The sequence below is a fragment of the Lampetra fluviatilis genome, chromosome 1 (assembly GCF_964198595.1).
Source record: "Lampetra fluviatilis chromosome 1, kcLamFluv1.1, whole genome shotgun sequence".
NCBI lineage: Eukaryota > Metazoa > Chordata > Hyperoartia > Petromyzontiformes > Petromyzontidae > Lampetra > Lampetra fluviatilis.
In genome coordinates this window covers 2978367-3122545 of record NC_136275.1, presented here as the reverse complement: position 1 = coordinate 3122545, position 144179 = coordinate 2978367, and the positions used below count along the sequence as shown (strand labels likewise).

Genomic DNA, 144179 nt, shown 5'->3' with positions numbered 1-144179 from the left:
CGGGTCCTAGATCGACGCAGAACCACGTGTTGAATTAGAGATGTGGTGCGCCACTATTCCCGGGAGAATGCGAATCGCTAAAAAAAAGCCACATTAATAGCGATTGCACAAAGCAATGAAATGTTTATGAAATAAATATTAGGCTACAGCGTTCGAATTGTCAGTCAACAACTTTTCCTAGTGTAGAACCGTATATAAAAAAAATCAACTTTATATATACATATAATTTATTGCAATGTTATATTCATTATATTGCTATATCGTATGCTCTATGTATGCACATACATACTTTATGTGGAACTTCTTTCGCACCGTACGTAGCCAACCGTGCTAATCGGAGGTGCGGGGAAAGAACAACAAACTAAACCACAGAACGCAAGAAGTAACTTCTTTAAAATGAGTTTTCGATCTAGTTTTAAAGTGCACAGCGCCAGCGTCTTGCTAGTATCTGAAGGAAGAGCGTTCCCGACGGCCGCAGGAGCGCACCTGAAAACGCCTGACCCTTTTTGTTTGACGGCAAGCTTTGAATCGAAATTTAAGCTAAAAGCCGTTGCTGCGAGGATGACCGGAGTTCACGTGATGGTTTACGGTCCTTGACGAGACTAGATAAAGTGCATCCGCAGCGTGTTTGAACGAGGAGACAAAGTGCGCGTCGGAATGTTTCTCGTGGGTCTGTAGCCATCTAGGTGATGGCGAGATGTTAATTACCTCGCCTGGTATGCAGGAGGTCGTGGGTTCAATTCTGACCCTGACGCCTGCTGCTGTATATTTGGAGAGTAGGCATGCTCTCCCCGTGATCGCGTGGATTTTTTTTTTCTTTTCCGGCTCCTCCCGGTTTTTACCTCCACATTTAAAATCAACATCATGCGTTTAGAGTATTTGGCTGCTATAAATTGCCCCGCGATGATGAGTCACTTCGTTGAGCTGTCATTTGTGATGTCCAGCCCGCTTATGAAAAAGAGCTCTCTATAGCTCAGTGGGGCTTTACCTGCTAATTAAAAAAAAAAATTGTCGCAATAAAAAATAGTTTTTTTTTTAAAACGACGCCCGGCGAAAGCTGTCCCGGGTACCAGAGCCCTCGAATCGTGTCGCGTGGACACCCTCGGCTCTCTGTGGCCGGCTGCCAAGGTGACGCAGCGTGTTTGGCTCCGTAAACAATTGACCGAGAGCCTCGAGGAAAAAGGTGTACCGCCCAGGTGACGTCCGCGCGCGATATTAAAACACGGGCTCGTGGGGCAACCGACGCAAAAAAAACTTTGAAAAAATAACATTTGCCGCGCTCGAAGCTATTTTATTCTCGCGAACAATTTACAAATAGAGAGATCGGCCTGTTGGACCGTTGGTGACGGGGCCTGCGCGCTCTCCGAACCCGTCGCCGTTTCGTAGATAATGGTTTAAACGATCGGCAGTAAAGGTGCGTGCTTGCCTGTGCGTGCATGTTGTGGGGGGGGGGGGGGGGTTGGGGGGGGGATAAGCACAGCCCATCAAGCAAACCACGCATCGTCGTCTCTTTCAGTTGGCGCTCATGCACCTACGGGGGCCGTTATGTAATCGTGATAAAGATTTTAGATCGGATATAAATCTAGAGATGGGATGTAACAACAGCAACCCTTGTCATATAAAGACCGCGATTGCCACCCTCCCCCCCCCCCCCCAATGCATAGGAATGTGGAATTTCAATCACTGGCTCAGCACCACCAAAGTGCAAATTTACAAGCGAGCCATTCTCTGCCCAACGCTTGCTTGAGCGTCAGATTGAAAAGAATTTCTTCAGAACTATTTTTTTTTTGCGTTTAGTTTGGTGTCCTTCCATCCGCACCTCCGATTAGCGCGGTTGGCTACGTACGGTTCGAAAAAAAAGTTCAGCGCACCCACGCGCGTGCGTGCGCGCGCGCGCAGGCGGGCACGCACGCGCTTCTCACGCTCCCGGTGCGCCGTTCTCTCGCCCCTTGCGCAGACCCCCGAAGCACCGACCGACAAATGAGCGCAGCGGCGGCGGACGTGCTCAGATCGCCGAGCGGACGAGAGCCGAGCGCCGGACCGCTTCGCGACCCCCGGCCGCTGGACCTGAGTCCCCGACTCATGGACACTCCCGAGTTTGTGAGGCTCAACATGGAGCTGACGAACGCCGACGCGCCCGCGGGGGTCGTCCACTACGACGGCAAGGCGGGCGACTTTGCGTACCACCCCTACCACGGCGTGAAGGAGGAGCGGCCGATGGTGCACGGCTTCCTCGCCCGCGACCTGAGCCCCATCGACTTCTACAAGCAGTCCCCTCCCTCCACGCCCGAGTCCATTGACTCGCTGCAGCCGTCGCTGTGGGACGAGCAGGGCGGCTCGCACGTCCAGTACAGCCTCACCAACCTCGCCAGCGTGGAGAGGAAGCCGGCGCCGCACACGATGGGCTTCAAGCAGCTGCCCATGCCGTGCACCATCCCCTCCCCGCCGGGCATGAAGATCTACCTGCCGCCCCATCCCGGCGACTCGGAATCGTTTTACAGGCAAGGGATGCCGGGCTACGGCTTCGCGAGGCCCATCGCGGCCGAGAGGCGCCCCCACTTCTTGACGAAATTCCCCATGCCGCCGGACTCTGACCACGGCCCGCCCCAGGCCGCCGGTCCGCTGCAAGACCCGGAGGCATCGCCCCCGGTCAAGAGGCGACTTCACCCCGGCATGGACGCCCTGCCGGTGGGACGGGCCATGCCGGGGTACCCGATGGCCCTGTCGCACTTGGAGCACACCCTCGGCAGGATGCGGCCACTCGCCGAATGCCCCTCCGCCGTGAAAATGGCAGGCTTCCACCCGAGCCCGGCTTCGCAGCGCCACTACGAGCCGGCCCACTACGCCGGGCCGTTCCACGACGGCGGAGACTTTGGTATCGAGCGGCAGCACCTGCTGCAGCAGCAGCATCAGCAGCATCAGCAGCATCAGCATTTGCCAGATTCCTGCACCCCAGACTTTGGCAGAGGAGTCCCCCGGCTCGGCTCCTCTCGGTCGGCCATGGCGACGATGATGCCTCCGGTGGGCGAATCTCCGCCGGCGGCCGAGGGCATGTGCGCCGTGTGCGGAGACAACGCGGCGTGCCAGCACTACGGCGTGCGCACCTGCGAAGGCTGCAAGGGCTTCTTCAAGGTGAGCAGGCAACCTCCTCCTCCTACCACCCCGAGTTGGCGCGACGAGGGCTGCAACAGCCGCTGCGGTTGAGCCGCTCATCCTACGCGTCGGCAGCCGGTTGTGGAAATTTCGCATTCCGGGGGGAAGGGGGCGGTCTCTCTGCAGGACAGCCGTTGTTGATTTCCCATAAAGTGGCACGTATTTGTATCATTCCCCCAAGGGGTGAATGGCTGAGCTGACTCTGACCCGGCCGTCATGGTTGTAACAATTAACACAACCCCCCCCACCTCTCCACCGCCCGTGAATTGATCAATTGTCACAATTCATGGTTCGTGATTGACTTCAAGAATCTATTCTCTTTTTGCCATCCTGGTGAATGTAACGGCCTCCAGTGGCTGCCTGGGTCACGTGAACACATTACATACATCATATATTCCAATCAAGATATATAATAAATAAAAACACACACAATTGCAAAACGTGTAATTCGATTTATGTTATCGTAACCTGAAGCATGTAATGCGCCATTACACCCCTGATGGGATATGAACCCATATTCTTGTGATCGTTCGGCGAATTCTGTGACCACGCTGGCGTCCAACGTGATGGCTAGAGCGGGATTGTCACGAGATACAAATGCACCATCACTCTTTATAAATACAAACTGCAACCGCGATGCAGTCCTGCAATTGCCATCGGAAGAATGTGGTGGTGGCTGTGGCGATGCGGCAGGCCGTTGGAACGTGTATCATTCAGTGCGTTCATTCTTTATTTCGAGTAGCATTTGAAGTGTAATCACTCGTTAGTGGAATTTGTCCAACATCCCCAATGCAGCACCACTGAGGAGTATGGGCAGTTGTTGGTAGAGCCGGTTCTGGCTGTCTCCCCGCTCGTCTGTGATTTACCGTGCCTCTGAAACGTGCGGCGCATTACAGATTTGTAACTTTAACGTTGACGGCGGGATAAGGGTAAGCAACTTGAAATTTGGGAGAGAGAAAAAAATCCGCGGCATTAAATAATTGGAGGCATTAGGAACAGGAGCTTTGCGATGAGTGGTGTGTATTTGCAGCGTGACAGGTAATCCACAACGTATTGGAGTGGCAAACATAGCTTACCGTTTTCTTGGTTCTTTCGGTAAAGTCACGTAGAAGGGAAATAATAAAATAATAAAAATAAAACATAATAAAATAATTCTCACTGCCCAACACTAAGAATTATTTTATTATGTTTTATTTTTATTATTTTATTATTTCCCTTCTATGTGACTTTACCGCAAGAACCAAGAAGATGAATCCCTGCAGTCACGAAAGCTTTAAATCGAAATATAGCTTATCATCTTCAGGCCGCGATGGCGAGATGTTAACTACCTCGCTTGGTATCTATCTATATATTTGGAGTTTGCGTGATTCTCTCCCCATGGTCGCGTGGATTTTTCGCCGGGTCCTGCGGTTGTTCCCTCTGCATTTAGAAACCTGCTGATTATTCGGCTGCTAATGACTCCTTGTATAAAGGTGTCAGTTTTGTTGCCAGATAAAAGGCTAAAAACCAATTATCATATTTTGCTACTGGCAAATGAGGTTCCAATGGTGTATTTGGCTGCTGCTATACATTTCCACGTGATAATCCACTTCATTGGGCCATCATTTGCGATCACCAGGTCACTTCTTGAAAACGAGCCAGAGAGCTCAATGGGCCTTACCTGGTGGTGGACAGTAAAAAAAATCAGCGGAAGGTTGGAACTCGGGCCAGAAGAGTGGGACTCTATTGTCACAGACGGTGGTGGTCGGCTGTCCGTGCGTCTTGCGGTGGCGTCGGTCCGCAGTGGGCCACGGTGACCTCTCGACCCTTCCCCTCTGCGTGCGCGATGTTGTTACTGCTCACAGAGGACGGTGCAAAAGGACGCCAAGTACGTGTGCCTGGCCAACAGGAACTGCCCCGTGGACAAGCGTCGGCGCAACCGCTGCCAGTACTGCCGCTACCAGAAGTGCCTCACCGTGGGCATGATCAAAGAAGGTGAGGGGGCGGGGGATGACCTTCGACCCAGGGACACGGGCGGGGCGTCTGTTGCACTCCTGCGGCCGTCTGGAACGCTCTTCTTTACCATACTAGGAAGCCACCGGAGCTATGCACTTTTAAATGAAGATAGAAAACGGATTTCTTTAGAACTGCTCTGTGTTGCGTTTAGTTTGTTGTCATTATCGCCCACCGCCGATTGGCAGAGTTGGCTACGTACGGTGCGAAAGAAGTTCAACATACGTACACAACTACTATGCACTACTCTATACACTAAACTATACATTATGAAACACTACACTACCATACACTACTCTATACACTAAACTATACATTATGAAACACTACACTACTATACACTACTCTATACACTAAACTATACATTACTATACACTACTCTATACACTACACTATACATTACTATTAACTAAACTACTATACACTACTCTATACACTACACCATACATTACTATACACTACTATACACTACACTATACACTACATTACTAAACACTATACACTACACTACTATACACTACACTGCGTTACACTACACTATACACTACACTATACATTACTAAACACTACACTACTATACACTACACTACTATACACTACTCTATACACTCCACTATACATTACTATTCACTACACTACTATACACTACACTATACACTACACTGTACACTACACCACTACAACATTGAAAATGAAGTTCTTTAGAACTGCTTTCTGCGTTGAGTTTGTTGTCCTTCCCCCGCACAACCAATTTGCACGGTTGGCTACGTACGGTACGAAAGAAGTTCCACATCATACGTACGTACATACGTACAACATACATACACACACGATGGACCAGAATGCTCCACGCGCCTGTTTGAAATGTTCACGTCACCTCGTCCTCGGGTGCTGCGCTAGGCAGGTTGATGTGCGCGCTACGTTCGGCGCTGTTATTCGTGCGGCGATTTGGTGCGGAGCTTGATGAGGTTTGGACAACTCGCGTCGGCGGTGCTGCTGCTGCTGCTGCTGCTGCGGCGGCGTTTCCAGTGGTGCCCAACAACAATTAACAACAATAAACAACAACAACAACAACAAAGTGCTCAGTGAGACTGCTCTTAAAAAATTAAAAATAAACATGTAATAGGCGACGTGACGGGTAATTGCCCGTCTTTACAGCACGTACAGTGTCGAGTTTTTTTACTATTTATAAATAACACTGCGTTAAACATGTTTATAAAGTCCCTAAAAGTGTTAACGTTTGTTTTCACAATACCAATGAAAGTGCCGAAACACTTCTCGGTGGCCATCCGAAGGTAAATATCGATAGGGATCGGGCCGATGCCCAGGCGTTGGCCATTCTGCGGGGCCCATCGTCAGAGTCGCGAATCTATTTGATATATTTATGAAAAATCAGTGTCGATGACAACGACAGGGAGGGAGTTATGCTCCTCCGCTGCACGTACACCGCTGCCAATGCAGCCCCGCAGGTTTTTTTTTTCTTTCAGTTTAAATTGAAAAATATTATTGATGCGCGTTGAGCAGAGGTTGCCTCTCTCCGCGGATATTTAGATGTGACGTGAACTTTCTGCGCTGTTATTGTCGCTGTCGCTGTTGTCGTCGTTGTTGTTGTGCGAATAACAATCGGGAGGCCCACCTGTGTGGGGATGCAGTGGTGCGCACGGACAACCTGAAGGGCAGGAGGGGCCGGCTGCCCTCCAAGCCGAAGGGCCCGGCCCCGACGGCAGAGACGGGCGCGCCACGGCAGCCCCCCTACGACAGCTACCTGCAGGAGCTCGTGCAAGCGCACGTCGAGGTCTGGCCGGCCACTTCTCAGCTCGACTTCTCACAGGTGTGTGACTCGCCTTGCTGCTTTCGTTTGTTTGTTTTCTCTCTTTCTCTTGTCCCCCTCCTGTCCGCTTGCCTCCGCCCTCCCCCCGCCCATTGCTGCCCGCTCTCCTGCGAAGGCGTCTTGACGCTCAGAATAGAAGTTCAACAAATGCCGGCCAGTGAGTAGGGTTGTCTCGTGAACAAGCCTGCCGATTTATTCCTGCCTCGGAAACATCGCCGTGTTGGAGAGCGGTCTAGAACATTTTAATCGTTTGGTGAGACGACTATCCGTTGTTATATATTCGTTCTCATTGTATAAAAAATAGTTTTTTTAATGTTCATAAGTAGTAATGTCATGGTCACTGCTCAGTGGAATATTTGTGACAGAGAAGCGCCACGTGTTGAAGCAAAAATTAAATTGACTTGGATTCAGATGTACGTATTATACAGGATGTTAAACCTCTTTCGCACCGTACGCAGCCGGCCGTGCAAATCGGAGGTGCGGGGGAATGGCCAACAAACAAAAAGCACTAAAATCAGTTCGAGATGAATTGGTTTTCAAACTAGATGTAAATGTGCACAGCTCCAGTAGCTTCCTTATATCGAAAGTAAAATTGTGCGTGTGGATATCTCTCCAACACCACACGCGCCGGTGCTGCCAAAGCAGTCGTAAAAATTGGCCACGTTTGTTCGTCACGTGACAGCTTTGTTCATTGACCGTGTTGGGTGGAGGAGGGTGGAAGACGACACACATTTCACTCTACACGATCTGACCCAGAAGTTAATCATGGATTGTAATAGTGGTCGTGAAATGCTGTGTGTTTACAATACCTTCCCCTGTTTTTTTTTTATATGTCTATGTTGGAACACTCTCTTGAGATATGATGTGTTTGTGGATGGCTTTTACTCAGTGTAAGGTCACCATGTGGCTTGATTAAACAAGGTTCACCCAGCTATTGATATTCTGTGAAGTTGAAGTCGGTACCCGTGTTTGCATCCCTTGAACAAATGCTAACATAAATGTATTTATCCATAAGGACCATTGTTTACCGCATTACATACTATCGCAGTTCAACGATTTCATCAATCCCGTTACCCACTTAATTGTGTTTCTTGCACTGGGATACCACTGCTTTATATAAATACAAAAATAGCTGTCTTGTACAATCCCTTCGCTGTCAGTTGTGCTCGTGCAGAGGCTGCCCACGTTGCTCAACTTTGTGTTCTTCGCAAAGCTTTGGGGGCAGGCACATCGTGATCGGGCATCCGAGACGCAGACTACACGGCACGTGCCGTGTCCTGCCCTTACGTCAACGTTTGCGTAGAATGGTGGGAAGTGCCCTGGCGGTTTAGAAGCGCGCGCACGTCTAAGGTTTCTGAGCCATTGTCTCCGCGATGTGTTTTTTTTTTGTTCCAGCCCCGGGGTCAATCTTACTAAATTAAAATGTTCACGTGCGTGGGCGGATCTCAATTGTCTCGGCTCGGTGATTGTTGTTTTTTTTTAAGAGAAACATTCTGGGAATCGGTCCCCGTGCTCGGTTCAGATGTACCTGGCCCCGAAGAGTACCGGCAAGAGAGCCGGGCTCTCTCGCAGTCGCTGACTTACGCAGACTGGACCGGCACTTGCAGAACCACCTTGAGAGGCTTCTCACTTCCCTGCCAAGGCTGTCGATGCTCGTGGCAGAACATTGGCATAAATAAAAGATAAATTGTTAAAAGGAAGCACGGATACATTTAGTCCAATTGAACCTTGAGAACCTCGATTTTCTATCTGCATGAAACATTTGAGTAAATATTAAATCAAAAGAGCCGTGTACTTTTTCTTTTGCACAGCACATGTGTTTTCCATTGAGGCTGCGAGAGTAAACAGGCTTGGTTCATGCGCTGGTGAAGCATGGCAGTTCACAAGAATATTTGCTCAGTAACAACCACAATTTAGCGATATTAGAAGCGCATTTCGCAATTTTTATGAAGCTGGCTGCGTGCTGCACCTTTTACGTATTGAAGAAGAGTCCAAGTGGATGCCGCATGAATGCACCCGTTGTGCGGCGTTCAATTCTCGTGAGAGCGAATATGAGCGAAATGGTGAAGACCTGGTCTCGCAGTACGACCAGTTTTGACTTGCTATCAACGGCCAACAGAATGATGAGCCAAGATTTAAACGCATGCCTTCCACCAACATAACTCCAAACGACTGCATTGGAAAGCCATGTAACAGTTTCAACATGGCCCGGTGCTCAATTCAACTTATGCCTCACAGGGACAGCTGCGACCGGGGGGGGAGGGGGTCCCTGGGCGGGGGGGGTCTCTCGGGGGGGGGGGGGGTCCCTTGCTGCAGTGCACGTTGGGATGTGCTGCGTGGGAGGTGCGGTATGAATATTGAGTGGTGGTGGTGGTGGTGATGATGATGGCGAGGAGAGCACGCCACTTCAGCTTGTTGTCCTTTCCCCCGCACCGCCAATGAGCACGGTTGGCTACGTACGGTGCGAAAGAAGTTCAACCGTACACACACATACGTCGGAACTGGGGCACAGATACATGTCAGGCAGCATCCACGGGCGACTCAACTTTTAGATAAAAGAGTGGGGGGGGGGGGGGCGGAGGGGTGGGGTTACTAAATGAGTTTTCGTAGCGGCAACAGGATTTTTACACTATCCACAACCACTTAGTAAACCTGCTGCGTGGGAGACACGGTATGAATATTAAGCGGTGATGGCGAAGAGAGCACACAATATTAATCGGTGATGGTGATGATGGCGAGGAGAGCACACAATATTAATCGGTGATGGTGGCGAGGGGAGCACACAATTTCAGCTTGCCGATCAGCACGGTTGACCACGTGCTGTGCGAAAGGAGTTCGGCATCCAGCGTACAAACATCCAGGGGACTGCCTCTGCACCAACACAGGCCACGTTGGACGATGCCCTCCGCACGCCGCACAAGCACGGCAGTCGCGGGGGGTGGTGCTGATTTAACATCGCACGCCCGCGTTGGCGCGCCTCGGCTTGACGTGACCCCCCCCCCTCGCCCCGCAGATGAACCCGATGAGCGAACGCTCCAAGGTGCCCCTGGACTCGGAGCACGTCCACCACTTCTACGAGCTGCTCTCGGGCTCCGTGCAGATTTCGCGGGACTGGGCCGCCCGCCTGCCCAGCTTCCAGGAGCTGCCCGGCTGCGACCGCGAGCTGCTGCTCAGCTCCTCCTACCTGGAGCTCTTCCTGCTCAGGCTCGCCTACAGGTAGGTCATCGCTGGCCTGCACACCTGATGGCTCACTCACAGGCGAGACGACATCGCATTTCATCCATCTATTTAAGGCCGAAACGGGAGGAGGATTTCGCCACGACTCTGGCTGTCGCCTGATGATGCTGGTTGCAATTGCTGGCGATACTTCGTACTCGAATTGTAAATGTTGTCGTGGGTTTACTCTCCTACACACCGGTGTGCTGTACTAGTAACGAATTGGCATGTTTTGTTTACGTGACAAACCTTACTAATTGGCTATATTGGGTGGTGGCGGGTTTAATGACACATTTATATTCATGCAATCTAACCAAAATACCTCGATTAAGGTAGGTTATCGCCACGTGAAGGGAGGTCATCGCCACGTGCCGCACCTTACAGTTTATTTGTGCGTGTGTTGATCTTCTCCCACCGTACGTAGCCAACAGTGCTAATCTCAAGTGCGGTGCTCTGTTTTCCCCCATTTTTTCCAAACTATCATCGCTAGATGTGGCCAAACATTCCAATGTATGACCCCTTCTAAGAAATAGTCTCAAGACTCAGCGAGGCCTTCCTGGATAAATAAATGCCACTACTATTATTATTAATATTACGTCGCCTCAGTGGATTTCCAGATGGCATTTGAACTCACTGTCTTCCGACTGTGAGTTTAGTGCACAACATATATCTACGTAATCAATATCCCGTACATGTTGACTCGTGGTACAAGTACTTCAGTGGCATCTATTACACGCAGCGCCAGGTCAGAGCAGCACTGATGGGGATTGCTCACCCAAGTTAGTCCGTGAGCCCAGGCCAGACTTTTCACTTGGCGGTACCACCTGCGGTGATGTCATTCAAGCGCGTTCCAATTTCTCTATTGTCGGCACCTCCGATTAGCGCGGTTGGCAACGTGCGGTGTGAAAGAAGTTCAACGTGCGCACGTACAACAAGCGCGAATTACGCGATAACCATTTGAAATGAGTTGGCCATCAATGAATTGACTTGTATTGCCCGTGTAAATACATCAGTGCCGTTACAGTTTCGCTACCTTTTACTGCCACCATTCCTGCTCTGGCACCGCGGACTAATTAATGGTGGCTTCCCTTGGGGGTGGTTCGCGCAGGTCCAACCCGAAGGAGGAGCGCCTGGTGTTCTGCACGGGGTTGGCGCTGCACCTCAGCCAGTGCGTGCGCGTGTTTGGCGAGTGGCTCTACAGCATCCTGAGCTTCTCCGACACGCTGCAGGCGCTCGAGCCGGACATCGCCACCGTGGCCTGCCTGTCCGCGGCCGTCCTCTTCGGCGGTACGTGTCTCTGCGCTTCGCGCGGACGCCTCTGAAAAGGCGCGAACGGCACCGGCGGTGCGCTGGGCGTAATTCGGCCTAGTGTGTTGTTTTGCTTTTTGTGTTACCACCTCCACCGTACGCCTGTTTGCACGATACAGTGCTCCCGCCCTGGTGTTTGTTGTCTAAACCGGCACGCTTTGAATGCCGCCGCCGCCACCCGTGTCACAACAATTCGCTGCGCGCGCGCGCGTGTGTAAAAATAATAATGCAAAATAATAATTTTAAAAACACAAACTCTAAATCCATTATTTGGATTTGTAAAGTTTAAAACGTCGCTCGTGTTTAATAGTAGCAATAGGACTCGAAATGCAATTGGGATTTACGACGTTTAAAACATCGCTCATGTGTAGCAAGAATAATATTAATAATAGGACTTTTAACCACAATATAAATGTGCATAGGGTCTGAATGTGACCATAGTGGGCTGTGGGTGGATGTATTTTGTAGGGAGAGAGGCAGCAATGCCACACCCTCGTGTGTGTACTACAGCTTGTCGCTGTGTGTAACACTTATACAATGCAGCCTGGTGATTGACAGGCGCATTGAACGCTCATGAGTGAAGGTTGGCCAAACGTTCCAACATAGGATTACAGAGCTTGGGCAATTGCTGCTGCTGCTGCTGCTGGTTGCTGGCCGCCTTCCCGCATCGCCGCGGTCTCGCTCGGGATTTGTTTGTTGCAGGTGGTAGCGCGATGCTCGTCGAAAAGTCCACGGCGATGCAGCTGCACGCAAATCAAACAATTCTTCTTCTTGATAATTGTTTTTTTTTCTTGATAATTGTTTTTTTACATTATCAGACGTAACTCTGATAATGTATGCACTGTCCTTGAAGTTGATTGGTCCACACCCAATACAGCTTTTCTTAAAGCCTAGTCTCACATGGGTTGGACCAGATGACGCCAAAAGGCGTACAACTCAAAGACAATGCACCATCAAGGACAGTGCACATTATCAGAGTTATGTTTTTTGTTTGCATTATGACTGCAGGTATTGTGGTCTATGCAAACATGACTCCTTGTAAAAAAAGGTGTCAGTTGTGTTGCCAGATAGAAGGGTAAAAAACCAATTATCATATTTTTACTGGCAAATGAGGTTCCCATAGTGTAAATTCTTCTTCTTGTTGTAATTAATTGGCGAGGATGAAAGCACTCGAGACGTGAGCGGGTACCGCCCTTGCAAAAATAATGAACACGCGACGAATTTGACGGCGTGTCTTTCCGGGACGAGGTTTAACAAGTTGCGGTGATGCTCGTGCGTGCAGAGCGACGTGGCCTGCGGCATCCCAAGCGGGTGGAGGAGCTGAGAAACAAGGTGCAGCGCATCTTGCGCGAGCACCTGGACTCGCTGGGAGCGAGGCCGGCCAAGGTGAGGCAGCTCCTGAGTCAGCCCGGCCTCCTGCACTCGCTCAGCATGATGGGCCTGCAACGCATCTTCTACCTCAAGATGGAAGACCTCGTGCAGACGCCCGACTTTGTGGATAACTTATTCAAGGATTCGCTACCTTTTTGAGTGTGCGTGCGTGCGTGCGTGCCTTAGCGCACGAATGTTTGTATTTTGTGTGTAGTGTGCCGGGTGTTTGTGCTTGGTGTGGAGTATGTGTGTGTGTGTGTGTGTTTGTTTGTTGAACTTCTTTTGCACCGTACGTGCTCATCGGAGGTGCGGGGGAAGGACAACAAACCAAACACAAAATTCAGTTCTAAGGAAATGAGTTTCCAGTCTAGATTCAAAAGTTGCTTAACTCCAGTGGCTTCGTAATATTGGAAGAGCGTTCCAGACGGCCGTAGAAGCGCATCTGAAAGTGCGCGATGCAGCCCGTAGAACAGTAAGCAATTGCTGATTCAGCAGGTACACGTTAGGATGAATGAACCTGTAGAGACAACTAACTAACAAGTAGTACAATGTAAAAATGCCCCCTTTGCTCGTTTTTGTTGTGTTAAATTTTGACTTCGGCTCCGCGATGGAGGACTTTGGAACCACAATGAAGCGTGCGCAGCATGTGTTTGTTTGGCTGTAAAAAAAAAATACATATATAAAATAAAATCCTGACACTGTGCTTGTGCCAGGGTCACAACCGTATTGGAAGAAAATCTCCCCGTTGCTGAATTACCAGATGGCTCCTTTGTGAAATCTTACGAGGATTAGGATCTTCCTGTTGCCGAGATGATGATGATGATGATCCTCATGGTGGGAAACTGCCGTGAGGCAATGCATGGCGTAAGAATGAATATGTCTGTAAATTATGAGTAGGTTATTATTATTGTTGTTGTTGTTATTTTAAAAATACATTTTTACGGAGCAGCACTTATAAGTGCACTGGCGTCATCGCTGCAGCGGTGGGAAAATAGCCTCGGCATCAAAGCGCCCTCTTCCCAAAGGGATCGCCCGGCCAACCTACAGTCCGCACGTGCTGCCAATGGCTCAGCGGACGTCGAGTTGCACTGCAGGTTCGGGCCTCTGCTCGCTCGCCTCATCCAAGCGCAGCGTGCACAATACACAGCACTGCAATACCACCGCGACTGCGGGTCGAACGACGCTTTTCAATACCATTTGCGCCGTGTATTGAAAAGGCGTTTGCTGAGGACAGACACGGCTCCGCTGTGCTCCTGTTCAAACGAGGATTCAATAAAGCGAGAGGAACGTATTTTGGTATCTTTCGCCCGAACGAACCTTGGCTCGATTCAGAATCGGAAATCTGTATTTAGCCCGGAGGAATCCGATGAGCTATGAAGCTCTTTTTCACACAGATGTCCAGTACCGGGGCGGCTCAGTAAGTTACAACCGCAAACAATTTAAAAAAAAACACGATAGGAGTGCTAAAATAGAGAAAAATTCCCACACCCGTTCACCACGCTCGGTGTAGCGTATCACTTTACGATGCCTTTCGTTACGCCTCAACAAGTTTGTTTTGGTGAATTCGGTTTTTTTTGTTGCGCCAGTAAAGAGCGTGTCTTATTTACTCGTTAATTTATGAATGTGATACTTATTTTTAAGAAGCAATTGTGTGCCGTTTTTTTTTATTGAATATGGCAGTTATGGGGAAAGGTTGTGTGTAAATCTTCACGCGATGCAAACAAAATCTGGGCAGTCGACACAGAAGAAAGCCAGTCGTGTTGGAGTCATGTTGGGGGTAAATATTCACAAACAGCTGATCCCCCCCCCTCACCCCCCCGTTCAGAAAATTATCTTCACGGACATTCGCAATGCGCAGTGTTCGTTCCTGTGTGGCAGCGCGTGTGCCGACATTGTGTACGAGTCGAGACGACCGGTGTTAATGGATATATATATGAGCCACCTTTGTTTTCGAGAGACCTATCAGGAGAGGCAGGGATGTACGTACGTGCATTGAACTAATTTCGCCCCGTCCGTGCGTTGAACTTTTTTCGGACCCTGCGTAGCCAACCGTGTGTAGAGTCCACACGAAAAATCCCCGACTACTCGTTTTCATTTTGTTTTTGTTTTGTCGAGTGGAGTAAAACATCGTAAGCTGCCCGTTACCCTCTGTACATTTGAGTGTGGACCGTGGATTTGAACGTGCGTTTGCTTTAAAGGTTATGGCCCCTCGCGGTTCGGCGTCTCTTGGTGTATCGTGTAACGTAGGGAGCTCGTGCATGCAAGGGACTTATTTTCGTAGTGCCTTATTGTAAAGAAAATAATTACAATATATCGTAAAACGTTTCTGGTGTTGAGGGTTTGTTGTGCGTTCACGTGACTGTACATAAATATGTAAATTAATGTCGTAAGAAAAATGTGGAATAAAAGTCAAGGATTTTAATAAAGATGTATTGGTGTACAGCGAATGAAACTAAAGAGTTCCTTCCAGGGGATGAATTGACTTAAGATGAATTTACCTAAAATGAATGCCATGTGAAAACATTCGGGTTAAATCACCTTGGCTCGGTTTCTCGTAGAACACAACACTATTTAGTTCCATGTCTGTAATGTATATGCATAAACGTTATTAATATTAAAATATACCGAATACGGAGAATGCCCATTACAGCCTCTATTTCTTATGCTGGAGTCTGTACGATTGAGTTATCGGGACATAAAGCAGACGCAAGACGAAGGAAATCACTTAAATGTGACCACCTACAGTACAGCGTTACGAATGCAATGTGACGCGTCCAACTTACTGGTGATCCAAACACAAAAATATTCCACTGTTTGTGAACTGAATCCAGAAGTTTCAGAACACGAACGTATTTATTTGGTTGTTGTTTTTTAAGTGAACCCCGATTAATTAATGGATTGTGTTTGATAATTTTCAGCCCGTTTATTAATGCATAAGCGCAGGCTAATGGATTACATTCCGGTTTTATCTGCGATCGTCTAAGTCTGCCAAGATGCATTGGTTATCCTCTGGTGCTGTGTTGAGAAGGGGCCTGGTTAACAAGTCAAGTCTAGCAGCAGCACAAACGCAGGAAATATAAAGTCACAAGTTGCGTGCTTTTTCAAGGGGAGAGACTTGCAGGTACCATATTGCCAAAGCGCACTGACAATTTTCGCTTTGAGTGTAATCATTACATTATTATTGTTATTTCGAATTAAAGCTTTCGTGACTGCAGGGATTCATCTTCTTGGTTCTTTCGGTAAAGTCACGTAGAAGGGAAATAATAAGATAAGAAAAATAAAAGTAAAAATAAAACATAATAAAATAATATTTTAATTATTTTTATTATTTCCCTTCTACCTGACTTTACCGACAGAACCAAGAAGATTATTATTATTATTATTGTTACTCTTCAAACGGTTTTAGAGTTTAACAAGCCTCGTGACGAACAGGACATAAGGAGGCCCTTCATCCAGCATCGGATTTGTGTACATCAAGGGTCGACCACTGTGAGTGTTCCTTTCTACGTTTCAAAACCGCCACATTATCTTGCACCTCTTCCCGTTGCGTTCTCTCTGCCGATAATTTGGAGCTACCAACATCACATTTGAACGTCCCGTTAATTTGTTTCAACGTTTTCAAGCGGGGGGCCTCTGTTTTTTTTCACTCCAGCTTGAGAAGCTATTTTCGAGACCAAATTTTGGAATGGACATTTTACAAAACTGAACATTTCTCGTAAATGAGAATTCAAACATTTGCACGCATTTTTTTGTCGTCGGCAAAACGTTTTTTTTATTGCCTTTCTAATACCATATTCCATATCTGTTTACCCAACGGCCACGCAACAATGGGAGACATCGGTGGCTGCACTAAAAACCATTCTGGTAAAACGTGCATGCGACCAGGGCGTCAATGCCGGCTGGCATGTAAACAGGAGGCGAACACAAAGGGGAGGCTCGCTCTGCTCGGGCGGGATCCCCGTGATGGAAGAAGCTCCCACCCCACCCCTCCCCCGTTGTCGACACGGGGGAGCAGCTTACGGAGTCAAGAGCCCTGGTGGCAGAGCGAAGGGGGAGCGATCAACAAAGACGCACGCAAGCAAAGCGGGCTGCGTTGTCGGCGAGAGATGAAACGTCCGCACCTGGGCGCAGGTCGCGTGTGCTCCTGGCAGCCCGGGGCCGCCTCCTACTCCTTCCTACTCCTTCCTCCTCCCATTCCTGTTGCTTGCCGCGTGCCATGCGAGCTTCGTGCATCGCGGTTATAAGAAAATTAATCTGGCACGCCATAGCGCGCGTCACATCTGTTCTTCATGAAACTACACACGCTGCCACCGACAATACTTTAGAAAATGAGCCTTGCTTTTATTTTCTTCCATTTTAATAAACCTTTGAGGTTTGCAATCGTTATGGTATTATTTGGACCACACTCATGCGAAGTTTGGGAAACTTTGGTTCCTAAAACTTGAGCGGTGGGCTCATGGTTAGTTACTCAGCCTTTGGACCAGGTTCAGGAATCGTTTTCTCAAATGGTTTCACATAAATGCATATTAAAGTTTTCCCTTCCGCCATATTGCGTGCACAAGCGCATGCATTTGCAGCACTATGATTTTCTGGCGTCTCTTTTTTTAATTTTCTCTTCCAGGAAATGTGGAATTTGTGTGTCAAATAAAGTAACCTTACGGCGTGCTTGAATGGGGTAATACTTAAGTGAAAATAATAATTAGTGCAGCCTTGCGTGACTAATTTCGTGAATAACTCTGGAAAGCTTCTTAGATATATTATACGAAAACTGTATCCTAAAACGAGTTCGATGGTGCGATTGAATTATTGTCAACATTTCACGACAACATAATTAAACGACTGTAGATCACTTTAGGCCTGAACATATAAATACTGTTTGCATAATGCTTGCAAGATACTTTGTAAGAAAGAGCACATTTTACGGGATAATTTCCAGTTGGATAAATATATGGATTACACTATGCAACACAATGTTTGTTCTTGGGTAGTAAGTGTTATTTCGTAATTGCTTGTGCCGAACATTTTTTGATAATTGCCATTATTCCCCACAAACTTTACTTTTGTGACCAGGACAGTGATATTTTGAAATTTACCTATTTTCAATGAGAAAACTGGCGAATTTGTGTCTTTTCGTTCACATAAAGTCAGAAAAAACAACATATGAATCAAAATTCACATGTATTTATGCTAAAGTAATAAAAAAATTACTACAAAAGATTTAGAAGTGAGTAGTTGTTCGAGATTTAAGATTATACCGTAAATCACTTTCACGAATCAGCCCCCAAATGTAGTCTCCCATCATGTTCTCGTTATACTGTCCTTGGTAGCGGCGTTCAAAGTCCAGTATATCCTGGTGGAAGCGCTTTCCTTGCTCCTCCGAGTACGCTCCCATGTTCTCCTTGAATTTATCAAGATGAGCATCAAAGATATGGACTTTGAGGGACATCCTACAGCCCATTGTGCCGTAGTTCTTCACCAGAGTCTCAACCAGCTCCACGTAGTTTTCGACCTTGTGATTGCCCAGGAAGCCACGAACCACTGCGACAAAGCTGTTTCAAGCCGCTTTCTCCTCTCTAGTGAGCTTCTTGGGGAATTCATTGCACTCCAGGATCTTCTTTATCTGTGGTCTGACGAAGACACCGGCTTTGACCCTTTGCCTCAGACAGCTTAGGGAAGAAGTCTTCAAGGTACTTGAAGGCTTCCAACTCCTTATCTACAGCTCTGACAAATAGTTTATTAAGGCCCAATTTGATGTGCAGTGGTGGGATCAGCACCTTCCGGGGGTCCACTAGTGGCTCCTACTTGAAGTTGTTCCTCCCCACAGACAACTCGGTTTGCTGTGGCCAGTCACGCCTGTGGTAGTGCGCCTTGGTGTCTCTGCTGTCTCAAAGGCAAAGATAGCAGGGAAACTTGGTAAAACCGCCTTGGAGACCCATCAGGAATGCCACCATTTTGAAGTCTCCGATGACCTCCCAGCCGTACTCATCATACTTCAAGGCGTCCAGCAAAGTCTTGATGCTGTTGTAATCCTCTTTGAGGTGCACCGAGTGAGCCAGGGGAAGAGACTGGTACTTGTTACCATGATGGAACAACACGGCTTTGAGGCTCCTGGATGAGCTGTCAATGAAGAGGCACCACTCATTCTGGTTACAGGCGATTCCGATTGCCTCGAACAGACTGGTCACGTTGTGGCAGAAGCAGAGTTCACCTTGATGGGTGAAGAAGCTGCAAAAAGGTTGGTGACGCTTCCTCTGATCTGTGACTTGCACACTTTTATCCAACAAGTTCCACTGCTTGAGCCTAGACGTCAAAAGCTCGGCATTGGACTTGGTGAGACCAAGATCTCTGATCAAGTCGTTGAGGTCTTTTTGGTTGGGGTAGTATGGGTGTCTCTCCTCAGCTCCTCCTCTGAAATTGTCATCTGGATCTACAACGTCTTCCTCGCTCTCTGACTTGCTGCTCTCTTCTAAAGACGGCTGCTCTCTCTCCGGAGGAGTGGGTACGGGGAGCTCATGGCAGTGTGGCACCGGGGCGATGAGTGAAGGAAGGTCTGGATACGTGATAGCAGGTGCATTCTTGCCAATCTCACGTTTGGAAGGGTCCACCATGCAGAAGTAGCAGTTGCTTGAGTGGTCAGTGGGTTCCCACCAAATTCTTGGGATAGCGAACTTCATGGCTCTCTTTTCCCCTCTGTGCCATCCTACAAAAATAAATGACTAATGTGTAAGAGATTCTCGCAACATTTTTCATATATGATACATATTTTTCCAATAACATTGAAAATTGTAACACATTTTTTCATGAAAAACTTAACAATTTTTTTTTAATTTTTACAAATTTTATAACATAAAATACCGAGCAACAATTATCAATCGTACCTTTCAGAGTTATTTTGCATTGCTCGCAGGTAAAATGAGGTGCCCAGGGTTTGTCTTGATCCCCGACAGGAATGCCGAAATATGCCGTGTAGGCCTCACACATCTTAGCAGATGCTTCGACAGAGTACTTCTTCGCTCTTGTCTTGATTAATTGGCCGCAGACATCGCAAAATGCGTCTGCCGGATGCTTGCAGCCTCTTGATGCCCTCTCAGGAAAATGCAGATACGTATCCACTTAGGCAGCTGGAACTAAACTGAACTGGTGGGCTTAAGGCCCCTGTTTTTATGCTACTATTTATATTACTGGAAAGTTCTAGAATGTTCTATAAGCTACTCCAAGTTTACTCAGCACTGAATCTATCTGGAATGTTCTGGAAAATAGGTACATTTCTAAATATCACTGTCCTGGTCACAAAAGCAAAGTTTTTGGGGAATAATAGCCATTTTCTGTACTTTTGAGGCATACGCAATTAGGAAATAACACTACCCAGGAACAAAAAAAATAAAATAAAAACGTGTTAAACAGTGTTATGACACACTAGCTGGAGTTTACATAGGCTATAATCTATTTGCCTCTCCTCGAAATTCACGACCCAAAGTTGCCATTCGACTATAGCAGTGGTTCTGAACCTGGGATACGCGAAATGCCCTGTCTGGGGGTGCGAGAAATGGCCAGATTTTTTTTTAGAAGGTAATCCATCGAAACACAAATTAAGCACGGGCACGCAAGTACCACTCTTTTGTTTCACCAAACCCCTATGTATTTATTAGCATTGTGAAGAAAAAAATACTATTAAGAAGACAAGGGGTGCAAGGCTGCAGTAAAGATTAAGAACAACTGAAATCCAGGATTTCAATTTAGTTTAACATTACATTTTGGTCAGTGGTAGCGGCCTCTAGTGGCTAAAGGGACCAGGTACAACGCATGAGTGCACCTACACGGCGCAGTGGGTGACGCACATGCATGCACTGCTGCATGTTGAACTTCTTTCGCACCATACGTAGCCAACCGTGCTCATCGCAGGTGAGGGAATCACACCCAGTAGTCAATCCCGCGCTGTGGATTAGGCGAGCGTTGGTCGATCACAGATATGTTGTGAAACGCCCTATCCCGTTGGTGTCCAGGAGGTGCCATACCCTGACTTGCAAGGAGAAAGCAACACAGCAAGCGGACTAACTTACTTAGTCTTAAGCCTCACCTTACTATATTAATAAAAGTGTGCCGTTCCTGGCCCTGCCCCCCTCAACCATTATATATACGGAGTGGTATCTCCTGTAATCCCTCATTTACTTGATACAGCCGTCGGGCTGTGACGGTTCCACCTGAAGACGGAAGCTCGTGTTGCCTCCGAAACGTCGTGAATTTTATTTTTATTTTACTTTTATTAATTGTAATTTTTTACCTACGTGACTTTACCAATAAAACCTAAGAATATGAATAACTTACATCTGTTGCCATCTGTACAGGGATAGAGTGTTTCCCCCTTGCACGGCGCGAGTTTTTTTTCGGGTGCTCTGCTTTCCTCCCGCTTGTGAAATCAACACTCATCTTCAATTTGATGAAAACATCTTAAAATTACAACCCCAATGCAGTAAAACCCTCGTAAAAATGAAGTCCTCCAACTTAGCGTGCCTTTCCTGGATAAATGAGCAATTAGTATGACGATAGTTGTATGAGTAAAACATGATTTGTTCGTACACACGTGACGCCTCTGACGCGAGCTTAATAATTCAATTTTAATTGATGAATCCACGTATCATTAGACTGTCGAGTGTTTAATTATGAATACTGAGGTCTGTCGCATGAAACGCAGGTTACAACACTTGCTCTTTATACGCAACATTGCACCTCAAATCGTTGGTCAATGGGTACGATTTCAATTTAAAATCATTATTTTTTGCGTCAAGATAATTGTCTTTCCAACATAGTCTTTTACTCTCCTTTGTTGAGATTGTTCATGTATTATTTTCTTCTTTAGGCTACTGTAGATTATATCCCTGTAAATCACACACACACACGCGCGCGCACGCCCTTGGCAAATGTTATCGGTTGCCATGTATCGTATGTTTAAATGTTTGTGGTTATCAGCACGTGAATGTGCTGTTTAAATCGTTCGATGTACTTGTACGACATTAGGTGTGGCTTGGCAGGCGCGCACGTGTTTCGTCTCCGCGATGCTGTGAGTCAACACAAAATTGTGCTCTTACGTTTGAGTCACTTAATGTTGGCAGTTGCACAATAAAAAAAAATAAGACACCACACCTGCTAAGGAGTATCACCAACCACCGTGGATTTTTATTTTATTTCATGTCCTCCCGAGTGCATTTCTCAGTGACCTTAAACCACGTGGCACTCTGTGACCTCCGCGATGTATTTATGTTCATGAATCAACACGCATCGCTGGATGAGGCTTAGCAGTGCCCTCGCGGTTAGTAATGGCCTCCACAGACATCGGGCACCACAGAGTCTTGAAGCCGAACCATCTGATTATGTAAATATTTATTTTGTGATGTTTTTTTTTATAACCCCCGGCTGAAGACACGACAATGCATCTCTCTCTGCTCATTTGAGTGTCCAGTGGTGCTGATTTGTATTGCCGAAAACAAATAAATTAAATCACGACGTTTCGGAGGCAACACAAGCTTCCGTCTTCAGGTGATACAGTACTGTAATTTTGCTGTATCAAGTGATACAGTACTGTATCACTTGATACAGTAATTTTGCTGTGACGGTTCCACCTGAAGACGGAAGCTTGTGTTGCCTCCGAAACGTTGTGATTTAATTTATTTTCTTGTTTAACCTACGTGACTTTACCCCAAACAACCAAAGAGCATGGATCCTTGCAGTCACGAAAACTTCAAATCTAGAATCACTGTTGATTTCCCGAAAAGTGGTCCCTATTTTATTGACCTCACATGGACGATGGGCTCTGAGTTGACCCACAACCAGGATTTGATGAGTTGAGCTCTCTAACCACATCCATCATACAGCCAGATATATATATTTCTACCAGCAGGTTTGTAAATAGATCATTCTCATTAAATATATATCACTATTGTTTGAAATACCAAATGTCAACTGATAGTATCGGGGGAAAATGTTTTTCGAATATTGTGCTCTATAAACGTATTAGTGTGTTACATCATACCCTGATAAGAAAGCAATAGTATCACATGTTATAAGGGTCACCATCTGCCACCTGTAATTTGCTGTCTTTTCCCCGCACCTCCTATTAGAACGGTTGGCTACATACGGTGCGAAAGAAGTTCAACATGCATACACACGTACGACCAGCATGGTGACGATTGGTCGAACACAACCATCGTGAGCAATGAGGTCGCTTTTAATTTTAAGCATAGTTTTGCACGCACGACAGTTTTGAGCTCAAAAACTGCCCCGAGCACTGAAGCCAAAGAAGTTGAGCGGCAGTTCTCCTATAAATACATTCTGGTACGTGCGAAATGTCACGGGCCCAAGGTATTTAGAACTAAAGCAGAGTTGAAATTAAGTGTACGGCAGAAGCATTATCCATGTATGATAATGACGATTGTGATATTGTTAATATGTCTGTATGTTCAACTTATTTTGCACCGAAGGGGAATATGGGTATATCACGGGCCTCCGTTTTCAGAAATCCTTCTGATACCGTCGCAAGTGTTTCACACTGGGTTAATCTCGCGCTGGACATCGAAGTTCTACGCAGTATTTATCATAATCCAGGAGAATACAGCGGCACTCCACAGTACGTAGCGCTGTTGGCTACGTACGGCACAAAAGAAGTTCAACATACAGCTGGATTACAGCTCAGCAGCAAGAGCTGAACTGCAGAGCAACCATGAGACCCGAGCAGAAAGGTGAGGTGAGCAATGAGTCAGTTTAGATCTTAAGTTTCCGTGACTGCAATGTTCCATTCTCTTTGGTTCTTTCGGTAAAGTCACGTAGGTATCAAATAAAGTAAAAATTATCAAAAGTAAATTAAATCGCGACGTTTCGGAAGCAACACAAGCTCCCGTGGTTGTCCCACCTGATGACGGAAGCTTGTGTTGCTTCCAAAACGTCGTAATTTAATTTACTTTTTTTTATTTAAAGCTTTCATGACTGCAGGGATTCATATTTCTGGTTCTTTCGGTAAAGTCACGTAGAAGGGAAATAATACAAATTTCTTGCTGTGTATTTCACACCTGATGATGATTTATTTGTTTGTGTTGCAGTCGAAACGTCGTGAGAATTTTATTGTTTTATATTTTTGTTATTTTATTATTTCCCTTCTACGTGACTTTACCGAAATAACTAAGAATATTTTTATTTTTATTTTATACCTACGTGACTTTACCGAAAGAACTAAAGAGTATGATTAACGGAGTCCTTGCTCTGGAGACCCGCAGATCGCTGATCGCTGTTCGATCGCACGGGTTCTGATGGCGTCCGTTGTGATTTCTCACTGAAAAGATTGGGCCAGGTGAAGGCTGCCACCTTCCACTCGAGGTGAGCGGTGCTGTGTCTCCATATTGCGTGGTCTAAACAAAACCCCCCGTGAGCTGCACAAAGTGCTGTAAATAATACAAAGGACAAATATTTGTGTGATGCCCTGTTACTTTAAAGGCCCATTGTTACTGCCACTATCACACACCATCTACACCACAGCCGCAGCAAACAACTGCTGTACAAACAAATATAATAGTGTCTATGTGAACATATTTAGTGTTTAATAATATTAAAAAGGGGCCGTCCATAAATGACGTCACGCGATTTTGGACGATTTTGACCCCCCCCCCCTCGTCACACGGCGTCAAAAAAAGTCAGGCTCCCCCTCAAATATGACGTCACAAAGCTCTGCCCCCCCCCCCAAAACCATACTTCCATTTTGAAAATAATACATGCTTCAAATCGCTTTAAACTATTGTCATTGTAGTGCGTGTTTAATGTGGCGCTGCACTCTGATGTTGTAGGAGTGTTGTTATAACAATTCTATATTTATTTAAAGTTGCGCATTTTGATGTGACGTCACATTTCTCAACCCCCCCCCCCCCCTCGTCACACATCGTCACAAATGTCTGACCCCCCCCCCCTAGGTGCGTGACGTCATTTATGGACGGCCCCTTAGTGTTTCTGCAGGTGTAAAATATTATCTTTTTGACTATAATCACGCGTTAAATAGTACTGTATGTTGCTGACCGCTTGGCTTTAGCCACATGCTCAGCTACCGTGATAACAATTTTATTTTAAATCACTTTGTGGCAACTTTCTGACTTAGCTCTGCCATCCATGGCGCCGTTACATCAAACACACACAAAATAACACGGCAAAAAATAATATAAAAAAGTACAATGTTTTTTTTATCCAATTAAAAAGCACGAACACGATTCTTTAAACATAAATAATAAGTAGTAGATGTGATCGTGAGTTCATTGTTATAAGTGAGTGCACAGAGATGTGGTTGTATGTTTTTTTTGTATTTGCCAGGAGTCATTTTGAAGCCAGTTCAGTGCTAATCGTCACTGCAGAGTTCTGGACTCACCATCGGAATCAAGTCGATTGGGACAACTCAAGACATCAACCCTCGCGGTAATGACGATATAAATACCACTTTTGGTGGGAAGTCAACACTCATTGTCCGATGACTGACGCGTTGCCACTATAGGAATCTGCAATATCCACTGCTGAATCGGTGCCACCGATGTGAGTGATGACTGCCCCAACGTTTGTATGAGTCGGGGAACGCGCCTCGAGTGTTGAAACGCATACGTTTCAGCCGCTGTACATTGCTCAACTCACGAAGGGATTTTATACAACCCCAGTGCCCTCGTTCCGCCGCAAATTGTCGATACGACTGAATATGAAGCAGATTGACGACGCTCCCGATTTCTCTACCGCACGACGACACGGCTCGGCTTCGCGTGACCTCGACGTCTCTTGTGAGATCCTTTTCCAGGGGAGATTCTTCCGAAAATGAAGCCCCGAGATCCATTTTTAAATGCCACCCACCGCCTCCCCTGCTCCGACTGCCCGGGACGAGTAGATGAGTGCGAGCCCTGCATTGTGGGGCTTTTCCAACGCTTAATTGGCCATCTGGGAGGCACCTGATAAGGGATTTGTTTGTCTCTGTTGACGCTGTCTTTGCGTCCCCCTGCCTTGGCCTTGCATTGTGCTGCTGCTTGCTGCATGTGTGACGCTGCCTCTAGGTAATTATCGAGTGGCGCTGTAATGAGGGTGATTTGATTGCTGCACGCTTGAGGTCAATAAATCATTGTGACATTTCGTGAAGGGGCGGCATCTTCTAAAATAAAACCACTCGGATTGTCTATGTATTGCATATTGTCGAAGGTGGATGCAATTATAATTCACGGCCACATTTGTCAATCCACTGCTGGATGAAGGCGTCACAGTGCTGGCTGGTGAACGGGCAGGGTACAGGACCGGTTCAGATATCGCACTTACACCGTGGCCGGGAATCGAACTCAGCTCGCCGGCTTCACGAACCACGTTCCCACGGCTACACCGCAAACCAAGTTCTAGATTTGAAGCTTTCGTGACTGCAAGGATTCATATTCTTAGGTTTTTTTCGGTAAAGTCACGTAGGTAAAAAAATAAAATTAAAATCAATAAAAGTAAAATTAAAATAAAATAAAAATAGCGACGTTTCGGAGGCAACACAAGCTTCCGTCTTCAGGTGATACAGCTGTCGTGCTGTGACGGTTCCACCTGAAGACGGAAGCTTGTGTTGCCTCCGAAACGTTGTGATTTTGATTTTATTTTTATTTTTTATTTTACTTTAATAAATTTTAATTTTAATTTTTTACCTACGTGACTTTACCGAAAAAACCTAAGAATACGCAAACCAAGTGTGCTTCGTTGCAAGGCCCGTGAGCCACTGGCTGGCTGGCTGCCCCTAGTCGCCTTTAGCGCGGCCCTCTGACGTGCGGCTCCCCCGACAATACACAGACACGTGACAACAACCCCATCGTGCTGCTGTCAAACCCCCAATGGTTTCAAACAGTGTGGCGGCCCTCACACTGATGATGTCTTATCGGCGACAGTGACCCGCCCTCCCCTCCCCTCTCAAATTTCGGGAAGAACACTGCAGTAAACGGTGGTAAATATAGTAATAGGTTTTTACCCTTTCAACTGGTACAAAACTGACACCTTTATACAAGGGATCATGTTTGCAATAACCACAACACAAGCAGTCAAAATGCAAACAAAAAAGAAACAACTCTGATAATGATATGCACTGTCCTTGAAGTTGATTGGTCCACACCCGAGACAGCTTTTCTTAGAGCCTAATTTCCATTGGTGTTGGACCAGATGACGCCAAAAGGCGTACAACTCAAAAACAGCGCACTATTAGAGTATTGAGAGCTCGGGGTAAGCTGTTCTCTGCCGATGGAAATGAAAGTGGTGTTTTGTTGCACTCACCCCGTGTTGAGAAACGCGTTTTTTGATGCCGCAGAGTTCGCTTGCGTTGAAGTCTTTAGACCAATTCCGTTTTGGACATCGTGTTGTTGTTGGTGATGAACGCAGCTATTGAAAGCAACGTGGCTTGGTGATTATTCCATGAACACCGCCAGGAAAGCTGACATCACAATTTCCCTCTTGTAATAACGCTTCAAGGGAACAACTCTGGGTGGATCTGGGAGGCAAGAGTGCCGTCACATACCCCACACTCAGGATTCGAAGGTAAATGTAGTGTCACAGCAGAATTACTGAGATCCTTATCTGTCCTTGCAGCGATACGTTGATCGTCATTGCGATTTCAATGCCTCTGTTACCCATGTCGGTGTGGTGTTTAAATGTCTAAATACTTTAGGTGTTTCTAGATTTACCGCACAGGATGTGATGCACTAACAAAACAGATAATGATGGTGATGATGATGATATATTTCTACAGCACGAATCAGTGTCTACTGTGGATATTTTGTTTCGATATTAGAATGTTTCAAATGCGGGTAAATATGAAGGAAATACTATGAAGGCTGTGGGACCCGACTCGCATGTTTCAGAGTGTTCCATTGGTGGAAAATTTTGCCAACGTCCTCTTTATGAACAATGCGTAAACTCGCGAGTAGGTGTCAGCCAACACGTGGCAAGGTGTGTATGCCGGTGTGTATTTTACCGCACATCTGTGGAAAAGAAAGCTTTATAGCTCATCTGATTCCTCTAGTATGAATGAAATCAATATTCTGATTATGTATGTATGTTGAACTTCTTTCGCACCGTACGTAGAGCCAACCTTCTCTAATCGGAGGTGCGGAGAAAGGACAACAAACTGAACACCAAAAGCAGTTCTAAAGAAATTAGTTTTCAACATGAATGTGAGTATACGCTCACATACATTTTGAAATGAATTTGAGCGTATACTTTCTCATAATTGCAACTTTCATTTCATATGCACCATGAGAATATTTCGATTGAAAGCTTTTGTGACTGCAGGGATTCATCTTCTTGGTTCTTTCGGTAAAGTCACGTAGAAGGGAAGTAATAAAATAATAAAAATAAAACATAATAAAACAATTCTCACGACGTTTCGGCCACAACGCAAGCAGCCGTCCTCAGGCGAAGAGGACGGCTGCTTGCGTTGTGGCCGAAACGTCGTGAGAATTGTATTATTATGTTTTATTTTTATTATTTTATTACTTCCCTTCTACGTGACTTTACCGAAAGAACCAAGAACATGAGAATATTGATCAGTATACGGCGAGGTAACTGGATGGTACTATTCACGCAGAATGTGTGCGTTTGTATATATGCCACTTTATTAATTGCCCCTGTGTTTTCGTACCACTTTACTTCATATCATCCGTTCGAGAGATTGACTTTAAGATGTGGAAACTAACCTCGTTTGTCATCAAGAAAGGGAATCGAAATGAAGTTGGGTAGAATATTTTTTTCAGCAACTGGAGAGAAAACACTCAACGAGCCAATTGCACAGTTTTTTATATCTATATATTATTTTCTTCACGTAACATACTCTCACCCATCCCCACCCTTACTCTCGCCTCTCCGGATCCAGGCAAGAGCAAGCAGATCACGTGATCCGCGTGAACAACCGTGACTCCCCGTGACTCGTGCCTCTGCCCCCTCATCCTATTTCAATTATTTGTAAAGCTCTCAATACCGCGGTTATCCCACCCACGTTCCCGCTCCTGTAGGGAACACACACGCCAAACACTGCTTTTATGACCTTTTCTGGATTTAACAAAAAAATTCAATCACAAAGTAGTGATCTTTTTTTTTTAATGCACAGCGTAACTTCTGCCAGGGCCCCTTAGGTTTAAAGGGCTCTCTGTAACACAAAATCCATCAGAATTAAGTGAACTGAAATGGTTCGTATGGTTTTTGGGATCTAAAAACATATATATGCACATTTTCGCTGGAGACAAATTCAAGTTCTGCACATCCATCCCATTCTGGTTTGCAGCCCACACCTATATTGTTGCAATGTACATCTCCACTTTGATATTGCCCATTTGAGATATTTAACACGTGTTGCATTTGCCCTGCATGTTTGTCTTGTCTGTGCACATCCAAATAACGTCCAAAAGTTATTCGAAGTTAACTTCAAATAAATGCTGCTGGACAATATTAGTCGGGAAAGCCGAAAATAGGCCGATAGAATCGAACACATTTGTATTCATTCATTCATGGAGACAAATAATGGATTTTTGCTTGTACGTGCATATATTGATAACGATCCCCAATTAGAAATGATGAGTGAGTTAAATGTATAGTTGAGATATTTTTTGTGAGACATTGTGGCGTTAATGATTAAAAAAAGCAACATTTCAGGCAATGACCCCTCTTCATTGGTATCAATTATGCATAAGTAGTAAAATGTTGACTTGAAGCTTTCGTGAGTGCAGGAATTAATATTCTTTGGGTCTTTCGGTAAAGTCACGTGGATAGGTTCAAAGAAAATTTAAAAAAAAACTACGACGTTTCGATCGCAACACAAGCGGTCTTCATCAGGCGGAGAGAAAAGATGAAGACCGTCGTGGGTTTTTAGCTTTTATTATTTTCAATGTTTATTGTATTTTATTTTCTATCTACGTGACTTTACCGAAAGAACCAAGAATATGAATTCCTGCATTCACGAAAGTTTTAAGTCAAAATTTTTAGTTTCATTTTTTGCAGTCTGTTGACATCCCTAATTGTGGTGCCCTGGCTCTGGGAATAATTCCTTTTGTTTAAGTAAAGCGACGTTGATGCGCTTGCATAATTTCCGTCTTTCATCGTAAACCTTCCTAACATTTGGTCTTCCTTGTCTAGCTTTTGCCAACGTTATTTCTTTTATATTTGTACCGCTGCCATGTTCCCTCTGTTTCTTAACAACAGATGTGATAACGACAACATCCAGCGCTGTCCGACTTGACTTTTAAACAAATTTTATTGAGATTCCGATATGAAATACACAGTCACCAGCAAACAAATGATCGCTATAAATCCACGTGCTGTGGCGCTAAATGGCAGCGCGCACAACACGAAAGAAAAGTCACGTGGTGGTGGCGGTGGTGGTCATCGCGCACGCCACGGTGACGAGCGAGCGCTTCAGAAGGTGAACACGAGGGTGCCGTCCACGCTGGTGCAGAGGGCTTTTCCGGCCGTTTGGGCTGTTGGCGAAACAGTTTTGTGCATTGTGATCATTGCAATAATCGCATGTCAAGTCACGGTGTCCTTTGAAATAAAAAAAAATATAAAAGGAAACAAACCCTTTGAATGTTTCTGCTTTAAAGGAAACATTGGGGATTGAAGTGAAGTTATTTCGTCGACTGCCACCACTACCTTCACCCCCTCCACTTGCATGCGAGTAACACTGTTGGTATTCGCATTAGCCGCTGATTGTCTTCAAACTTCAAAAAGAAAAACTTAAAAAGAGAAATCGCAGCAACACTTGTTGGGGGGAGGCGGTGGCAACGTGGCAGTAGTCACCACCCACAGGAGATCGACCTCCTCTCGCTCTGCATCGTCCGCGCTGTTCTGGACAATAGCAGGTGACAAGCGTGCGTCGTGCCGTGCATGGTGGCGTTCGCATGGCGCGCAGGTCACCGATTGCGATTGTCGAAGCAGCGAACAAAGTTGAAGCCCCTTTTTCCCGTGGGGGCTACATGACCAAGTCACGTTTCGTGACGCTGTGTAGACCAGGGGGGGTGGGGGGGTGGGGGGGTCCGCAACCTGCGTCTCTTTAAGGAACTGTTTCGTGTCGTTACTCATTTAAGGAGCCCATATTCACATTGGGGGGGGGGGGGGGGGTACCGAATTCGAAAAAAAATACTCTCCTTTATTACATTGGTGGCCGGCCTCTGCTGTATAAGACCGATGTTACAGATGTGATGTGACTAGTGAAATAGGTCTGACTACACAAAACCACTTGACCGCCCCTACGACGCGAGTAAGAAGCGAATATCTCAACTCACCTGTGATTTCTTATTTTAAGAATGTCTATTTCAATTAAGCCGGGGCGAAGCCCTTCTTCGTGTTAGAGCCCCCCCCCCTCCCCCCCTCCTCCCCACTGATTATATTGCACGCTCCATCATCACGACAGCTTGGGGTTTGAGGCTCTGCCTCGGTCAGGGATTCAGCGTGCTGCGTCAGTTCTCACCGGCGTGACTTCGACTCTTCCAACCCATCCGCATCGCTCCCACCCGTCGACAGCTCTCCCCGCCCACCGCGCTCTCGAGTGTGAGCTGCCGTGCGTGCCCGTAGGGGAGGGGGCGGCCAGGCCTGTCATTACTCTGTTTGCCATAATTGTTTTGGTTTCCAGGGGGACTGGTTTCGTCTGCTTTGACCGAGTAAAATGATTTAGCTAGCAAGCTAGAATTGGCGTGACCTTAGCAGATATAATGTTGCCCTAATTCCAGGGTCGTGGCTGGGATTATTTACCTAATCATAACTTTATATGAGACCACCGAACATATACACACACACACTACGCTATAAATATACATATTTCTTTAAGCCTAAAAAGTAGTGTTAGCATTGCAAAAAAGCGTATACACAGTCGTCTCTGATCTTTCTTTCGACCAACAGATACATTGATGTGTAGGTGCTCGCGATTGTGTCGTACGGCCCTCGGACCAGCACGTGGAACGAAACGTCGGACATCATTGCGAACAAGACGTGGTACTACCCGACAACACAGAGGAGTGCTAAAATGGTTTTGTTTCGTAGAGAATTGGACGAGTTTGTGCACACGAGACGCAATCCTTCACTGAATACCGCACTTGATATAATGAAAATCCATCTTCTTGGTTCTTTCGGTAAAGTCACGTAGAAGGGAAATAATGAAATAATAAATAATAATATTATTTCCATTCTACGTGACTTTACCGAAAGAACCAAGAAGATGAATCCCTGCAGTCACAAAAGCTTTAAATCGAAATATAATGAAAATTCTTCCTGGCATTTTTCAAAGCCAACGTTTGGAATGCAGAATGATACCACCTACAAATGTTTAACTCCATCCCAGTAGACATGGAAAGTTTAATCTTGATTCGAAGCTTTCGTGACTGCAGGAATCCATACTCTTTGGTTCTTTCGGTGAAGTCACGTAGGTAGAAAATAAAATAATCCAACGCTTACAGCCGCATGCCAATGGTTGGCCCAAAGTTGGCGTGTTTGCTGAGATTTCTTCTTGCATAAACTCTATACGATAATCTGGTTGGATTTTTTTGTTTTTATTTGGCATTGACAAGTATGCACATCATCTTGAGATATCGTTACGTTTAGACACCCTCTGTGTATCTCTACATTCTTTTGGCACGTGAGGTACAAGGTAACATTGTATCACGTGTGTTTGCAATTACTTCTTGCAACGTTGCGAATCATTCCTACGTCCAATTGCTTGAATTTGAAAAATAACCAATATTGTAACTGCAGCGATGACTTTCCGAATAAAATAACACACACACACAGCACACAAGGCTCAGAGTAATGCGCACTACCCTATATATAGAAAACCGCGGTTTGGCACGGAGCAAAAAACAACTCCTTCGACGTTTTCATTCATTCCGTTTAATGCGCCGTTTCGTATTCATGCCAATCTTGTCAACAGGATGGAACACAGACGAAACTAATTGAATGTGGCTTGTTTTTTTGTTGACAACGGGGCGTTTGAAGTTTGTGGATGCCACTGTGGCTCACGTAACACACTGGGCTCACCCAGTGTGACTTCACTCTTCTCTCTAGGTCCTGTCAGCCGTGATGGGAACGAGCAGCCCGTCCCCTTTGAGAGCAGCCCCTCCGTAGCCGAGCCGTGTTTTGTGATGCCGTTCACAAGCTGGAGAGATTAAAGACAACTTAGATTGATAACGGCACGAAAACAAAATGCACGCAAACTTTGACCAAAGAATCATTTTCTCACCCCACCTCCTCCTCTCCCCCGCCATAACGAACACGACAGATGCACGTAAGACATAAATGCAAGTTGTATCGTCGTCGTCGTCGTCAGCCACGATCAATCCACTGCTGGATGAAAGTCATCCCCAAGCTGTTGCCATCTCTCACGATCCCGCGATGAAACAATCCACCTTGCACCTGCGCACAAAACGGATTTATTCGTTCCATCTCGCCGCCGAACGTCCTCCTGGATGCGTACCAATGCTTGGCTGCCACTTTGTCATGATCACAACATATTTTGATGTTTGAGTTCATAATCGTAAAAACGGACGTATTTTGGAATGCGACGTTGTGCATGTTTTGACAGATTACGAACATGGCTCGTATTTCATCGACACGCTGGCTCATTCACATGGCTCTGAAAAGGTCATACATGTTGCTCGAAGTCAAGACACTACGCACATCTCATTAGTGGCATGTTTTGGTGGCAAAAAAATTTTCATATATATCAAATATTTAAGATATATTGGTATCATCGGTTGCTTAAAATATTCTGGGGGAAATCGCTGTTGTTAGTTCTGTATTTGCACAAACAATCACATTGTGTATAAGCCCATGATAAAAAAAAACACGCGTATTCCATACACTGATACTACATCAGCATCAGCTATGATCAATCCACTGCTGAATGAAAGCCCTCTCCAAGCCATCGCCATCTCTCTCTTTCAACCGCTGCGACGTAGCAGCAGCAGTACCCATTGTATGCTAGGATATTTATTTAAATCGCGTAGCCTCGGACGGCGTTAAATTAAATTGTTCACTTAAACTCACCACCATTTGATGAAACTAGAAGCTGGGAAGTTTAAGTCAAAGACACAGTCCACAGGAAATGTATTAGAGCTGAGCCTGAGAGCCCTGGGGCTTGAGGGTTGGACGGAGGGCTCGGCAGAGTTGTGTCAAAGCGATTGCATACCAGGGTGTGGTCTTCAGAGCCACACGCCCGCACGCCAAAAAAAGGAGTTAAATTAATAACCTACAATGACGTTCAACTTGTTGTTAAGTTGCCGGAGGTATATTTTACCCCGCTGCTTATTCTATTCGTGCTTTCCATTGACGCACTTGAGCTACTGCTGCGGGTGGGTTGTTTTTTAAAAAATGGCTCGCAGCTTCTATGAAAATAGCGCCCGTCTCCGCACGCTGTGGATATGATATACCAACGCTGTTGTGTTGCCTGGAAACACGAGTGGACATATCTATACGACGGCAACATTTTGACACGCTCAAACAATCGATTGTGGCAAATCACAGTTTGCGTTAACTTTTGTACGATGAGAGCATAAAGATTATGCGAGCATATCTTATTATGCCGCTTATGACTTCCACATTATCATCAAAGTCATCACTGAATTCCAAAAAAATTACGTTCATATTTTACCATTCAAAATTAAAATTGTATATATTTTATAGGGTTTTTTTATATTTCCACAGTATTATGCTAACTTCACTGTTAACATCAGGGTTAATTGGGGTTAGCTGCACCTGTGGCCTGCCACAAGCTGAGTTTCGGAGGTTATTAATCATGCTATTTTGGTAAAGCATTGGAGTGTGCCAAGTCAAGTCCGATACAAACCCGATGGCAGTGCACACATTGCTATTCGTGTGTGCCTTCAGCCGGGCTTAATGACCATTCTGCCGTATTCAAGTCTGCATCTTCACGTTGCGACAACATAATATTGTTGTAGACAATGTGTGCTGTGTGTGCTGTGTCTTTGAAAGTCAACATCGTCGGAGGCAATACTTCAGACAAGTCATTAACAAATATCGCTGTGGAAGGGAAATGTCAAGTAGCAGCCGTAACAAAAACAATCCTAAAGAACACACATCGTTCCACTTTCAGCTCTGCAATACAATATAGAAATGCAAGTGAGTAGAATGTATGTATGTATCTCATTACGAGGCCTCCTTTGCCAGTACCAAATTATACTAATAGGGTTTTCCCCCTTTTTCTGGCGACAAAACTGAAACCTTTTGCAAGGAATCATGTTTACATTAACCACAATACTTGTAGTCAGAATGCAAACAAAAAACAATACTCTGATAATTTATGCATTGTCCTTGAAACTGATTGTATGTTGAACTTATTTTGCACCGTGTGTAGCCAATCGTGCTCGTCGGGGTACAAGACAAACATTTAATGTGAAATAAAAATGCAAAAACAACCGGGAATGATGCACACTGGACTTACAATCCAATTGATTGCCGATTCTATGCCTCCGCACAGCAGTCGAAGTCGTGCAAGTATCTTAAACCCTTCTAGATTTGAAGCTTTCGTGACTGCAGCTATCGTGCTGTGACGGTTCCACCTGAAGACGGAAGCTTGTGTTGCCTCCGAAACGTCGTGATTTTTTAAATCCTTTATATTAAGTTCACTTGCTTGCTTGCGCGCTTACGACCGTGCACATCTTTCGCTCGTGTTTTAACCCACTTCCCGTGATCCAATCGAGCTGACATTTTGCACACAGACTCGTTGTGCGTGACATTTTATTTTCGTGAAAAAAAATTCCAAAACTTTACACTTTTTAGGAAAATTTTTTATATTTAATTACCAATTGCTTAATGGTGGCAGGCAATCATCTGACCCATAGGTGGCAGCCATCTCAAGCCAGAGGACGAGAGGACTCTAGCCGCCACGCATATAAAGGATTTATAGTGAAAAACTTTGTTTTTACGGGTTCATTTTTTATTTTATTTTTATTTTACTTTTATTAATTTTAATTTTTTACCTACGTGACTTTACCCAAAAAACCTAAGAATATCTTAAACCCCACACCCTCCACCCCGCCTCTGCCCATCCATCAATTTAAACGTCTCCGCCGCAGTCGATGGAAGCACACGTGTGGTGGGGTAAAGTGTGGGTACTCTCACCACTTCCAAAGTCGTCTGGCCAACGTGGAAGAGTAGGCCAAAACACCCTCGCGCGAAACTCTCTACAGCCACCTCCAGTGGACGTTCCTTCGCCAGAAGCAACTGATGGGTGTGTGTGTAAAAGAATATTTAAATGGACCACCGGTGCCAGGTGTTGGGGTTACGGCAGGCAGAGTAACATCGGTTTACAAATATGTAATTAAGGCACTGCTTTAGGCGCCGATGTTTACACAAAATAATAGTAATGTAAGTATATATTAAACTTCTTTATCACCGTACGTAGTCAACCCTTCCAATCGGAGGTGCGGGGGAAGAACAACACACTGAACACAAAAAAGCAGTTCTAAAGAAATGAGTAAAATGGTAATCTAACATATCACGTGTACGTGTTATATACTGTTCGGCAGGTTCGTATGATGGGACATGTTCTGCCTTATGGTGTGTCGAAAGAAAAAGTGTATGCTATGACATGGGAAAATACTGGTGAGCTATTCTGTAACAATGCCCCTCTGTTTAATATTGTTATTCATATGTGTATCGTTGTACGTAGTCTGATATTCTAAAGCATGTTACCACTCTTGTGTTCAGAGACCAGTTTTGTTTCAGTAAACATTCATGATAACGTCCGTGTTTGTTGGCATTTCCATGGTTTCAGAGTTGACTATTTTCTCGTATAATTTCCAACGGTTTCAGTAAAAGCACAACATTACAAATGATAATATTTCAGTTTCTTATCACCATGAAGCATTTTTTTCTGAAAGATCTTGTATGGCATTCAAAACCACTGATAAGTGTATGGTGTAATGCTTTCCTGTATCGCCATGCAATGCAATTGATCTTTATCAGAAAGGTGACTTTCATCATTACACGTAATTTGTTACAACATTTCTTTGTCAATGAAAAGAATTACTTGAACATAAAAAAACTCCACTTCCGATGAACCTGATTGCTCTATTTACTGATGTGTTTTGATTGTATCGATATCACCATGGCTGCCAGCAGTGGGAAGTGAGTGGGAGGAACTGGATTTAAAACAAGTTTTACCTTTTACTCTTGGGGTTTCATTACTTATGAAATTGTTCAATTCCATCACCTTACTAGCAACGTAAATTACATCTTAATGGTATTCGCATGTTATCATAAAAATACCCTCTTTCTGAAATCTCGTATTAATCGTGAGAGCTGAGAGTAAAATACTGAAAGTGCTGATGGGAATATTCTTCAACGTGTGTTCTTCGCTTGGACACCAGATTTCCAGTACAGCGTTCGAAAATAGAAAATAAAATTTAAAAAATGCTAAAATTACTGAACACCTACAATAATAATCACGACACTTTTTGTTTGTTTTTATTTCACCTACTAAAATCAAGTTTAATTGAAATAGTTTATATTAATGTACAATACCAATTAAAAAAAATAAAGCCGATGACACCTTTGAGGGACACTTTACAAATGTAGCATTCTTTTTTTAATCTTGAACATTCTTACCGCGCTGGAATAAACAAATGAAAACAAATTATACTGCCATCGTGAAGTTAAATTTAGTTCTGAGCCATTAAGGCATTGTATGGTTGGAGCAGTATGCTTCTGCCCTCTGATGGCCAAAACTGAAACTTTCCTGTAAATGCGCATCGCAGCTGATAGCAAAGCTACACGGGCACGTTGTAAGTAATTACAGTGCTAAATGGAGCCATCATTCTCCTCGGAAGGCGTTTCGGGGACTTTGTGGGCACTGCTCAATTTTACGTGCCATATGTGGAGCTCTATTTGAGGATAAGAGAAGGATTCCCGAAGAAAGACAGACCCTTCACCGCAGCTCTCTTATCACAGCCATGCATGCCATGCTGCCTGACCTCTCTCATCTCATCCCACACTCCCCCCGCGCACTCTCCGCTTTGGCAACCAAGACTTTCTGTCGAAGCCCCCAGGCAACTTTTCATGCGTTGGGGGGGGGGATCACTCAGTTTCCTCTGCTGGCTCCCCCCACCACTGATTTGGAACTCCCTTACCCAGCCATCTGTGCTGTTAACTGCCTGCCACTATTCATTCCCAGACTCGAGACTTTTATTTTACGTTTATTTTGTTCATCCGCCTCTGATGGTCTGCCTCTCTCTATAAAATAAGCAGGACGATTGTTTCTCTACAGCGTTTTGAGATGCGGTTGCATTTGGATGTTGTATTAGTCCATGACCTCCAAGAACCTGCATTAGATGTAAGAAAATGTTAACCTGTCCCTGTATCCATTCAGCAATGTTTCTCAAATTGCAGCTCTCCACCCCCTAATCCCACTGTAATACGTATGTTGAACTTATTTCGAACCGCACGTAGCCAACCTCGCTAATTGGAGGTGCAGGGCAAGGACAACAACACTAAACACAGACCGCAGTTGTAAAGAAATGAGTTTTCAATCTTGACTTTAAAGTGCATTTCTCCAGTGGCATCTGAGAGCGCGCGATGCAGTGACCATCTTTGTTCCATGGTGAGCCAAAAGCCACTGCGAGGATGACCAGAGTTCGCATGCTGGTTTATGTCCAGCCTGTCTACCTAATGACCAGTGTTACCAATAATTATTAAATTGAAACGTGTACACTTGCATTCATGCATTGATGGATAAAGTTGCAGAGCAGTATAGTGGGAGAGGCACCGGGGCTGACATTGTGAGAAACGGCGCTAACACATTCCTGCGGAGGGAGCCGGTAGGAACTTTGGGTTGCTCGGTCAATGGCCAGGGTCAACGGCGGCGTGGTGTATTCCGCAAATATGCCCGACTGTGAGGGCAGGCACAAGCCGGCGTGAGTAGGTTAAACGTTGAATTTTATAAGGGCACCACGGGGTGACCAGCCCCTCCCCACCCAGCCCCACCCCTCCCACCCCCCACCCTCCCCACCCAGCCCCTCCCCACCCAGCCCCTCTCCACCCTCCCCACCCAGCCCCACCCTTCCCACCCTCCCCTCCCCACTCAGCCCCTCCCTCCCCACCCAGCCCCTCCCTGCACGACGAACGGACACAATAATCCCCTGTGGGCTGGTGGAACCAGTGGGTTCCTACCAGTATTAAAGAAGCACTGACGACTGATTCTCACAATGTGCTAATGTTATGCTCACTGCATGTTAAACGGCCACTTAGCATAGATTGCAAAGAATGCACTTCGTGCGTAATTAAGGCTAGGTTTTGACACATCCCTAACATTACCATATTGCAATAGTACTATATATGTCTAATTACAAAACTAGTGTGCGCATTTGGTTGACGTGTACATTTTTGTAACCTTTGCTGAACCTTGCAAACTGTGTTTCTAGGTTTACCTGTGATGATTTTTCAACGTGCTGTTTGCAGAATATTTGTTAAATTTGAGAATGAGTATGTGCACCTTGCAAATTGTGCATGTTTCTAGATCAAGTTAAAGTGTCTCCCTTCTCAAACACGTGGGACAGACCCGACTTACTGGTAAAAACTCTACATTCATAAAATATTGTGTGCCTCTCGTAAATAGTTATTTCCTATGTACATCTTATTGGGCACAGGTCATGCTGTATGCACACACAAAATAATTATATTTTTAAAAATGTGTACCCTACTCATGTGCATGATTAAATATGTCCTTCGCATTCAAATAGATGCTGGGATTGGTTAGATGTGAAGATGGATAACTGCACATGTTTTGCTCCATCCGATTCCAGACAGCTATAATCATAAAGCTGCTGTGAAAAGAACGAATACATCACCGAACATGGATAACAGTCGGCTTTAATTGCCCACTGCATCAATTAAAGGGCAACAACTGTCTTTTGTAAAATGAGAAGTTGCTCAACTTTTACAAACACAATCGAGTACGGTCATTGAATAAGTTGATTTATGTATTCTACTTCGTGATGGAAATTCAGTGAGAGTTTTGTTTAATATGCGTTAAAGAAACGTCGAAGAGCCTTTTTCACCACGTAAAAATAAAATTAGAGTACATTTATGGCCCAACAGTCTATGGACCTTCTAGTCCAGTTGACACATTCAATCAGCATTTGTGTAAAGCAAAGTGAACCCTCGACTTATTCTGAATTCGCGACGTGCATGATCAACAAAGGCGGCTTCAAGGATTTAAATCGCAATGTTAGTCTTGAAGCACTAAAAACAGATGTCAAGTTATTAATGTAAAGCCATCTCCTCCATGTGCAGTTGTTATGCGCTGTCTCGTAGTTGTTTTTACACTTCACCTTACACAGACGTTTTCCTCATTGTCATGTTTTATCAGAGGTAAGCGTCATAGATACGCATCGAATACCGCCATCTAATGCAGCAGGTGGTCTCGCTGTGCGCCTCAAAGAAGCTTTCCCATCTTCTTGGTTCTTTCGGTAAAGTCACGTAGAAGGGAAGTAATAAAATAATAAAAATAAAACATAATAAAAATAATTCTCACGACGTTTCGGCCACAACACAAGCAGCCGTCCTCAGGTGAAGACCAGGTCTGTCGAGGCGACAGCGTCTAAAGCTTTCCCAGTTAAATGCACCCAGTTTTTTTGCCTCGTGAAAATACTTATCTACTTTTGCACGAAGGTAAATACAGTTTTTCAACCCACGAAAGTAAATAGTTCATCTCAGTTGAGCCGGTTTGGCTGAATTGTTCAAACAAAATTTGGTCAAACTATTCGTCAAAATGTCGTAAAAATATAAACTTTGGTCCAAATACGGTGCTTTACACAAAGATCTTGTAACAACACGCATGTTGGCTAGTCCCTTTAAGGGGATGCCTCCAATTTGACGGTATAAAGAAACGTGCATGGACAAAGACAAAGATCCCCCCTATAGCCTTAACAGACTGTGGGGGCAAGTGCTTTAAAGGCACATAAGAGGGTGGGTGGCCAACACCACGCCCGACCACCTTTGTCTCACCGCACCAAGTACTAATCCAAAGCTGTGAGTGGGAATCGAACTCGGGTCGACAGGTTTGTTGCCCAGCACGCTAACCACTGCGCCACCGCTCCTCACACGCACCAACGCATATGCAAGCGGATGTACACATTACGATTGTGTGCACACCCATGCACACACACATACACTAATAAAGCTGGTACATAGAGTAACGTGATTAAAACATATACCAAACTTGCTCCAAATGTATATAGATCTGGAAATTGGTATTGGAAATCTGTGGAGTAATTTTTGTTTATATTGTTTTCGAGGTTTTGTCGTTTTCATGCAACCATGTGAAGTGTTCTCAGAAGGAGAGACGAACAGACAATATATTCTGGACATATAAATGCAATAAAAAGCCTATGAAACCGACAGCCCAGATTTAATCTATAATGCAGTGCAGTACATTAACAGCAAATATAATCAGAACTCCATTCTGTCTCCACATTTAAATACAAATGTTTGCAGACATCGGCATCACAGTATTGGCCTTCAAGACTAATATTTTTATCAAGCAGAATTTGTCAAAGCACGAAAACTCTGGACCGGTTTCATCCTTATGGGTATCATCGGGCGGTTGTTGAACAAAGGTTCATGTTTAAAAAAAAGCATTTGAGCCTCATGCACAAGACCAAATGCCGTAGAATTGACCAGATTGTTTTTATTACACGCTTTTATTTAATTCACTCTGTTGTTATTGTCGTCGTTGTTGTATCCTCAAATCTTGTAACTCAATTTTAACCCACTTCCCAATGTGGTATCGACTGCAAACTTGGTATACTTATGTCATACTGATGACAATACTATATTCTATAATAAAAATAAAACAAATATTTTTAAACAATCTTTTGTATATGTTATGTTTCGGCTTGGCTATAATTGTCCACGTTCAACTGACGTTGGCTGTAATTGCCCACGGCCCAGTACGTTGTGGCAAGCTTCGGGGCCACTTACTGGAGTCGTGGAGTTTTTCCATTACGAGCACGGCACATTCCATAAAAGTGTCTTTTTAAAAAGTTTTAAAATTTCACTTATTTTGTGTGTGTGTGTTGGACGACGAGACTCCCAATAGTACCAACAAGCAAGACGGCCGATGTGTTGTTCCCCGTGGCCTGCAGGGGGCGCCGTGACGCCGTCTCCGCCGTCTCCCCGCCACTCTTCCCGGCAGGGAGCGAGGGGGCCGGGTAGGGGCTGGGGGATTGGGGGGCTGGGGGGTTGGGGGGGGGCTGGGGGGGGGCTGGGCTGGGGGGGCTGGGGGCTGGGGGTGGGCTGAGGGTGGGCTGGGGAGGGCTGAGGGGGGCTGGGGGTGGGCTGGGGGGGGGCTGGGGTTGCTGGGGGGGGGGAGCTGGGGGGGGGGAGCTGGGGGGGGCTGGGGGGGCTGGGGAGCGGGGGGGGCTTGGGGGGGGGCTGGGGGCTGGGGGAGGTTGGGGGTGGGGGGGGGGCTAGGGGGGGGGGCTGGGGGGGCGGGGGCTGGGCCCGGCCGAGGGTTCCTCCGCTCGGTCTAGACGGGGGTAGATCACGGGTCGGGGCTGTGCGGAGGTAGAAACAGCGGCGGCGGCGGTAGCTGCAGCATCGTCATCATCATCATCAACAGCAGCAGCAGGAGGAGGAGGAGACGAACAAGCAGAAGAAGAAGGAGGAGGAGGAAGAGGAGCAGCGGAGAGACTCCAGGACTGGACACGCCGAAGCACCGCCGAGAGCGGTGCCGCGGCACGGCAGGGAGGTGAGCCCCCATCCGCGTTCGCTCGTCGCGGGGACCACGACAGCCGCGACGGTCAATGAATGTTTGAGTTAATTGCGACTTGTTCGGCACCCCTCCGCATCTTCCACGGCCTTTGGGATGGCGAGGGTAGACGTCGCGCACCTCAAAGCCCCATGTCCCCTCTTCCCACTAGGCCCGATCTCTCGAGCGAAGCCTCGGTCTGGCCTAGACGCTTGGCCGAGATGGGGAAGCCTCTCGCCGGCCGAGTACCCTTGCCCCCCCCCTCCCACCTCTGTGTCTGTTCACTCTACGCGCTCCCTCATTGCTCGGTGATTGATTAAAACGGAACAGCGGGAGCGTATTTTTGTATTAACGTATTCAGGTTGTGCGTCACAAGCTGTCCAAGGCGTCGTTCACGTTAAAGGAGGACTTTAAAGTTGCGGTCAGACTCGCCGCTCGAGTGCTGCAGTGATTCCCATGCATTGGCGCATTGAAACGTGTAAATATTTACAGGGTGGACATCGGTAAAGTGCTGTGCCGACACTTGAATGCAACTTCATAGCAATTTTTTTTACAAATATAACATAACGAAGCTGCAAACGCGTGTTGGACAGCTAGACGTGTTATTTCCCATCGTTATGTTGCATTGCCAAACTATACTAAAATAAACATACTCATGTACAAGGTAGACGCTTGGTCACTGCAACTGCCCTTAAATTGGAGACATTCTCGGAATATAAACAGCACTGGTGGGCGGGGGGGTGTGATCGCTGGGAGCGAGAGATAGATGCCTTTGGTGCCTTGCCCTGTTTGTGTAGTACTTTGTGCAATTTAATGATCATACGATTTTGCGTATTTCAATTCGGAGTTCCTTTCCCAGCAGGGATCCATTCCACTCGAACGGGGCCCTTCCCTACGTCTTGGCTGTAATATTTTGTCCACGTTGACAGGCAACGTTGTCACTGCCCTTGCAGCAGTCCATCAAAAAGAAAATACCTTTCTCAAAATCCCGCTTCTAATGAGTGGACTTTCTTTGAAAGGGACTGTGCGAAAGGCATCGTGAGTCGCTGCTATTATATTACGACTGCGTCATTATTATTTCGCTGGGAAACATTAAGTTCTGGCTGACGTAAAGGTGTATTGGTTCACGTAAAATTCTCTCTTTGGTTGTCATAAGAATTACTGCGTTAATAAGAATTTCTGTGAAATTCTATTTAAACGTATACCCAGCAATATTTCATCAAGTTATACGTTTTAAGGGATTGAGTCCTATTCTAAAAGTGTTTTATGTCTGCCAGTGGGAAATGTTTGCATCTGCCTTGGTATACTGTACTTTGTTTTCTAGTGAATGTCTGCTTAACACGTGCAATGATAAATCATGCCAGTAAGCAATAACAGTGACTTAGCGTGTGTCAGAGATTCCACCTCTGCCCAGATTTCTTTGCCTGTTTTATTAGTATAAGGGAGTATTGGTTGCCACACATTTGTAGCGAGCACCAAACAAATCATTGCTCATTGCTGCCAACCTCTGAACATAAGCGAATCATTGTTTCTTGGAAAATCCCACTTACAAAATTGTTAACTTGGCACTCAAACATTTACATTTTGCAATCTACATCTGTACAAGTGGCTCAATTCTCTGGTTACTTTGTGACCATTAACCTTTTGCATAATGTAATGTTGTCAATTCTGCAAAATTGAGAGTAGTTTTTTGTAAAACAGCATTTAAACTACCGTTCATCTCAGTTTTTTTTAATATAGTGATGTCTGCATCTTTTTACTCGCAAAATGTGAATTATGAAGCTGCATTATTGAGCTATTTGAATAAAAAATGATGACGTGATGCTTATAAAAAATACTTTGCACCCAACTGCTGCAGTTGGTTTGGTCACGTGCTCATCCTTGCTGACCCAAGCTGATCTTGAGCCATTCCCACCGCGCCTCATTTGCAAAAAAACATTTCATTGTGATAGGAGCTCGTAATGAAGGATCGACTATAGATAGCACTTATTTCTGGTGAGCAGAATGTGCACGGACCATACCGACTTTGCCAGCAAATTTTAGAACGACTCGTATGATAGTACAGTCGTCCCTTTTATTCTTTAACCAGTTTAAATGAAACTGCTTATAGTAACAGAATAAAGTTACTTCAATTGATGATTGAAATAAATGTAAGTATAAGAGATTAAATGTGTAGTAATGTCATAGGGCTTTTTAAGACCGTTCATGAAGACATTGATTATTCTTAAGTCGGTATTGGATGATTAGGCAGCAGTTTAACGATTGGATAGTGCACACATTGCAGACTTTCATTGGAGCAGCGACCACATTTTCCATTAAACTTTGCTTTCATTTGCAATTTTGTTCTTCCGAAGTTCCTAGAATATGGACTCTCATTTGTACTTCCAGCAGGTGTCATTTCCACACCTATTATTTTCTCAGCATGTATATAATGTGTCAAAAACTTCCGAAATAAGTGTAACTTGAAAGCCCCTTTTACACATTTTTACTTGTATCAAAAACATGCTTGTTCCATATTCACAACATCTTAATTTGCTTGCATTGTGCAGAACATATTGTTTTTTTATAACTTCCCTCATTGTATCTCTCGTTGAAGATAGTTTGCTCTGTTGGCACGGAGTGTCTCGTGTATAGACAGCCTTTGCACATTAACTTGCTTTCTTTTAAACCGACTGGTACAAATGTTGTGATGTTAAGAGCCATGGACACAAAAAGTATATTGTTACAGCTTGTCTGCTTTTTTGGCAAAACATGCGATCAGTATTTCAATATCATTGCCCTATTTAAAAAAAGTGCTTACTATGCATTTTAGGTTATTTTTTTTAAATGCAGTTGCCATCTGAACAGAGTGACACGTGTTTTAGACTGCCTGCATCACTGCACCAAGACCTGCTTGGATCATATGGTTGGGTTTCAAAGGCAAATTAAAGGGACAATTGAAGGCTCATACCAGAAGCATGCTGTCATGTCCTTACCACAGCCGTATTGTGTCTGAACGAGCACCACAGTGATTTTTTTCCACCACCCCCCCAGTGTATTACTTTAAGGGATTTGGTCATCATAATTTCACAACTCTTATAGTGCTTATTAAACCCAGCAGGAGGTTTGTAGAATTGGATAAAAAAAATTGTAAATGTTTTTCACTCTTAGATAAAAAAAATATCCTTATTTATGCACATGCATAGTTCTGTTAATGACTTCTGAATTAAAGTGTTAACCTCATTTGATTTGTAATTATAGTGTGAGTCCTTTATCCATATACCTATGTTCTTCATATTATCCACGTCTCCGATTTAAGTTTAATAAAATCCTATGAGTTTTTTTTTTATCCAGTTAGCTTTTGCACAGATGAGGAATTAACAAATACATTTTATTCAAACTCTTCCTTGGATAAAAGTCAATGGGAAGTGGTCACTTGCATATACAACTTTCTTCCTGTGATGTGAGCTTTCGCACTGAATGAGAGTAGTCAATCGGAACTAGTTTAAATTTCATCCTATTTAGCTGTGTTTAGCTGCACTTTACTCCTCAGATATGGAGAAAAATGCATTGGGGGAAAAAAACTGATAATAGGATCGGCCCTTAACACCCACTACATCAAATCAGATAAAAAAAAGATTGTCACTGTAGTGGTAGAAGCAACCTAACCGTTAAAAAAGTTGATATTTAATAGTTCACTTATTGATTGTAATGTGATATACTTAACCAAATCCGATTTGATAATTGCATAAATGTCATTGATAATGAATGTCTAGCAGTGTGATCGAGTAAATTGCAGTGCATGCAGGTTTCCTGTCCCGCAGATTATTTGTAGCCTACCATGTGCCATATGGTCTGCATTTTATGCCACAGTAGGGAATGTATGTCTGAAAATCATGTTAGGCGATGCCCTACTTTGCAAAGCACTACTAGCAGCTGTGTTGTGTGCATGGTTAGCCTTTACTTGCACTCTATTAATTTAAAATGGTCAGAAACACAAAAGGTTTAGGTCATTATTAAATTAAATTATAGTTTTATGAAACACGTAAATCTGATTAAATGCTTTCTCTGCGGTATGGAGTGGTCTTTTTCTAAACGTACAAATGGCATGTTTATAATGTTTGCTAATTGTGGCTTTTACTAGATGTGCTGAAGCTGCCTCTAAATAATGTTTTTTTTTATCGTGTGCAGGAATACCAAACATGCTTATGAACCAACGATTAAAAAACATGCTTTGTATTTTAATTTCAATTGAACATTACCCAATAAACGGAGCACAATTGCTATCTAATGGTGAAATTCGAAAGAGTGATTTCCGGGTACTCATGTGAAATTCAGTGTAAGGCTTGGCACACTAAACACGAAGTAGTGCCGGTGAGAGACCTCTTTACTCTTCATAGTTAAGCGAGCAGAGGGCTTTCCATAGTCTCGTGCGCTGGCAATTACTCGTGATGTATTACCGATGTTTAAAATTTAATTATCATGCCGCCTTAAGTGCTGCATTTTCCAAATGGTGTCAATGACCATACTGCGACCAACATAGGTTGTACATTATTACCGTGTTGTGATTGCATTGGCCGGGCACAGTTTTTTTTTGTTGTAAACTTACCATTGCTTGGTTATTAATTATTAGGCGTCTTAATTCACACGCAATACGGCGATTGTGGAAGGGGAACACCGTTTGGATGTACAAATGCAAACCGTGGTCATTTTTTAAACGCAAACTCACTCAGCTCCTAGTACCAAGTTATGGATGTTACTATATAGAATACAGATGTTTCTTGACGTAATTACAATGGGAATTAAGCCAAGGGGGATGAAGTAGTGGAGTGTTTTCTATTAAATGGCTGCTCCCTCTCAAAAATGTACAATTATTGCCAGTTTTTTATTGCTCACATTTGTTGCGTTGTAAAACGACATTTTATTGGCTGTTGCATCTTCTATATTTCCCTTCATGTAGAAACGCACATCATGTACACCGCGATGTGGTCTTTAAATAGGTATTTACATCAGTTCCCCACCGTTGATACAGTTCGCCTCTTTAGCTATTGTTAATGCACGCTCAAAGTCTCATGTCATTGAAATTGAATATGATGCAACTATACATCATTTGCCTGATTATGGTCCGTCTGTTAAAGCCCTATGCATTAGGTTGTCAGAGCAAGAGGACTGATTCTGTTTTAAAACGATAGAAACGTTGGTTGCTTCCAGCTAGAGGGTTTTAAAAGCATATATAATAGGTGTTCTCTTGACCCCAAAAGAGACAAAAACAGAAACGTATGGCCAAATGAGGCTCTGTATTGCATGCCTGGCTTTATAATGACCAAGGGTTGGGGTCAATTGCAGAGAAGCACGTGATCTACTTTTGTCTGCATCCACTTGAGCATAGCTGCTCATGGCAAGCACGTTCTGTTTAATGCAATGAGTGCATATTACATTCTAGATTTGAAGCTTTCGTGACTGCAATGATTCATATTCTCAGGTTTTTTCGGTAAAGTCACGTAGGTAAAACATTAAAAGTAATGAAAGTAAAATAAAACAAAACAAAAATAAAAAAATAAAATTCACGACGTTTCGGAGGCAACACAAGTCTCCGTCATCAGGTGGGACCGGCAATAAACCTCTGGATTGTGTTTAATGGGAGGGTGGGTATAACTTGGACGGCTTTGACATATTTACAGCAGGACATTTGCAATGTATAGATAGGCCTCATGGCCCCTGTTTATTTTTCTGGGAGGACATTTTTTTTGAGCATGCGATTCAACCAAACGTCAGAACTTTTGTTCAACAGATGAAAGAGTAATCCTGCTTTTCTATGGCTTTGATGTGGCCTCGTACTGTTTCCATCAGACCACATTTGTTGTTTCTGGATGGCAAAAGCTGGTGTGATTTTTAAGATTTATGCCCAGCCGAGCCCTCTCGGTAGTCCAGGCATGTCCTGCCTTCTGTGCAAAATGTGGTTATGAAGCCTCGATGACATCCGTTGGTTCCTTTGCTTGTTTTTTAGCCATGGTGATTGCAGACAAACGCTGCAGTTGTTTCGATAGAAATATGTGCAAGTTTCTAAGTATAGTTATTCACGTAAAAATACTGATTAGGAATGTTTAAATGCCGTGTGATTTTTACCTTTTACATGTCGTTTCTGTGAAATAAGAGGGGTGTGAATTGTGTTACCGAATGTGAACATCTGCATAAAATTGGCACGGTTTTGCCATTGTAGGACAAACACTTTGCATCAACGTTTATATTTCGTATTCTTTTATTGACGACGGTACATTGTATATGTGTATTGGGGTTTCTTTCTGTCGTTAAAAACAGCGCTTTAGGCCGCGTGATTATATTGGTGTACTAATAAGAAAACATTCAAAAAAATTAAATAACGCAGTTATATTTTTGTCGCAGCTGCTCAAACCTTCCTTCCTTCCTTCATGTCTGTGCTGCTGCGGGGGTGGGGGATATCAAGTCTTGGAAGTTTGCCAAAACTTTAAAGAGTGGAGAAGTGTGGAGGAGGGGGGGGGTGATGCAGTCATAGGGATAAGGGAAGGAGAGTATGGGCAAAGGAAGAAGAAGCAGTGCCTCAAGGGAGATGGAGCGGAGTTTTGTTGCCTTTTGTTTTCATAGCCCTGCAATGGTGGCTTGCTTCCAAGGAGTGCTGCAATAAGCCAGCCAAGCCCTACTGCGGCTTGGCTGACCAAATGAACACACATCACATCTGTCAGTTTATGCACGGAGCTCTCACGCCATCTCTCCGCCCCCCCATCCACCCTCTTCGATCTACTTTGTTTCTGTTGCCCGAGTCCATTCTTTGCCCAGGGCTGGAAAGCGTTGTTTGTAAGTTCATTACTGAAGTCAACTGTTAAATGCTTCGTTTACATTTCTATTTCGGTATGTGTTATTTTTATTGACTGCAGCCGTTTAGAACAGTTGCAGATAATGAACAGAAATGCTCCAGTGGAGTGATTGTGTTCAATACATGTATGATATTATGTCATTTAAAATATACTTTTTTTAATATAATATTGGCTATTGCTACCCTAAATGACACATAGTTTTTGTAAAGAGCTTTGTTAAAGAGGAATTGGTGGATGCACAAGATTTATGTCACCCTTCTGTCATGTATATATACAGCATTGAGCACCTTCCAATGTTGAGTAAAAATAAAATTCGTTCAACAATTTGTGAAATAATTTCACTGAGTAGCAACATCTGAAAATGCAAATTCCTAATTTTCCATTCTATCACACCTGCATCAGACAAACGTAGGAGGCATGTTACAATCCGTCTTTGTGGACAGTTAATTTATGCCTTATGGTGATGCAGTGCTGTGTCAAAACCACATTTAACAATACTCAATTTTAAATCCGCATCATCCTAATCTGCCAACTTGCAGAGTAAAAAAAAATTATACGCTCTTGACTGGCGATACATTTCACATTGTTTAAAAAAATATTGCTACATCTGAACGAAAATTGAAGCAAAAATAGTTTGAAGGCAGTGCAATATAATTCAAAAAGTCAAAGATGTGAAATGTTTTATTGCATTCGATTTAAACTTTTTGCATTGACATAAAAACCACGTGGTTATATATTCGAATTCTGTAACATTTTTACGTATGTACGTTTAACTTTTTTCACACCTTATTCTTATACTGTACAGTACTTAGAAAATACCTTTTGACCTGCTTTAACATATAGATCGGACACAGACACTGATGGTAAAAATTTAACACATTCATATATATAAAGGGTAAATTTGTGAATGTGTGTGTCTGATCGAAATGCAACAAACTTGAAATTTGGCATGTGGGTAGCTTCCAGAATGTACACAATGCAAAACGTATAAAAATAGACTTTGTATTTTTTTTTGGGGGGGGGGGCAATAATGGATATATTTTTCACGGCAAGTGAGCGGTGACGTCACATCTGTGATGTCACCCGCATGCGGCAGCGTCACACAGTGTGCCTGCTGACGTCACGCATCCTCCGTCAACCCTCGCGTAGGCCGTGTATTAATTCAAGACAAGAATCCAAGTCTCGGGCGAAGCCGGGTAGTAAAGCTCGTATTTATGTAAAGAAGCTTCAAGATATGCACGCTGGACATTACACTGACAAACAATAAGTGGAAACAGCACTCCATCAGCATGAAACATAAATGAACACATTGGCGAGCAAAAGCAAATCAGACACATCGCATATCAACTTTACAAAAAGGCAAGTTAGACTTGGGTGGCACGCATTGCTAGCCGGGCTGCTGGCTGACGGAAAAGGCTGATGACAGAGTGGCCAAACAGGGGAGCCATTGGACTGTTCAGAATCGGCCTATGCAGAGATGAAGCGATGAGATTGGCTCGTGTGGGAGCAAGATGATGGATATAAGCATGAGGAATGGCCATGGTGTGGAAGAGGCCTTTGTCCGGCAGGGGATAGAACTTGTGGCTGATGATTGCATAGTAATATTTTCCTATAGAATATTCAGGAAAGATACTGTAACATGAATGTGAATACCCTTGGGAAGGGTGCAAACTCCATGCCTCTGACTCCTCTTATAATTTGATTTTTGTCACTTCAATCAGTTTCAGTGTAGCTGCTTCATCATTCTAGATTATGTCGATGCTTTTTGTATTTATTTTATTATGCCATTATTATGTAGTAATAGTAAAATGATGAAACAAAGTATTTTGCATAATTTATTCTGAGTGTGTACACTTAAAGGCGAATTTTATATTTTTGAACGTTTACCATTGTATGACAAATATGAACACACTTCACTGTGGCTTTTTCAGAATATGTATGCATGTGCAGTGGAATTATAAAATGTGTCATGAAGGTTTGTAGATATTTCATGTCATCTCTGAGTCTCTAGATATAGAAAATTGAGTTGTTGATGGCTTAGGCGCATTCATGTCAGTCTTGCAAATTCAGGCTGGCTTGGCTTTCAATGACACCCTTGCGCTCGAAATTGCTGATAGAATTCACACACTGCTCACACATTATTAGTAGTCGTGAAAAGTTGAAAGTTTTCTGGGGCTCATTATATAAGCTACGGTAATTTTTAGCAGTTTTTTTGTTGTTGAGAATTTAGGATAACGTGATGCTTAAAATATGTTTAATTGGGTTCGCCTTCTGACATTGGCATTGATTTTGGAATCTATAATTGTGTAACTTTCACGAAGCGAGTCATTCACATGAATGATTAAACACCGCTCGGTTTCAGCCAATTTTTCCTTCAGTGTTTATATTGGTGCCAAATTTTGTTTGAATGTAAAGGACAAAGTAACATTGTTTTGTTTCATTTACCTTTTACGTTGGGGACAACAGCCTCCCCCCCCCCCCTCAGTTTTCCTGTTTTTCTTTATTTTACAGAGCAAGCCTCCTAACTGGATGTGAGTCTAGAATGGGACCATTGTACAGACGTTATCTGGACGTCTGGTATTTTTATGAGCTACTCCAGAATACGGTCTTTTCGGCACAGAAACGTCTTGCGGCAGTTGGGACCGTACACACCAATGTCAAACTATGACGCTTCATTTCTTTTGAAGTTCAAAGTTGCGTCTTGGGCTGTAAAATAAATTTACGGTTCTGCAATTGTATACGTACTGTTTACGTTTTGTCTTGTATGTTAAAGTAACCAATCTCCCAGTGTGTTTCGTGCACGGCATTGATTGCTATTTCAATTGTATCTTTTGTTTCGGCTCATGGCATTGTTGGGTTTATGTCTGGGACAGTCGAGACCAAAACTATAATAGCCATTGCAGGGAAACTATTCTTAGACCTCATCTTTTTCCATTGATCATATTATCCACTCCATGCTGATATGGATTCGTTTTTGTCTGAATGCTTAATAACAGGGAACTGCACGGGTAGTATCATCGCACTTTCTCTTTGAGGCAGTAGTAGTTTAAGCCACTTCGCTCTGGGTGCATATTGGTACATTTCATACCGCCGATTTTATTTTACAAGACAGACGGTCATCATTTTGACATTCTTGAAATTTAAAATACAACAAACTTTTCAACTATAGTTACGAGTAAAACTGCAGTACATTATTTAATATAAGTAAAGCTAGCATTGAGATTATTCAAATGAATAACATTCTGAGGTTTATTGAGATGTGGGAATATAAAATATACGTCTGTAAAATAAAATGATTTGCTCAAACGTGTCCACTAAAGCCATGAATATGGAATTTACAGTATGAAAGCCATGAATTGGCCTAAGGTAATCTACATTTGTGACATTTAGAATATGCAGATGTAAATTTGACTTAGCCTGGACTTTGCCCAAGGCATTGCAGTTTTTGCCAGTTTTCTACTTCGTTTCCATTATTACTTGATCCGCCCATTCTGGACGTCTGAAAAAGAGCTTCATAGCTCATCGGATTCCTCCAGTCTAAATAAAGATTCCGATTTTGACTTGGAACAGCAGTAGCAGAGCTTGGCCATCGGCCCTGACACTCGATGAGGCTTGGTGCTTATGGCTCCATCCGCCCTGCCCTTGATTTCCCCCTTACCCTTGACATAGGTGGAGGGGTGGTCAGATAGTGATCTAAAAAGTTGTTACAGACCAATTCTAGATTTGAAGCTTTCGTGACTGCAAGGATTCATACTCTTAGTATTTTTTAGGTAAAGTCACGTGGGTAAAAAATGAAATTAAAATTAATAAAAATAAAATAATAATAAAATAATCACGCTTTTTATTATTATTGTATTTTTATGAATTAAAATTTCATTTTTCACGATTTTTATTTTTATTTTATTTTTATTAATTTTAATTTCATTTTTTACCTACGTGACTTTACCGAAAAAATACTAAGAGTATGTTACAGACCAAGTTGAACTTGCGCCTGGATTTACGGTAGGCTATTTGACGTCTGATCTATTTTTTAAATCCTTTATATTAAGTTCACTTGCTTGCTTGCTTACGACCGTGCAAATCTTTCGGTCGTTTTCTAACCCACTTCCCGTGATCCAATCGAGCTGACATTTTCCACACAGACTCGTTGTGCGTGACAATTAATTTTCGTGAAATTTTTTCCAAAATTTTACACTTTTTAGGAATTTTTTTTAAATATTTAATTACCAATTGCTTAATGATGGCAGGCAATCATCTGACCCATAGGTGGCAGCCATCTCAAGCCAGAGGACGAGAGGACTCTAGCCGCCACGCATATGAAGGATTTATAGTGAAAAACGTTGTTTTTACGGGTTAATTTTTTTATGATTTTGTTGCCCACATGCCTCTTGTGCTTCGAAGAAAGCTTGGGCACAGGCGCCTCGTTTCCATATTGACCCTGCGACTTCGACATCGGCACTCGGGGTGTTCCAGCTCAAGTGGGTAACACGATTATAAATGGGAGCCGGGCAGCTTGCTGCAGGAACTGTTATTATTGAGCCGTACTTCCGGAGCGAGTTGCTGTGAGGGACGGACAAGGCTTCCCTCTTAGGTACTGATTCTGGGCCTTAAGGTGAGCTCTGCTAACATTAAAGAACTGCTGTTATCAATGGTAATATGGGAGATCAATATATATCTGGGGGACCAATACATATCAATACAACAATATCTTATTATATGTAGGTTATTTGCGATTTTATTAGCTGCACAGGAAAATAAATCGCAGAAAACCCCTGCGGATAGTAGGATGAATTTACCTTTCGGCGACTCTTATCCGTGAAATAATCATAGCAGTAATGACTTGCTGCCGATTATCTGCGGGCGGATAACCTGCGGGCGGATAACCTGCTGGTAACGGGGTGAATTTGCCGTGCAAGTCTTTAATAGTGCAGCAGGCTCTTTGAAGCACAGCGTGTTTGCACCCGGCGCTGTGCTTCAAAGACACGCATCTTGTCTCTCTGTATGTCCACGTGAGCAACAGACGCGCCAGAGATACAGAGAAGCAAACGCACGCAAGCACGGAGACACACGCGAGACACACGCGAGACACAGAGATACACAGACATGGAAATATACAAAGATGGAGACACACAAAGGACTCGTGATGTGTCCTGCCCAAGCCCACTTACAGGAAAGGATAAGTGTTTCCCTGTCTCCTTGTCTACGGTGGTGAGATGGTTAACTACCTTGCTTGGTATGCAGGAGGTTTTGGGTTTGATCCCGACCTTGTGACGCCTGCATATTTGAAGATTGCATGTTATCCCTGTGGTCACAATGATTTTTTCTCCTGGCCCTGCGGATTTTCCCTCCACATTGAGAAACATGCATTTAGAGTATTTGCCTGCTATGAATTTCCACATGATAAGCCACTTTGTTGAGATATTATTTGTGGCCAGGTTGCTTCTGAAAAAGAGCTATATAGCTCACTGGGCTTTTCCTGGTAAATTACCACGTGATTATTTATCTGTGAAAAGATTGTATCAGGAAGCTGCTTTAAAATGCATTTTGGGAAAATTCCAGTTAATAGGAAGAAATAGGGCCACAGATTATTAGATTGACAAAATATTACATGTACAGCATGTGCTAAACTATTTTAATACTTTTAATAATGTATTTGCATGCCAATTTAAATGTAATTGACTTGTTTTATTTCTATAGTTTTTAAGTAACCGATGTTGAAACATACGTACTATATTGTATTTTAACATGATGGCAATGTTTACTGGTCTCTGGTTAATCAGCAAAATATTGTTCATAATTCCTGCACGTATACAGTTTCAATAATTTCCTCTCAACCGAGCTATTTTAGTCCGAATGTAGTCACTGGTTTTCTCATTTTACAATCAATAATAGCTGACCCCAATAGTCATGCGAAAGGGTATAGGGTTCCATGTGATTTACCCTATTGATTAATACAACCTTGGTCAATGTAAATCTTGAAAAGAACATTGATTGAATGTACTTTAACTAGCCTGGCCGTGTGGCAACTTCTATCAGTACCTTGCAGCCGAGTTTGATTAATTGAAACCGCGACACTTCGTATTAGGGGAACTATTGTTCGTTATCATTTGCCCCCTTTGTGTGTTCCGTCTTGCCCTTTCTGTATTATACCCCAGCGGGGCTGCCTATGCAGACGAGGTGAGACCTTGACTGTAAAGGTGCAAGACTGCTTTAAAGGTGGCTGTGTTTCACGTGGGCTTGTCTGACTTCTTTGCACGCACCGTTGGTTTGGCAGCTGCTGCTTGGAAATTCCCAAGAGGAAGATGAGGCTGTAAAGCTGATATGAGTTTGTATGATTTATAGGGCCCATTGTGTGTGTGTGTCGTTTTCTTTGTGCGCACGCGTGTAAATGTTTGTGTGTGTGTGTGCGCGAGCGTGGCTGTAAGCGACTGTTGTACAATTTAAACAACTTTTGTTTCTGTTGATCCAACACGTAGAGGACAATCGGAGTTATTGTAGTCTGCTCCAATGGTTTTGAAGACGGTTGCACTTACACATAATAGGCCTGTTGTCCGCGTGGAATGCTTTGAGGGATTGCTACCGTTAACTAAACTGTGAATAATTGCAAGTGTTTGCTGCTCCACTTCGAATTTACCGGGTTTTTTTTCAAATTCCATCTGACCTTCCAGATAAGACGACTGCATTTTGCCCTGAAGGAGATTGAATTGTGTTTGTTTCAAGAGCGGTGCGGTTGTGCAACGCTGTGTTGTGGGCTTGTCTGTAATCGTGTTCGAGTGGTGTATTGTCCTTTGGTGCAATAACAGGCTACTAGTAGTAGTGGGGGCACAGTGAATCATCTGTCGCACTATAATTACACAGGGAGGGAGGGAGGAGGGGGCAGCCTGTGTAATCTTCTCTTCTAGTCATTCCTGTGAATCGGTGATAATAAACAATTTGGCCAACTTTGATGCTTGTTGTTAAGCCGTGTCGCAACTCCCCTTCCCCGTTGGCCATTCATTCCACTCTGGTGTTATTCCTCACGCTTAATTGGTAGCCGTACTCGTATCGATAATTTAAAAAAATCACGATGCTGTATGTATAAGTAATATTTAAAAAAATTAAATACGCTTTTATGAAATGTACTGGGAATGGAAGAAATCCACGACTCCAGGAAGTGGCCCAGAAGCTTGCCATAACGTAAGTGACCGTGGCCAATTACAGCCAACGTCAGTTGAGCGTGGACAATTAGACCCAAGCCGAAACATAATCTTTAAAAAAGATTGTTTAAAAATATATATTTCGATTTAAAGCTTTCGTGACTGCAGGGATTCATCTTCTTGGTTCTTTCGGTAAAGTCACGTAGAATGGAAAGACAGACCTGTTCTTCACCTGATGACGGCTGCTTGCATTGTGGCGGAAACGTCGTGAGAATTATTTTATTATGTTTTATTTCTATTATTTTATTATTTCCCTTCTACGTGACTTTACCGAAAGAACCAAGAAGATATATATATTTTTTTATGATAGAATATAGTATTGTCATCAGTATGACATACGTATACCAAGTTTGCAGTCGATACCACATTGGGAAATGGGTTAAAATTGAGTTACAAGATTTGAGGGTACAACAACAACAGACAGACAGAGTGGGTTAAATGAAAGCGTGTAAATAGCGACCGTCCGGGAACGATTGAGCGACGTGGCAGGCGCGACTTGGTGGTGCAGCAGGTTAGTTGGAGCAAAGCCTTGCTCAGCTTGGTTAATGTAACGCTGGTCCCGTGCACGAGTGGGGGGGGGGGGGCCCTTTGGTTACAGATTCAGTCACAGGCGCAAATTGTGTTGGCTGCTCAACGCGAGCCGAAATCGCACGCGTGTGTTTGGCTTCGGTGGTCATTTATTTAACGTTTAGAGAATCCTGCGAGGGCTACTTTACAACCAAATGTTTAATTCTGCATGATGGAGCTAGGACTGGTTTCTTTTTTAATGAACTCTTTATACTGTATAATCATTACCATTACTTATGCCGTAAACCTTTTTGGCTAATTTTCGTCAGCAGTAGATTATTTTAAAGATTGTCGTGTTATAAATATGATACGTTTGTTGGTAAATAGCCAAGTTTGTGGTGAGTAAAAAAAATATTTGCATGATACTAAATTTGGTTTACCCAGTATATTATTTGTCAGTATTCATGCTCCACATTTGTGTGCTGTGTTGTAAATGTTATTCGAGCAACACTCGTTCACCTCATTCTATTTCACATTTGTCTGCGTCATTTCCCCCATTACAGGTGTAGAATGCTATTTTGCATGAAATTGGAACGTGCAATATAACAGAAAATTGAGTTACGTATACCACTGCATTTGCATATTGCATATTGTTCATTTTTTGCGAAATGAAATAAAATACACGACCCATTGCCGTTGCATTAAACTCTTCGCTTTTAATCACCTCCTGTGCACCGCTGCTAAGGATTAGTCGGTTTAGAAAGTTATTTCTTTCATACGCTTTGTAGATAAAATTCTTGTTTTAGACTTTATGTTTTGGAAGTCCTCCAAATTCTCGCATGCTCATAAAGCGATTATCTGGAAAGGTTATATAAAGCGGAACAACAAAGGAATTACAATTTCAAAATACCCTCGATGTTGTTTTGCTAAATTTGCCATGAGCTGAACTTGACGAAAAAGAAAACTGATGAATCTTTGAGTCTGTGCGGGTGGGCTGGTGGATGGCGAGCTGGGAAAATGTTATTCTGGGTTGATTCTCATGTGGAGCACACGGGCTGGAGGCGCACGATTGCTGCCAAGCCTGAATCTACCCCCCCACCCCCCACGCATCTTGCAAAGTAATTTTCCTTGGCATGTGCGGCGCTGCCTTGGATGCGCTCCTGTTGCGAGGCAAAGTGTTGGGAAGCGCCGCAACAAAACTGGCTCCCAATGAGCGAAGTGGGGGTGTGTGTGTGTGGTGGGGGGCTGAACAAGCAGAGCTTTTAGTCGGGTTGTTAAACGACTACCGGTGGACCGTTCCTATTATCCATTAACGGTTACAAAAGTCGGGAACCGTCGACTGTTTCGCGTGGAATCTTGGCAAAGACTGCGCCGATTGGCACGGTGAGCGCGTGCGACTCCGCTTGGCCGGCGGGAGCCGCCTCGCGTGAACGCGTGTGTGTATTAATTCTAGATTTGAAGCTTTCGTGACTGCAAGGATTCATATTAGGGTTTTTTTCGGTAAAGTCACGTAGGTAAAAAATTTAAATTAATAAAAGTCAAATAAAATAAAAATCACGACGTTTCGGAGGCAACACAAGCTTCCGTCTTCAGGTGGAACCGTCACAGCACGATAGCTGTATCAAGTGAGAGAAATTCCAAGAAAACAGTTCTTGTTTATATACTGGTTGAGGGTGGGAGGAGCCAAGGTAGTATTATTTTTGTGAGGTTCGGTGCGGCTGAAGCACGCTGTTAGGAATGAGCCTTTGTTGTGTAAACTAGGTGCGAATGATGTAAAGGTGCGTGTGTATGTTGAGCCTCTTTCGCAGCGCACGCAGCCAAACGTGCTAATCGGTGGTTCGTCTCCTACACCTTCGTTTAGTTTGTGGTTGTTCCCCCCCACCACCACCGCGCACTTCCGATTAGCGCGGTTGGCTACGTGCGGTGCGATAGAAGTTCGACATACGTACATAGCTACGGTATGTCCATATTCTTGGTTCTTTCGGTAAAGTCACGTAGAAGGGAAATAATAAAATAATACAGATATAAAACAATAAAAATTCTCACGACGTTTTTTCAAATGTTCTGGCTGTGGATTTCACACCTGATGATGATTGCTTGTGTTGCAGTCGAAACGTCGTGAGAATTTTTATTGTTTTATATTTGTATTATTTTATTATTTCCCTTCTACGTGACTTTACCGAAAGAACCAAGAATATGAATCCCTGCAGTCACGAAAGCTTTAAATCAAAATGTTACGGTAGGTCCAGTTAATCCCCCGCGTGGTACGTCTGGTTCTCTGTTTAGGTAGAAGGTGAAAATGTGCAACCCTGCCTGCTTTTAAAGCACTTGGGTGGTGGCAGGGCCTCTTATGGGAGGACATCTCGAGGGTGCGTCTCTTCTGCTCCTCTTCCATGCTGACCCAGACGTGTTGGAAGAGGCGGGGACGTACCCACACGTTACCCCACCGCCGCACACAATCTGACAGTCAATACAATAAAAAGTGCACATTCAACTGCTGGGGTGGACAGAGGCAGGGAAATTGAATCAACCCTTCCTTCCCCACTGTTTCACACGCCCTGCCGGGAGCTGGAGTCGAACCGGCGGCGTCAGGGTTGCAAGGCAAGCGTGATGAACATTACGCCTTTGCTTCTCAGTTGAAGAGGTAAAGCATTCGTGTTTTTTGCCGAAACGTTTCTATGTGTGCGGCAAACCGGTGACCATTTTTCAACGTCGTTTTCATTCGGTTACAGATAAAATCGCAAACATATATATTTAGAAAAATCTACTTTTGAGTACCAGTCCTTTAGGCTTTTGTATGTAGAGTTTGGACCGGACTAAAATAAATAAATGAAAACTGTATTAATGTAATAATAGGCCTGTTGCCGAAAGCCACAGCTGCGTTTTCAGCATGGGCCACGTTTGCTTCTAAAATTACTCCACACACTATATGTATGTACAATATTAGGAAACACGTCGTGGATGTTATTGAATCAAAGTAAATCTTGAGCGCAAGGCAGGCCAGTTTTTTTGAGCCACATAATGCTTCACTAAGGGGCTTTTGCATTGCATCGCGTTCTTTTTATTCTTGCACTGTATGTACATCTGTTTCTTGGCTAAACCACCGTAAAAAAATGCCATTTCTTTTCTTCCGACATTGCTAACGAGCCCCTGTCCTCTCGCACACGCGTACATGTCACGGCAAGTCTTTCAGAAATGAAGATAAATAATAGTTAAGTCTTAAAATGTATTAGAAAAAAATTGCGCGCACACATCACACAGTTGCGAACACCTTGTACACACCACCTTGCGTTGCTGCTAATGAGTGTTACCGGTATGAGTGCCAATATTGCGTGCTTTTTTTGGGGGGGTGGTGTGGTGTTTTCAGTGCGCCGTGTGGAATTGGCCACCACAATCGGGGCATTGCGACCATCTGCATCGCTGTGATGTGTTGCGCCGCGCAAGGGAGAGCGCCTTGTCAATTAATTGTGCAGCTTACATGTGTTTGGTTAGTTGGTCATACATGCATTGGACACATAACGGTAACAAAAAATCCGCAAAGGTATTGGGGGCAGTCCAGCAGCAGTCAGTTTCTCAAGCCAAGTGCCTACAATTCAGAGCGAACTCGCGTTGGAAGGAGATTTGGTCGAATCATCCACGTCTTATCGGACACGTTGGACTTACGTTTGCTTGGTAGTTGATACATTGGCCACATACGGTAACAAAAAAACCCCACGAAGGTAAAGGGGGCAGTCCACCGATCAGTTTATCATGCCAATGCTGGCAGAAGTGCCTTCGACTTAGAGCGAACTCGTGTTTGGAAGTGTATCTGGTCTAATCATCCACGTCTTATCGGACCTGTTGGAGGAGATGGGCGACAGAATTGTGGTGTGCCCGTTGACAGGAATACAGTACATGTCATAAAAAAAAACTGGCTTTGAAAATGCCAGCAAACATTTCATGACCACAACAAACTTTATTACAGTAATGCATTTCCATAAGCTTTTTCAGACTGTCGGACATTTATAGGAAATGCGTTCGATCCACACAAGCCTTCTCACTCGACGGTTGCGTTCATATCTATTTCGATTAAGATAGCAGTCGAGCCATCGGTTCTAGCAAACAAAAATGACAATTGCTTGCATTGCTCTTCATCTGAAGGAAATGCGCGACATTCGGACACGACTGGTGGCTCGGAGAGGCGCTAAGTACCACGAGTATAAACTAATAAATGTTTAATGTGCGTACAGTTACCATGATCGTTGGCGCCAAGCTATGGAGCAGTATGCCGTGTCATTACTGTACGTCTCGTCGCTTAGAATCGTTTGCCAGGGTCTCAATTTCAGCGGGCAGGCATGGCGTGGCGTTGTTCGTGTGGGGGGGAAGGTAAGCAAGCGGATAGAGAGGAAGACCTCACGGAGAATGGCTTCATGACGACATGAAGAGATTGGTGCCAGAGAGATGTGGCACCACCTGAGCGTATTGGCACCAGAGAGGGGGAAGTGGTAACAAATTACGAAATGTGCCTTGGACACCCACGGGGCTGTCTTCCCATGGATCGTGACGACGACGACGCTGATGATAATGAGTGGTCCGCTCCACGTTTTGTTATTTTCACGGGGGCATCTCAGCCGGGGGGGTGGGGTGGGGGGTGATAGATTCTGGTGCACTTCACTCGTGACGGACGAGCATGTGTAACAGCAGCGCTTGCGTGTGGAGTGAATCCAACTTCTGCCCTTCTTGGCAGTGGCTTTTGTTTTCCAGCATTAATGCAGCCAAGCAAACGTATTTGAAAAGCGTCCCCTCATTTGTAATCGCTGTAATTTGTGCCTGTTATATACAGTACGTACAAATGTAGTGCGTTTCAAGCTGAGCATTTTTTTTTATTTTTAAATGGCCCACTTCGATGCATATCAAAACACTGTCCTGCATGTGATGGGGCGTTTTAAACTATGAACGCATTTTTTTATTTTAGCAGGTAAGGCCCACTGAGCTATGTAGCTCTTTTTCATCAGCGACCTGACCCCAAATGACAGCTCAACAAACAAAGTGACTTATCACGTGGACATTTACAGCAGCCGAATACTCTGCACCCACGTTGCTAAACGTGGAGGGGAAAACCGGAGGACACGGAGAGAAATCCTCGTGGCCACGGGGTAGAGCACGCACCAGGCTTGCGATCGAACCCACAACCTCTTGTATACCAGGCGAGGCAGTTAACATCTCGCCACCGCGGCCGGCACCCCCTTATCCGTTGACATTGTACGAGTGGTTCCCAACCTGTGTTCTGCGGAACTGTTGCCAATGCAGTTTGTTTTCTTTTGAATCGCAAAACGCCGTCGAGGTCCCCTCGAACACCACCTCTTGGTTGACGGTGATCCCGCGGGTCGGGCTCGAGTTGAGAACCGCTTTAGCGTAACATTGATTTAAACTACTTGTTTAATACTGGTAGGAACCTCCTGGTTACACAAGCCCACGGGGGATTATTGTGTCCGACCGTCCGTCGTGCAGGGAGGGGCTGGGTGGGGTGGGGCTGGGTGGGGAGGGCCTGGGTGGGTGGGGCTGGGTGGGGAGGGGCTGGTCACCCTGTGGTGCCCTTATAAAACTCAACGTTTAACCTAATCACGCTGGCTTGTGCCCACCCTCACAGTCGGGCATATTTGCGGAATACACCACGCCGCCGTTGACCCTGGCCATTGACCGAGCAACCCAACGTTCCTACCAGCTCCCTCCGCAGGACAATGTGTTATTCGGCACGTTTTGCACATGAAGGTGGAGCAGTCTACGCCACACTCGATGTTCCTCCTTCCCACCGCTCTGTCTCCGTGATGGTTTTCTGTTAACTAGAGCAACAGGATTACATTTGTTGGCCTGCTTTGTCACGTGCGGTACGTTGAACTTCTTTCGCACCGTACGTAGCCAACCGTGCTCATCGGAGGTGCGGGTGAAGGACAGCAAACTCAACACGAAAAGCAGTTAGCAAGAACGAGTTTTCAATTTATATTTAAAAGTGCATAGCTCCAGTGGCTTCCTAATCATACCGTTATTTTAGCACATACTTGTGTGTTTTGGAGAGGTTAATGTATTTTATAAACATTGGTATTTTTCCCCTATGTATTATAAAAAATTATTTTAAGTGTGTGTGTGTTTGTGAGCAACTGAAGCTGTGGGGAATTCACTCGTGAGATAACGGACACGCGAGCCCGTCTACGTGACGAGTGCACATGCCTTGCCGATCAATGCGAGATTTAAACATCCCGCTCACGATTTTGTGACACGTTTAAAGATCTTCTCGGCCGTTCGTGACTAAACGTCGCATACACTGCACATTTTTTTAAGTTCAACGTAATGTTATTAGTTGTATTATTTTTGGTTAACGTGGATTTCACACCTGATGACGATTGCTTGTGTTGCAGTCGAAACGTCGTGAGAATTTTTATTGTTTTATAATTGTATTATTTTATTATTTCCCTTCTACGTGACTTTACCGAAAGAACCAAGAATATGAATCCCTGCAGTCACGAAAGCTTTAAATCTAAATTCTATTGTTATTAATTCTGCTTGTAAAAGAAATACCAGAGCCGTTCGAAAGGCATCGGACCTTTTTATCTTTTCGTTGGGTGATGGGTGACGTGATAACCAGCCTGGCGCCACCCACGACAGTTTATCAGCTGCTGATGTTGAAGATGATGAATCTACCCCCAGCGCCCAACTCCTGTGGCTTCCAGCATGATTGAGCACATCCCACTGAGCAGCTGCAGTCGGACTAGGATTTTTTTTTAAAGAAAGAAACACTACGTCTTAAAGTAAGACGCTTACAATGCGTCGGAGCTGTTTATACGTTAGTTGTTTTGTTTAGGTTTAAAAAAAAACCCAAATAGCTTCACGTGACAAAATAAACTGGTTGAGTCACTTCTTTCCCCGCGCACAGCTGTGCTGGGAGTGACGCTGCTTTATGAGGGACAACTTGCCCAGTTGACTTGAGATTATTTTAGGGCGTGCTAACTACCTCAAGTTCATTCAAGTTTCAAGTTCATTTATTAGGTATAGCCCTGTGAGCCATTCGGCTCTTGAATCGGGTGCAACCGCAACAAACAAAAACATGAACAAGAAAACATCTTAAAGTGAATATGTGACTTAAGTGCAAACAGAAAATCCAAGAAAAGACAGCAAAATATTGCAGAAAAAACACCGTACACCAACGCTGTGTGCAAAATCCCAGTGGGATGCAAGTCAAACAACAACAACAACCACAAGACAACTTAGATTAAAGCCATCAGTCTTACTCCGTACTACAACAAACAAACGTGGCCAAACCAGTAAACTTTTCGAAATCACCAAAATAAAGCAATGAAACAGTGATCATAGGAACTGTGACGGAATTTTCACAATAAACGACAAACAACATGTACTACCTCGCCTGGTATACAGGAGGTCGTGGGTTCCGATCCCTACCCCTGACTCCTCTCTCTCCGTGGCCGCGTGGATTTTTCTCCGGGGCCTCCTGTATTTATATCTACATTTAGAATCAACATGCATGGAGAGTATTTGGCTGCGATAATTTTTCACGTGATGATAAGCCACTTCGTTCAGCTATCATTTGTCCACCCCGAGCTACAGACAAATGAAAGAAGTTCAACATACACACATACAAACATGGACGTGTCTGAACACTCGTACAGAGTATTTATGCATGCAACTTTACACAAACCAAAATTAATATGAATACACGTACACAAAACTCACAAACACGTGTGCGCACACACACGTATAGGACCGTGAGAGATCGGAAGAGATACGCAAGGAGGGAAACACGAGTAGAGGCGAGGGAGAGAGACGAGAGGAAAGACGGGAAGTGAAATACAGTGAGATTGAGAACAGTGGGAGAAATGTGAGCGATTTACAAGAGGGCATTATAAGAAGATGGAGAGAAAGAAAAGGAATAGACACAGTGGGAGACATGCAGAGAGAGAGAGAGATGGGGAAAGAGGTTTCTTTTTTTATTTGTTACACGCCGGTCCGGTTTAGCCAGTAGCCCGGTTTAGCCAGTAGCCCGGCTATGTATCTCCCGTGGTGCGTGAGCGCAGCAGCAACAACAACAACAAAATAAAGACCAAAAAACAAACGAGAACGAGTAAGTACAGCGGGGTCCTGAAGGGCTATTGCACGGCTAACAAGAAGGGCATTTAACGGTCGTAAACGAAACGCGCGCGGGGAGTAAGAGGCTCCAAAAGAAAAAAATGAGGTCCAGGTGCAAGCATGCTCGGTGTGTTTGGTCGACAGTTACGGGCAAATAAAGAGGGGGAGTGATGGGAGGGAACCAAGCTGCAGTTGAGCGGCAATGGGATTCTAAGAACGTGGAACAGCAACTTGGAATGACTTTAGTTTTTTTTAAACCAAAGTTTTGGGATATACACACGCACAAGTGGAAAACACATGCAATAGAGAGACACGCGGAGGTGAAAGAGACGTGGTGCATGTACGTATGTTGAACTTCTTTCGCACCGTACGTAGCCAATCGTGATAATTTGAGGTATTGAGATGAAGACGGGAAGAGAGACACAAGGAGAGATTGGGAGAGACTGAGAGCGAGAGAGAGAGAGATGCGGAGAAAGACAAGATGGATAAATACAGGGAGAGAAGACGCCCAGCGAGGGATTGGTCGAGAGCGAGCCAAAGGTAGAGGAGAGACATCCGCCCCCCCCCCCCCTTGATTACAGGAGGTCATGACCCCCCATTTGAGAAGCACTGATTTAAGCAAACAGAGCCCACCATGTGGACGATTAGTTGGCGTCACCGAGACATTATTATTACAGGGACTCTTCTACTTATGAACGGGTTGGGTTCCAGAGGTCTGTTCATAAGTCGATTTGTTCCTAAGTCCAACTTTTCTCCTGTCGATTCCAAACGTTGTCGAATGTTCGTAAGTAGAGGAGTCCCTGTACATACATCTCCATTTCTGCAGTAATGATTGGTACTTCACATCAATAAAAGCACGTTTTGTGTTATTCATGTTTACATAATTGTGTTTAGCCAGGTGAGAGCCAATTTAAATTCATACTTTCCTTTCCAAGTAAACCCTGAGAGAGACCATTGCTGTGTGGACTATTATTCGTTAAGTGGGCAGTTTTCACATTCATTACTGCAATACAATTTGTGTGCTGTGTCAGTGGCACGCAGTAGCTTTCTAGAGCGAATGTTGATGTTTCACTTCGCAGCAAATGGGGTAGTTTGATCATTCCTGTAGAGATTATACTAACCATTTACTAATTTTATTTTAGCAGGTAAGGCCCACTGAGCTATATACCTCTTTTTAAGAAGCGATTTGGCCACGAATGATAGCTCAATGAAGTGGCTTATCACGTAGAAATTTATAGCAGAAAAAATACTCCATACGCATGTTTCTAAATATGAACCTTATGGCGGTACCCCGGGGTACCATAGTACCCCGGCTCTCGCATAATGTCCCTGATGCAGTCATTTTTAGTCTGTTGATGGTCGGCGATGCGGCAGTCGACTCATCTCGACGAGCTGTACACAATGCACCACTACGGTGCGTACCGCGAGCGTTCAGGGTTCCGTCGCAATCGTCCTCGCTGCGTTTCGACATCGCGGAGTAGCACTGATTTAGGATTGATTGGTACCCCAGTCGCGGAGTTAAGTACACCCCTGGAAAATAGTGCCCCAGAAATAAAGTATTTAATTGCCTCGGCCATTTAGTATTATTTGGTACCTCGGGGTACCGACATGGAGGGTATAACCGGAGGACCCTCAGAAAAATCCAAGCGACCAACGGGGAGAACATGCAAATTCCCAAATATACAGCAGGCGTCAGGGTCGAGATCGAATCCACGACATTCCTGTATATCAGGTGAGGGGAGATAACATCTCCTAGCCACCGCCGGCTATAGATATTGATTCACCGATGCCGTACAAATTACGAACCTGTTGACCTCTGGGCTTTCCAGCCACGTAAAAAAACGAAGCAGAGTTGCGTGCATTCGCTTTGGCTACGTAGTCTGGCAGCTTTACGGCAGACTTCATGTCAGCTGCCTATATTGATCGTCATGGCACTGTTTGAGTTTGTGGATTAATGTCTTTCGGTTATTGCGGAAGAGAACCGGGATTGCGAGAGGCAACTTTGTAGACATGTAGCTAAACCAAGATCATTTAAACAAAGTCTGCCATAAACAGAAGCCCTCTGTGTTTACATTGAGGGTTTTCTTTTCAGGACTTCAAGATTGCTGAGGCTGCTCGTATCTGCACTGCCAAATTGCGGAAACGTTTTGTAAACATTCACATATTGAACCTTAACATTGTTTCGTGGGCCCAGATATATCCAGGATTTTGTGTGCGTGGCAGATGCTGTACCACTGCATTGCAGTAGTGCATTGAAAAATGTGTATTTGTGCTAATCAAACGCATGCCTTTGGCAATTAATGATGCCATCACAGCCTAATGAGCACTGCAGTGCACAGTGCTTTGTCAGCCAAACTGCTTAACTGAATTGGCCATGAAAGTTGTCTGCAGGGCAAACCTTTTCCATTGCTGTATTTGAGACGCAATTGTATTTGGATGAATAAGTGCATTGTAAGTCCAAATTATATCGTAATTGTATTTCCCAATATAGGCAGTGCGAACTCTTTATAGCACTTGATAATGAAAACGGCTTATTTCAATTTAGCGTTTCATCTTGACGTATCGAATAATGGAGCATTGTGCTAGTTACTAATGTTCCCATCAAAGGCAAGTTGCAGTGCTTTTATGCTCAAATAAGCATTTGGCGAGAACTCATCTCTGTTGCCAGCACTCATCCAGCGGTGTAAATTTCGAAATGTCTATGGTGGGGAGCAGTTTATCCATTGGACTGCCGGAAAAAGTCGGACATCGACAGCCCATTGTTAAAATCCCACAAAGTGTTGTTCAAGTTTGTGATCAACTCTGGTGACATTTGGGGCAGCGGTTGTGATGCACGTAATTGGCTCTTTGCTGACCTATCATGGCGAGGGAGAAGGAGAAAATGGGGCTGCTAAAGAGAACAGAGGGTGATAGTGAGTAGGTTGAGTGAACAGAAGGAGCAAATGGATGGGGTGAGGTTCACGACTGCCGTGTATACTGCACTGTATCTAGCACTCGCCTTCCGATGGCATCATTTTAAATAAATAAAAATGTGTGTCTGGTGTGCCATTGTGGTTCGGGTCAGAGTGAATACCACTTTTCGAGTTCATTGGCTGTGTACTTATTCTCACAGGAGTTCAATTGTCAAGCAAAAACCAACGAAGCTATTATGTCGAAAACATTCCGTGGAAATACGCCTGTAATGACGGTTATCTCGGAATACTAGGCCTTTAAAGATACTGGACTGATTATGGATTGAAATAAGGACATGTGCCTTGTTCGAGCATCTTAACTTGCAAGAGTGGCACAGTTGCTGTCAGCAAATTGAGGGCAAGTCGACTGCAGAACTTGGAAACGTGAAACCGTCGGACTTCTTGGCTTGTGCTCAACTATTTTTCTGTTTTTCCCTCTTTGTTTTCGTTCCGTACCCGAGTGCAGCTGTGCCTCGTGTGCTTCTGTGAGTGATGAAACTACACTGGGAAAGAAAGAAAATCATCATCAAAGAGCATTTTCAACGGTGGCTTAAACACACTCATTTGTGCGACTTTCTTTTTTTCTTAAGAACAAGGTAGTAGGCAATGCGTGGTATTTAGCTGAACCTGTCAGCATATGTTCATATTTGTCACAACAAACAATGTTGGTATGGACTTGATAGTGTACTAACATTACATTGGCCACTGTCCAAAACAAAATAAACCATACCGCAGCTAATTATTTCCTATATTAACTCTGCACGTACGGAAGAAGTATATGCTTCGAGGCCAACCCAAAAAATTTAGAGCCAAATGAGCCGACCTGGATTTGAAGGTTTACAAACCCCTCAGGTGTTCATCATCGCCATTAATTGAATAGTTATTATTTTTTCTGTGCAAGCTCTTCATTGATGGCCGCTTTGGCCAGACACCTCTGCTGCTGTTGGCAGATTCTGCAGAAGCCACCAGGAACTGGGCTCATTGCCTAATGGGAGTGGTGTTGCGCTGGAACGCAGACTGCCTCAGTCATTGCGGCCTTCCGATTCATTCCACTGTACACTTTAGTATGCAAGTGCATTGCCGTGTTTTTTGTATACGAGTCTCGTCTGTGGCCGTCATTATCACTGAGCGATATTTATTCGTTTGCGAAACCGGCAAACTGTCTCTCCCTCCCTCTTGCTCACTCGCAACGTGGAAGTTTAATGCCAACGCCGCTCACTTTGGGTGTGATCACAGGAAACACGTGTGGTGGTGGCGGTGGCGGCGGTGGCAGAGGCCCTCAAAGTAGTGGGCCGCAGTGCCACGGCTTGCCGTCGGCGTATGTCAGACAGAGGGAACGTTCTACTTGAGGGGGTCTTACAGCGGCCCATTGTGGTGCGGGGTTTGCGCAGAATCAAAATTGGGGCAGGCGAAAAGAGAGTCGAAAAAAAGTAATCTCCGAGCTCGTGGCTTGTTGTATTGTCACAACATCTTAAGGACGACAATGTATGGTGGGGCTTCTGTAAACATGTCAGAGTGTGGTGTGCTTTGTCTGCTTTGGTTCTGTGTCATATCCTTCAACCAATATAATGTATTTACATGCATAATGTACGTACATACCGTATGTTTGCACTGTCGAATGTATACATGCGGATGGGAACAGTGTGGCTGTCTGACAAGTTGCAGACACAAATGAATGACTAAAACCTCAAAAATTCAGCAATTGTTTAAGCTCTTAAGTGGGGCAAATTTCAGCCAACTCCAGCAATTTTCTTATACTTTAGAGCTTAACCCGCATACTTACAAAACGTGTGTTGGAAGTTAATTATTCAACTCTTATGCCTTGGGCAATGAGTAATATTTCTTTAACTCATGTGACAATTAATGCTAAACGGTATCGCTTCAAGTGTGCGGTGACATTACGTTTTGGGGGTTCACATGCAAAGTCTGTGAGAGTAATATTTTACATGTAGCTTGTTTAAATATTCCGCACTTTACATTTTTACTGAATTACATGGTACAACCTGCATAACATTCGTTCAGTTCCATATATATAAAATAATAATTTACATTTGTTAGGTGCATTTTATCCGTAGATCCCAATGGACACAATGCACCGGCTACTTGTTCCATGGATTTTCTTTTGCATGAAATAATGCCACGATAATTCTTTTAACAATTGAAATTATGCATTTGATATATTTTTTTAAATTGTAATAGAATTACCTGGCTGAGGAGATGACACCTTAAATCACATTGTCATCTCGTGTTGTTTACATTTGTAGTTATCTTAATCCGTAGCGTAGCATTATCGACATGTAATCCACAAGTACACAATCTATGTACGGTACATGCCAATGTAGCACACAATTCCTCTTTTTAAATCCTTTATATTAAGTTCGCTTGCTTGCGTGCTTGCTTGCTTGCTTACGACCGTGCAAATCTTTCGGTCGTTTTTTAACCCACTTCCCGTGATCCAATCGAGCTGACATTTTCCACACAGACTCGTTGTGCGAGACAATTAATGTTCGTGAAAAAAAATTCCCAAAATTTTACACTTTTTAGGCAAAAAAAAATGATTTTACATATATTCAAATAGAACTCATTCTTGGCTTTGGCTGAACGTCACAGTATAAGAGCCCAGAGCGTAACCCCTCCACAGGCCGTGGCGGAGTAGCGCAGTTGGTAGCGCCCTCGCTTCCCATGCCAAAGGTCGCGGGATCGATCCCCGCGTCCTCCACAGGCGAATATATTTTTTTAAATCCTTTATATTAAGTTCGCTGCCACACATATAAAGGATTTATAGTGAAAAACTTTGTTTTTACGGGTTATACTTTTTTCACTTTAAAAAAATATGACCGGGTGTACGGTGTTAAAAACACGTGGCAGTCTAGGTGTTCACTTTCTTGTGGGGAGCGGCAGAGTAGCGGTTAGCACGCTGCGCTACGGACCCGGCGACCCAGGTTCAATAGCCACTTGGGGTCATCGCCAGTGACGATGATCTGAACTGGTCCTGGGTCTCCCCTAGGTCGACTCGGCCTCAAATTGAGTACTTAGTGCAGTGTGTAAACATCGCCACTAGTGAGACAAAGGTGGCCGGGTGTGGTGCTGGCCTTCATAGGTGCTCGTTATCAGCACTTACCCTAACAGTCCGTTAGGGTAAGTGCTGGGGTTGTGAAATGAGTACCAACAGTCGTTAACCTTTGCAAAATTGGATATACCAGCCTCTGCCACTGGAATGTGGATTTTCCACCACAGACTCAGGGCCACCAGCAGAGATGAGCTCCGCTCTCCATGGTGATTTTAGCAAAGAGACACTTTCGAGTCCGCTTTTCTTTGACACTTGTGAAGGAAAGTCTGCCTCAGGCTGACTTTGCAGAAAAGTTCTGTGCCCACAGTTTTCACCTCCAAAACGCGAATAATGTCCCAAGAACAATGAATAGTTGCTGCTTCAGTATTCTATTTTAGTAGCGACTCCTGAGTGGTAAACACTACCGGTTTCCTTGCCATGTATTGACCATTCTTCCGATCTCATTTTCCCTGCCAAAATTTCTCACCCGTGACACAGATAAAGTGCCAGCGTAGGCCATTTGTGGGCTACCATGCACAGCGTATCGCTGTTTTGTGCCAGAATGATATTGCCTTTAGTTGTGCAGGACATGACGGAATTCCTGTCCGCTAACTTATCTTGACACGCACGGCGCGGTTGTAGTCTACGCCGCAGAGGCCGCGCTTTTCGTGGAGAAGTCTGCGATCGCGGACGTTTATGAGACGTATTTTTCAAAAGTGAATTAGTTTTTTTGTGTGCGTGTGTGTGCGCGCGCGTGCGCGCATTTGTCTTGCAGCCACAGCGTACGCGGCTGCCATGGGGGTGTGGGTGGTGAGCATCGCTACGCTGACCTACTTCTGTGTGTCATCATTCGCAGCCAAAGGTAACAGCTGCACGCAGGAAGGATCTGTGAAGGCATGCGGCATGTGGCTACGCCGTTTACATTCTCCACCGGACTTCAAATAACGCCACCGTTTGTGTGCCAAGTTTACTTATGTATCCAGGGAAAAATCCACGCCGAGACGTTAGGACTGTTTTTTTTAAGAAGGGGGGTCCTGCTGCTGCTACTACATTGGTTTTTTTTTAGTGTTTTAAGATGTTTTCAGCTAATTCATCACGAGTGTTTATTGTACACGTGGGAGTAAAACCGGACACCTCGAGGGGGTCACACTCTCATCATCATCCTCTTTTTCTTCTTCCATTTCATAGTTTAAAGAAATTCGGTAGAAATGCCAGACATTTAACATGCTGAATACTGATAATTAAAGTAAGTTATTGGAGTGAGTTTTTTTTGCAATATATTTTTTTATATGCCGCATTGGGTAAGAGCCTTTGTTTGTCATGGCCTGGATGGTTTAACTAGTTGCTGTATGCAGGCTTTTCGTTATGCAAGTTTGCCCTCTTGTGGCAAAATTTGATATTTTTTTTATTTGCGCTATATTAAATAGCAGCTGAACGAATTAAAAGAAATCGGTTTCTGTATGTTTACCTAAGAATGTGCGAAAATATTTCAGTTTTTTTCTCCATAATTTTTGCCTCTAGTATGAAATGCGGTTTGGTAAATAATTTTGAATAACCCCAGGTTCTTTAATCTGTTACCACCGTGGTCCTTAAAACTGCCGTACATGAAGAAGGTCCATTAACCAAAACATCATAACAGCAGGGTCAAGGTGTGATCTTTCTGCACATGATACACTGCTGCCAATGCACTCTTTGAAGTCTTAGTTGGCATTAACAGAGTGGATCAATATTGATTGTCCCTATATTTGAATGGACCCACTACAGGTGGTAATGTATGTGTTGTTGATGTTTCAAATTAAAATGTAGCAATACCAAGTTCTATATTAAATAGATCTTGACATTCTACTCGCAAAAAGTGCTCGCCACAAATGGCCTACAATACCTTGTAGATCTCGTTAAGGAGCATAAACCATCATCACGCGAACTTCGGTCATCCTCGCAGCGGCTTTTGACTAACCGTCATACAAAGACGGTCACTACAAGTGCGCGCTTTCCGATGTGCTTTTGCGGCCACATGGAATGCTCTTCCTTCCGATATTAGGAAGCCAAATGGAACTATGCACTTTGAAATAATCTAGATTGAAAACTCAAAATCTTTATAACTGCTTTTTGTGTTGTCCTTACCCCGCACCTCCGATTAGCACGGTTGGCTACATACGCTGCGAAAGAAGTTCAACGTGCACTCTGTAGAAAGTCACTAGTGCTCATTCTTTGGACATTGCAGAGTGATGTCGGTGTCCTGCCTACAGAGATGGGAGATAGCTGCCCATTGCTCATTTGAGCAGGAAGACACGATAAGAAAGAATACTTTTTTGTTAAGTCACTCTACAAAATAACCAATTGAAACGATTCTGTACCAACAAACTAACGACCACCCATGAACTCGCCGCGTGTGTATTAACACGTGTACTCTCTGTGCCTCCCCGTGTACGAGATGTGGGCTTGGAGAGCCCGCCGTTTGTCTGCGCGTGCGAAGGGATCTGCGGCGAAGAGTCTCAGTGCAACGGGCAGCGCTGCTACGCCGCCCTAGAGCTGACCAATGGGCGCTACGTGGAACTGAAAGGCTGCCTTCCCAATGCCGAGCAAGTACTGCTGACTTGCAGCACCCCCGCCTCGACCAGCCAGGTGGTGATCGAGTGCTGCACAGGAGACTGGTGTAACTCCAACCTCACCGCCACACCGCCCCCTGATGGTAATAAACTGTCAACTATTTCAACCGTAAACTATTTTTTTTATTTTGCCAGGTTAAGGCCCACTGACCTACGTAGCTCTTTTTCAGAAGCGACCTGGCCGCAAATGATAGCGCAACGAAGTGGCTTGTCATCACTTGGAAAATTTATAGCAGCCAAATGCTCTTGAGCGCACGTTGATTCTAAATGTGGAGGGAAAAAAACCGACGAAAAATCCACGCGACCACGGGGAGAGAGACATGCAAACTCCGAATATACAGGCGTCGGGGTGTTGGGATCGAACCCACGGCCTCCTTTATACCAGCCGAGTGAGATAACATCTCGCCACCGTGGCCGTCCCTGGTAAGCACTGCACAGCCATGTGCTGGGCTGCACGCTTAGATACGTAGACGCTCAGACAGCTACAGGCTTAGTGCGGCCTGGAAGCGTATTATTAAATAATACATATTACAATTCCTTATAGGGGAAACAAATACTAATTAACTGATTACTAACGTAGTATATAATTACAATAACACACATTACAACTGATTACTAATCTACAACTCACATCATAACAATTGCCTAATTACTAATCTAGTATATAATTACAATAACCCCCCCCTCCGCCTCAAATCGTTGCACCTGATGAGTTAAATGATGACGTCACCCTGCTGCTGGTCTATTTAAGACCGGGAGCAAGAGCAGAGCCTCACCATTATGGCGAATTGCCCGATGATGCTGGATGCAATTACCAGCGAAACGTCGTACTCAAAAATTTAAAATGTTGTGGTTTCGCGCTTCAACACACCGGTGGGCTAAAGCAGTAAACTATTTGTCTTTTGTCAACGTGACACTTTTTTGCTGATTGGCCGTGTCGGGTGGTGGAGGGTTACGACACATTTATAAATAACGCGATCTAACCCAAAAACGTTGATTATGAATATGTAGAGACAGTCTTTGCACCCCGCAGGGACTTACCGAGCTTGTTGGATCTTGTATTCGGGCTGTATTTTTTATCTTGAAATTTATGTATTTGGTCAGTTCAACGGTAATTTATTTATCGTAAAGGACGTAGAATGTAATAATCATGTGAGCACATCACCTGGAATGCACCCATATCATCATATCTTTATTTTTTGTTTCTTTTATTTTTCCCATGTAAGCCACACTGAGTCATATGACTATTTTTCATTGGGTTTTTATTTTAAGATATTTATTCCAACCAAATTTTCTACTCTTGCATATAACGATGGCAGTGTGGTTCCTTAGCTAAATGCCATTTTCGAGGTCTGCTAGCCACGAGGCGGCTTTGGGAGAGAGTTTCGTGCAGTTTTGCTATTCATTCGTTAAAGGAGCGCAGACTACAGTGGTTCACTAAGTATGTGGTCCACAGTTTGGGTTGCATAGCCGCAGTCGCTCTGTGGAGCGTGTCTTTAACTTCACGTTAATTATGGAGATGTACGGCGTCGACCCATTAATGCCCTTACGCGGTTGATGGTACATTAGTGCCTACGAGGAATGTCAAAACCAGGAGGAGGTACCATGCCTGAGGCTTGCAAGAGGTGTCTATTCTGGACGTCCGCGTTATTAATGAGTTTTTTATACAATCGGGAGGAAACTGGAGATCTCGGAGAAAACCCACAAGTGCGTGGGGACAACTCTCCATTCCCGTACAGATGGAAACACATGGCGATTAGTCCACTTACTCTACTGCCTTCTCCTGGCGAGCGAGGGTTATGGCACCTCGACACCCACGAAAATGGAGTTTCACGACGTTTTATGCGGTCCACTAACCCTCGTCTCCACAGTGCTGGATTACAGGCCACGTGCATAGCCACCACCGTCAGTATTAAGCCGAGCAGTTGCATGGTATTTAGCTGGGTGACCTCTGTGCACGAATAGGCTTGCAGGACTACATGGTGGCCAGCAGAGGGCAGTGCAGCAACGTCCGTTGCTGTGTTCAATGCATAACTCCCTGTGTCCGTGAAGCCTGCATTCACCAACCCGCATCGATCAGCATGGTGAGGTGTGGTAAAGTAACGCCCGCGACCGGTGCAGTGATGCCTTCGTCCAGCAGTGGATTGATGAACGGCTGAATTTGAACACGTAGAATCACAAATGTCACCCTCGGTCCTGTTTGTTTTGTCAAGAATACAATGTGAGTAGACGGCAGGTATTATAGCATGACACATTAAAGAGTGTACAATGTGTCTGTAAGGCCTGCGATGGCATATGTACATTATTTTTTTTATTGTGGAATTGACCGTTTATAAATGCTATACTAGGCCCCTGCATCCCTCCTCTCTGGCTCCTCCCCCCCCCTCTTACCCTATATAATCGCTTGTCACTAACAGCTCTCTTTGCCCACTACAGTAATTTTGCTGTGGTTGTCCCACCTGATGACGGACGCTTGTGTTGCTTCCGAAACGTCGTGATTTAATTTAGTCATTTATATTTTTATTCTTTATCTGTATTCTTATTTTTTTTCACCCACGTGACTTTACCGAAAGAACCAAAGAGTATGGATCCTTGCAGTCACGAAAACTTAAAATCTAGAATTAGGCCTATGTTCTACATATTTCTGGGGTGTCTTGGGGAAATTGCAGTGAACAGGAGCGAACCGCATTAATGCAAAAATCTTATTTTCAAAACGCACAGATAATTCATTCAGGCATAGTGCATTTGAAAGTGCATAATGAATAGGCACAGGTAAAGACCAAGCTAATGGTGCACCTTTAAAATCACCCCCACGCTTGCACAAACATGTTTTCATTTTAAAGTGACGTAAAATTGCCATATGTTCAGCAGGTATATCTATTCTAGAGGCTGTGTTTTAAAAACATAATTTATAGTTGCTGGTTTTCAGAAATGTCTGTAGAGGGCATCCGTGCAAAAGTTATTGTGCTTCTTCTAATAATGTCGTAGAGGATAAGTGAAAGTAATTTCTGCCATAATTGCACAACAGATGTTCTGCATTTTAGAGTGACATGGAAAATTAGGCAGATGGTTAGTATATTGATGAGAGTGCTTGTCACTGAACTAGCTTACATGGGGTCAAAAGGTCAATTCCTGCAAGCATGCTCATTGTAGACATAGGCCCTGTGGCATGGTAGGAAAGAGTCGGCTATCTGTTGCTAATCTCATGGTCTAAAAACAACAACTGATAACTCGACAGAATAGTTAACCAGAAACATAACTATTATATCTCAATGGGTGTACGTCAGCCTTGGTAAATATGTGAACAATGTAATCTGCGTGAAATATTGCTGCACACGCATTGTATAAGAACTGGCATTTTAGTCGTGTAGAATGTACACAATCCTGTTATAAAAGAGGTATGGGTGGGAATATCACATGGCTACGGTGACTGTGTAAAGTCTCGTGACTATTTGTTTGATCTGCAATTTGGATGCCGGTGCTTGTCGGCAGACAGAAGTGGCTTCACGGTGAAGTTGACAAAATGTAGAAAATCACGCCGGAGCTTCAATGGGCACACCGCCATATCGATGTATAAACTCTTTATAGTTGAGGCATGTGACGTCGAAACACAAGCCGGCACAATACAAAAATATCTCCGCAGTGGCCACAGCCAACAGCAAAGCTCTGACAGGACACCGAAGGTTGAAATGGTGCAGGACAGTGCAATTGGCCTCTCTATAATTAATATAATTTGTGTCCGTTGGGTACGTTGGAGAGGTCATGGGGTGTGTGAGCCATGATTTTTTCCCTTCCAGTATTCTCACGCGTGAGTCGAACACCTATGATACAGAACAACAATGATCAGAAGGATTTTTGTGAAGAGTATTCCAATGAAATTAGACGTTGAGGTTTATTGCCTGCTGCTGAGTTTCTATTGAGAGGATTTGTTTACTGCATTCATTAGCGAAGAGGCATACCTTGTTGCACATGAATAGTTAATGTTAATGCCCCTCAACAAAAGCGCAAACATTACACCATCACATTAAAGCAATATCTTTCCATAAGTCTGCTTTTAAACCCTGTGTACAATCATTACTCATTGAAACTGAATATTGAAGTGCTGCTATTCATGGAAACTGGTATCAGCGTCAATAGTGTGTCTGTTTGAGAAATGTACATGAGGGTTATTCGTGTTATCCGCAAAAATTACAACTGAAGTCCCGTTAATAAATGTGCTTTTAAATGAGGCTTCAAGGGATTTGAGTTTCAATATGGTGCACGTATAATACTGCGATGGCTGTCTTCTCTCGAATATTGACGTAGTTTGGCAGATGATGTGAAAAACTGAAGCCGCAGTAATCAATGATTAATGCATTTTGAATGGTATTTCATGCTAATGGCGCTGCGGACAAACATAATTTAAATAATTAATTTCTGTCACATGCAAGGTACAATCCGTTCCCAACCCTGCAATATATGAATATTTTCACTCGGTCTACCTGTTTGAATAAAACATAATTCAGGGCTTGGGACTTTACGCTAGATTTGTCTGCACATGCATAAAAAATATACACGCATTTGCTATATTCATAAATTGTAGCGTCATGCTCGAGACGGAAAGGTAACGTGTGTTTTTCATTCACAAACTATGCTTTCACGGAATGCTCATTGGCATGGAAGACCATTTAATGTACACACACCTAATTAGGTAGCGGAAAACCTTTTTGTGGAAAGCTATGAAATGTTTACTGTCCCAAGTGGGTGAAACAGAATAATCCTTTATGGGTCCTGCCAATGAGGGAGCATTTTAGTGCCGAAATATACCGTGGTGTATCTTGCGGCAGAATGTAGATTATCATTCAGTAGCCAACGCACTTCTAAAATTACCGTTCGGTAATTACATTGCAAAACAGAAAATGTATTGACGAATCATTCGACCATCATTCGTTTAATAATATCTTTACGTTTTTCTTCTTGTGCTAATCATTATTCTTTTCATAAATGCATGTTTAGCGTTACCATCATTAGACCTCCTTTGCCAGTACCAAAATATAATAATAGCCTTACCAGTTTATGCAGCAGCTCAAACATGAAACATACATGACACTGACTTTTAGTGAAGGATTTGCCTTTTTAATATTAAGAACATTGATGAAGCTGCTTCCTGGTATAGCGATTTAGTTGCAAACCTAAAGTGCCCCGCTTGTAATAACCAAACTCTCCCCACGGCTATTATTAGCCAGCAAACATGTTGGAAACGTGGATCAATCCCAGGGTTTAAATTTGGGACCATACATTCTGTAACGTTTATAGACCTGTCTTCAAGCTATAGAACGAGCGCGCTTTAATCTGCCGTTTCATAGCGGAATGATGAGCAGGCTCCGTCTGGAGAATAAGTCTTTCCATTTAGCCATTGAATTAGGCGCCGTAGCACAGCAGCGCTATACATTATTCACGTTTAAATCACTCTCGTACGTAGTAAAACCGGATTACTTAACGTATTTCTCATTTGGTGTATCTGGATTTCTGGACCACACCATGAAGCAATGTGTGCTGTGACTTGCAACATGACCTATTGTGTAATTAACAAAAAAACATCAACAAATTCTTCAATAAAACTGCCATAACATGGGGATAATACATATTCTAGCTGACCTTTTTGAGAATGGTCCCTTCTTCGTGGCACACGCACGCATGTATGTTGAACTTCTTGTACACTGTAAATAGCCAAACGTGCTAATCGGAGGTGCCGGTGGGGAAGGACAACGTACATATGCAATTAACACCAGGTTTTCTACTGCACGCGCTGCGTGCATGCGTGATACACACGTGCCCTCTCGTTGCTTTGCAGACGAGATCGAGGTGCTTCCGTACAGCCCGGGCACCCTGGCAGTGGTCATCGCCGGCCCTCTCGTAGTCCTCGTGGCCCTGCTGACGGCCGCGGCGCTGCTGTGCCGATCGCTGCACAAGCAGCGCGCCCGCCACCTGCACGCTCGCGACGCGGAGCGCGGTGCTGCCGACGGGCTCATCACGTCCAACGTGGGCGACAGCACCCTCGCCGTGAGTGCTCGCCCCCCCCCCCCCAACCGCCGTCGCTCGCTTGCTCGCTCTTACGCTCACTGCATGGACGTGACCCGAGCCAGGCGGTGGTGGCCGTGCTGCACGTGGCCTGTAATCCTTCACCACGAAAGGCAGCCAGGGTTGGTGGATCGCCGCACAAATATTGCTTGTATGTATGTATGTTGAACTTCTTTCGCGCCGTACGTAGCCAAGAGCGCTTATCGGAGGTGCCGGGGAAATACGACAAACTAAACACAAAAATCTGTTGAAAAGAAATGAGTTTTTCAATCTAGATTTAAAAGTGCATCGCTCCAGTGGCTTCCTAATATCGGAAGAGCGTTCCAGACCGTCAAAAAAGCGCATTTGGAAGCGCGCGATTCTTCCTTCGTGTTGCGGTTAGCGCGCTGCATTACGAACCTCGCGACCCGAGTTTGATTCCCGCTCACGGCCAACACCAGTGACGATTATTTGAACTGGTCCTGGGCCTTCCCTAGATTGACTCGGCCTCAAATGAGTACTTGGTGCAGTGTGTAATCATCGCCACTAGGGAGACGATAGCGACCGGGCGTGGTGCTGGTCGCCGACTCCCACGTGTGCTGTTCCGGCCTTCATAGGTGCTCGCTAATAGAATGTTCCCCAACAGTCTGTTGAGGCTATACGGGGGATCTTTGTACCCTGGCTTGCCAGGAGAAGGCGGCACAGCAAAATGTGGACTCCACCTGTTCTGTCTGTCTGGAATAGTGTTTCCTCCCTCGCACGCGTGGGTTTGCTCTGGGTGCTCTGGTTTCCTCCCACACATGAACACTCATGAATTGGCCGATGACACCTTAATATATATAGAGGACTGCAGAGCTCAGGCAATTGTTGGCACCGGCTCATTGTGTGACTGCCTTCCCGCTTGTCAGAATCAGATCATTATTTATTGATACTGGAGGAATGTCCCATAGGGGCGGGTAATAACGTTTCAACAACAAACAGTACAAAAACATGATAGTAGTGTAAACTACAAGAAAGGTAAACAAATCACCCAAACACATATAAATAAAACTAAACCATCCCCATCCTTACCAGGCAAAGCCCACTGAGGCATTAACTTAATTTTCAGAAGCGACCTGGCCACCAATGATAGCTCAACAAAGTGGCACCACCATTTGGACTTTTATAGCACTGAAATAATAAAAACTATCTAAATGCATGTTTCTAAACATGGAGGGAAAAACCGGAGGACCCGGAAAAAACAATCCACGCGACCACGGGGAGAGCACGCAAACTCCAAGTATACAGGCGTCAGGGTCGGGATCGAACCCCCGACCTCCTGCATACCAGGCGAGGAAGGTGACGTCTCACCACCGCACCTCTGATTTGTTCTCTCTCGACGACAGTCGGCGAATACTGTGCACGTTGCACGTTGAAGTTATAATTATTCAATCCAAATTCGGTCGGGCTCTCTAATGTGTTTTTGGGTTGTGATCCGCGGTATTATTCAGCATAGTGTGCGATGATGTTTTGCTCCAATCGTGTGAGAGCTTCATCGACACTTGAAATGTTGGGTGGTCCTCTTCTTTTTTCATTGGCAGCTCTGAAGCGGGATTGTAAACATTTCGGATTTCCAAGGCGTGGGAGGGGGGGTCAGTAACTCCGTTTGAGTTTGACGCTGGCCAATCCGCTAAGGTGTAGCTCTCTCTGGCAGGTTTCAAATTGTGTTTCCAAGGGCTGTCGACCAAATAAATCAACTCGACCCATCGTCGCGAGACAAAATTAAGCGCCACTTTCCGTGACGTCTACATTGTCTTATGGTTGTTATTGTTTGACTTGCATCGCACTGGGATTTTTGCACACAGCGTTGAAATGCGGTGCTTTTTCTGGAAGACTTTGCTGTTTTTTTCAGGATTTTTTCTGTTGCGTGTAGTCACTTTAAGATGTTTCTTGTTCACGTTTTTGTTTTGTTGCGGTTGCACCCGAGTCAAGAGCCGCATGGCTCGGAGGGTTATACCTAATAAATGAAAGTGAAAAAAAAAACTGGGGGATGTTGAGCACCATCTGAAGAAGTGGGAAATTTCAACCACTGCCTGTGAGCTGCCGCGGAAGATCTTGCGTGGTGACGCTTATTGATTGGTTATCGTTTTTACGAGCAAAGCTGAAAAATCAATGTGAGAAATAATATACTTTAATTTTAAAGGTCAAACATTTTTTTTGCATTGTAAACAAGTGTTAATATATTTCGAGCATATTGTTTTTTTGATGTCACGGTATTAAATGTCATCGTAGGTTTTTGTTAACAAAGGGTAAACTATGCAGTTATATTTGTTACAAGGTTATCCATTATATGAGTAGTCATGTTGCTGTTGTGTTGCTTGTACTTTGGACTGATAAATAGTTGGGTCATGCAGATTAAATGTCACGAAGTAGCATGTTACATAATTGAAGCCAATGGAACAGTTTGTGATTGGGCAGTTGGAGGTTCATGGCTTTGGCACCCTAGCCACACTCGTGCTGTTTATGTATTTGTGTGGCGTTTATCACACCACTGGCATATCAGGACAGGTCATCAGTACTTTGTAACATGACTCTTATGGTGGATTAACCACTATAGAGCTGTTTTATTGCTATAATTTGCTTTTGGAACACGAGAGTGAAATCATCATCATCTTTATCAACCGTGATCAATCCACTTCTCGATTGTTACATCCCCGTGATACAACAATTCACCTAGCACCTGCCCACTCGCTGATCCCATCGCTCCACCTCTGCGCATCTTGTTTGGCTGCCATCGCGTAGTTTATCTCGCCCAGCGACCGTCATCCCTTCTAGCGATGTTTCCTGCCGAAGGCCGTTTGCCTTTCTAAACCGGCCAAACTCATGCCTGGAACCGGCCGTACTTTCTCTTATCCTTGTTGTTCCCTTTTTCTGCGTAATCCCAAGCGCGTATCTCTCCACACTTTGTGCAATTTTGAGCTTTTGTTCAATCCTCCCCATCTCTGTTCATGTTTCAAATCCAAATGTCAGAGCGGGAGAAATATGCACGGATTCAAATCTTTCTTCTTTAGAGGCATTGGTATATTGGGTTTTGTTGTCAAGTTCAGCTTTCAAACGTTGCTCCATCCCGTCCTTATTTATAACTTTATTTCGTAATTTTGATCTCGATCTGCCTTTAATGATTGTCCCGTGGAGTTGAGTACTGGACAAAATAGTACTTGACTCATTTTGACTCTCAAGCAGTATACTTTACATCAGTGTATCGTCTGAAATAATAATTATTCTAATTTCAGCGATATATAGACATTGGCTTGGATGTCACGAGTGAAGAACCAAATACATCAGATATTTAGTTTCACACCTAAAACACCAGTCTGGGTTTAAACACAATAGCTGTAGTTTATACATGCTGTCCGATGTTTGTCCTCAATGAAGTTAACTCCTTTCACCGATAATGGGAAACATATGTACAGTGTTTGCACATACTAACGCGTTAATGCAAGAGGGGAATTGGTCATAAATTGGATGTCGTGCTTTTGCCTAAGGGGCTAACACGTTCACAACTCGCAGTTAGACTGGCATGGGCTTGTGACGACTGTAACTCAAACAACATATGCAGGTTGCCATTTAGCCCCACATTTAGTCGCCCACTTAGCCTTTCTTGCCCGATGAATATATGTATTTATGTACGTTGAACTTCTGTCGAACCGGCTATGTACGATGCACAACAAGTTCAACATACACGCATTCAACATGAATCATCCGCGGTGTGTTTAAGTGCGCCGTTGACAACAAAATTAATTTGCTTTTTGTTTCCCCAATGGCAGGACTTGTTGGACCATTCCTGTACATCGGGCAGTGGCTCAGGCCTCCCTTTCCTTGTACAGCGGACAGTGGCTCGTCAAATCACGCTTATTGAATGCGTCGGTAAGGTGGCAGATGTTGACGCTTGACTCGCCGGTGCTGAACGATTCGCATCCAGACGCATGGAGTTTTTTGTGCGGTGCCTTGAACATTTGTGTTGAGTGAATTCTGGGAAATGTTTACCTCTTGAGCATTTGGGTAGTTATTTTTTTAGGTCACACGAATCGAATAAATGTATCGGTTAATGGAGACGAAGATATTTGATACATTTACCGTAGACCAGAGGTGGCCAACTGGCATCTCCCAAGCAGCATGCGGCTCTTTAATACACCGCATGCGACTATCGCAAGGGCATAACGTAGAACGCACTATCATAGTTGAGAAGAATAATGAATGTTACCCGTGTTGTGGCAAAAATTGTCAATATATATATACACTTATATTTACTTTGCAGAACTCATGGGTACTTTTACATTACAGGTTGGCCACCCCTACCATTGACAAATGTAGCAACCCCGCCAGCCTTACCGAGGATAGGTAGTCCTCTACTTAGGATGGAGATGCGTTACGACGACCCCATCGTAAGTCAAAAATATCGTAAGTCGAAGATGGCCTAGCCCACCCAGGAGTCTTAAAGAATGGTGATAATTTAGCAAAACAGAGCAATTTACAGTACCGTACTGTATAAACTATATACTATATGTATTTATTAATTACAATACTGTATTGCACAGTAAAATGTAAAGTAAAAAGAAAGGTAAATTCTTAGCCTACCTATATGAACTGCAATATAACAAAGTCTTTTCAGGAAACAATCCCGGCAGCGTCCTAACGTACAGTATCGTACCTCGTACGCTGCTGCGTTTGCCTGCCTCGCGAAATTTAAAATATTTTACAATTTTGTCGTATTGCAATCGCCATCGTAAGATCGAAATATCGTAAATCGGACCATCGTAACTTGGGGACTATCTGTATGTGCAGCCGTGCGTTTTTAAACGCAAGTTGATGTGTGCATTGTCGCGTTTCCTCGACCAGGCAAGGGGCGGTACGGCGAGGTGTGGCGCGGACAGTGGCAGGGTGAAAACGTCGCTGTGAAAATCTTCTCATCGAGAGACGAGAAGTCTTGGTGCCGCGAGACGGAAATCTACAACACGGTGCTGCTCCGGCACGAGAACATTCTCGGTGCGAGAGTCTCACCACAACACAATGCCCGATTGTGATGCACTTGCTACTGTCTTACAAAATAGCGTTGGTTGTGCGTCAGCTGTTCCGCCACACTCTTAACATTCGTCTTGGCAGCGTTTTTTTTACATATATATCAATCGTGCAGCATACATATCTCACTATCAATTTCGAATTGAGATTAATTCGCGTAATAAAAAAAGGCTGATAATTGTTTTTTTACCCTTTTATCTGGCAACAAAACTGACACCTTTTTTTACAAGGAGTCATGTTTGCATAGACCACAATACCTGCTGTTGTAATGCAAACAAAAAACATAACTCTGATAATGTATGCACTGTCCTTGAAGTTGATTGGTCCACACCCGAGACAGCTTTCCTTAGAGCCTAGTCTCACATGGTGTTGGACCAGATGATGCCAAAAGGCGCACATCTCAAAGACAATGCACCATCAGAGTATGAGAGCTCGGGGTAAGCATTTACACCATTGGAACCTCATTTGCCAGAAGAAAAAAAGGTGTCAGTTTTATTGCCAGATAAAAGGGTAAAAAAACAATTATCATATTTTTTCTTCTGGCAAATGAGGTTCCAATGGAAGAAAAAGGCTGTTTGATAAATCACAATCGCTCGTTGCCCCATTTCAGGATTCATTGCGTCGGACATGACGTCACGCAACTCGAGTACTCAGCTGTGGCTCATCACACACTACCACGAGTGTGGCTCGCTCTACGACTGGCTGCAGCGCTGGCCCCTGGAGGCGTCCTCCTGCCTGCGCCTCGCCCTGTCCGTGGCCGCCGGCCTTTCTCACCTCCACGGGGAGATCTTTGGCACGCACGGGAAGCCTGCCATCGCGCATCGCGACCTCAAGAGCAAGAACATCTTGGTGAAGAGCAATGGCCAGTGCTGCATTGCCGATCTTGGTGGGTGAAGAAAGGACTCCCCCCAATTCGTTTGCAAAGATTTAGCAAATAAGATGGGGTTTTTATGTTTCAAATGGTTTTGGAGAGGGTTATGACTTTGGAATGTTGGCTGTCACCTCTCTCCGCTTTTGCCTGTCCTTTGCAGTATTTGATGTTGTGTTGACTTATCATTCCATGTCATAACAGAAGCAAAGATTTCATTTCTTGCATTTGATTCTTCAAGAACATGGACTGCAAAGGACACGGGGAAGTGCAGAGAGTTGACGGCCGAGGCATCGGTGGCACCCCCACCACGACCCTTTAAGGAATAGACGGTTGAAAAATCGCGCGCAAGTCGGGCGTTGATGTGACGTATGTAACGTGCTTTCGCCCGCAGGCCTCGCTGTGATGCATTCGCAGGAGTGGAGCCGGCTGGACATTGGGCAAAACCCACGTGTGGGCACGGTGCGGTTCATGGCGCCAGAGGTGTTGGACGAGACGCTACAGACAGATTGCTTTGATGCGTACAAGCGTGCCGATATCTGGGCTTTGGGGCTTGTTCTCTGGGAGATCGCGCGCCGTACTCTCAGTAATGGTGCGTATCACACACACACACCGTGCACGATCAAGCAATCACTTTGCTTCTTCCCTTCAGATTTTATGAGACCAATTGGCTTAAAATTTTTACTTTTTGTGTGCCTCTATTGTTTAAAAGCATACAAACATGCTTTTAAACATGTTTGTACTCTACCTATATTTTGAATCTACTCAAAAGCGCTACGTTTAGCATATCTTAATTATGCTACTCAATTAAGAGTTTGTTTTTTGTTTAATACTCTCACTAGGCATTGCGGAAGAATACCGCGTGCCCTTCCATGACGCAGTGCCCAGCGATCCGAGCTTCGATGAGATGAAGAAGGTGGTTTGTGTGGAGCAGCAACGACCGAACATCCCCAACCGCTGGTTCTCTGACCCGGTAAACCCACACATTTTGTAGATACAAGTTGAAGTTGCACAACAAGGAATTAAATTTCAATTTAAAGCTTTCGTGACTGCAGGGATTCAATCACCTGAGGACGGCTGCTTGTGTTGTGGTCGAAACGTCGTGAGAATTATTTTATTATGTTTTATTTTTATTATTTTATTACTTCCCTTCTACGTGACTTTACCGAAAGAACCAAGAAGAACAAGGAATTAGTTTCCTTTTCTGGTCATCCGTGTATTATATTGCAGTAACCTGTTCAATATTCAGAAGTCAAAGCATCCCCCAACTCAAATGAGTGTGGGGATGATGCCCATTTCTACTGGGATTCGTGAATCGTTCCTGTGGTGTGGCCACACATAGGTCAAATGGTGTTGACTTCCCACAGAAGTGGTGCTCATTCTATCGACCCTTGAGGGATGATGGGCTGTGTTGATCCCTGATTGGGATTGAAACACGTAACATTAATTTCTCTGGTAATGTAAAGTATGTTATGTAAAACCACCATAATTTGATTTGAAGCTTTCGTGACTGCAGGAATTACTCTTTGGTTCTTTCGGTAAAGTCACGTAGAAAGAAAATTAATTAAATAATAGAGTACGACGTTTCGATTGCAACACAAGCAACCGTCATCAGGTAGAACTACATTTGAGAGAGAGACAAAACACAGACACGGAGACACACAGACAGACACACAAGCAGAGAGAGACAACACAGACAAACAGAGAGAGAGACACACAACAAAACGTCATAGTCTATTATTGAATTAATTTTCTTTCTACGTGACTTTACTGAAAGAACCAAAGAGTACCACCATAATTGTAAACAGAAGTATACAGTAAAACCTTGGATTGCGAGTAACTTGGTCTGCGAGTGTTTTGCAAGACGAGCAAATTATTTTAAATAAATATAAATTTGATTAACGAGCGAGGTCTTGCAATACGAGTAGTACGTGTATACGCTTTGTATGCCGAGCGTCACGTGATTACAACTGATATACGAGTGCTTTGATTCACGAGTGCTTTGGATTACAAACACGTTTCCGGAACGAATTATGCTCGCAATCCAAGGTTTTACTGTAATTGACAGACATTATCTCATATCAAACGTGTGAATTTAATTGTTCTTTTAAAATAATTTTTATCCCGGATCATTCGGTTTGTATAAACTGCTTTGTATGGAGCTGTTTCATTCTGACGTTCTCTGCGTGCATGCATGTGTGCGAGTCTGCATGTGTTTGTGTGTGTGTGCGCGTATATACCATTCATTCCCTTCTTCTCCTACCGTAGAGCCTGACAGCGCTGGCCAAACTGATGAAGGAATGTTGGTACCAAAATCCATCGGCCCGCCTGACTGCCCTCCGCATCAAGAAAACCCTGGCCAAAATCTCTGGATGTCTTGACAAAAGCAAGGCTGACTGTTGAACATTAGAACAACGAAAACTTCAAAAACATACAGCCAAACGTGGCTTTGCATTTTATTCCACAATAATGAGCTTTTTGTATCTCCCAGGGATTCGAAAGTCTTGGAAGTGTTTAAATTGCATTTTCCGTCAACCCTGTGCCAGAATGCAGTTCATGTTACTTTAAAGAAATGCAAGTTTTTTTTTTTCTCGAACAGAAATTATATGCTTCCCTGATTTCTCCCCAAGTATCGAAGTTCAACCTTGGATTGTTGTCTCTTGAAAAGTTTGCATAGGAATGAAGAGAATGCAAGTAACGAAAGGGGGAGGAGGCCGAACTTTATAGCAAAAAAATGTGTACGGTTTATGATATGTTGCGTTGTAGAGTTTGTAACAGATGTCATGCACCACTTGAATAGCTACACAAGGCTGTACAAAATATTTTTTTTGTCCAAAAAATTTTCCTGAGAAGGAATCCTGTCGTGTGTGCTTTCAGTACCTATAACCTGTATACTTGAAAGGTGGCAAAGCAAGGTCCTTTTAAACATTGCGAAGGTGTGTATTTTTGAGTAAAGTCAATGTATATGATTTTGTTTGTAATTAGTAGATTAGGATAATGCAATGCATTGTGATAGTGGATTTAATACCGTGCAGCACACAACCCCAGGGTGTTGAATCCAAATTAGCGTTAAACATATTATCCTATTCAAAGCTTTTGTTTCACCTGTGGAATAACCTCTCGCTTTGTAATTACAATTCACCTGTGGACTACACGTAATTGCCTAGTTTAAAAGTCAGTAATGTGGTTTTTGGTCACTGGAAGATCAAAATAAGTGGATGTCTCATGAATAATGCAACTTACATTAAAAAAATGTAGCGTTCTCAATTAACCCGTGTTAATTGCTAACGATGCTTGGTGTGAGAGAGAGAGAAAAAAAGAGGTTAATCAAAGACGAATGCAAAAACAAAACAGATATAATTGGTATTCTTGGATCTTTCGGTAAAGTCACGTAGAAGGACGCTGTCTTTCCGTCAGCTCTGTTCTTCACCTGAGGACGGCTGCTTGTGTTGTGCCCGAAACGTCGTGAGAATTGTATTGTTGTATTATTTCCTTTCTACGTGACTTTACCGAAAGATCCAAGAATATGAATCCCTGCAGTCACGAAAGCTTTAAATCGAAAGATATAATTGGCTCGAGGGATTGGACGGAGTGGCAGGAGAAGAGAGTGGGGGGGGGCAGTTGAGAGAAAGACGGCGGCGGATTCGGAGGAGACATCGTTGAAGGGTGTGTGTGTGTGGAGGGGGCTGGCCTCAAGGTGCACATGGCCTGGCACAAGCGTCGTGGTGACGTCACCGCCACTTAGTGGCGAATGGCGGTTGTTGGAGGGGGCTGGAATAGGGTTTAATCAGGACAGAAGTCGGGACCAGGCCAGACTTGAGTGTGGAGAGCACGTAGGGGGGGCGGAGGGAGCGGGCCAAACGAAGTACGCATTCGAGAAGGGACAGACCCCACGGCGCCAAGTGGGAAATGCACACGGGACTGAGCTGGAGAGCGTGAAGGGGTGGGCCACCACGCAACGAGATTGTGGGAGATTGGTCAGGGATCATTTCTCAAGATTGTGAGGGCGCCCTGCACCCGCAGATTAAAAATAACTAAATAACGAGCACGTGTGGAGGGTGTGCGTGCTGCTTGACTTGGAAGTGCGCTTAAATGAAAGAGCTAATGTATTTGGATGGTCGCGAAGGAAGGGATGACGCAAAGAGTCGGTGATGACGATGCACTTAAGTCATGTCCATTCATAACAGTGATATTCTATTAAAATCTTGAAATGCAGATTTCATGTTTTAGAATGCAAGACACAACCCAGACATTAATCTAAATTTCGAGTTTTATAACAAAAAAAACATTTATTTGTCTGCTGAATGAAGCAGTCCTTGTTTGGATTGGATACAAAGTGTGAGTCGACACGTGGGTTGACTTCTCTTTAAGAAACCTCTTTGTTTTGAGATGTGCATCTCTCCAGCAAGCTTGCAGACCAGTTCCAAGAACTACATGTTGCATTTTATGAAATGCAAATATTCAAAGGGACTGAGTATAGGTACTGTAGATCTAACTGCAAAAATAATTGCTGTGTTTCCATTACATTGGTAATCTTTGTTCACGAATGGACTTGTTATTTAATTGAGAACTCGATGTTCATAGATGGTATTTAGTCAATCTTTAATATCTTGGGTTTGTGGTGGTATTTATTTAGGTTTTTGGACCTTTATCCAACTGCATAAACTGCATTAACACTTTAAGTCGTTGCAAGTGGTTGTAATTGTTTTATTACCAATTTGTACTTGTAAAACAATATAGTAGTACCAGCATCATTGCCTAGATAATTATTTGGAAAGGGTTGCTGGGAGAGCAAATGTCTCATTTAAAGAATGACAGAGCCTCTTGAATAACGGGATGTTGTAGTTGGTCGGGTACCGTTCGTTATCGTGAGGGGCTTGTGCAAAACTTAGAAGTACCATTGTATCTTTTATTCTGGGTCGTTACACATTGAGGCACTGTGTCAATGCAGATATTAATCACTGCACCCAACACATTCTTATTGTAAAGCGCAGTAAATCCACGAGAGATGGTCACCGAGCAGTGTAGCTTTAAGCAATCCAAGTAAGAGAATAGGCTGGCGATGCTTACGAATGCTTCGATTTAGCAGTGGCAGCGCCTAATCAATACACACATGGACACCCCGTTGAGCAGGAAGAATAGTGATGTTGTTTTATGTTTGCGTTCTTATGTGCTGTACACTGATTTTGTTTAAAAGAATAACAACGGATTGTTGACAAACTGAATCCTTTTGTGAACAATGCATTGACTTGAATTCTATCTGTTCGTGTATATTAAAACAAACTTTTAATACATAGAATCAGATTTTCAGATATTTTCAGATTTCATAGTAAATATAAATAGGTCATATGCCCCATTGTGTGTGTGTATTCACAAAAACGGTTATTTCATTCATTTAGGACGTTTAAGAGTACATGACATTAAAAGGTTTAATGAACACGACACTCATGTACATAATGTACTGTTTCAAGTATCGAATATTACACTAATTGGGAAACTGTTATCATTGATCCCATCAATTCATTTTAATCGTACATAATACCGCTAGAATCCCATGTCTTAGTTGTTTGAAGTGTCTTTAAACGCATTCTACATAATAACGTACAGTATCTTGTTTTATGGCAAGTCTTTCCAGAAAACATCTTTTTATATTACCTCTCCCGTATGTAGTTCAATTTTTTTCAGATATTGTTAAGTGTAGCATCTATCATAGACTAGTTAATCAACCCCGTATCTATTACTATATTTAACGTATCACGGATTTGAGCTGACTCGGTATTGTTAGCATGCTGTTACGCATAAATCCCCAGCTTAATCATTACTGGCTTTCGTTATTGAGTGTGCATACCAGAGGTGTGGACTCGAGTCATGTGACTTGGACTCGAGTCAGACTCGAGTCATGAATTTGATGACTTGCGACTCGACTTGGACTTGCATAACAATGACTTTGTCCCACCTATGAGATGTGGACTCGAGTCATGTGACTTGGACTCGAGTCAGACTCGAGTCATGAATTTGATGACTTGCGACTCGACTTGGACTTGCATAACAATGACTTTGTCCCACCTCTGAGATGTGGACTCGAGTCATGTGACTTGGACTCGAGTCAGACTCGAGTCATGAATTTGATGACTTGCGACTCGACTTGGACTTGCATAACAATGACTTTGTCCCACCTCTGAGATGTGGACTCGAGTCATGTGACTTGGACTCGAGTCAGACTCGAGTCATGAATTTGATGACTTGCGACTCGACTTGGACTTGCATAACAATGACTTTGTCCCACCTATGAGATGTGGACTCGAGTCATGTGACTTGGACTCGAGTCAGACTCGAGTCATGAATTTGATGACTTGCGACTCGACTTGGACTTGCATAACAATGACTTTGTCCCACCTCTGAGATGTGGACTCGAGTCATGTGACTTGGACTCGAGTCAGACTCGAGTCATGAATTTGATGACTTGCGACTCGACTTGGACTTGCATAACAATGACTTTGTCCCACCTATGAGATGTGGACTCGAGTCATGTGACTTGGACTCGAGTCAGACTCGAGTCATGAATTTGATGACTTGCGACTCGACTTGGACTTGCATAACAATGACTTTGTCCCACCTATGAGATGTGGACTCGAGTCATGTGACTTGGACTCGAGTCAGACTCGAGTCATGAATTTGATGACTTGCGACTCGACTTGGACTTGCATAACAATGACTTTGTCCCACCTCTGAGATGTGGACTCGAGTCATGTGACTTGGACTCGAGTCAGACTCGAGTCATGAATTTGATGACTTGCGACTCGACTTGGACTTGCATAACAATGACTTTGTCCCACCTCTGAGATGTGGACTCGAGTCATGTGACTTGGACTCGAGTCAGACTCGAGTCATGAATTTGATGACTTGCGACTCGACTTGGACTTGCATAACAATGACTTTGTCCCACCTATGAGATGTGGACTCGAGTCATGTGACTTGGACTCGAGTCAGACTCGAGTCATGAATTTGATGACTTGCGACTCGACTTGGACTTGCATAACAATGACTTTGTCCCACCTCTGAGATGTGGACTCGAGTCATGTGACTTGGACTCGAGTCAGACTCGAGTCATGAATTTGATGACTTGCGACTCGACTTGGACTTGCATAACAATGACTTTGTCCCACCTCTGAGATGTGGACTCGAGTCATGTGACTTGGACTCGAGTCAGACTCGAGTCATGAATTTGATGACTTGCGACTCGACTTGGACTTGCATAACAATGACTTTGTCCCACCTATGAGATGTGGACTCGAGTCATGTGACTTGGACTCGAGTCAGACTCGAGTCATGAATTTGATGACTTGCGACTCGACTTGGACTTGCATAACAATGACTTTGTCCCACCTCTGAGATCTGGACTCGAGTCATGTGACTTGGACTCGAGTCAGACTCGAGTCATGAATTTGATGACTTGCGACTCGACTTGGACTTGCATAACAATGACTTTGTCCCACCTCTGAGATGTGGACTCGAGTCATGTGACTTGGACTCGAGTCAGACTCGAGTCATGAATTTGATGACTTGCGACTCGACTTGGACTTGCATAACAATGACTTTGTCCCACCTATGAGATGTGGACTCGAGTCATGTGACTTGGACTCGAGTCAGACTCGAGTCATGAATTTGATGACTTGCGACTCGACTTGGACTTGCATAACAATGACTTTGTCCCACCTCTGAGATGTGGACTCGAGTCATGTGACTTGGACTCGAGTCAGACTCGAGTCATGAATTTGATGACTTGCGACTCGACTTGGACTTGCATAACAATGACTTTGTCCCACCTCTGAGATGTGGACTCGAGTCATGTGACTTGGACTCGAGTCAGACTCGAGTCATGAATTTGATGACTTGCGACTCGACTTGGACTTGCATAACAATGACTTTGTCCCACCTATGAGATGTGGACTCGAGTCATGTGACTTGGACTCGAGTCAGACTCGAGTCATGAATTTGATGACTTGCGACTCGACTTGGACTTGCATAACAATGACTTTGTCCCACCTATGAGATGTGGACTCGAGTCATGTGACTTGGACTCGAGTCAGACTCGAGTCATGAATTTGATGACTTGCGACTCGACTTGGACTTGCATAACAATGACTTTGTCCCACCTCTGGTGCATACAGTCGAGTTCATTTGGTGGCATTGAATTTCGCAGTTGCGTGCATTATTATTTGTGGCTGACTTCCGCGAGATTGTGAACACTTTACGTTTAGGCTTGCCAAAAATTGTACAATAGCGTTACAATTTTGTACATTCTGCATGCACCTGCAGCGTCCAAGACAACTGACCCGATACATGCCAAGCTGCGAGAGAGAATGATATTAATTGTTCGGTAGTTACCGCAACGAATAATTGCTCAGTATCGGTACCCAAAAACTATGGATATGTTATCTCTTCAATATTGCTAATGCTTATAAGTAAAGTAAATAAATGAATAAGTATAAACAAAAAGAATAAAACTGTACAAACAGTTTGTGCATTAAAAAAAATGTTTTTGTAAACATCTGCTAACTTGAATGTATTAAACTTAACACAAAGTTGCATGGTGTATTTTTTTTGGGGTTGTCCTGAGCTGTTATTGATGTCTCTTCACCTCTGGGTCAACGCACTCTCGCTTGTTTTTGCAAAATATGCCCATGTGTCGTAGTTTAAGTATGAACTTTTGTGACCTGTGTTAAAGAGTTTTAGATTTAACTCTTGCAATGATCAGCTGTGTGGACATTTGGCATAAAAACAAGATCGTATTACTTATACTGGCAGTGCTCATATCTCTCATGATCAATATCAGAGTGTGCTCCGTCATATAGATGACACACATACAGGAGTGCTTATGTGTTTATATACTGTATTGTGTGCAGGTGTTTATGTATAAGGAGCCCAGGGGTATGACAGGGACACGAGCTGTGTGGGGAGCCTTTTGGAACCAAACTCACTTAAGATGTTGACATTTTCAAAAGCTGTGCTGCGTAAGTTGTAAGGGTCACTAATGCAGTGGACCCCGACATGCGATGAGCGGTATTCCGCCACATCCATGGGTCTCCGTGGCTCTGCCTGTGCGCCAGACATTTTCTGTAATGCAGGGAAGAATATGAAATGCTGCATTTTGTCGGCATGCAATGGGTTCCCAGAGAGCATAGTGGGTAGGATTGGCTGTGGTCATCACTTTGTCACACACAAATCCTCATAACGAACGCAACTTGCTCTACATAACAGCAATGCATACAGCATGCACTCGTTAAGTCGCTAGCCAAAGTGCATCCATCTTTTTAATACTCTGCCGTGTAATCTAATCAATGTAATGAGCGCGGGATAGTGCTGTTATTCATTGTTGGTCGTCGTCCAGTAGTTCAATTTCATGTGCTGTGTGGTTGCCACGATCCCCTCCCGGCCCCCGCACTAAACACACACCCGCACACAGCGCACCCACGTAGTGTCCTGACAGGGGGTGCCTGGCACATCGGGTTTTAATCCGAAGGGCCCCTAGAGGGAGAGTCCCGCGGTTTCCCGGTGCCAGGAGATTGGCCGACCCTCGCAGGACAGGTTACATTGCGGTGCCCCTAATATTGGTTTAAAATTGTATGGGCGCACAGAAGCTCACCGGGCTAACCGCAATGAGAGCGCTCACAGCACGGGGGGAGGGGCCAGGGGGGAAATAGCAGACGGGGAGGGAGGGAAAGCCCTGGACCCCCCGCGGAGATGTCCTCCGCAGGACGGCAACACCGACCAAACCGGCTGAGTCCGGAAGGGGGAGGGCGGGCGCGTAGACAATGGGTCGAGGCGTAACAGAAAATAACGCTCCAGGTCAGGGCAGGGCATCGGTTTAACATCGAAAGGTAGGCGCATGATTGGCTGCGTGGCGCGACGTTTCCCTGGGCCTGTGAAGTTTAGAGAATAAAGGTGGGAGCCCCGGGACAATTCGCTCTCTTGTCTTCAACCTCCGGGCGGTCAAGACCCTCTCCCTGCCGTCCTGCCTCTTCGAGCCGCTCACAGCATCCGTGTGATGCCAGCGAGTGCTGCTGCGATACAGTGATCGGTCAAGTCTTCTCTCGTCCTCCCTCCGACTCTCTCAGCATCCGTGGGACGCCGTGAGTCCAGCTCCAAGGTACGTGGTAGGACGTTTGAGCAACTGGATTCGTAGGCAGAGTTAGGCTAAGCTCTTCCCGCGAAATATCCCCCCCCCCCCCAGGTAGGGTGTATTTGCACCGGTAAACTTTAGTTCAGAGGATCGGTGCAGTGTGAGTTCTGCGTGTGGGGGGAATCTCGGCGTGGTGCTGGTAATTTGAGCGTGTGTGTGAGGCACGCGTGTATTAAAACATACACGGCCGCCGACACTGGCGCGCGTTTACGTGTGCGTGTGTGAAAGCACGTCGCGCCCCACGTGCTCGCAGGGAGCGGGGAGGCGGACGTCGGCCCCCACAATTTAGTCTAAGAAGTGGTACGACCCCCAACGCCTCCAAGGGAGAGAGGCGCCACACACCAAGCGAAGGTACGATACGTATTCACCGGACAAGGGATTCCATCATGGAAATCGTTTGCCCGGAACCTCACGTGTGCTAAAGATATTAACGGCTGGACGGAAGCGCAAGCGTTACAACAGCTGAATATGCATTTGGATGGACGGGCAGCCGACTTTGTAGAAGCGCTCCCCGCAAGCGGACCTGGCGGCGGTGGAGGTGGGCCTGCGGGAGGAAAAAGTCGCCATACAGGGACCCTGGAGTGGTTTGTACGCCCGGTTGTGTGTAAAGAACGGGGTGGTGCGGGAACTAACCGAAGCCAGGCAGCCGGGGTGCATCTGTGTTCCCGCCTAGGTGCGGCCCCAGCTGCTATGGCTGGTGCACGACCACCCGCTCAGGGGCCATGATGGGGAACGGCGCACTCGGGAGACCCTGCGTCGCCAGTATCTGGCCCAAATTGGCACAAGACGTGGCCTCCTGGGTACAGGGTTGCCGCGCTTGTCAAGAGTGTGGGCAGAAACCGGCGCGGTATCAGGTGCCCCTGAGGCCGTTCTGCGTCAGCCGGGCGAACCAGATAGTTGGGGTCGACCTACAAGGGCCATTCCTGCGATCCCACTGAGACAACCGGTATATTCTCGTAGCGGTAGAGTATTTCACGCTTTCATGCGCTGTCCAATGGCAGTGGTCATCCCCGATAAAACAGCCCTTGTGGTCGCCCGGGCATTTGTGGAGCATTACGTGCTTAAACATGGGATCCCCGAACGAGTCATTACTGACCAGGGTAGTGAGTTCGAGGCAGAGTGTATTTCAGGTGCTGTGCCTGGAGTTCAAAATCCAGAAGGACCGAACCATGGCATACCACCCCCAGGAAAATGGTATGGTGGAGCGCATGAACCAGACCTTAGCCGGGAAGCTCAAACGTATGGCGGCCTCCAATCAGGATTGGGACGAATACCTCCCCTACGCTCTGTTCACCTACACCACCATGGTGCACACCTCCACTGGGCAGACCCCCTTCTGAATGATGTTTGGTCGGGAGTCTCGCCTACCGGCAGATCTGTTGTTCGGCATGCCCCCACCACAACCGAAGGAAGAGAGCCAGCCCGTGGAGCACCTGTTGGGGAGCACGTGGTCGGGCCTACCAACAGGGGGAGGCCGCACATCAGCGGCAAGAGCGGGGCGCCCGCCCCCGTGTGGAGCCCCCCTTCTACTCGGCGGGCTCTAAGGTATGGCTGCATACCCCACGCGTAGGGGCCAGACATGTGGGGAAGCTGACCACCTACTGCACAGACCCTGGACTGTGGTGCTGCAGATCTCCACCTGGACGGTACTGATCCAGGACGGGGAGAGGGGCCGAGAGACGGTGGTCAATTTCCGCCGACTAAAATCATGGAGGGCGGCCCTGGCGGGAGAGGCACCCGCCCTTCGGGTACCCCAAATCTCCGGAATCCCCACGCCCCCCATGCCCCACGTACCCGACAGCTTCACGCCATACATGGGTTCCCAGCGGACCCCGGCCCGGAAAGGAGGCGGTGGGCGCGGCGGCACTTAAACCCCTCCGCCCCTAAGTTTGTTCCCAAGCCAGCGGACGCCCGAGGATGGGTGGCGCCTCTGGAATGGAGACGGAGACCACCGCCGGAGCCTCGGACAGTGGAGCCACTGCCTCTGAAACCGGCAACGAGGTGCTACCTGATTGGAGCAGCCCAGGCGAGGTGCTCCAGTCAACGCGGGACGGGGACGGGCACCTCGGGGGGCTATGTGGTTTCACGACCACGGAGCAACTCCACAAATGCCGTGATCCCCTCCCGGCCCCCGCACTAAACACACACCCGCACACAGCGCACCCACTTAGTGTCCTGACGGGGGGTGCCTGGCACATCGGGTTTTAATCCAAAGGGCCCCTAGAGGAAGAATCCCATGGTTTCCTGGTGCCAGGAGATTGGCCGACCCTCGCAGGACAGGTTACATTGCGGTGCCCCTAAATTGTCTTAAAATTGTATGGGCGCACAGAAACTCACCGGGCTAACCGCAATGAGAATGCTCACAGCACAGGGGAAGGGGCCAGGGCAGAAATAGCATGCGGGCGGCGCAGACGGGGACGGGTAAAAGCCCTGGATCCAGCAACACCGACCAAACCGGCTGAATCCGGAAGGAGGATGGCGGGCGCGTAGACAATGGGTCGAGGCGTAATGGAAAATAACGCTCCAGGTAAGGGCGGGGCATCAGTTTAATATCGAAAGGTAGGGGCATGATTAGTTGCGCGGCGCGACGTCCCTCTGGGCCTTTGAAGTTTAGAGAATAAAGGTGGGAGCCCTGGGACGATTAGCTCTCTTGTCTTCAACCTCCGGGCAGTCAAGACCTTCTTCCTGCCGTCCTGACTCTTCGGGCCGCTCACAGCATCCGTGTGATGCCAGCGAGTGCTGCTGCGAGACAGTGATAGGTAAAGTCTTCTCTCGTCCTCCTCCCTCCGACTCAGCGTCCGTGGGACGCCGTGAGTCCAGCTTCGACGTATGTGGTAAGATGTTTGAGCAACTGGGTTCGAAGGCAGAGTTAGCTCTTCCCACGAAATATCACCACCAGCCCCCAGGTAGAATGTATTTGTGCCGGTAATAAACTTTAGTTCAGAGGATCGGTGCAGTGTGATTTCTGTGTGTGTGGGGGGAACATCTGCGCGGTGCTGGTAATTTGAGCGTGTTACCGCCTGCAGTGTGCAGCTCGAGTAATTAGGGCGCGGGCGGGGGGCGATAAACCCGCTCACCGGCGTTTACACAGCGTGTTTACACACCGACAATAGCATTAACAGCTACGCGTGCGTACAAATTCATACAGCCCTTTAGCATTAGCCTATGTGTGCTGCGAATTAGGTTTTAGCCACCCGGAGGGGTGCGCGTGCATATTAATACCGCCGTTTTCTTTAGTGCTAACCTTTGCGCGGAATAAGCGCCCGTAGGGGCGCGTGTGGTTACGCGCGTGTGTGCGAAATACGCGCCTGCAGGGGTGCGCACGTGCACACCTCCGCGTTCGCTTGTGTGGTGGTGTACGTGGGCGTGTGCGAGATAACCTCGGGCGGTGGTGAGCCAGCCAGTTAGCCATGTCCCTCAGAGAGCTGGCGCGCGGGGGGGGGGGGGCAATCACCCGATCGGCGGGGGGCCCGGCGAGAGCGGCCGACGAGGAGGAAGGGGGTGGACGTCGTGCCCTGCCCGCTCACAGGGTGCGGGGAGGGGGGCGTCGGCCCACACAGCTGTGATGGAACCCGGTCTCTGTTTATGACTACTCGTCTTGTCTGTTCACTGTGGTGCCCACCAAGGCCGTAAATATAATATTCAAATATGCTCAAAATGTCTCCCCCCCCCCCCAATATATTGCTATAAAAATATAAAAAAGTAATAATAATTCCTTTGATATGTAAATAAGAACAACAATTTGCTAAACCTTGGCCACAATATCTGGACTTGTCTTCATATAAATCAATGCATAGATTTCTGTTTATATGATTGTGGTTATGGTTGTACTTGTATTAATCCCTAATCTCAAACATTACACACAATGAAACAAGAAATGGTAAAAAAGTAAAAAAAAAGCAATGTAAGTGAATTTTTTTTTATATTTTAGGCAAGATATGGCAGGAAATGAGTTTTCAAATTTAGATATTTTTCTGACCTGGGACCTCCTGACCCCCTGGAAGATTTGGTCCCCCCCAATGTTGACTCCATGGCTACCACCTTGGTGCCCACCGAATAAGGAGATACATACGTTCTGCGTGATATAACAATACGTTTTGTAAAGTACGGTACCGAGCACTTGTTTGTATTGTGCAACGCAATGGGCAGCGGCAGCGCAATTTGTGTCGTCCCATAATGCATCTCCATCTACTATAGTAGTTTGCGAATCGGGAGTGGTGGCATGCGTCAGAGCGTTCTCTATGTAATCTGTAGATAATTTCGCAATTAAGGCATTTCAACTGAGTGCCACGTGTGACCTAGAGAACTGCACTTTAGCAACCCCAGGCCTCGCCAATCTGAACACACTTCACCCCCATACTGGGCTGTCGAATGTGATTAGGGTGCATCCCACGTTATTCAAATGACTCCATGTCCATGTCATTATCCCACAGGACTGTTGCGAGCCACCAGTTGCATGTAAATATGTATCAAGTTCAGAATCAGCATATTTATACCGGAGGAATCCGACGGGCTATGAATCTCTTTTGTCAGAGATGTCTAGTAGGGGCGGGTAAGAACGTGACAACAACACACAGGACAAAAACATGACCGTAGTGCAAAGAACAAGAAAGGTAAACAAGTCGCCCAAACACAAACAAATACAACTAAATCATCCCCATCCTCAACTTATTTTTCAGAAGCGAGCTGGCCACCAATGAAAGCTCAACAAAAGTAGCCCATCATTTTGACATTCATAGCGCCGAAATAATCTAAATAACCTCCATGCGTGTTTCTAAATTTGACTAGTCGGTTATAATAAAAAAAAACATTATGAAATCTCAGTTCAAATTTGCAAACATTTAAAAAACACATATCAACAAATTACGAGCAAAGTTATAATTGCTCCTCCCTCCTTGGCAGACTAATGATGCCCATCGCTAAGCTCGGATCCGCACGGTTACAGCTGCCAATGGTGAGGATTTGCGCCCTAAGACTTTAAACTGTGTCGTCGGAAGTTAATTAATTTACTTTGTAGCGATAAGACAAGGTGAAGGATGGTGTTGTTGAGATTTGGTATGGATTTGTTGTTTTGACCATCGCACGCCTTTAGTGGCAGGCGATATCCGTCTGTGAAATAGCGCCTTCGTTTTATCCCTGGGCCATATGAATGGTGCGAATATCAAATGTACGAAGAGGCTTTTCTGACTGAGAGGCCCATAGCACTCGCCTCTCCATAATCCATGGCTTTATGCAGTGTAGTGAACTGCAGTGTAATACGAAATAATATAGTGCAGACTATTTGCGTTTATAAACATCTACATCCAGCACATGCAACAATGACACAAATATGTTTAAACACTGGGATAAGGATAGCGCAAAATCCCAGTATTGTATAGTACTGTATACACATGCATTTGTACGGTAATTCCACGACTGGACAAAGGCCTCCCCCACACGGTGTGGATTATGATGGTTGTGTGATCATACTTCTCCACTCTAGCACTGCAACAAATATGGGCAGATTCGTTTCATATGCTTTCGCCAAAGTTGTTTTTTATGAAGTCATACTACACTTGTGGCCATCATGGCTCGAGCACTTTTCATCACATCCAATCCCATTTACCCTTACTTTTTGGTTCTTTCGGTAAAGTCATGTAGAAAGAAAATAAATTAAATAACAGAATGCGACGTTTCGATTGCAACACAAGCAATCATCGTCAGGTACAAATTAATGAGAAAAAAAACCTAGTAAACTTAGAAATATAACGCAATACAACACAGAGAGTCGGCTAACATAACAGTCAACACCTTGCCTGGTTGATTACGTTCTTCCAAAGATTGCTACATTTGAGATAGAGACAAAACACAGACACGGAGACACATAGACAGACACATAAGCAGAGAGAGATAACACAGAGACACGCAGAGAGAGACACACACATCGGCACACAGAGAAACAACGCCTCTGTGTCGAGGCCTTAAATAGAGAGAGAGGGAGGCAGAGAGAGAGGGGGGGAGGGTAGAGAAATTAACATGTCAATGAGAGATTTTGAGCTTTCGTGACTGCAGGAAATACTAGAGATACAAAACAGAGACACAGAGAGAGAAAATCAACTTAATAAAACAAACTTAGTAAAATGTGGGAAAGTAATGCAATGCAACACAGATAGTCGGTCAACACACAATTAACGCATAGCCTGGTTGATTAAGTTTTTTTTCCACTTACCCAGTTCACCTACCTACACCAAATTGCATGCTAGCGATCTTGCACCATAGCCACGGACTGATTTAGGTGGTTTACAATTTACCTTCTATGGTGACACCTTCACCGCCACATGCAATGTAAAGTCATACAACAGTCGCCATTCGCCACGAAGTGGCAATGTCACCACGGCGCCCGATCCAGGCCAGGTGTACTTTGAGGTCACGTGAAGCTTCCAGTGCTCTGTGGCAAGGCCACGGGTCAGACCCAGGTCCCGAGTGTTACGGGTTTGACCGAGATGACTCGCATTATGCATCTCAAAACGCAAATCCACTCCACGGTCGGTCAAATAAAGCAAAGTGTGCGTGGGGTGAAAGGGGCTTTTGAGGGTATCATGGACCTAACAACATCGAGCAAGATAGGCATCTCGTGGGTTTAACAGAGAACCGCCGTTTTGTCCGCATTAAAAAGAGCGAGGTTGTTGAGACGACAAGAGCTGGCCATTGAGATTAGAGGGTGCGACATCCTGTTGTGCAAGTCTGTCTTCGGTGGTCACAATGGGGAGACAAACACGAGGGGGTGGGTGGGTAGGGGGGGTTAGTTCGGGATCTTCTAGACACCTCGCCAGCTCCGTGGAAGAGAGAAAAAGCCCTCCCTGGGCGCTGGCATTGATAGTGATGAGGGGGCTTCAGGGAGGGGAGGGGATGGGAGGCATGGTTTGTTTGGTCAAGAGGAGGAGATGGATGGTTGGAGGAGGAGGAGGGGGGGTGATTGTGTGGGTTTGTTTGATGAGCACGAGATTAGGGGCGTATTTATTCTTTAACTAATCACACAACAACAGGCACGCTTCAACGTCGGGATCAGAATGCGTATGCAATGCAACTACGTGTTCATGAAACGTCGCTCACGTGAATGATTTCGCAATCGCCGCATTCTCGAGGATTAGAAGACGCTCCGGATATTAAGACGCACCCCCATCACCAACACGTGTGTGTCCCGGTGCCGAGAACACCATATAATACAAAAGACAAAGAGACCCCGTATAGCCTTAACAGACTGTACGAGCAAGTGCTGTTAGCGAGCACCTATCAAGGCCGGCACGGCACACGAGGGGGTGGGTGGCCAGCAACCACGCCCGGCCGCCTTTGTCTCCCCCAGTGGCGATGTGGGAGGAGGCCCAGATTTCGATTTAAAGCTTTCGTGGCTGCAGGGATTCATCTTCTTGGTTCTTTCGGTAAAGTCACGTAGAAGGGAAATAATAAAATAATAAAAATAAAACATAATAAAATACAATTCTCACGACGTTTCGACCACAACGCAAGGAGCCGTCCTCAGGTGAAGAACAGGTCTGTCGGAAAGACAGCGTCTGTCTTTCCGACAGACCAAGAAGAGGCCCAGATTGTTGTTGGACCGTGAGCGAGAGTCGAACCCGGGTGGCCAGGTTCGTAGCGCGGCGCGCTAACCATTACACCACCGTTCCCCCTTACGCCATATAAACGCACACACCCACACCCAACACACCTACCGGATAACAAGACGCACTCCCAACGTTTGCTTTGAAATACACAGGGGCGTGGCATCAAGGACTATTGTAATCCGCTGGGGTCGTCTGTTTGCGCGCCCGTGTGACCACATTGCCTCGAGACACCGCGACGCGGCCTCAAAGTGCACCTAGCCTGGCACGGGGCACCGCGGTGACACCCCCGTCGCTTTTGCTGGTTAGTGGCGACCAGATTCGTGTCACTTGGCAGCGTATCACTCTCTTTCTCTCTCTCTCATCCCCGAGTGTCTTCTAAAGCCGCGAGAGTAACGGCGTCTGCTGAAATCCCTCGCTTTGGATTTCAAACAAAGTTTGGGAAATCTTGACTTAAAGCTTTCGTGGCTGCAGGAATTCATTTTCTTAGTTGTTTTCGGTAAAGTCACGTAGATAGGTTTAAATTAATAAAAATATATAATTAACAAAAAACCACGACGTTTCGTTCACGACACAAGCGATCGTCCTGATGACGATGGCTTGTGTAGTGGTTTTTGTTTATTTTAATTTGTATTAATTTGAAACTATCTCCGTGACTTTACCGAATGACCCAAATAATTTAAATCTTGATTTTGAAGCTTTCGTGACTGCAGGAATCCATAGTCTTTGGTTCTTTCGGTAAAGTCACGTAGGTAGAAATAAAATAATAAAATTATTTTATACATTTTTGTTTATAAAATAATAAATTTATTTTATTTTATTTCTACCTACGCAGGAATAAAATAATGAAATAATTTTACTTTTTTTATTTCTTTCGGTAAAGTCACGTAGGTAGAAAATAAAAGAATTCTATTTTATTTCTTTTATTTCTACCTACGTGACTTTACCGAAACCACCAAAGAGTCAAAGAATATATAAAGTTTGAGAAATTGAAGGGGCGGGGCCGACGCTGCAGGGGGGGGGGGGAGATGGGGGAGGGGCGTGGGTAGCAGCGGGGGGTTAAGGGTGGGGCACAGAGTCGTATCCCTCCGCCTGCTCGGCTCATCCCCGCGGAAGCATTCGCGGCGGTGAAGAGGGAGGGGGGGTGGCACCCAGCTGATTCGGACACTGCACAGCGGCCACGCGGCATGGCCAAGCGGTGGTGGTGGTGGCGGCTCTGTAGCCTCCAGGGCCCGCGGGCCTCCTGCCCGCCAGTGCTGGCCGCCCTGAGTCTCGCGTCTATCGCATGCCTCCTACAGCCAGCCACAGGTACGTGCTGTTGCTGCTGCTGCTGTGAAGGGGGGGCGCCCCCCCCCAGCAGCCCTCTGTCTCTGTCCCGCGGTGTGTGCGGAGGACGCTGGGAACGAGGAGGAGGAGGTAGTAGGGGCAGCAGTAGCAAGCATCGTCGTCTGTAACGGCGGCGACGGTGGAAGCGAGGGAGCGTGCTTGAGTGAGACTGTGTGACTGAGTGAGTGAGTGACTGTGAGACCGTGTGTCTGTGAGACCGTGTCTGTGAGACCGTGTCTGTGTGACTGGGACTGTGAGACCGTGTATCTGTGTGACTGTGAGACTGTGTGTATGTGTGTCTGTGAGACCGTGTGACTGTGAGACTGTGTGTATGTGTGTCTCAGACTTTGAGACTGTGTGTGCGTCTGTGAGACTGTGTGTGTGTCTGTGAGACTGTGTGTGTGTCTGTGAGACTGTGTATGTGTGTCTGTGTGACTGTGTGTCTGAGGCTGTGTGGTTGTCTGTCTGTGGGACTGTGTGACTGTGTCTGTCTGTGTGAATGTGTGTCTGTGTGAGTGACTGTCTCTGTGTCTGTGTGATTGTGACTGTGAGACTGTGAGACTGTGTGTCTGTGTGACTTACTGTGTGTCAGACTGTGGCTGTGTGTGTGACTGTGTGTCTGTGTGTGTGTCTGTGTGTTGGACGCGCGGTTGTGTATGGAGCGAACCCGCCACACTCGCACGTGCTCTGATGTCGTTGCGAGGAGGAGGAGGAAGAGGAGGAGGCGCGGTGGGGGGTCCATCTCTCCTCTCTCTCCTCTCTCGTTCATTCATCACCTTTCACTTGGAGGCTTTAAAAGCGCGCACGCCGCGTTTCGAGCGGAGTAGTGGCGAGCCACTTGGCGGTTCCATGCACCTACCACCAATATATCTCGTGCGTTGTTGGTACGTACTCACGTGGGCGCCTGGTGTGTGCACGGATGTACGCGTGGTGCGGGTTTATGTTCTGCGTGCAGTATACCAGAGTGCGTGCGTACGCAGTCCTTGTCAATCCACTGCTGGATGAAGGAAGGTTGGGGGGGGGGAGGGGGGGGTCCTTCCCCACGCTTTGATGGGTTACGTTTTTTTTTACCATATTTCAAACTGGTTTGTCCGGGTAGGTAAACAGGGGGGTGCCCAGGAACGGTATCGATATCGCTCGCGTTAGTCAGGGCCGGGAATCGAGCTGAGGTTGCATGATTCCTAACGCAGTGCGCTAACCACTGCGCCACCACTCCTTCCCACCCTTTCGACCGCAGGGCAGATCAACCCCACTCATCCGCTCTTAAGTGGTTCAAATACGTAGGCTCACTCTCATACATGTGGACCATTGACTCAAGCACAACATTAGTAAAACACGATCTAAACCATTCCCCATACAGCAGTAGATGGAGGACGCCGTGGTTTGAGCATAATCCACGCTGATCATTGCGGGCTTGGTTGCCGTTCTTGCGCCTGATGGCAGCGAAGTGGTTCGGGGGTGTGGAGGGGTTCTGTCCGGCGCGGGAGGGCTTCAGGAGAGAGTTTTTGCTTTTCCCTTCTCCATATGAATTAGCGCAGACGACCGTGGCCCTGTAAGACCTGGGGGGGGAAGGGACACGGACTCACGACGCATGCCATCCACACCGTGTACGGTGTTTTTTCTGCCATATTTTGCTGTCTTTTCTTGGATTTTCTGTTTGCACTTAGTCACATATTCACTTTAAGATGTTTTCTTGTTCATGTTTTTGTTTTATGTTTGTTGCGGTTGCACCCGATTCAAGAGCCGAATGGCTCACAGGGCTATACCTAATAAATGAACTTGAATGAACTTGAATGAACCGACGTTCGCCACGTGGGTCGCCTGGTTCACTTACTGCTCCACTGCATTAAAGCAAGCCGCAATATTGCAGGTCACAATCAAACATTCACCCACCCACCCACTCGTACACTCTCGCTCGTTGTGAGTCACGTCGCTTCTAGCTCTGCGCCCTCACCTCGTTGCCACTGCTCTCCCATGGAATTCCCGTCCCACCGTCTCCTTTTCACAACATTGCCCGATGATAACCGTTGCTCAATTCAACTCGTAGCCACTGCAGTACAACGTTGACTGTGCGTCTTGTTGTTTGGCGTTTTGGGCCAGTGCTTTGCTGTGGTGGTAAAAAAAAATATGACACTGATCGCTCACAATCTTGCCTACAAATGTTCTCGCCACACGCCCACGTGTGCGTTCAAACACGTGCAAATACTCGCCGACATCGTCAAACACGGTCGTAGGAAATACAACAGCACCGAGCCTTATTGCCAGATTGCTTCAGCATAGTGCATTCAATCCCGCAGTCAAAAATACGAAGGTTCCCTACCCCCCCCCCAGTCGCGTGAAGAACGTTTGAGTTTGAGGTGCTGTTAGGAAGCAATCCATTCTAAGGTCACAACGAAACGCGTGAGGTTTTGGGGATTTCCATGCATGGGGCCTGAATCTGACCTTGCTGGGCATTTTGCCTTCCAAGCGGCCGCGTCAGTGGCTCACCGCTTGAGGGTTTAACCGTGGCCCTGCTGGAATCGAATTTGGGAATGCTGATGGGTTCGTTGCGCGGCGAGTGCGATAAACCACAACACACACACTGCTCTGCCCATGCATGCTGCACACAAACCTAAAACACGTGTGTATGTGTGTATATAGACACGCGTATAGACTCCCAAAAACAACCGCCGTTCGCCACCTATGTGGCGGCGATGTCACCCACGGGGCTTGTGCCAGGCTAAGTGCACTTTAAGGCCATGTGAAGTGAACCTTATGGCGGGACCCCGGGGTCCCATAAGCCCCCGGCTCTCGCATAAACTGCGTTGGGACGTCATTTTATGTCTGTTGAAGGCGAACGATACGGCAATCTATTCCTCTCGACGAGCTCGACACGATGCGCTAATCAAAGTTTTGTTTCTTCTGCGCATTCGTCCTCGCTGCTGCGCTTGGACACGACACGACAACGGAATGATCCTCAGCCAGGCGGGTCGCGCTGTTTATGTGCGCGATGGGCTGGCAACAGGTCACGGGAAAGACCCCAGGTGCCATGGGTTGACCGACTCGTACACACACACTAGCTCATACATACTCACACAGACCCCAGCACCTACAAACATACTCGTGTAATGGGTTCAACCGAGTCGCAGACGTAGACTTGGAGGCAACACATGTATTCAAGTCTAACACACGGGGTAACTTCCCCTTAACAGAATAACAACCTGTGGTGGTGACCACCAGGCTAACTACACTAGTTACCATGTAACTGCTACTACAGACCGGGACCAACAGCTTCGGTCTGGGTCCACGTGTTGGAGACTCGTTGAATGGAGAACGTAGACGAAAGGTTTCTTCCAGGATGAACAACAACGCCGGTCCCTCTCGGGACCCGGCTGATATTCTCTGCGGCGTGGCCGGCTCCGCCCTTGGCCACGCCCACCTTCCAGAATCCTCGGGAAGGATCTGGGTCCCAACCACGTGACCACCTCTAGTCCCCCACTTGGGGCCCCTTTGTAGACTTAACTGGTCACGTGTCCTCCCGGGTCAACCAGAGTGCCATGGCCTCGAGTAACCTCATCCGTCGGCCGGCACCCACACACCCTGTCCTGTAGGGGCTGGCACTGCATGTTGACGTACAGCGATGTCCACTACACTCGTACAGACTCCAGAACGTACACTCAAGCGAATGCTTATACACATAGATAGGCTTGGCGAACACACTCGTCGTAGGCATAGCTGTCACAAACCCCCAAGCATAAACAGTACCGCGTGTATATTAAGCAAGGCCTCTTCGCACATACACTTAACGAATTCCACACACACACACACGCACATCTAGATGGAGTAAAAATTCCGTTCAAACTGTTTTTTTGTGTTCAGTTCAGTTTGTCCTTCCCCCCGCACCTCCGATTAGCACAGTTGGACTACGTGTGGCGCGAAATAAGTTCAGCGCTACAGGAACGTGCGTGCGCACGTACGCGTGCTGCTCACAACGCGTGCATGCGCGACATACACGGAGCCGGTTGGGGAGGACGACCATTTGGCCACCTCGGCTCTGCCCGTGGTGCGAGGTGTTGACGGCCTCCAGCATCGCATCCGCGATTGCCAGCGAGCCAGCCAGTGAGCCAGCGAGCCAGCTAGCCAGTGAGCCAGCCAGTGAGCCAGCGAGCCAGCTAGCCAGTGAGCCAGCTAGCCAGTGAGCCAGCCAGTGAGCCAACGAGCCAGCCAGCCAGTGAGGCAGCCAGTGAGCCAGCAAGTAAGCCAGCCTGCCAGCGAGCCAGCCAGTGAGCCAGCCAGTGAGCCAGCCAGTCAACCAGCGGGCCAGCCAGTGAGCCAGCCATTGAGCCAGCGAGCCAGCCAGCGAGCCAGCTAGTGAGCCAGCGAGCCAGCCAGTGAGCCAGTGAGCCAGCCAGCCAGCGAGCCAGTGAGCCAGCCAGCGAGCCAGTGAGCCAGTGAGCCAGCCAGCCAGCGAGCCAGTGAGCCAGTGAACCAGCCAGTGAGCCAACCAGTGAGCCAGCCAGTGAGCCAGTCAGCCAGTGAGCCAGCCAGCGAGCCCGCCAGCCAGCGAGCCCGCCAGCCAGCGAGGGTGGCTCCGTTTTGTCGCACGGTGTTTGTCTCCCTGTGGTTTTCTCCCTCCACCCCACCCAGATTTGCGTGTGATCGCCGCCGTGTTTGAACTTTCGTGTCCCACACCACCACCACCACCATCCTCATTGTGACCGTCTCGGCGTTTGTGGTCAAAATATCTCTTCCCCATTGTGTCAAAGTTGTCATCATCCTCCTCGTTGTATCCACCGCGTTTATCCCACACCCTTGCCCTGTGTGTTTGGCTGTGCACGTACCTGTGTCTCAGTCCATGCATGCCCCCGGGTGTATTTGTGCACGCTTACCCACCCTGTGCCTCTGTCCTGCCGTGTGTACTGCCCATGTCTGCCCCTGTGCGTTTGTCCATGCATGCCCCCGGTGTATTTGTGCACTCTTACCCACCCTGTGCCTCTGTCCTGCCGTGTGTACTGCCCATGTCTGCCCCTGTGCGTTTGTCCATGCATGCCCCCGGTGTATTTGTGCACGCTTACCCACCCTGTGCCTCTGTCCTGCCATGTGTACTGCCCATGTCTGCCCCTGTGCGTTTGTCCATGCATGCCCCCGGTGTATTTGTGCACGCTTACCCACCCTGTGCCTCTGTCCTGCCGTGTGTACTGCCCATGTCTGCCCCTGTGCGTTTGTCCATGCATGCCCCCGGTGTATTTGTGCACGCTTACCCACCCTGTGCCTGCCGTGTGTACTGCCCATGTCTGCCCCTGTGCGTTTGTCCATGCATGCCCCCGGTGTATTTGTGCACGCTTACCCACCCTGTGCCTCTGCCCTGCCGTGTGTACTGCCCATGTCTGCCCCTGTGCGTTTGTCCATGCATGCCCCCGGGTGTATTTGTGCACGCTTACCCACCCTGTGCCTCTGTCCTGCCGTGTGTACTGCCCATGTCTGCCCCTATGCGTTTGTCCATGCATGCCCCCGGGTGTATTTGTGCACGCTTACCCACCCTGTGCCTCTGTCCTGCCGTGTGTACTGCCCATGTCTGCCCCTGTGCGTTTGTCCATGCATGCCCCCGGTGTATTTGTGCACGCTTACCCACCCTGTGCCTCTGTCCTGCCGTGTGTACTGCCCATGTCTGCCCCTGTGCGTTTGTCCATGCATGCCCCCGGGTGTATTTGTGCACGCTTACCCACCCTGTGCCTCTGTCCTGCCGTGTGTACTGCCCATGTCTGCCCCTGTGCGTTTGTCCATGCATGCCCCCGGTGTATTTGTGCACGCTTACCCACCCTGTGCCTCTGTCCTGCCATGTGTACTGCCCATGTCTGCCCCTGTGCGTTTGTCCATGCATGCCCCACCAGTTTATTGGTGGGCTTGTGAGGGCACGCTAAGTATTAATAACTCGTGTGAGATGGACCCTGCATATTGCGGGCGGGCGGGCGATTCGTCAAAAGCCGCGCTCCCATAAGGGGACACACAAGGGCAGCGTTTTAATGTTTTCTATTTAAATGCAATGAATAGTAACCGAGGTGCAAGCAAAGCTGGTTGGAGATGTGGCTGTTTTCTATGTACAGTGCTACGCAACAAAATATACAACACTGCATACTCTGTTTGTCTGAAATAGCCGCCGGAGATTCAAGTACAGTATTAGATTTGAATCATGTATGTCTTTTTGTTTTAGTAAAGAGATTGCATACACCTGCAGTGATGAACGTTATCCTAAACGCCAAGTTTGTAAATTGGCTACTTATTCATGTCCGTTTCCTTATTTGAATTTAACTTTGTACGAATATCTACATTGGTGTGTGTGTGTGCCCCATTTATTTCCCCCCGCCCCCCCCCCCCTGAATCAACAGTGCTTATCAATCTTGATTTGAATCCATACTCTTTGGTTCTTTCGGTAAAGTCACGTGGGTAGAAATGTTTTTTTATTTTTTCTACCTACGTGACTTTACCGAAAGAACCAAAGAGTATAGTGCTTATCAAGTTCATAGAACCGGCCTGCAACACGGGAGTGGGAAATTTCCATCGCTGAACTCGGGACCACCAAACGCAGCCATGCAACCATCTAAGACCTGTTTTTTCGCATAGAGGCACATTGAATTCGGGCCTCGTGAAGCAATAGTATCACGCTTGTGAAGTTATTTCCGGCTGTGGTAGGTTTCAGCCAGCGGTACGCTGACTGTTCTCTTAAATGCGCCCACCGCGCTCAAACACCGGGCAATGTCGGAATTTACCGCACATTTTGGGTGCACAGACTAATCTTCACGTACAGATTTTCCCGATAGAAACACTGGACGTCAGACACATCGTTTAGTATTGGATGCTTTGACGTAGGCCTTCAAAAGTACACGCAGCACGAAATGCAATTTTAATTTGTTTCATTTTGTTGTTACGATTCTGAAAAAATAGTCTGATACGTTTATGTGAAATAAAATTAAGTTCATACTGATAAGAAATAGATCCACACTTTTCATTCCCATAAAAAGGTAAACATTTTAAACTCAAGAAATGTCATCGTCCACCAGTCCAATAAATACTTCCAACTTGCCTTGACTGGACGTGTGGATTAAAGTTTAACTCGAACACAAAAGTCTTTCAAATGGCAACAATGTTTGGTCGGTATAAACAAGAATCACAATGCGAGTGTGGCAGTCCTGGGAGGCAGCCTCAAGTCACATCCCCTTGTTAATGTGCAGTTGTGTGTGTGTGTGCACCTCCATGAGTACCTGGTGCGGTGTGTAAACATCGCCACTGTGGAGACAAATGCGGTCGGGGCGCGGTGCTGGCCACCCCACCTCCTCGTGTGCCGTGGTTGCCTTCACAGGTGCTCGCTAACAGCACTTGCCCCAACAGTCTGTTGAAGGCTACACGGGGGACCTTTGTCTTTTTTTTTCTTGGTTCTTTCGGTAAAGTCACGTAGAATGGAAATAATAAAATAATAAAAATACATCATAATAAAATCATTCTCACGACGTTTCGGCCACAAGGCAAGCAGCCGTCCTCAGGTGGAGAACAGGTCTGTCGAGGAGACATTTTTATTTATTTATTATTATTTTATTTCCATTCTACGTGACTTTACCGAAAGAACCAAGAAGATGAATCCCTGCAGTCACGAAAGCTTTAAATCGACCTTTGTCTTTGTTTGCTTGTGCGCGCCTCTTCGCAGGGCTGCGCTGCGTGTGTCAGCTGTGCGCTCGCAGCAATTTCACGTGCGAGACGGACGGCCTCTGCCTCGTGTCCGTCACGCACACCCCGGACAACGGGATGGCGTACATACGAGTGTGCATCCCGGCACGCGACCTGCAGCCACCCGACCGGCCGTTCTTCTGCGCCCGCTCGGCCCCGCCAAGCAGGACTCGCTGCTGCAACACCGACTTCTGTAACGACATCGACCTCAGCCTGTCCGACTCGGCCGGTGGGTGTTTTCGTGGACCAAACTGACGGTGTCGATGAATAGCCCTGGGCAGTTTCCATATCACATGGCTTCAAATATAGTCGCTGTACTGTACTTCAAATGCGCAGAGCCTTTTGACCGTCTGCGCTGATATCCAAGTTTTTATATCTTGGCGTGCCTTCTCGCAACTGTCCTCTGTGCCTGGCTGCTACGTTTACCTTTTATTAGTTTATTTATTTGTGACTTGCACACAAATGGTTTCCAAGAACCCAACGTATTTGGTATTCAAAACTTTTCCAATTACAGAAGCACACCTATTCGATGGATTGTAAGTGAATTAATTTTTTTAATTTTAGTTTGTTTTATCAATGTCGCGTGAACGTTTATAGTGAGCTAAAGGGAATTCATTGTTGCCATGGCTGCAGTCATCCGTATCAAGATGCCTCCACATAAAGGGATTCATACAGTGCTGTCTCTAAACCAGTGGTGTCTGGCCTGGAGAATGGGGGCTGCGGGACTTTGTCAGAGGAATAGGGGATGTTAAGTTAAACAACAGGGGAGGCGTAGAGATTAAGAGCTGCGTCTTTTGAGTGAAAGGCTTGTTGATTTAAAACCTAATCCCAGCCTGCGTTTCGTTTGTTTGTGGTTTGTATAGCACTAACTGGGAGATTTCAAAGCCCTTGCTTTAACGGCAAATCCCAAAACATTACTCCTTCAACAATTGTTTTGTTTCGGCCACTTTGATTTCAATGTTGCTCGTTACCCAGAAGAGCGTGAGGCCGACTCGGAATTTGGGCCGCTGGAGATGGTGGTGGCAGTGGGGGTGCCGGCCTGCCTGCTCTGCCTGCTTGTCACGGCCGGCCTGTGCATCCTTCGGGGACACCGGGGTACCCGCAGGGCCCTGCACGTGCCGCTGCACACCAAGGAGCCACTGCCGCTGGAGCAGGTGTTCATCGACGAGGGAACGAGCATCCGTGACCTCTACGACAACACCACCACCGGCTCGGGCTCTGGTATGCGCAACTGTGGCAATTCCTAAAACGTCGTAGAGGTGCAGCCGTGCAATTGCCCACTTACGGCTTAGGGGCCCCCACAAAAGGCAGCTTGAGGGATCCCCCCCCCCCCCTCTCTGGGATTTTTTGGGCCTTGTCTACCACGATGGTCAGGCGTTGGAGTACCCACACTATCGCACAACACGCAATCTGCCACTCAACAAAAAACACTGAGCATGAATCTCCTTTGGCCCAAAGGTAACCTCTTCTCATCTTTCTAACACAATGTGCGAGTCTGCATACTAGTTAAGCTTTGGGTAGTGCTCATCTCTGTTGGCCAGGACCAGCGGTCCTATATAAATACCCGCTGCTGCTGCCCCGCAAACTGGCATTTATCTACCCTAGCAGGATGATGGGTTGAGATGACCCCTGAATCTGATGTGAGGTGAGCGCTTTTATCACGCTGCGACCCGGGCATGTTTTGAAATGTTGCCTTTGTACGACCCAAGCCGCTTCAGTCCCTGCAAATATCAGCTTTTGTTGAAGTGATAAGATTAACGGGGCTCAGTAGAGGGAATCTTGGCTTGCCCGAGTGCCCTCCCTGTGCCCGCATTTCTCCCCGCCACCCCCCCACCCCACCACAGCTAGATCCGTGCCCTGTTGGGGTTTGGTTCACACACAAGTGCTTATTACATTTGGCCACTGAAACTGAATACGGGGTATGCCACTGAAATGTTTCGATGCGCTCGCCCTACCCTGCGCTCGCAAATGATTCCCTGCTGCCGGGGATCGATGTGCCAACGCGCGGCCGAAGTTCCCGCACGCATACGCAAACGCCGCTGAACCCCCGTGCGCAGGCCTGCCGCTACTGGTGCAGCGCACCATCGCGCGCACGATCATGCTGCAGGACAGTATCGGCAAGGGCCGCTTCGGCGAGGTGTGGCGCGGCCGGTGGCGCGGAGAGGACGTCGCCGTCAAGATCTTCTCGTCGCGCGAGGAGCGCTCGTGGTTCCGCGAGGCCGAGATCTACCAGACAGTCATGCTGCGCCACGAGAACATCCTGGGCTTCATCGCCGCCGACAACAAGGGTGACCTAACCCGCCACACCCCCCCCCTCCCGCCGCACCTACACAAATCCATGTTTTCTCACACGTCAGTGTTTGTGTGATACGGTGCAACGTTGCAATATCTGACCATCGCACATCCACCCTGGCAATTAACCGTCCAGTTTCGTACGGCGTTGTGGAAAGTTGGATGTTGATCGTATGGGTAGGTCGGCCTCTGCGGCAAACGTTTGAAATTCTAACCAACGGCTCTGGATTTTGCATGACAATTGGACCGTATAACCATGCTGCTTTGAGCAAGGTGACACTTTTTATTTTTGATAGGATTGTGATGTTTGGTTTCACTTTGTCTTGCCAAAGTTTGCTCCCGTATTGTGTGTGTGTGTGTGGGAGTGGTGGCCCAGTAGCGATCTGAGTTTGATTCCCACTTCATGGCCAACACCAGCGATGATTATTTGAACCGATGCTGGACCTGCCCTAGGTCGACTCAGCCCTGAATGAGTACCCGGTGCGGTGTGTAAAGGTCGGCATGGGAGAGAATTCAAGGAGCCGGTGTGGTGTTGCCCACCCAGCACCCGGTGTGCCACGTTGGCCTTAATAGGTGTGCTCGCTACCACCAACACTGCCTCGAACAGTCTGTTAAAGTCCCATTGCGGGGGATCTTTTGTCCTTTTGGTATTTCCACAGACAACGGGACATGGACACAGCTGTGGCTGGTGTCCGATTACCACGAGCTTGGCTCACTCTTCGACTACCTGAATCGCTTCAGTCTGTCGGTGGAAGAGCTCGTCAAGTTCTCGCTGTCTGTGGCCAGCGGCCTCGCCCACCTTCACATGGATATCGTCGGCACGCAGGGTAAGAGCGCTGGTTTTTTCGCGGTTGTTGTCGCGTTACCCCCTCCGACGTGCGTTTTGGGTCGTGCCGGGTATTGTTCGGCACGACGTCAAACGTCTCGTTCCATGTGCTGGGAACTTCTTCGGAAAACCGAATTGACTTTGGTCTCCCTACGTGTGAGAGCGAAACGTTGGACAACGTGGCGGAACAAGTCGAAGAACACATGGGGGGGGGGGGGGGGGCGGGGAGTGCTTCTTTGGCTGCCTGTGTTTGTGTTTGCTTTGGTAATTATTTCCCCTGGAAGGGGGCCCAGCTTGTGCATGTCACTGCTGTGTTTGCCAAACAGCTCGCATGTTACACTGTCATTCATTGGCTTTTTTGATTAATTAAATTGCATCTGTGTCAGAGCGATTTTGAAGAGGTGGTTTTATGTTCGCTATGATTGTGGTCTCACGTAAGCTCATATCGGTGCCCTTAACAGTCTCGCAAATTAATTGCCAAATTGTTTTGTTGTGAGCCGTGAAGTAGGTTGTGGGATTTTTTTTTACGTTGTGAAAGAGGTTATTTGTAAAATTAGCAAATTGCGGTGCATTCTCATCTTTTGTTATTACATTTACAAAACTACTTGTTATAAAGCCCTTGACCAGTATTCCATCAAAACATTCATTCAAAGTGCGTCACTTGCGAATGAGTTTGTCTCGATTGTTCAATGTGTTTGTGTCCCTACATGTAGTCATAAAGACATTGAATTCAAAACATTCATACAATTTTCTACCTACGTGACTTTACCGAAAGAACCAAAGAGTATGGATCCTTGCAGTCACGAAAACTTCAAATCTAGATCAAAACATTCACTTTGTAAATACATCGTTTTTAGTCGAAATGAATGGCTTATATTTCACAAGCTTTTGTATGCACTCATGTTGAACTTCTCGCGCATCGTACGGAGCCCACCGTGCTAATCGGAGGTGCGGAGGGAAGGAACAAGTGGCATTAAGTGGCAGTTGCCACGTGTCACCATGCAGAAAGATTCCTGGTGGCATCATGGCAAAGCAACTGACGTTGCGGGAATTATTTATGAAATACGGCTTGTAAAATGGTTCTGAAATGACTATAGTTTAACTGTAACACATTGAAACAAAACACGCATGCTGTAGATGTATTTTCCTTGACTTAATTGTAACGTTTGAATGATTTGAAGTGAAATTCTTTGTCGCCAGGCAATTGAAATGCAAAAATATTTGTATTTTTTAATGACGGTTAACTCTTTCCCATTCCTATTTACATACTTGTTCCTTAATGGAAGTAAAATATTGATATAAAACTCATAAAATATATATCGTTACGTCATCTGACATGAAGATGTACCGAGGCTCCCACAAGGCCATGCAGGAGACTGTGTGGCTCAGTTTGGCACCAGCTATTGTAGAGTGTGGTCATGTCGCTATCATTCTCTGTGGTGTGGTCAGCGCTATTTTTGGCGCAATTTTTAAAATATTTAGTTTTTTTTTTCTTTTCCTTTCTGCATGAAAAGTAATAATTTCCCTTCAAAATTAGACCAAAATGAGTCTATCTTTAAAAACAACTGCGCTATGCCCCTCTAGATAAAATTAACGCTAACCGCTTGCGCGTTCCGAGATTCGGCGGTGAACAGGAACACCCAACCTGCAGCCTGCAGACGTCTCGGAAACGGGAAAGGGTTCAGGTGTCGTCACGTCAACGGGCGTTTCAGAGCATTGAGGTGGCGCTGTGCGTGGCGTTGCGTGCGCAGGGAAGCCGGCCATCGCCCATCGGGACATCAAGTCCAAGAACATCCTGGTGAAGCGGAACCGCACGTGCTGCATCGCAGACCTGGGCCTCGCCGTACGACACGACTCCACCACAGATTCCATCGATATCGCGCCCAACAACCGGGTGGGCACCAAGAGGTCAGTGAGGGCAGCCCTCCCACTCTGTGCCGGCCCCTCCCACACTGTCCCAGCTCCGGATAATAATGCACTGGTGTATGCGCGTTGAACTTCTTTCGCACCGTACGTAGCTAACCATGCCAATCAGAGGTGCAGTGGTAGGACAAAAAACGAAACGCAAAAAGCGGTTTCTGAAGAAATTATTTTTCAATCTAGATTTAAAAGTGCTTGGCTCCAGCGGCTTCCTAATATTCGTAGGAAGAGCATTCCAAATGGCCACAGAAGCCAATGCAGTTCAGCAAGCACTAATATATTGTTATTATTACTATTAAGCTTGTTTACCCAGCAAAGTCTTGATTCATCTCCAAGACTCCTTTTTTCCCAGGAGGGTCCTGCCAGTTTTTCACACTAATGGATTACGCTGCTATGTGTGATCCCAGTTGAATAATTTGCAGGTAATTGTTATCAGCATAGAGATGTTTTTTTTTTATTTACCAATAAAAGTTATGTTGCATGTTTTATTTAAGCTATGGGAGTAAAAGAGAACTGACAAAACCCATACGGAAGAGTATGAAAGCGCACAAACTCCACGCGGAGAGGTGCCCGCGATGGGGATCGAACCCATGGCCTTCTTGCTGTGAGGGGGGGGGGGGGGGGCACAAGCCTGACCACCTCGCCACCCTGCAATTGGCAGGGGATCGAATCGGTTCACGCAGAGCAGGGGCTGGGGCTCTACGTGAACCGATTTGATCCCCTGTCTGCGACCGTCTTTAGTCTGTACATTTGTGTGACTCGACTTTGCGGATTGATTCAATTCTTTATTCTGGCGAACGTAACAGCTTCTTGGGGTTGGATAGTTCACGTGAACCTAACCTTTTAAATACAACATACACGCACGGAAGAACGAAGATTACCCCACGTGCAATTCGATCCATGTATCGTGCGCTTAAGAAGTGACATTAATGTGTGAAGCGATGCCTCATTAGATCATTATAGGGCAGTCATTCGACCCAATTTTCGTATTGCCCAAGTGACGTCTGCTATTTGTAAATCACGTAAAAATGAATAACAGCGCAATGCAAGTAGAGCTTGTCAAATTGCTCATTCTGCTGTGATACTGCAGGATGGGCGAGCCGTAATGCACGCCTCTGATGTGAGATCCACTAAAACACATCGGTCGCTTTCACACAAATTCAAAATCTTACAATCGCGCTTGACCAAACTCCGTGCTATAATTAAGTTAAAAACACACCAACGCAGAGCGACCCAGAGAAAATTCGTGATTCCATTAATTACATAAGTTGGAAGTGTGGCAATTTCGAATGATTGATACATTTTTAAATCCTTTATATTAAGTTCACTTGCTTGCTTGCGCGCTTACGACCGTGCAAATCTTTCGGTCGTTTTTTAACCCACTTCCCGTGATCCAATCGAGCTGACATTTTGCACACAGACTAGTTGTGCGTGACAATTTATTTTCGTGAAAATTTTTTTCCAAAATTTTCCACTTTTTAGGAAAAATTCATTTCATATTTAATTTAAAATACCAATGTGATAAAAATGAAACTCTTACTCAAGAAAAACAGAAATGAATAATAAAATAAAACCGATGCCACGCATATGAAGGATTTATAGTGAAAAACTTTGTTTTTACGGGTTAATTTTTTAATAACATATATGTATAAAACAGAAATCTATACTCTTATGTTTTTTCGGTAAAGTCACGTAGGTAAAAAATTAATTAAAGTGAAATAAATCTATATTCGCATGATGCTGTATTTCAGCCGTTCGGACATGACCTGCTGATATTGACGAGCAGCACTTGTGCGTGTCTGCAACTTAATGGGTGAGGTTTCGCAGTTCAGGACAGCCAGGTGCATTGTCGTCATGGGCTGCACGTTAGCTGGGGACACGGGGTCAAGATACGAGACCCCGCGCTCCACATCATGGGAACAAAACACCGACGACGGCTTTTGGAGCTCTTGCCCTTCGCTTCGTTTTAAACTGGCTCCGTTCATGCAGCCTTCCGTGTAAAAACCTGTGGGGGCAAGTGCTCCGCTGTGGTTAGAGTGCTTGACGCACATTCAGAAGGGTTCAAATCCGGCGAGGAATTGACCCGTCATTTCGGTGTATTGATAAAGTCGAGCAGCACTTTGTGGGACTTTATCATTGTCTATTATTGCTGTTCCAGTTTTTCCCTTGGCGCTGGGCACCAGCTTCTGAGGATGTTGAAGGCGGTGATCTGTTCCTAGCGTCTACAGCCAGTGGACAAATGTGGGAGTTTTTTATTTTTTAGTTAGCCTTCATTTGCACACAATCGACCCTAAATATTCCCGCGCGTGGCGTGCGTCTGCAACAGGTACATGGCACCAGAGGTCCTGGACGATACAATCAACATGAAGCACTTCGACTCGTTCAAGCGCGGAGACATCTACGCCCTTGGGCTGGTGCTGTGGGAGATCTCGCGGCGGTGCGTTGTCGGAGGTGAGGTCGCACTGCAAGGCGTGGCTTCGTGTGACCAGCAGGAGCTGTCCAGGGCTGAGCTCTAGAAAATATTTCCACCTTTTACGGGGTTGGTGGGGGCTCCCGACAAAGCATATTCCGTGATAATGCAATCCCTGATTGCACGGGTTCGAGAAGGCACGGTCATAAATGCGCCTTCCGAGGCACTCGTGAGTCAGCGTTAATAGATTCCTAGAAATATGAAAGGGAATTGCAATGGGAGGATTCGTGGAAGCATTGACTTGCCTTATTCATCAGTCCCCGTCTCACTGTAGTGTCGTTTGGGCATTTGCGTATTCATGCATTGATATCTGAATGGCAGGTGAAGGCACACGTTTAGCCCAACAGCTCAGAAATAACTTTTGCTGAAAGCCCTGGTTTGGAGCCAGTGAGTGTGCCAGTGGTGTCGTGGTTAGTGCACATTGCTCTACGAACGGACTTGTCGAGCCAAGTTTGGTTCCTGCTCGCAGACGAACATCTAAACCGGTCCTGGGCATCTCCCGAGGTCGACTCAACCTCAAATGGGTAACTGGTGCGGTGTGTAAAAACACCGCCGCTGGGGATACAAAGGCGGTGGTGTTGGCCACCCACCCCGTTGTGTGCCGTGCCGACCTTCATAGATGCTCGCTATAAGCACTTGCCCCAACAGTCTGTTGAGGTTATAAGGGGACCTTTGTCTTTTTGTGTACAACCACACACGCCCAAGCGGTATAATGCTTGTTGTTGTGCCTGCATATGGTGCGATTTAACCTTTGGCAGTCACTGAAGAGCACCCTGGTTCCACAACCCTGCATAACCGATACTAATTTTACAATTGCCGTATAACACTGCCATTGTCAACCAAGGAAAATCACAATACTGTTGTCACTTTCGGAACAGCGATAGAAGACGCTGTGTGCTCATATTTTTATTGAATTCTTAGCAGGGCGCGCGTGAAAAAACCTGAAGGTGGGCTCGTCCATCGTCGGTCAAACAGCGCTCGTAACATAAATACCGAATGAGCTCACATTTTCAGATAATGACCCTTTTATTTTAATCTCTGCACCAAATAAAATTCTACTGGTTCTCCGTTATAAGGATACGTTAAGAATGAGGACAGCGTCAAGACCTTGTTGTCTTTGCCCATTCTTGTAATGGTAAAATTAGCCAGGAGTGCACGCTCATTGAGTGCACATTGGAGTAGCGGGGGGGGGGGAGGGGGGGGACACTCAGGGCTCTTTGACCTTGACGATGCATCTCCTCCCACCTGGAGGAGGTAGCGATGACTGCGGTAGATGCACACCACGCCTGTGCGTCATGCATCTTGAAGACAAAAGGTTGCGAGTTCAATTCCTGGTTCAGGGGTCGACGGGTCCCACTGTGGTGAGATGTTAGCTACCTCGACTGGTGTGCAGGAGGTCGTGGGTTTGATCCCAACCCTGACGCCTGCTGCTGTATATTTGGAGTCTGCGTGTCTCTATCCCCGTGGTCGTGTGGATTCTTTTCGGGGTCCTCTGGTTTTTCCCTCCACATTTAGAATCAACCTGCGTTTAGAGTTTTTGGCTACAATGCATGTCCGCGTGAAAAGCCACTTCGTTGAGCTAACATTTGTGGCCAGGTCACTTTTGAAAAAAGAGCTGCTATGTATATCTCGGTGGGCCTTACCTGCTGAACTAAAAATAGTAAAACAACATTATTTTATCATCCCTCCTGGGTCGATAAAGTGGGGTAGATGCTTTGTGGGAGACGTCAATACTGGTCTTTGGTTCCCGTTCACAGCCTAACATTTTGTGACAAACATCTGAACTGGTCGTGAGCCTCCCGTCGGTCGAATCCCCTGTATGAACATCAGCAAGAGGGGAGACGAAGGTGGCCAGACGTGGTGTTGACCACCCACGCCCCCTCGTGTGCCGTGCCGGCCTTCAGAGGGTGCTCGCTTAACAGCACTTGCCCCTACTAGTCTGTTAAAGGCTTTACGGTGGTGGTGGGGAGGGGGGGGGGGTATCTTTGTCTTTTTGTACCAGAGTGGTGCCGTTGTTGGTGGGGCCCAGCGATGTGCTGCGCACGTGCACACCTAGGAATTTGTAAATGTAGCCAGCGTGGCTCCTTGAAGCGTTCAGAACCCGATCGTTGCTGGAGGCAAACGCAGAAACCCACCGCCACAGTGTTTAACATGCTGCCTCATCGCTTAACAGAACTATGGGAGGGTAACGGTGCAGGCAATGGCAAAGGGGTAATCGTGCTCCAAAAGTGGGCAACTGCACAAAACTTTAGATTACTTTTTGTTTGTTTCTTTTAATGCGGTGTGATTGATGGTATTAGAGACCCATTTAAAGTCTGCTTGCAAATGCACCACTGAAAGTGGATTACGGTTCGGGTTTGATTTGGGTAACCGTCACGACTGTAATACATCTCTTAGCAATCGTGTGAAACTTTCGGGAGTTTTTTAACCACTTAATTTTCGGTGGTCATTGACAGTGAAGTACAACATTGAGCAGTGGATGCATATCTGGCCTAACGGCTTTAAAAACATTGCCCTGTTGGTGGTGATGTCGATGCTTTTGGGCACACGCTGTTGGTCGCCACGTCGTGGATTTGACTAAATGTGTGCACAGAAAGCAACTACCAAGTGACAAATCCTTTCGGCACTGAATTGGTAATGATATACAAGCAGAGACCTATGACACATCATCATTTTCTTTAACATTGCCGAATAACAAACATTGCTGGCTAATAACTGGGCTCTAAAATAGGGATCTTGCATGACACACACACTGAATATATATATTTCTACTGGAGTGGTGGTATAGCCCAGCAGCAGCGCATTGGGCCTCCCTTGTTACAGAGGTCCATGGTTGGAATCCGGCAGGCCACCCTGGTTATTAATTACTGCGGGTATATTAACTGTTAAATATTAACTGTTAAATACGCGCGGTCCGCTTCATGGTGGGAGTTAGATCCCGTGATGTGATTTCAAACGTGTAGACCATTAATAATAGTGTTTTTCCCCTTTTTTCTGGCAACAAAACTGAAACCTTTTTACAAGGAATCACGTGTGCATTAACCACAATACTTGTGGTCAAAATGCAAACAAAAAACACACTGATAATATATGCATTGTCTTTGAAATTGATTGGTCTAATGATGTAGATGCTCACCCCGAGCTCTCATTACTCTGATAGTGTCATTGTCTTTGAGCTGTACGCCTTTTGGCGTCCTCTGGTCTAGCACCAATTGAGACGAGGCTCAAAAGAAAGCCGTCTCTGGTGTGGACCAATCAGTTTCAAGGACAATGCTTATTTGTTTTTTGTTTGCATTTTGACCACAAGTATTGTGGTTAATGCACACATGATTCCTTGTAAAAAGGTTTCAGTTTTGTTGCCAGAAAAAAGGGGAAAAACCCTATTATTATATTTTGGTCCTGGCAAAGGAGGTCTAATGGGCGTAGACCATTGTTTGATGGCGTTCACGGCCCAAATTTGCCAAATTCAAATAAAAACCCGGAAAATACTCGATTGGGAAAAAACGGCAACATCACTCCCCTCCGTTTAAACTACTGCAGACTGTCATTGTAAAACATCAAATTCCTTCGTGCTAACCTTGCACCATAAGAATGATATAGTGATCACCAAATGTATTGAGTTATGAGTCGGCAAATAATACAAGATGGTAGTGAGATTTTTTTTGTTCGTGCGACATTGATACGCACACGTAATTAAATGAAAGACAAAATCTTTATATGCATGTTGAACTTCTTTCGCGCACCGTATACAGCCAGTCGTGCTAATTAGAGGTGCGAGGGAAGGACAACAAACTAAAACACAACAACAAGCAGTTCTCAAGAAATGAGTTTTCATTTTAGGTTCAAAAGTGCACGACTCCAGTGGCTTCCTACCATCGGAAGGAAGAGCGTTCCAGACGGCCGCAGAAGCGCACCTGAAAGAGGGCGATGCAGCGACCGACTTTGTGCGATGGTTAGCCAAAAAGTCGCTGCGAGAACGAGCGGAGGTTTCGTGATGGTTTATACTCCTTGACGAGATGAAGCTATTGTGGATCATTTGTGGCACGCGCTTTGTGCGTAACGAGCGCGAGCTTTTCACAAATTCGTTCAGCGACCGGAAGCCAATGCAGCTCGGGGAGCACCGGACGGACACGGTCCCGGATCTTGCAGTTACCCCGTCCCGGATCTTGCAGTTACCCCGTCAACGATATGCTTGCAGCTTGCTGTGAAGTCCTAAGACGTCTTCTCTTTGCAGGAATTACCGAGGACTACCAGCTGCCGTACTATGACATGGTATCCCCGGACCCCTCCGTGGATGACATGCGGAGAGTCGTGTGCGAGCAAAGTCTCCGGCCTAACGTCCCCAACCGCTGGCTGAGCTCCGAGGTATGCATGCGTGGTTCGTGCGCTGTACGCTGTGAACCCAGCTACCAGAGTTCGATTCTCGCTCGCGGCAAACCGGACCTGGGCATCTCCCGAGGTCGACTCGGCCTCAAATGAGTACCTGGTGCGGTGTGTAAAAACACTGGGGATGCAAAGGCGGTGGTGTTGGCCACCCACCCCGTCGTGTGCCCTTGCCGGCCCCGTGCTAATCAGAGGTGCAATGTTGCTTGATCCAAATAGATTATTTCGGGGGTACATTTCATAATTTGTACCGTGATGCCGGCACATAATTGCCCACAGCATGGGATCTTTAACGTTCTACAATTTAGCACGGTTGGTTACGTACGGTGCGAAAGAAGTTCAGCATGTACACACACATAGGGGCACTGTGGGGACGACACACACCACATATTATACACACGATCCAGCTGCGGTATTATCCAGAGCGGCCTGCCTGGATTCGAACCACGAACCTCTGCAACAAGCGGAGGAGCCACCCCAACCGCCTTGACTGTGACCTGTCTTTGTGCTGCCGCTCCGCAGAGCCTGTGCGTGATGGGGAGAGTCATGCGCGAGTGCTGGTATGCCAACGCCTCCGCCCGCCTCACCGCCCTGCGCGTCAAAAAGTCCCTCTCCCAACTCAGCCAACTGGAGGACATCAAGATGTAGCCAGTCGGAGGCAAAAACTTTATACAGCCGCACACCTCTGAAAAAAAGACAATCTTTTCTCTCTTGGATCTGAAAGTGGTGACCCAAAGTGGGAGTGGAAATTTCTTTTTGCAGCAATTGGGTAGGCCATTAAATATTCTCCGCGCAGCCCACAAGGTATGGCGGTCTATTGGGGGCTTATCTTCTTAGGTTTTTTCGGTAAAGTCACGTAGGTAAAACATCAAAATGAATGAAAATAAAATAAAATAAAATCAAAAATCACGACGTTTCGATTTTATTTTATTTTATTTTCATTCATTTTGATGTTTTACCTACGTGATTTTACCGAAAAAACCTAAAAAGATGATTCCTTGCAGTCACGAAAGCTTCAAATCTAGAATTATTGGGGGCTTGTTTCAGTATTCAGCACCGGCCGCCCCGAGGTATATTGGTCAAAATTAGGTGGGACATTTATTTTTGCCCATTTACTGCCAAAGTTGTTTGTTACATGACCGGTGAAAGTAGTTGGAGCTTTCACACATCGCTAGGCTGCATTGACTCATGTCAGACTGGACCAGTTCACGGCAACTGCTCACTTTTAAACACTGCAACCCACACTACTCAGGACAGTACCCTGGCCGTGTTGAGGCTGCTGTAACCGTCAAGACTTCACGATGAACCCTTGAATGTAAATGGTGTGTTTGCATCGCCCATTTTTCTATCTTTTTTAAATGTTGCCGAACACGGTTAACGAAAAACACATTTGCTAAACAAGTCACTCGCTGTGTAATTCACGATCGTGCCTTCATTGTTTCCGTAACTCATGGCTACTTAACGACACGCGCGCGCGCGCACAAACACACACGCACACACGTGCCATTCACTTGCTGTAACATGTGTTGTCATTTACATGCAGGGCTGTAGCTTGGTGGGGAATCGCCGATGTTCAAAGCAAAGGGGCAAAATTCCGTTACTCCCAAACCACAATTGTTTGGTATTGATTGTAGCAGTGCACGGTTACCGTGAAGAGAGGGGTGTCGAGTATTCACCTCGATGGACGCTCCTCCAAGACCGGTTTTCAACCCTTTTATGATACGAGTGTAATTATCGTGTACCTGCAGATTTTTTTTTTTTGGGGGGGTGGGGGGGCTTTTTTATATTACGATTCACCTCGTGTTCGCTGTCAGGTGAATTCGTATAATGAGCCCGAATCCAGCATAATTTACGCAGCAGTCGCAGATGTCGAAAAATACGATTGAAGGTGCAATTTACTTGAATGAATGAGAACGGCTTGATTGAAATTGTTTACCGCGTGTCCTGCAAGTCGGGTCGAGACAAACGGGGAGGGGGGGGGGAGGGGTGGTGAGGTTGAGTTTGTGTAATTGCGGTTGTTTTTGGAGCCCCGGTGGTGTAAATATCGTCGGGGGATGTAAGGCGTTGCAACGTACGCGAGCGAGTGCACTGTCCAATAATCCTGTTGATGCCTCCGGTGCGATGTTATTGGTGACTGAGACTGCGGCTTGAGAGGTGTGTCCTAATCATTGGGTTGCACCCTGTGGGGGGTGCGGGTTACATCCTAACAGTGATTGAACCCAGCGGTGAGCGTAGAGCCATTTTTTGTTATCTGATCGCCTGGCGTTATCACTGTGAAGTCGATGTCATTGTGAGGTACAACATGCAAACGCCATGAATGACAAAGGCATGTAGTAAATCTTTAACTTATTGAGTCGCTTGCTATAGTAGGCCGATGAATGATGGAAAGACTAATGGCAATGATTTTAAGGCCTGTGTACAAATTGATTTTTAAAACTCGCTTAGAGAGGCTGTGGTCGTTTAGCAATTATTTCTTTAATATTGATATTTATTGCATTCTTAAGTTGCTGCTATTCATCTGTATATTTTATTGATGTCGCGTGGATAAATAATGAATGTATCTGCCAAATGCATCCCTGCCAATGTTAAGCAAAGTGGTTTGGTTTGAACTTTTCTCTCGACCACCCCAGAGATACATTTATGTACATCGCGTTTCAGCGTGACCTAATCACACTATTTTTAAAACGAGAAAATCTGTTTTAGAAGCGTTATAAAGAGTAGATATTTTTTTATGTTTTTTTTTTTTACTAAAGCCAGTGTTAAGTGTGTGTGATGCTTAAGTGTTAGAAATTCTAAGTCGGTGTGAGTGGCGGGCTTCGTGATCAATGGCACTGAATAAATTGCGCAAATGGGATGCAGTAAGATTGGCAGGCCCTGTGGAATTTTAATTACAGCTTGCCAATCAATGCCAAAGCTTATTTTTTTTGGTCGTGCGGGGTTAGGGGAAGAAAGTGCAATTGTCTGTAAACAGATAAGTATCGTGATCTTGGGAAAGCTCAACTTATATTCCAGAGATTATATCAGAGGCATATACGTTTACTTGTGGGTTTGTTGTAAGCGTAATAGGTGTTTTTGTGGCTTTAATATGTTGGAAGCAGCTGCTTAAATGTTGATGAATAAAAAAACCAATGCGATTAAATATCTATTAATAGCTGTGACCTTTTGTATTAGCTCAAATCTGCATTCGGGTATTTTTGACTACTGTACAGCAGAGATCTAAATGTAATTACAATAAAAACATTTTTTCCAATTTATTTCTGGCGGTTTCGTTTGTGGATAATACATGGACTGCCGATCATTTTTCATAGGTACTTTAGGACCCCCCATGCCTTTATTACGATAATAATAATAGCTTTATCTCATATGGCATCATTCATGCAAATTGCATCTCAATAAGCTGGAGAGTGAAGCACATCAACAGAAAATGGTCGGAACACAACGGAGACGACGCATAAAATGAGATCCATGTGGTAGAGGAGGGGGGGGGAAGAACTCAGTATCATGGTAAACACGGGGGGGATAAGTCACAAGCGGGATTGTGGAAATCTGCACTGAACCATTAAAGCCTTCTTAGTTCTTTCGGTAAAGTCACGTAGAATGGAAATAATAAAATAAAAAAAATAAACCAATAAAATAATTCTCACGACGTTTCGGCCACAACGCAAGCATCCGTCCTCAGGTGGAGAACAGGTCTGTCGAGAAGACAGTCTGAATGACACGCCCTCGGCTTGGAGCGACCGAAAGAACCAATAAGATGAATCCCTGCAGTCACGAAAGCTTTAAATCATTAAGGCCTTGTTCACAAATGCAAAGCTTAGGAGAAGCACGCACCGCGGCCGCACACATTCGTCACGCTGCCAGTGGAATTGCAATTATACGGTGATGATGATGGTGCTTCGAGCGAGAGGTCTGGATGATGAACACTTGCGTCCGTGTGTTTGCTGACGTCGCTCGGGCAGCAATGGGAGGTTGCCTCCGCCGTCTCCATGGGGCCCAGGTGAATCTGAACGCTGCTACGCTCCAATCTGTAATTACATCCATGACGTTTGTTTTGTGTTTATATAATACGATTGTTTCAAACGGGGTAATTGACGATCATGCTTGTACTGCTGAGGGTGTAATACGTGTCGTTAAAAGCCTTGGTGGCGTTGAAATAAATACGTTTCGTTGGCTTCCCCCCCCCCCCGTAAATATGTAATTTCGTAACTTAACATTCTGCATCATAACATTCCGTAAAATTTTGCGACAATTTGAAACATCTGTTGCTCGGACACAAAGAGTTGAGTGAGAGTAGTTTGGGACTGCTTTTTTTGAAAACTGAACATCATCCGTTCGGATTAAAGGTATTCGTTTTAAATCATGAACAGCGTCATCAAACACGTTGCAATCATGCACAGCAGCTGCTCGGGAAATGATCAAAATTGGCGACGGAACCTCGTGTCGAGCGATGCGCGCGACCGGCAGGAACCACGTGCCGCTCTGTAGCGAGGGAGGCTGCATTTGGAGTGTTGTTTATCTGCCGCTGCTGCTGCTGCTGTTGTTGTTGTTGTTGTTTACCTACTCCTTCAACATCCGAGCGAGCTGCACGGTGGGCAGGAGCGTTGCCAGCAAGTCCTCCGCCGCCTGCATCACGGCCGCTACCTGAAACGAGACACGGAGGCACCTCACGGGAAGTTGTATCCCGGGGCGGGCGGGGGGTTTGCACCGCGCTCGCGTGCGCCCAACGATTCGCTCGCGGCACGAACGGAGCTCTCTTTCCCGAAACGTCGGACGCCACGACGAAACGGCGCGCGGTCCAACGAGAAAGGGCGGCCGCGAAAACGCCGCGCAAGTAGCGCAAATGCGGCAAGTCCGTTCATCGGCAATTGATGTTGCACATACATAAAATACCGTATGTTTACGTATTTGTAAAAGAATATGGTATTTTCGTGTTATGTTGACTTTACATATGATAAAAATATGCTTTATCAAATAGTTCACGCTTGTCCATGTTTATATAGGGCGCCACGGTGGTGAGATGTTAACTATCTCGCATGGTATACAGGAGCGCATGGGTTCGATCCTGGCCTGCATGCCTCGAAATTTGGAGACCCCGTGGCCGCGTGGATTTTTCTCCGGATCCTCTGGTTTTCCCCTCCACATTTAGAATCAATACGCGGTAACCACCATCACGACGACGATAATATCAATCGTCAAAATGTGTCCCCCATTCTATTGCACCCGTAGAGCATAAACACAAACCCCCACACAGCCGGATTGCTGGCTTCCACAGCACACTTCACAAATCGGTGTCCTCACGTGAACCTGGACGGAGCGCTCGCCTCGGCTCGGCTCCTCTCTCCAGCACCCTCCACAATCCCCCACCACCACACCCCACCAGCCTACCACCACCACCAGAGTTACCTTTGCAGTTGCCTCCTGAACGGGGACAGTGCTTGCGTCTCGCACGGCCGTCACGCACAGCCTCGCCTGCTCCATGCCCAGCCTCGCCTGCTCCATGCCCAGCCTCGGCTGCCCCTCGCCGCGCGCCAGCTGAGACCGTCCCAGGCCCCGTCGGCACCCCAGTGGCCGATCCGCACAGATTCCGATTTGTGGACAGAGAGAGAGGTCAGCGTGGGGTTCCACGACGCGATGACCTCGTCCGTTGAGTTATCGCTGTCCCTCCCGGTAGGCCTCGGCAAGGTAAGGCAAAAGGTAAAAACAACGAGCCTATCTTTACCCTACCTTTTACCTTACCAGAATACAATCACTCTACCCTACCTTTTACCCTTTAGCAGGTAAGGTAAAAGGTAAAAAACAACGAGCCTACCTTTTACCCTACTTTTTACCCTTACCCCATACAAATTACCCGATTACAGGGTAATTACTAGGGAACTACACATGAACAAGGTTTATAACGGTAAATGCTAGGTAGAGCGCTTTATTCATATAGAATACTCTCGATGATTCCAATTTTACACGCTTGTTGTCGTTGTTGTCATTGTTGTTGTCGTTGTATCCTCAAATCTTGTAACACAATTTTAACCCACTTCCTAATGTGGTATCGACTGCAAACTTGGTATACTTATGTCATACTGATGACAACACTATATTCTGTCATAAAATATATATATTTTTAAATATTAATTTTTATATGTTATGTTTCGGCTTGGGTCTAATTGTCCACGCTCAACTAACATTGGCTGTAATTGGCCACGGTCCCATACGTTATGGCAAGCTTCGGGGCCACTTCCTGGAGTCGTAGAGTTCTGCCATTACTAGTACATTTAATAAAAGCGTGTTTTTTAAAAAGTTTTTTTCTATATTACTTATTAAATGGAGGCCACGGACTGCGCCACGGAGCTTTTAGTGGTAAACTAGGTACCGTATTTACCGGGTAATACTTCGCGCTACCTTTACCCTACAGGGTAATTCTTCCGTGCTACCTTTAACCTACTCTTTACCTTACCCCTTGGCATGTCGACACCTTTACCCTTTACCCTTTTACCCGGTAAAAAGGGTAAATTACCCTACCTTGCCGAGGCCTACCTCCCGGTGCGTGTCTGTGTGGTGCGTGTGTGTGGTGCGTGTGGCGTGCGTGTGTGCAGTGTGTGGCGTGCGTGTGCTGTGGTGTGTGTGTGTGGGGTGTGTGTGGAGTGTGTGTGGTGCGAATGGGGAGCGGTAGTGTAGCAGTTAGCGCTACGCTGCGCTACGAACTCGACGACCCGAGTTCGATTCTCGCTCACGGCCAACACGCAGCGACGATTATCTGAACCGGTCATGGGCCTCCCCTAGGTCGACTCAGCCTCAAATAAGTACCTGGTGCGGTGCGTAGTGCAGCTGGGGAGACAGAGGCGGCAGGGCGTGGTGCTGGCCACCTGCCCACACCCTCGTTGTGCCGTTCTGGCCTTCATCAGGTGCTCGCTAACAGCACTTGCCCCAACAGTCTGCTGAGGCTATACGGGGGATCTTTTTTTACTTGCGTAGTAAAGTAATTGTATTTTTCCATTTGCTATACAACCAGATATGACAAATCGCTAACCTTAAACACCTAAGTCGTTCATAAAAGTTGAAGGCGGTATAGTACTTTAGTAATAGAGCAAGTGCAGAATCACTGACACGGAAATGATAGCTTGAAAGCATTTAGCGCAAGGGCCCTTGAAAGTCTTAGGATAATCCGGCACTGTAACCAGGGCGTGCTAATTTAAAGGAGGCGGTGCATGGCCCAGCGGTAGCGTGGGAGGCGGTTGCTGCAGAGGCTCGCGGTCGAATTCCGGCAGGCCGCCCTGGTTAATACTCTTAACAGAAAACTTTATACGTGGTGGTCCAAATTTGCCAGCGTCGTGGTCCAAAAGCGACTTGTAAAATTACTTAATTGTGGGAACTTAGCAGGACCCTGTTGAAAGGAGTTGAGCAGCAAAAGCCTGTCCTGGGTAGACACGTGTAATAATAATGATGAGTATTCTTGGTTCTTTCGGTAAAGTCACGTAGAAGGGAAATAATAAAATAATATAAATATAAAACAATACAAATTCTCACGACGTTTCGACAGCAACACAAGCAATCATCATCAGACCTGATGATGATTGCTTGACTTTACCGAAAGAACCAAGAATATGAATCCCTGCAATCACGAAAGCTTTAAATCTAAATAATGATGAGGTGAGAGTTTTATTGTGGTAAGTGGTAGAGCATGGATCAGCTGATCTTAATCTGGATGCATTGCACGCTCCGGTGTTGAATTGTCCCGGACCAGTAGAGTATGCATGTTGAACATCTTTCGCACCGCACGTTAGCCAACCGCGCTAATCGGAGCTTTTAAATGCTTCACGAATCTGTGCGGAGCAAGCCAAACCACGTCTTGCAAAACAGCACAGCCAACGATTCCATACCTTACTCATAATGTTTTCCAACAAGGACGACAACTTCACGCACTCATCTGCAAGTACCTGTGGAGGCATGAGCAAGGAAATGTATGCTTCATTATTACATCAGCTGCTTCTGAACAATGTAAAAACAAGATGCATGTTTTTGGGGAACTTGTATATACGTAATAAAAAATCACAACATCTTCTGGGTTCTTTCGGTAAAGTCACGTAGAAGGGAAGTAATAAAATATATAAAATAAAACATATTAAAATACAATTCTCACGACGTTTCGGCCACAACGCAAGCAGCCGTCCTCAGGTGAAGAACAGGGCTGTCGGAAAGACAGCGTCAGAATGAATTATTTCCCTTCTACGTGACTTTACCGAAAGAACCAAGAAGATGAATCCCTGCAGTCACGTAAGCTTTAAATCGAAATTAAAACTAAAATCACAACAGTTGTTTTTCTTTAAAATAGATGATTTATAAAGTCTTCGCAATGCTGGACTAAGGTCTTCGCACGCCTTCGTGACCCACCACGGTCCTGCGATGCCACAACCCATTTCGCGAACCTAAGGGGTTGTTCGTCCACAGTTCGACTCCACATTCAAGCGTGGCAGTCGACACAACGGCAAGTTTCTCAAATCGCCTCCGGTATAAATGGCTTCACCGCCATAGTCGACGCGCAGGTTAGCGTGTGGTGATGTGATAACGCGTGGGTATGCCCACCTCTACCAAATACGCACAGCTGGTAGAACAAACACAGCCCCCCTCTCTCTCTAGAGCTCCTTCGAAGCGGAGGTCCCCTTTCCGCCAGCAGTGACGTGAGCAAGCAATTGCAGGGCTGCGCCTTTGGCCAGTACCCCGTGCGCGATGCGCTACACAACTCCCCAATTATGCGTTGCCACTGGATCTGCCCACGGGTGTCTTTTGTTGTTTTTGACACCTCAACGTAGACCCTCAGGGAAGAATAACCGCTGGCATATCCACACGCAGTGCCCTCTCTCTCTCAGGCTAATGCACGCAACGTGCTTCGGAGCCAAAGATCCCGCATGGAGCATTAATCAGGCGACTGGGACAGGTGTTGTAAGCGAGCAGCACCTATGAAGGCCGGCACGGCACACGAGAGGGTGGGCTGGCCAAGACCACGCCCGAACGCCTTTGTCTCCCCAGTGGCGATGTTCACACACCGCACCAGGTACTCACTTGAGGCCGAGTCCACCTAGGGGAGGCCCAGAACCGATTCAATATAATTCGTCACTGATGTGGACCGTGAGCGGGAATCGAACCCCGGCTGGCCGAGGTTTGTAACGCAGCGCGCTAACCGCTGCACCACCGCTCCCCACTACACTACACACGCTCGAGGCGGAACGCGCGGGTGCCCAGCCACGAGCAGCATCCCACGGCTTCCTTTTCAAGGCAGAGACTGAACCCCCCAAATTGAGGGGCCCCCGTCGCGACCAGGAAGGCAGAGAGACCCGCGGAGGGAAACGTGGTGAGCGGGCTTGGAGCACGTTCAGTGGCGTTGTTGCGGAGGCTCGCGGGTTCGAATTTGGCAGTACCGCCCTGCTTATAACAAACGAATCACAATACCTTGCTGGATATCGTCGAGGGGCATAAAGCAGATTCTGGCTGGCCATCGAACAAAGGCGGCGGTCACCGCATCGCGTGCTTTTGCGGCCGTCTGGAACGCTCTTCCTTCCGATATTGGAAGCCACTGGTGCTATGCACTTCTAAATCATCTAGATATAAAACTCATTTTAGATTTGTGTGGTAGTCTGTTGTCCTTCCCCCCGCACCTCCAATTAGCACGGTCGGCTACGTACGGTGCGAAAGAAGTTCAACAAACGTTAAAGAGGAGCCCCGTGAGGTCATTCGGAAATGGTAGGCCATTGTGTGCCGACGTCATAGTCCAATTTTTTGTTCTTCAAAATTAGAAAAATTACTCGATTGGGATTACACGAAGCAAGACGTGCAACCCGCCGCCCCCCCCACCCCCCGACTGAAACTACTGCAGACTGTGTCTGTGCAACATCGCGGCTTTCTTTGCGATAGCATTGCCGCTATAATAATGCGAGCGCGAATGCGCAATGGCAGCGACACATTATCCTGGATTAAAAACGAGTTCATTGTTTGAAATAGCCACTGTGCCAGTGCTCAAAGTGAACCGCTGGAGAACAATGGGCTCATCGCTCTGGGCAACGTTGAGTGGCTTCGCGATGAGAATGGACAAGCACGGTTGTAGTAGCAGCGGTCACGGTGATACACCGGCTAATATTCACAGCTTAGACGCGGTGTAGAGATGTTAACGACCTCGCCTGGTATGCAGGAGGTCGTGAGTTGGATCCCAACCCTGACGCCTGCTGTATATTTGGAGTTTGTGTGTGTCTCTCTCTCATCATCATCACGGTGGCTAGGAGATGTTAACGCCCTTGCCTGGTATGCAGGAGGTCGTGGGTTCGATCCTAACCCTGACGCCTGCTGCTGTATATTTGGAGTTTGCATGTTCTCCCCGTGGTCGCGTGGATTTTTTTCCAGGTCCTCCGGTTTTCTTTCCTCCACATCTATAAACATGCGCTTAAGAGTATTTGGCTGCTATAGTTTTCCACGTTATGAGCCAATTCGTTGACCTATCATTTGTGGCCAGGTCGCTTCTGAAAAAAAAAGCTGCAAAAGTCAGTGGTGCCTGACCTGTTGGTGGTATATTAAAACAAAAAGCTTAAGTTTTAGTTTATCAGAAACAGAGCGGAAAATTTTAGATGAACGCGCGCGCGAATATCAACGCAGGGCACCTTGAAAACATTTCCCAGCGATGCATATTCAAGAGTTTGCAATCACCCCGCAATTCAGGCCTGCTCGGTGTTTTCTCTCTCTCTCTCTCTCCCCGAACATTTGCATGCATCATCTTTTGTTCTCCTAATGACACGTGCGTGCGTTCGTGCGTTCTGTTGACGCGCATTCATTGCCCGCGTTGCGCCATCGCCGCCCCCGCTGAATATTGACGGTGTGCGACGATCGTTCCGTGTTCACTCCTTACCGCGGCCTTCTTGAGAAGGTCGGGCGTGCATTTGTGCAGTCCTCCTCCTCCACCTCCTCTGTAGGCGATACACAGATAGGGGCAGGCATTTGACGCGTGAGAGACACCACAGACAGCCGTCAAAGTCATTCGTCGCTTTGTAAGTCACGGACCGGACCCCGGTTGAGAACATTATACCGGGCATTCTTAGTCGTATTGTTATTATTTTTATTCTGCTTGTTTGCCCAGGAAAGCCTCGCCGAGTCTCGAGACTATTTTTCAGTCGGGTGAAGCCAACATTGTCAAAGCAGGTGTGGGGGGGGGGGGTTTCTCTGTGTGTAATCCCAATTGAGAAATGTGCAGGTAACCATTCAGCATTTGGAAGTGTTTGACAAAGAACAGTTACATCGGATTGATTTTTAGCTACGCGAGGAAACCAGAGAACCGGGAGGAAACCCATGCAGAACAGGGGGAGAACATACAAATTCCACTCGCACAAAGGCATCCGAGTCGGGAATCAAACCCAGGCACTTGTAGCCGAGAGGCACGCGGCGTGTTAGCACTGCGCCACCGCACCGCCCACAACTTTGTAGAGAGACGTCAAGCCCTCGGAGATCTGGTAACCCTGTCGTCAAATATACAAAAGCGTGCACAGAAAGGCACTCGGCCTGTGTGCTTCATGCGTAAAAAACCATCGGCAAAATGTGACGAGACTCGAAGCGGTAGTTATACAGTCCCTATGAGGACTAATCAGCACCGTTTTAGTCACCAATGCTGACTGAGAAAGACGATGACTCTGAATGCGGATGAAACGGGTGATGATGACTGAGAGGACCACAATGCATTTCTTCATAGAGCTGCTGCTGCTGCTGATGATGATTTTTAAGACATAACGCACAGAGGCTGTGTGTGGTTTGTGTGCACGTTTCTGTGCGCTTATTGTCTGAACCTCAGCTTTTCCGGCCCGCACTATTTTGCTCTCGCGACTTTGCTTTTCTCGTCAATTGTTATAGATTTTGATCGAACATTCACAAACACCGCGCTGTACTACGTGGTACCTTCCCTGTTCTAACTGTACTTCTCTCCCCCCCCCCCCCCCCTATTTTCAGTTTTTTTAAAAATCAACTATCGAGTCTTTGCCATGCAGGTCAGTGCAGAGTTGCCCGTGGCTCAGAGGTTGCCCCGTCTCTTGCGTTCCATAAATGGAGCGATTTCACGGCGCAATTACCCGGACGGTTATGCAACCACGCGTTACGTGGGCACACGGCACGGGGGTCATCCCAAGCGGGTGGGCAACTCGGAGACAAACCGAGCCGCCACGTGAGGTCCACGCGGTTAACGTGTACGCCACGAACAAGATGATCAATCGCCACCTGGGAGCACCCGCTGTGCATTTGTTTCTGGTGTACGATCAACAACAGCTTGCCCTGAAAGTGCGGGGAGGGCCTGGCAATCACATCACGCCGGCGTGATAGAACCACTTGCCCTTCGTTTCATTTGAACTTTGCCGGGCGGTTACAGGTGGTTTGAGGACTCAAAGCACAGGCGCGAGGTTTAGAATTAAAATTCCAGCCGTGGGTCGACTCAGCCCATTGTTCCTCTCTGGGGATCGATACAGTGAAGTGGATGTGTATATAAATGCATGCATGCACCGTACGTAGCCGACCGTGCAAATCGGAGGTGAGGGGGAAGGACAGCAAACGTAGCACACAAAAAGCAGTTCTAATTAAATGAGTTTCTAATCCAGATTTAAAAGCGCACAGCTCCAGTGGCTTCGTAACATCGGAAGGAAGAGCGTTCCAGACGGCCGCATAACACACACAAAACACACACTGTTATAAAAAGAAATAAAATCGTGAGGTTTTCCTGGATAACATTATTATTATTATCCTTGGTGTTATTACTCAGTGGTAGCGCGTTCACCGCTTGTTGCTGCAGGGGTTCGCGGTTGAAATCCGGCAGGCCGCCATGGTTAACACTGCGGCGTGTGTTGACCGTTAAAGATCCCGTGGCATCGCTCAAAAGCAGAGAAGGGCCATTGCGTGTCGGCGTCAGGCTCCAGATTTGGCAAAATTTTGCTCATTTACTCGGCAAATCGCTCGATTGGAAAGTGCATAGACATTGCCACCCAAAAAACTTGGCAGGGCCCTCCTGAATAAGGGTCTTGAGACTCGGCGAGAACCTTTGCTGGGGCAAAACAAGTCTTAAGATCGACAACAACAACAATAATGATTTCGATTTAAAGCTTTCGTGACTGCAGGGATTCATCTTCTTGGTTCTTTCGGCAAAGTCACGTAGAAGGGAAGTAATAAAATAATAAAAATAAAACACAATAAAATAATATATATATGCTCCAAGCTCGTGTGCTGTTTCATTCAGACTCTGTCGCCTCGACGGACCTGGTTTTCACCTGAGGACGGCTGCTTGCGTTGTGGCCGAAACGTCGTGAGAATTATTTTATTGCGTTTTATTTTTATTATTGTATTACTTCCCTTCTACGTGACTTAACCGAAAGAACCAAGAAGAACAATAATGATATAAAAAAAACAGTGACCACAATAACACGAAACTTTGCGGCGGCGGCGGTGGCGGCCACCGGATCGGCTCACTTGGCGAGGAGGCACGTGGCGTAGGCCGCGTTGCACACGTCCTGCACACAGAGGAGCACGGCCGCGTCCTCCTTCTCCTCCTGGCCACCGCCACCCCCACCACGGGGCCAGCGCTCCACCTCGGCCTCCAGCTCGCTCGTGTGCTCCCGCACGCCGCCGGCCAGGCGAGCCACCTCCGCCTCGTCCTGCGCGCGCGTCAGCCCAACAAGCCAGCGTCGTCGCCGTCATCTGTCACCAGCAGCAGCAGCAGCTGCACCTCCAGCCACCACTCAATTCTGAACTCCTGGGCGAGGGATGCTCTTCGTGCACCAAAGGATAAACTTGAACCGTGCAAATTTTGACTTGAAACTTTCGTGACTGTTGCGATCGAAACGTCGGGGGGTTTTTGTTTTTGCTTTTATTAAAAATGTAATTTTTTTTTTATTTCTTTTCTATCTACGTGACTTTACCGAAAGAACCAAGAACAGAACCGTGCACTTATATGTCTTGTAAACGAGCCTCAGTGAATTTCCAGCTTTAATACAGTAGCAGGAGGCCGCGGTAGAACTGCATTTGTATTCTAGCTTCCCGCTAACCAAGTAGCCAAATTGGAAACTGCTGATAGTCACATTGGCAAACAGCAATTTTTTCGCGTGTTTTTCACGACAAAATGTCAAATGGGTCTCAGGTTTCCGCTGTATTTGATGAAGAGGCTTTACAATAATTTCCGCCGCTGCTACGACGCCACCGACGAAGCAGTACAAAACATGTTTACTCGAATTCATCGGAACGATATCGTGTCACGAATCTCATGCATTTGTGAAGCGACGGTTCGCGCAGGGCAAGGCAAACACGCCCAGACCCCCTCGCAGCGGTGCTTCGTTTGGCGTCACTGGAATTGGTTTAATTTGCCAGAGCGTTCAGGACGAATTCATTAACTCGTAAAACGAACGCAAACCCGATTCTCTGGGACGAAACCTGGCGATTTGGCATCCGAGCGGTGAATCTGAACCCCCACCCCCCCTCTCGAGCTGAGCCACTGCACATCCATCTACGTGTAGTGGTGGTTTTGACGTGCGCCGACTGTGACAGTGATAGATCACGGGGCGGCGCGGGGTGCGGGGTTGGGCACGCGTTGTGGGCGTGGTGTGGACGCGCGCGCCGGGAGTGACAGATGACGGTGCGGCGCGGCGTGGCGCCCGGCGATTGGTCGAGTGAGTGGGTGCTCGCAGCGACGTCGGCAGGTGGGGTATAAAGGGGGACGCGCGAGAGCACTCGGGGAGAGTTACCCAGTTGAAGACCCGAAGACGGAGCTGAAGACCTAGTGAAGCCGAGTAGCTCAGTGGCGTTAGTCGCCGAGTAGCTAAGTGGATGTTGGTCATCCGAGTAGCTCAGTGGCGTTAGTCGCCGAGTAGCTAAGTGGATGTTGGTCATCCGAGTAGCTCAGTAGGTGTTAGTCACCTGTAACCAAGTTTGATAAAATAAAGAGTGTGTTACCCGTGAAGTCGTCTCCCGCCGAGTTACTACACTACAACTGGTGTCAGAAGTGAACCTGTCTTCAAGAAGTATGGACACAAGGAAGACTACCCGTACCCACGAGCGAGGTCGGGATGACGACGGCGTACCGGGGACACCGACCTCGGTAGTAGAGGACGAGGAGTTGCCGCCGATGCAGCACTTCGCGGTGATGGCCGACGCTCCGCTTGCCTCCGACACCAGCCTCCAGGACGCGCACTCCCGGTTGGCGGAGTTGCTGCTCGCCGCCGTTGCGGTCTTGGCCGAGATTTCCGTTCCAGCGGGCGGGAAAACGGCTGCGGGGTTGGAGGAAGGAGCGAGGCTGGCGGGATCCCGCCAAACGGCGCTTCGCGCCGAAAGTCTGGAAGTTCCCGCCGTTTTTGAGGGGCCGCCATTGATTGGCGGGAAAGACGGACGCCACGTGGCCGGACACCTCCGCGCAGCGCAGTCCACGTCATCAGCGCGCGCCGGAGCCCTCCATTTTGCGCCTGACAACCGAGCCGACATATTACACAACTCCAGCGGAGCGCGGGAAAATCTCTCCGACGTCGACGACGATCGGGTCCTCCAGCAAAGATTGCCCGCGCTGTCGGCGTTCAAGGCGGATGGGGGCGACTGGGGAGCCTTCAAACGAAGGTTCCTCGCTCATCAGGAGATGTCGGGGTGGTCCGACACCACTGCCCTGCGTGCGTTGCCAGCGATGCTTGACGACGACGCGCTTGCAGCCTTCACATCTGCTGCAAGGTCGTCCCGCTCTACGCTCCAGGCCGCACTACACCTGATGGCGAAGGTGTTCGGGCCGCCCTCCACGTGTCGCCACCAGTTCTACGATCGGCGGAAGGTGGATGGGGAAACGACGCTAGCCTACCGCACGGCACTACTCGCCTTGGCGGACGCGGCTTTTCCCCGCATGGATAAGGAGGGGAAGGACGCCATGGTGACGGAGCAGCTGCTGGTGTTGGCCCACGAGTTGGGGGTCCCCATCAACGTGGCAGACGAGATGGAGATCTGCTCCCTGGCGATCGCCACGAGCATTCACGCGTACGAGGTCCTCAAACGCAGGCCGGGGGTCGTCTGCAAATGGCCGGGGAATGCGGCACTGGCCGCCACGATCGCCGAACCTCAGCCAGCTGCGGTGCAGGAGCGGGGCTTCGCTGCATCGTGTCCGGGGGAGTGGAGAACGGGAGGTCGTTCGCCCGCACGTTCGCCCCGCAAGCTGGAGCAACCGAAACCTACGACGTCCGTCGTCTGCTACAACTGCGGCCTTCGGGGTCACGTTGCAGCCGGGTGCCGGGCCCCGCGTCCGCGCGCCGCTGGACCACGTCGGGACGACGACCAGGGCCACAAGTCATCCCAACAAAACCCGGCAAGTCGCGGCACCTCACACGTTTGGTCCACAAACACGGCACATTCGGGTCGCCGCTTCGCGGTGGGGGGTTCGCGGCTGGATGCCGGGGGTTCAATTCGGCGAGGGGGGTCCGTACGCGGCCCGCAAGCAGTCGAGTGGTCCGAATTGGCTCACAGGATCGTGGCTGCGTCGGCCGGGTCGTCCGTGGTAACGGGGTTCATTGACGGGGTTGAGGTCCGGGTGCTTGTTGACACGGGTGCGTCGGCCACCATCATCTCGGACCTTATTTATAACATTCTTCCCGTCCAAAGTAGACCCCTTCTGCCGGTAGACGTGCCATTTTATGCGGCGAATGGGGGATCCCTGGGGATCATCGGCCAGATTCGGGCGACTGTTTGCATTGGTGACATTAAATTAGCGGGCCCTATTTTTGTATCATCATCGCTGGCCGTTCCCTGTTTGCTAGGTACGGACTTTTTGTCAAAAATGCCCATCAAAATTCTTATAGATCAGGCCTGCATAGAGCTTCCGTCAGGTCGGCGGGTTGCCTTCTTGTCGAGCCCTACCAAAGTGCGCACGGTTTGTGCGACGGTGCAGGCGCTGGCGACTCACACTGTACGGGTGCCCCCGGGATCGCAAATGTTAGTACCCCTTCGGTTCAGGAAGCCACTCGAGGTGGGTGCGGAGGCACAGGGGGTGCTGTTGGGGCCGTCAAACAGAGCCAGTAAGGGCCTCGACTTAGCGGTTGCTCAAACCATGGTGAGAGGGGACAGTGAGCCGTTCGTAATGGTCCTGAATACGGGGTCGCGGCCGGCCGTAATTGCGCAGGGAATGGTGCTGGCTCACGCCGCGCCGCTACCCGTTGAGGAACGGCTCGTGGCTCAAGCAGATTTCACTGTCGAGTCGCATCCTCTGAGTGATGAGGGGACTGAGTGGTTGGACTCGCTGTGTGCGGGTTCAGATAACTTGTCCGGGGTGCAATTGGGAGCATTGAGGGGTTTGCTCATCGAGTTTGCTGACGTGTTCAGCAAACATAAGTACGATATCGGCTGCACTGACCTGTTGCGCCACCACATAGCTACAGGGGACGCGGCCCCTATTCGTCAGAATCCCTTCCGGCTCAGCCCGGCCGAGAAGGAACATGTGCAATCGGCGGTTAATGATATGTTGGCGGCAGATATCATTTCGCCCTCTTCTAGTCCGTGGGGTGCTCCTATTGTCCTAGTAAAGAAACAGGACGGGTCCTTGCGGTTTTGTGTCGATTTCCGCCGCTTAAACAAAATCTCGATGGCGGATGCGTATCCGCTCCCCAGGATGGATGAGTCGCTGGATGCCTTGGCGGGAGCGCAGTTTTTTTCCACACTCGATCTGCTTTCTGGATTTTGGCAATTGCCACTCGATAACGAGTCTAAACCTAAAACTGCTTTCCGAACACCTGGGGGCCTATTTGAATTCAACCGTTTGCCCATGGGCTTACATTCCGCTCCCGCCACGTTCCAGAGACTCATGGAATTGGTTTTGTCGGGGCTCCAATGGGATACCTGTTTGATTTATCTTGACGATATTATCGTCTTTAGTCGGACTTTCGAGGAGCACCTCCAGCGGCTGAGAGCGGTGTTCCTCAGGATGCGTTCTGCTAAGCTTAAATTTAAACCGGCTAAATGTTTTCTGCTTCGGGAATCGGTCAGGTATTTGGGCCATATCGTGAGTCGTTCAGGGATCTCGACGGACCCTGCTAAGACGCATTGTGTCAGCTCATGGTCAACGCCAACCTCGGTCGCGGAGGTTCGTAGTTTCATTGGTTTTGCCTCCTATTACCGTCGTTTTGTCAAGCAATTTGCCACCATAGCCAAGCCCCTGCACGCTTTGACGGCTAAGGGGGTGAGGTTTCGCTGGGGGGCGGAAGAGGAGGCTGCGTTCTGCTCCCTCCGTGACGCTTTGGTGCAGGCTCCCCCCTTGTGTTACCCCGATTTCACACAACCGTTTTTGCTTGACACGGACGCCAGCAATACGGGTATTGGGGGGGTGCTCTCACAGGTGGTCGGGGGGGTTGAACGGGTGGTCGCCTACGCTAGTAGGGTTCTTTCCCCCGCAGAACAACGCTATTGCGTAACTCGTCGTGAATTGTTAGCCATTGTGTTTTTTACACAGCAATTCAGGCCATATCTTTACGGCCGTCATTTTACGGTCCGGACGGACCATGCGGCTCTACAATACGCTATGCGCGTGGCACAGCCATCGGGCCAATTGTCCCGATGGTTGGAGGTCCTTCAAGACTACCAATTCACGACGATTTACCGCAAGGGGTTGCGGCACTCAAACGCGGACGCCTTGTCGCGGTTGCCGCCGTGCACGGACTGCACATGTTTGTTGGGATCAGCGCGGTGCAAACCCCCGGTTGCCGGCACCCCGGGAGTTGCGCTCGCCGCCACTGACACCCCGGGAGAGGACGCCCCCACGGGGAGGGATTTGCTGTTGTCGTTGCCCCTCATTGAGTGGGGCCGCCTCCAGATGTCCGACAGCTCCCTACTTACGCTGCGTCGGAAAGTTGGCGCTCCCGAAGAAGGGGAGGCGCGGGTCGGTTCCTGGGTGTGCAGACAGGGCCTTTTGATGAGGTGGGACAACATGTCCCGGCGTCACGTGCTCGTTGTGCCTGTTGCTATGCGGGGTAGGGTTGTTCTGGCAGCTCATGAACGGCTCATGCATCTGGGTTTTCACAAAACGCTCGCCCTAATCCAGCGAGACTATTATTGGCCGGGGATGGGTAACGACGTGGCGAATATTCTTAAGGGATGCGTAGGGTGCGCCAAAAGGAAACCGCCACCATTTGCAGCTAATCCACCGCTGCAATCCATTCAGGTTTCGCGTATAAACGAATTGGTGGCGTTGGACATCTTGGGGCCCTTTCCGGTTACACCAAGGGGAAATAGGTTCCTGCTGGTTGGCGTGGAATATTTCACCCGATGGCCTATGGCATGGCCGCTCGCCAACCAGTCGGCTGCGGCGGTGGCGGACGCCTTTGTCCAGGGTTATGTGTTGGACAAGGGCGCCCCCGAACGCTTGCTGACGGATCAAGGGCAGAATTTTTCGAGCGTTTTGTTGCGCGAGGTGTGCGACCTGTTGGGTACAAAGAAAGTGCGTACTTCCCCCTACCACCCGCAGACTGACGGGATGGTTGAGCGTCTGAACAGGACGATTACGTCTATGTTGTGCCAACAGGTCTGCGACGATCAGGATGATTGGGACTTACAGGTGCCGGGGGTACTCGCGGCCTATCGAATGGCCCCTCATGCGGCGACGGGGTTTTCCCC

General features: G+C 46.4%; 2 protein-coding genes and 1 long non-coding RNA gene across 5 annotated transcripts; 2 read left to right on the top strand and 1 right to left on the bottom strand.

Annotated features, from left to right (window-relative positions):
- Positions 1-42383: 42383 nt before the first annotated feature.
- LOC144951450 (activin receptor type-1-like) lies at positions 42384-91806 on the top strand. 3 transcript variants are annotated; one of them, XM_078881833.1, is made up of 11 exons: positions 42384-42635; positions 68704-68782; positions 72062-72148; positions 73721-73978; positions 79729-79937; positions 83741-83840; positions 84813-84959; positions 85603-85878; positions 86255-86452; positions 86703-86833; positions 88129-91806. In XM_078881833.1, the coding sequence occupies exons 3-11, from the start codon at positions 72082-72084 to the stop codon at positions 88261-88263; spliced, it is 1521 nt and encodes a 506-aa protein (XP_078737959.1). In that variant the 5' UTR covers positions 42384-42635; positions 68704-68782; positions 72062-72081; the 3' UTR covers positions 88264-91806. The 3 variants fall into 3 exon arrangements, with proteins under 3 accessions (XP_078737959.1, XP_078737889.1, XP_078738007.1); XM_078881881.1 differs by lacking the exon at positions 42384-42635 and adding an exon at positions 59749-59812; XM_078881763.1 differs by lacking the exon at positions 68704-68782.
- A 12987-nt stretch (positions 91807-104793) lies between these two features.
- On the top strand, positions 104794-125394 carry LOC144932355 (TGF-beta receptor type-1-like). Its single transcript, XM_078856347.1, has 9 exons — positions 104794-104949; positions 112646-112894; positions 113641-113886; positions 114723-114953; positions 115617-115784; positions 117535-117691; positions 120030-120154; positions 124408-124538; positions 125079-125394. The coding sequence occupies exons 1-9, from the start codon at positions 104829-104831 to the stop codon at positions 125202-125204; spliced, it is 1554 nt and encodes a 517-aa protein (XP_078712473.1). The 5' UTR covers positions 104794-104828; the 3' UTR covers positions 125205-125394.
- Positions 125395-128398: 3004 nt separating this feature from the next.
- LOC144932291 (uncharacterized) lies at positions 128399-135505 on the bottom strand. The gene is made up of 5 exons (XR_013636898.1): positions 135439-135505; positions 132428-132484; positions 129960-130088; positions 129114-129197; positions 128399-128581 (listed from the first exon to the last, which is right to left on the bottom strand). It is a non-coding gene; the product is annotated as an uncharacterized LOC144932291 (long non-coding RNA).
- Positions 135506-144179: the final 8674 nt, after the last annotated feature.

What these genes read in the sequence shown, in the direction of transcription:
- LOC144951450 (XM_078881763.1), top strand. Translation starts at nt 72,082, where the DNA reads ATGGGGGTGTGGGTGGTGAGCATCGCTACGCTGACCTACTTCTGTGTG. An exon ending in TGGGCGACAGCACCCTCGCC is followed by an intron (nt 79,938 to 83,740) that starts GTGAGTGCTCGC and finishes CCCCAATGGCAG; the next exon opens with GACTTGTTGGACCATTCCTG. An exon ending in GTGCTGCATTGCCGATCTTG is followed by an intron (nt 85,879 to 86,254) that starts GTGGGTGAAGAA and finishes TTTCGCCCGCAG; the next exon opens with GCCTCGCTGTGATGCATTCG.
- LOC144932355 (XM_078856347.1), top strand. Translation starts at nt 104,829, where the DNA reads ATGGCCAAGCGGTGGTGGTGGTGGCGGCTCTGTAGCCTCCAGGGCCCG. An exon ending in CCTCCTACAGCCAGCCACAG is followed by an intron (nt 104,950 to 112,645) that starts GTACGTGCTGTT and finishes GCCTCTTCGCAG; the next exon opens with GGCTGCGCTGCGTGTGTCAG. An exon ending in CAGCCTGTCCGACTCGGCCG is followed by an intron (nt 112,895 to 113,640) that starts GTGGGTGTTTTC and finishes CTCGTTACCCAG; the next exon opens with AAGAGCGTGAGGCCGACTCG.